The sequence below is a fragment of the Sinohyriopsis cumingii genome, chromosome 2 (genome assembly GCF_028554795.1).
Source record: "Sinohyriopsis cumingii isolate HCF-2022 chromosome 2, ASM2855479v2, whole genome shotgun sequence".
Classification (NCBI taxonomy): domain Eukaryota; kingdom Metazoa; phylum Mollusca; class Bivalvia; order Unionida; family Unionidae; genus Sinohyriopsis; species Sinohyriopsis cumingii.
Window position 1 is genome coordinate 2,342,406 of NC_142962.1, and position 127,832 is coordinate 2,470,237.

Consider the following 127,832-nt stretch of genomic DNA (forward strand, 5'->3'; position numbering starts at 1 on the left):
TTATTGGTTATCATTGGTAAATATTAACTTCAGTTCTTCATGAGATTTGCATCAATATCGTTAGTTGCCTACAAATTATATCATGCATCAATATTGCTAGTTGCCTACAAATTATATCATGCATCAGTATCGCTAGTTGCCTACAAATTATATCATGCATCAGTATCGCTAGTTGCCTACAAATTATATCATGCATCAATATCGCTAGTTGCCTACAAACTATATCATTAATACTATTCAATTTCACAGGGTTACATTCTTTTCATGTTTAAAAACTCCATTTTACATATTTTCCACGAATGTTTTAGCAATGAAACATGGTAACAGTATACCAAACCAACTTAAAGCTACATAAAAAATAAACCAGGTAGCTATTTATGCAAGTTTTAAACTAGTACACGCTCATAAAACCAGAAGCTGTTGCCATGGTAACCCCTCCTCAGATAAAGAAAGACAATAAGCTTTTATATAGTTTCGTCTAATGCCTCTTTAATGATCTCTCTCATTAATGAATTCAGTTTCAATGACATAGATTGTTTAAAGTCTGAAATTGTTATGATTATAGGATATCATGGGAACTTGTTTGCTTTATCCTTTTTTCACCGTAATTGCTGTTATAACCACCTATGCTTCTCTGTTTTTATCAGCATATCTCTTTCACTTAAAAGTATTCCACCACCGTCAACAGCGTAGTTTAGTCTAATGTTTGAAGCTTCAATTTACAGTAGCATTTTCATCCGAATCATATCGCATGTGGCTTAAAATTAACTTTACATGCACAGTGTTTGCAGTATCTTGTCCAGCTGATACAAACTGCGTGCTAAACGTTCTATTTCTACTTGGTCACCTAAAATACAAATAACATTAGACCTATTATTTTGGTTCTACGAAAATAATCGTCTATCTGTTAGACCATTGCAATCTTGGGCGTACAATGGTAAAACATTATCGTTTTGCCTGAGCCTAGAACAATACATTAATTCTTCAGCACTGATTTTTATCCGAGTTTCAATTATTCCAGCTTCGTAATGATAATGTGGTTTATATGTACTTACAAAAAGAACTGGTGTTTGTTCTCCAAAGTCTGGATGGTCAATATGATCTTCTGATAATCTATCAATCAGTGATTTATGTTTTGTACTAGTTTATCTCCTGTCATGATAAGGAGCGTTATTAATCTTATTACAAATTATAAAAAATTGACTTAAACAAATATTATCTGAAAGTAAATGTGAAACCTATAAATCCATTCCCTACTTCAGGTATATCCTGATAAAATGAAGGCCATTTAGATCTTCCACACCTGCCATCCATACTTACCAGTTTAAATGATTTGGCCAAAATGGTATGTCTCCGTATTTGGTAAATAAATCGTCATAATCAAATTTTGAAGTGCAGATACGTTTAATATTTTGTACATAACATTGCCACTTTGTGTATACTATATCTTTATATCTTTTGATACATTGTGTACTTCTTGTACATAATATTGCCATTTTGTGTATACTATATCTTTATATCTTTTGATACAATGTGTACTTCTTGTACATAACATTGCCACTTTGTGTATACTATATCTTTATATCTTTTGATACATTGTATACTTCTTGTACATAATATTGCCACTTTGTGTATACTATATCTTTATATCTTTTGATACATTGTGTACTTCTTGTACATAATATTGCCATTTTGTGTATACTATATCTTTATATCTTTTGATACAATGTGTAATTCTTGTACATAACATTGCCACTTTGTGTATACTATATCTTTATATCTTTTGATACAATGTGTACTTCTTGTACATAACATTGCCACTTTGTGTATACTATATCATTATATCTTTTGATACATTGTGTACTTCTTGTACATAATATTGCCATTTTGTGTATACTATATCTTTATATCTTTTGATACAATGTGTACTTCTTGTACATAACATTGCCACTTTGTGTATACTATATCATTATATCTTTTGATACATTGTGTACTTCTTGTACATAATATTGCCATTTTGTGTATACTATATCTTTATATCTTTTGATACAATGTGTACTTCTTGTACATAACATTACCACTTTGTGTATACTATATCTTTATATCTTTTGATACATTGTGTACTTCTTGTACATAATATTGCCACTTTGTGTATACTATATCTTTATATCTTTTAATACAATGTGTACTTCTTGTACATAACATTGCCACTTTGTGTATACTAAAGCTTTATATCTTTGATACATTGTATACTTGTTTATCAACTGCAACATTAATCTGATCCCAGTTTTTAAAAATATGATGCCCATTTATTTGATAAATACAAAAATTGTAAATGTATATAAAAAGAAATATATGAAGGATGACAGTAAAAAGGTTATAATGACAAAACTATTTAATAGTCGAATTGGGTCTGAAAGCTCAAAACTTTAATGTAACCCAGTAATTTGTATTTTCGTTGGCGGTAAGGTTATTTTCTAAACAAATGGGGGACAAAAATGTGGTTTCTATTATTTCAGCTGATAGAGTGAATGGGCATTATATCAGAGACATTGCGTTTAAATTCCGCTGAAGATTTTTGTTCATATGCTTGCTTTTCTTGTTGTTGTTAATGACTTTGTTTAATCATTTTTTTAACCTGCCCCAATGAACTTTTCTCTTTATAAGAATAAGTAATCACTGTTATTTAAGCCTCTACTGTTTGTTATCTGAAAGAAATGGTACAGTGACCAGTTTGCCTTATTGTCTGAATATGCAGTATGGTTGTAGCTTACGAGTGATTCATGACTCGTGTCAAAAGTGTTATAAGATAACAGTACACACAATGTAATGGACTGGCTTTTGTGACCAGACATGGGGAATCCTCATTAAATCAGCCGTATTCTTTGATTCTTAATAATAATAATAATAATAATAATAATAAGATGATGATGAAGAAAGGACTTTATTTCATGGGGATGACATAATCAGTAAAATACCTATTTTCTCTTGCAACCTTAAGTAATTTACATATGAAAAAACACGATGCAGCTGGAAAACAAGCATTATGCAAGAATTAAAAATCAGTGTATACAAGAGCAACAAAATTGAAATCGACACACAAAGGATCGTGCACACAAACATTCATGTTTGCAAACATTTTCTTTTAAACACACACACACACACACACACACACACACACACATAACATTCAGAGACACTGTTTTGTAAATTGTACACATGCAAATAGACAACAAGGATTTTAAAAAACTGTTTTTAAATAGTATCTGGACTGTAACATCCTTATGAAATGACGGCACTCATGACAGCTTTTAACGTCCGTAGATAGTTTTAAATGATTCGACTAGAAACAGCCAAAATATTTCGATGCAATTCGCTTTTAGGCAGAAAAAGTTAGTAGATGACACATAACAGTGTATTGGTAAACTACTGTCTGTAATATAACTTATCAGTGTACGAAACATACAGTATATAATAAGACATAGCAGTGTATTGGTAAACTAGTGTCTGTAATAGAACTTATCAGTGTACGAAACATACAGCATATAATAAGACATAGCAGTGTATTGGTAAACTAGTGTCTGTAATAGAACTTATCAGTGTACGAAACATACAGCATATAATAAGACATAGCAGTGTATGGTGAACTAGTGTCTGTAATAGAACTTATCATGTACGAAACATACAGTATATAATAAGACATAGCAGTGTATTGGTAAACTAGTGTCTGTAATAGAACTTATCAGTGTACGAAACATACAGTATATAATAAGACATAGCAGTGTATTGGTAAACTAGTGTCTGTAATAGAACTTATCAGTGTACGAAACATACAGTATATAATAAGACATAGCAGTGTATTGGTAAACTAGTGTATGTAACAGAACTTATCAGTGTACGAAACATACAGTATATAATAAGACATAGCAGTGTATTGGTAAACTAGTGTCTGTAATAGAACTTATCAGTGTACGAAACATACAGTATATAATAAGACATAGCAGTGTATTGGTAAACTAGTGTCTGTAATAGAACTTATCAGTGTACGAATCATACAGTATATAATAAGACATAGCAGTGTATTGGTAAACTAGTGTCTGTAATAGAACTTATCAGTGTACGAATCATACAGTATATAATAAGACATAGCAGTGTATTGGTAAACTAGTGTCTGTAATAGAACTTATCAGTGTACGAAACATATAGTATATAATAAGACATAACCTTTAAATACTAAAAAACTAAGTTTAGCTTTCTTTAAACATTTCCTTCACAAAAAGGATTGATCATAAAAATGAAATTAAGACTATCGGTAAAAGATTATAGTGATTGGGGTCTAATTATCAAACAGTGCAAGACATCGACCTGACATTTCCGATGGGGGAGTAGTGGGATCTATCTCCCACGGTCGACCAATTCCAGTATCATAACTATCAGAGTCGGTGTCTTACAAAGTAGGACTGTGAGTCGAATTGTTATAACGTTAACCTTTCAACCAACCTCCTCCAACTCCCTATATATATTTACCTACAGTTTAAAATTAATTTTTAACGAGCCGCAGTGAAATAGCTGTAGCCCCCGATGTTCGTGTTGACAGTTTTTAGTTTCCCAGCCTTGTTTTCCAATCTAGCCAAGGAAAGAATTATTTATCTTCAGAAAAACAACACAGATTTGTACCGCTTCGGCGGCCTAAGTGGTTAGAGCGCCCGCCTCGGATGCGGGAGGTCGCGGTTTCGAACCACGGCCGAGTCATAACAAAGTCGGCGCTCGGTTAGTGGTAGGACTGGTCGTCCTGATGTCAGGATAATGTGATTGGGTGGGACATGATCCTACATGTATGCGGCATGATGCCCAGGTCTATAGTTTGAATATACCTCCCCGTTTGCTTGTAACCCTCCACCACCACCGTTTTTGAAAAACGAAAAGCATAAATCAGAAATAAAATGCACAGAAGTTATAATTTCAAACCTTATTATGACGGGGGGGGGGGGGGAGGGAACTAACACCGTTATCGTCTGCACGTTTCATAGGAAAGTTTGAAAGTCTACTCTGCTCTCCGGTCCTTCCAGTTCCTGAACAAGTCCATGTTCAGTAAACGGGTGGATGCACGAATACACGTGTATGCATATAGAAGGTAAATACTACGTCCTCTGCGTCCGATATTTACAATGTCGAACCAAGCAAAGGAAAAGAATGACAGCTATAAATTAGCCTTTCACGTCGATTTAAGAAGCGGTGTAATTTAATTGTGCATGTGTGCAAAGGGATATAACTCACCACTCTCAACCTTGTTGTAATTTACAGGATTATCCGGCAGTTACCGAATAGGATAAATTATGCCACTCTCTTGTCTGAGGAAAATGGAAAATTGACTCGCCCATAGTGTAATTTGGAAACTCTCTTAAGCATGAAACGCGCAGACGACATGTGCTTCATTTTTTTTTATTATTATCGCTGAATGCGTTTTACAGGCGTTGAGATGAAGTTAATATTGTTAACATACATTTAGGATGTACGCATTGCAGCTTTGTGTGTTCTTTATTGCTGTAATAGAGTAGAATGTATTAGTCAGTTCTTAATGCAGGATTTACTTTTTTCCTCCTCTGATAACAAAAGGAAAACTAATCCTCAAGAAATTCCTTAAAACATATTAATTTCGGCTTCTTTCCTGTTTTGAGCCATTTCCACAATCGTGTGATTGAATAAATTGGATAACTTTACAGACTGTCTGTCTTACAGACTCTGTCTCGGACTCTAAAAATGTCCGCGTTTGTGGCGCTAAGACCGGTTTCAATGTCTGTCTGTCTGTCTGTCTGTCTATCTATCTATGATTTATTTACATTATGACTGTGGAACATCATCTTATATTGTATAGGGAAGATAATAACTATTTATGGCATACATACATACATACATACATACATACATACATACATACATACATATTTGTATGTGAATTATGTTACAGAAATATTCAGAAACTATAATCTGTTGACCCATGGTGATCAGTGCAGCATTTTAAGTTTGTTCCTTGCTGGATTGTTTGTGCTGTTGATTTTATTGGTGTAGGAGGTTACGGGTAGGATTTGAAGGTGTCTATTTTGTTTTAGCTATTAGTAGAGATTTGAGTCATCCATCTATACAATTATGCTACACGACTTAGAGTATTTAAAATATATTAGTATCGTGAAGAGCTAGTCGTTAACCAAATTCCATGTGTATGCTGAAATAATTACACTTAAAGGAGGAAGTTGGTATAATCTATAATTAAAAACGTTTTCAAAATCATGGTAAACTGAAAGCGTTGGCCACACGTTTAGCTTTAATGTTTCGGAACTCAAGTGGCCAATAGCCATGTTTCTTACAGTGGCTGTCAAAACGCTTTCGGAATTTTCTTGTGTCCTGCAATTGAGACCATTCAACGGAAATAACATAGGAAAATTTTCAACTGGGCACAATCGATTGCTTTTATTTTCCTTGTCTTCAAACTCAACCTTCAAGATGTCTGCTTAAGGTGTATCAGTTATATACGATAAGACTAGCCACCAGGTCGCTTAAACAATAGAATATGTTAATAAAGGATACACAAGGAACACAAAAACATATGTCCTTTAAATAGAGGGCGACTGAACATCAGAATTCATATAAATTTTGGTATTTGTGTGTGAGCCAGATAACTTATATGGAGGTTTCTGTTAAGATTGATTTAAAAATGTCCGAGTTTGTGGCGCTAAGACCGGTTTCAATGCCCCGGAGTTTAATTTGATAAGAGTGATTTCGATCTGTGGGAGTTTAGTGTGCTTAGACTGGTTTCAGTGTATCGGAATTTAATACTCATCCAAACAGCTAATGTGGCATTATGACTCAAAAGGTGTTTCTCGACATCGTTATCTGGCAATTAACTTAATGACCTTGGTGAACGCGGATTAAATTTACTTGTACGTGCAATTTGTTTTGTCTAAGCTGGGAAAGTCGTATGGGGCAGGGGACTCTTTCGTGAAAGTGAACTGAGATTCGATATCATTTTTATCAAAAGATATGATTGACTACTCTAACCCTTGTAATGTTGAAAGAGTTGCTTTTTCTTTTAAATTTTAAAAAAGAAAGAAGAAAAATCGTCATTTTCCGATAGGATAAACTTCATTATAAATCGGTTTAGTAGTGCTTGTAAGCAATAACAAAAAAGGTCTACAAACTCAATTAATAACACAATTCCATCTGGAAAATCAAACGAATTCAAAAATAATAAAGATTTATTAATAACTACGTACATTTTAAATGTTCTACGAACGGTTTGATGAGTTTTTTTTTCTCTCAAGAAAACACGAAATATGTTCCCAAAGTCACAGTGAATGAAAAACTTTCTTGGTCTTGGATCAGAACAAACTGATGACAAGCTGAACTGCTAAAGAAAACAAAAAAAATGAAATATTAGCATTGCATTTTTTCAAAGACTATCTATTTGCCAAAACTTTAGTAATCTGAAAGGAAATTGAACTTTGAAGGTACGTGTGCATATTACCTGTGAAGCATGCACTGTGACTTTGACACCTATATGAATATTTTCGATGTTTGCGAAGACAGACACAAAATTCTATAACTTGAGCAACTGATTATTCAGAAGGAGCAGGATAGCAGCTATCATCGGAAGCACGTTGGCAGAGAAATTATTTTGAAGGCTCCAAGTTGATGATGAGCTGTCTTTGTAGAGTGCGTCGCGGTATGTGTATCCCCCACAGCGTGGGAAGTAAGATGGAGGGGTTGGGAACTGGGTCACGTTTCCAACCTTTATTACCATAGCCATTCCCTGTTGCATATGTCCGTCCGTGTGGCAGTGGAAAAACCATATTCCTGTTCACCAAAGAATAAAATCGTTTAGAATAATCAGACTTCAGTATTAGAACGTCCTTTCTTCTACTTATAGTTTAAACTCGGTTCATATAATGTATATGTTTCTGCTGCCTTCATATTTCATCAAAGTCCTTCCAATCTATAAAGTCGTTTACTTCAGTGTTGTTGCCAAGATCCTGTTTTTATACAATAGGATTCTTTATTTTAAAGGGTTTCTTTCAGAGAGGTCAAGCTTCTGCTGCCTCGTATTATCCAATATAGTATGATGTTTATTAACAACATTCTTTTGGCTTCAATCAAGTTAAAGAAAACAGTTATTTTGAGTCAGGGCAAGAACATATTCGTTTTCATTTTTACGAGGATCATTTTTCAAAGCTGCTCTAAATTAAATAAAATAAGAAAACGAAGCAGGAAATGAAAATGGGCTACTTCCAATATTTAGCCATGATGCGTGTTTCAGGGCTGTATGAAAACCATTCATCTAGGGATTGGTTAGATACACTTTTATATGTTTTAAATGTATTTATTTAATTTCATCTTCATGTTATTTTATGAGCAACAATAAATGTTTCCAAAATTTAAGAAAGGGTAGTCAAAACAAATTTTTTTATGATAGCAGATGATTGTTTGCTTGTTTAATTTTTGGTTCGTTTTTGGTTTGTTTTTCATTTTAAATTGGGGAATGTTTAACGGCGCCACAACACATGTAAGGCAAAATCGTGCCTAGGCATTAAAGTGTCTTCCCCGCTGATGCTGACAAGAATCGAACCTGTAACCTTTAGGTTGCGCGTTTGGCACGCTAACGACTTAACCACCGTGGTTTACTAATAGCAAACAAGCACGGCGTAAATTTTGAATGATGGCTACAAGTACAAAATGTACAACCCCTAAGAAGCATGTTTAGGATCAACGGAAGCCCTTCTTTGTGTTTGTTGTGAGTAGTAAATGGGGGCACCCTAGCGACAATGGGAATTAGCATTACAAGACCCCTTGGGCAACTCTAGCGACAATGGAAAATTAACATGGAGAAAAATCGTGGGACAATCTGGCGACAAGGGAAATTAACATGGAGAAAAATCGTGGGTCACTCTAGCGACAAGGGGAATTTAACATGGAACTATAGTGTGGGTCTGTCTAGCGACAAGGGGAAATTAACATGGGAATAGAGTTTGGGTTTGTCTAGGGACAAGGGGAATTGAATATGGGATTTTTTTTTAAATTTAAATTTAAATTTAAAAAAAGGGGTAGGCAATGGAAAGGCTATCTCTTTTCGAGAAATATGGCTGGCCCTGAAAAGGGCCTTTGGGTTTTCTTCTTCTTCTGCTTCTAATTTCTTCTTTTTCTCCACCAAGTTCTTATTTTATCTCCAACACTCTTTCTCTTCTTCTCTTTCTTTTTCTCCTGCTCTTCTTTCTTTTTCTTCTCTTCCTCCTATTCTTTCTTCCTCTTCTCATTTTCTTCTTCTTTTTCAATCGTTTCGTTCCATTTGCTTATTCTTATTCTTTCGTCTTCATCCTCCTTCTCCTCCTTTATCTCTTTCATGACACCACTAATCTTGTCCTTTACCTTTTTTAAGTTATTAATTTCCATCTTTACACGATGGGGACTATAGGAATAATGGTCTTCAACCAGTCTTATTAACATCTGCTCCATCATTCCTAAGTTGTCTAAAACGTCTTGTAATGTTTGTATTTTGTCCATTTGGTTAGAAGCCATCTTCTTTTTTTATTCTTTGCAGAATGGTTTGAACGACGAATACTATGGGTTCTTATACTTAAAGCGCGTACGTGAAGGAAAACATCCCCCTAAAACGTAAAATTGATCTTACCTAGATCATGACCAAACAACGCGCGAACGTGAAGGAAAACATCCCCCTACTTTTTCATTTCATATAATAAAACCCAAACTATACTTTCTCATTTCGTATAATAAAAACCCAAACTATACTCTCCACATACGCTAAGAAACAATAAACAAAATCCATAATCTACTATCCACACAATCTTACGTGAGCGCTTACAAAACCCAAACTATACTCTTCACATACGCTAAGAACAATAAACAAATCCATAATCTACTATTCACACAATCGTACGTGAGCGGGTACAAACACAAACACAAACACACAAACACAAACACACAAACACATACGCTAAGAACAATAAACTAATCCATAATCTACTATCCACACAATCGTACGTGAGCGCTTACAGAACCCTAACTATACTCTTCACCTACGCTAAGAAACAATAAAGAAACCCATAATCTACTATTCCCACAAACATACCCGAGCTCTTACAAGCACCAACACACAAACACATACCCTCACACTATCTTAAAAAAGAGTTAGTGTTTATAATCACACTACTCTACCTACACACATTGGCAAATCGATCGTTATTTCTTTTCTAGAGTATTGGGTAGCCCTGAAAAGGGCTGTTTTTTTTTTTTTTTGAACTTCATGGACACCTGGTTAATGGTGGCACCTTCCAGGCCTAGCGCCACATACACATCTTGTCCCCCAGTTACTTTTTACCTTTCTGGGGGAGAGAACCCTATGTCGCTTCAGAATCCCAATTTTCGCTCTCTGGGATTCTGAAATTTCTTCTTCTTCTCTCCTTTTCCTCCTCCTCTTCTTTGTATCTTCTCTCCTCCTCTTTGTATCTTCTTTCCTCTTCTTCTTTATATCTTCTCTCCTCCTCTTCTTTGTTTCTTCTTTCCTCCTCCTCTCTTATCCTTCCCTCCTCCACAATGGCTTCCGCGGCCAGTTCATTTAATATGCGCCTGGCATATTCCAGATGCACATGAAGTTCCAACAGTTTAGACAGTCTCGTGTTCATTTTTGGTGTTGATCAATCAACAAGGGTAGCTGGACTGCCGAACGAGTTTCAATGTATAGTGAAAGCGCGGACGTGAAGGAAAACATCCCCTAAAAACATAAAATTGATCTTACCTACATCATGACCAAACAACAACAACGCGCGGACCTAAAAGAAACATTCACTCACTTTTTATGCTACCCATCACTATTTTAAAATTTTTTATAAATCACTTCAATAGACTATCCACATACGCAAAGCAATCCAATCTAACCCCAAATTTACACCTCAAACACCAAAAAAAAAAAAGACATCATTTTAATCTACTATCCATACCAACTTACTTAACCACTTACAAACACAAACACACAAACACATACCCTCACATTTTTTTTAAAAAAGAGTTAGTGTTTATTTTCACACTACTCTACCTACACACATTGGCAAATCGATTGTTATTTCTTTTCTAGAGTATTGGGCAGCCCTGAAAAGGGCTGTTTTTTTTGTTTGCTATGGCATTCTTTTTAGTTTCTAAGAATGCGATGTCCTCTGAGGATAGACTTTCTGGCGATAGGTCTGCTTCTTCGGAAAGAAAAGAAGAACTCTTTGGTGTCGATACGACAATCGACAAAGCCTCTGTCAGCTTCAGGTTGCTGCTGCTGCTCTTGTTGTTGTTGTTGCTGCTGTCTCTGAAGTCTGTACTTCTCTGTCCATTCTTCTTTTTCCCTGTTCATTTCTTCTCTGAAGAGCTCTTCTATCAGGTCTTCAGTGATTTTTAACATTCCCACATTCTCTATTTCTTCTGGCTTCGGTATCAGACTGTGTCTGACCCTATGCAAATTCACGTAGGCTTCTTTGAGTTTAGCTAGTTTGGAGCACATCTTCTTAGGAGGATGAGTCGACAATGGATGGTTAGACTGGAAACAACCCGGTTCTTAAAGTCAAAGCGCGGACGTGAAGGAAAACATCCCCCACACGGTTTTTGAGTCGCAACTTTCAGTGAGTATCATGAGAGGGATAGTAAGAAATGAAAGAGCATCAATCCAACATTCTTATAGCTAAACAAAAGACAAAGGCATTTTTTTCAAAACACAACATTTTTTATTCAAAAATCACTTAACACTAAACAACAACTCTAACATTTTTAACAATAATCCAACAATATAACATCAAACAATTTTTTCAAAACACAACATTTTTTATTCAAAAATCACTTAACACTAAACAACAACAACTCTAACATTTTTTAACAACAATGCAACACTAAAAGTTTCTCCACTAGGTAAAGAGGGATAACAGTCTTCCATGGTTTCTAGTAATCTAGGATGACTTCTCTCAAACTGTTGATTTCTATGGTATTATCGAATTCTGCATACAGGATGACGTTCACCGTTTCATCAGGGTCTCGGTCTTTAAACTGAATTTCCACACGAATCTGGCCGGATTTTATAGGGTGGAAATGTCCCTCGTCGCTGCCTTGGTCTGGAGTGAAATCGAAAGCCCACAAAGCGTAGCCTCCTGCATAATCCTCGTACGTAATACCGTGACTGGTATTGGTTCCTAACTGTCCGGTGGCTTCGTACAAGGACAAGTACGATCTCAAGTAATTCTTCTTTTTAAAGTCAGGTTCGAAAGGTCGGGTACACAAGGTCTTGCCATCGCGACTGACTTCGATTTTGGACACGCCAAAGTGTTGAAAGTAGAAAGGATTTTTTTCGGCAGCTCCGTTGAAGGCTGTATTCTCGACGATACCAACGATCAAACTTTTGGGTAACTGTCCTTGGAACAGATGATCTTCGATCATGGATCGCTGTCCCTTGGGAATGGTGAAGGTTTTCACTTCCACGCGTCGTATGGGATACTTGGCGGTCGTTCTGCTCAACGTCTGACTGATATCGTTTCCCACTTTAGGTAACACTTCCACACGGCGTACGTAGAGTCTGGCTTCTAGGATTTTGGTTTTGTAACCGTCACTATCAGCCATCAAATGGAAAGCGGCACTGCTACGATTCAGCCTCAGGCGGACATCCACCCCGTTCAGCAAATACTTTTCTTGCAACCACATGTCCAAATGCAAACGATCCATCAGTTCTAAACTTGTGTCGGCTCCCGTGATTCTCTTTCTTCGTTCTAGAAATCCATCATTGTTGTCTTTCTTTTCATCAGTTTCCAATATTTCAAACTTGGTAGGTTCGTCAGCTTCCCATACCACACAGGCATTGAGATGAGTGTTCTTGGCATCTATTCCGTACGTCAAGAGATTTTCCAGGTAGGCACGATAAGGGTAAGTATCCATGCTGCTACTGACCAGTTTGTTATTCAAATACAAGTCCACTCCACTGAACAAGGAATGCATGAAATTGTTGACGGGAGCTACTGCTTCATCGTCTATAGCACTTCCAGTCTTATCTAGAATTTTGACTTTCAGGTACAAGTAACTGCTATTCAGATCGATGTAATCTTCGGGCTGTCCTTTGATTTCAAACTCGATGGGAGCGGAATCGGTCAGTGAGGAGACGGGGTGAAATTCCACCCACTGGGATTCTTGCATCGTCATCATCGTGGGGGGCATGGCAAACAGATCCAGTTCCGTCTTGGAACAAGCGCAAGATTCTCGGTGCATCATTTTTTTGTCTCTTTTCTCAATAATCGAAAACGTCTAAGTCTCGAACGGTTCTTCTTTTCTTGGCCTTTCTCGCTTGAAGTCTGGTGAAAGGGTGTTTTCTTCGTCGTCTCTTTCTGCCTTGTCCTTGCTGAATGTCTGACTCGGTAGCGTGCAGGGCATTTATAGGTGTTTCTCGTTGGCCTAAAATGTCTTTGCCCGTTTGCAGCAAGACATTTTTGCCTGCCCTCATGAAGGCTTCTTTAGGGTTTTGTTTGTCGATGATGACATTTTGGAGAAATTCTTTGCCTTGCGTCAGTGCCGCATCTTTCAAGGCCTGCAATCCGCGTGTCACCATCAGTTTCAACACCGGGGCCACCGAACGAAAGGCCGATTTTAACATATCTCCTAAGCCGTGTCCTCGCTGTTGAGCAACCCCTCGGTACACTGGATACATGACTTAAGAGTCGTGAGAGAACCGTTTTCGAAAATGGAGTTTCACCGTGACTTTTCCTTTGGTGAATGGAATATTTTGTCCCAGATCTCCTTTTATAGCAATGTTGACCGTGTCCAAATACGACTTACTGACAGGCAAATAGTGAGGATGGACAAATTCGCGGTGGACGTGGTAAGTGTTTCCACCTTCCTCGTCAGTGTTCGTGGCAGAATCCACTTTGAAAGGAATGACACGCAGTAACGGTACGGAGGTGTGTCCCACCACGTTGTACTCCACCACATCGGAATACACGAACATCAAATTCAGTCCTTGGTTCAGTTCTACCGGGGCACGAAATAACTTGCTAAAAGACTCGTTGTCGTAAACGATGGGTAATTCGTTTTTCTTGAGCATGGTCTTTCTCATGTCCATGTCTCCGCCCAACATGTCATACAATTCAGGACAAAATAAAATGGACAGGATTTTACTCCGTTCAAATTTCATCAAGAAGCGACGAGCTGCTTTGTGGTACTCCATGGTGACATTTTTGTTGACATGCTCCAAAGCTTTCAGAAACACGACATTAAACCTGGAGGTTATGGTGGTGACCAAATGTTGACCACTAAAATAGCCTGGGGGAATGAACAAGTGATAGGTGGTGTACTTTTGTGTACGGGTTTTCTTGTCATATTTGACATTGCTATCCATCCACTGTTGCATTTGCTCGTCATGAACTTCCACATCAAAAAAATTTTGATTGGGAAGGACATTGAGGACTTGGGTCGGGTGAATCATTTCTACTAAAGCCACTTCCCAATGGGCTTCGTGATCTAACTGGATGGCCTGAGGTAATTTGGCCGTGTAACAGCACAACGTGTTCTTGGGAAACACCTCCATGGAACTGTCACTGGGTAAAGTTAAGTAAAATTGGTTTTGGTGACTCATAATTCCAGAGTTCTGTGGCTCTCCGAGGGGTTACTGGACGTCAGAGGCGTGTCTCCGTCTAAAATGGGGTTCTGGTTGTGATTGAAGTGGTGACTGGCACTGGCACTGGACACAAGGTTCCCGGGGTTCCCGTTCGAGGTGAATTTCAGGGAGGGATTAGGAAGCAGGTAACCGATGCAACTGCTCAATAAAATGGTCCACAATTGTTTGTCTCCTTGTTGCAAACTCAAATTCGCGATGGCTGCCCCGATGACACAATACACCACGAAGATTTGGCAGAAAAAGACGATTTGCGTTTTAGGCACACGTTCTCCACACCACACCCACAAGGGTTGTTTTTGTAAATCTTGCACAGAAGAACTAGGTGAAGGAGGAGTGGTCGACGTAGCTGCGTCTGCTGTGTGAAAGGGCATGATGGTCACTTCTTTTTATAGTCGATGACTTGCGAAGCGTCGATCCAAGAATCAAAACTGGGTGGATATCCTTTCCAACGTACTTTGACTTCTTTGACACATCGTTTGCCCACTTTACGGGTTCTGCGTTCGAGAATGCTTTCGATGTCGTACACGTCGTCTTCTTTTTTGGTGACACATTGTAACTCGGGCAAATAAAACGTTCCTTTGAGCACTTCTCCGTTCATGTCTTCCAATGTATAGACGGCAGGATGACAGCCATGCACTCGCCCAGTGACGCGAAACAATTCGGTCGTCCAGTTAGGTAAGTAACCTTTGTCGAAAGTGCGTTTGGTTTTGCCAATGCGCACCCAATCTCCTACGGCCAACTCTGCACTTTTCTTGGGGACAGCCCTCGTCGGGGACGTACCAAACAGGCGCTCAAACACCAACACTTCGTTGTCGGGAGTCACGTCTTGCGGGGCACGTCCGATGCTTCGATGGTAAGATTGGTTGTACGCTTGCACCAGGTGCGGTAAGATGTCGATGTACTTCAGAGTGTGGTGATGCGTAAAATATTTCCACATGCGTTCTTTCAGAGTGCGTTGAAAACGTTCCACGATGCTAGCTTTGGTTTCGGGATTCTCGGTGGTAAAGAAATGAATGTCACGTTTCTTTAATTCTTTTTGGAAAGCTTGGTTCAGAAATTCGGTGCCTTTGTCCGTTTGCCATCGAAGAGGGTGACGGTCACTTTGTTTCAACACTCGTTGCAGGGCTCGCACTAACTCGCTGCTCGATTTGGAAGTCAACGGCACGACCCAGGCAAATTTGGAAAAGACGTCGATGACACAAAACAAATATTTGTAGCCACGATTGTAGCTGGCCAAATGAGAGACATCGGCTTGCCATTGATGATCGATGCCTTCCACTCGGGTGCGACTTCTGGCAAACTTGCGTCGAATGGGTTTGTGTAAAGTGTAGGTAGCTTGTTCTTGTAACCATCGTTGCACTTGAGGTAAACGGAGACTTTTCAGTCGCGTTTTGGCAGCACGATACAATTTTTGAACTCCTGCGTAACCTGCAGGATGGGAGGGATCGTAGTAAATGCTGGCTAAGACTTTTTCCATTTTTTTGTGTTGGTTGGTGTTTTAATAAGACACCCACTCTTGGAGGATGCTACTCTTTATCTCTTGGGGTATTTTCTTGGATTGCTATGCTTTGCGTGTGCGGCCAGGAGAAGGATGTCTGAGCGGGGGATATCGGTTTTTGTTTCACTTCTGTCTTCACTTCTGTCTTCACTTTCTTTTTCTCTTGTGAGGAAGAAGGGGTGGCCATCATCTTTTTAATCCATCCAATTCTGGAGGTAGGTGGTGTTGTTAACTTGCGTACTTTTTCTGGTGGAGTTTGAAACCCTTCCTCTTCTTCTCCTTTTTCTGTCTTGGTCACGGGTACTGGTGGTACTGGTACTGGTACTGGTGATGGTGCTGAACTTTTCATCAAGGTCTTAAAATCTTTCAGAGTGGGTAGAGCTGTTTCGTCTAAGGCTTTCTGGTGAAAGAGTTGCAGTCGTTGCAAGAGTTGACCGTACTTTTGCGATTTTTCTGTTTCGGACAAATCTTGGCGATCCATCAAGGACTGCAATTCGTGTTGTAACTGGGACATCTCGCTCAAATGGGGATTGGGAGGTAAATGCGGGGTGTGTTGTTCTTGCCACCGATGGTATTCCATCCATCGTTTGTAAGGCACTAAAGCTAGTTTTCGTCCTTCCATGGGGTTGTCAGGGGTCGATTCTGAGATCTTGGAACTTCCGAGGCCTTTTTATCTTGCTCCCACCAGTCCTCCCAACATGGTTCCCAAGACTCCTTTCAGTATGGGGCCTAACAAGAGAGGTAAAATACCTCCACGTTGCACTAACATCTTCTTTTTTTGACGAATGGGAATTTTCTTTTGAACCATTTGGCGAAGAACGTGACGATGTTTGCCTAAGCATTGTTTCTGGTGTTTGGACAAAGGGATCGTGCCTTTCAAAACGTTCAAACAACATTCGCACACGGTATCGATGACCTCTTTGGAGGCTGTTTGAATGAGTTTTTTTCGTAGGGGTGGAGAAGCTTTGGACAGGACAGATAACATGTCCCCATGTTTGGCTAAACGTGGTGGCAGTCCTTTCCTTTTCTTTCCTTGGGGTTTTCTGGAGGGTGACATCTTTGAGTCTTCAGGAGCACCAAAAAACACTGATACCCGACTTGGTCACAGGCCTTTTTTATACTGGAACGCGTCGCCACTGATTGTCTTTACGTCGTATTAGTTTGAGGACAGGCATGACACGTCGTGCAGGGGTACGCAACGGACTAAATCGAGCCAGTTCTTGCTTGGACAAATCCAGTAAACTTTGTAACATGCCCGATCTTTCTTGAACTTTGATTTTGGGAGAAGGTACTTTGTGAGCAGCAGCCACTGCCACTAAATTGGAAGGTCCTGCCACTGGGGAAGTTCTTCTTGGGGTCATCAACGGAGAAGTTCTTGGTGTGATCAACGTCTCCAAGTACTCTTCAGTTCTTGGTGTCATTAACGGAGAAGTGGACAAACGTGAAGCTGCCGGAGACGCAGTCACCGCCGTGGCAGGTCGTGGTTTGCGAGTGTAAGGTTGCGTCCTGGCCGAAGTGCCTCTCTTGCGACTAGTTTTCTGTGGACTTTTCTTTTTCTGGGGGCTTCTTTTCTTTTTCCGGGGTGGTGGTGGTGTCTGGTCAGAGGAGGGTCCTGCCACTGGAGAAGTTCTCCTTGGGGACCTGGTCTTTTTCTTCTTGGGGCTTCGTTGGACTTTTGTCTTGGGTATAACTTTGGGGGCATTAGGATCCCATCTTAAGAGTGAGCGAATGATGACCCCTCCTAGAGTACCGCTCCCTCCAGGTTTCAAAATGATTTGTTTTTTGGTTTGAGTGTCGATGCGGGGATCGGCCAGTTGGGTCAAAGCGACTTTGTTTCGATCAAAAAAGCGTTTGGTTTGATGAGGAATCTGAATGATTCCTTGGAGTAATTGACGTGCCGTCACCGTGAACCATCGTAAGACTTCTTTGAGACTAGCTTCTAAGACACGAGCTCGTGTTTGTGGATTTTTTTCTCGACTGATGCCATACAAGGCACGAATCAATTTGACGGGAAGATGCGACTGAAGGGACGTCATGTTCGCACTGTGTGAGACAGACGAAAAAGGGTCTGAGGTTTTTATAGATTTTTTTATGTGGAGTGAAATGAAGTCGAGGACGGAGACGTGTACAGGACAGGCCCTCCGTCTTGGCACCAGTGGTGAAACAAGTGGGTACGAAATCGCAAATCCTCGGGAGTCGTAGGTTTCAAATCGACGAGTAAATAGGCGTGTGGCGTTTGAGTGGCATCGTCGTACGCCTGAGTCAGCCAAGGCGTTCCTAACTGTTTGGCTAAGACTTGCACTTGCGATTTATCTCGAGGGCTTTTAAATAAGACCACGTAATGCGCATTGAGACTGATGGTGCGATGGGCTTTACTTTGTTGAAACAAATTTTGGGTGATGTAAACGACACTGGCATTACGGTGATGCCCTTTGCGCGTGAACCACAGTTTAATTTCTTCTTCGTCTTCTCCTAACATGTCGTCGAAAATGACCAAATGGGTTTGACGGGAGTCAGAGACGATGCCGTCGTCTTCTTTAGGAATGCCTTCCACAAACACGATGGAATCGCCTTGACTTTCTCGCAAGAGGCTGTACGCCGATTGACACTCTTTGTAACACCACACGATCCGTTGAGGGGGCCGATCGATCAAATGATGTTTATGTTCGATCAAACGTTTGACGAATTCAGTTTTGCCAGAACCGCTAGGTCCAGCAATGAGCATGTTAAAGGGATGGCGAAGATACAAAGCCTCCCAACTGGCACGATCTAAGTGTTCGTCGATGACTTTGACAGTAGAGGAAGAGGGAGCAGAGACAGTAGAGGTAGCCGTGGTGTGAGGAATGTCACTTGTGACACGAAAAAACAAACAAGACAAGAGTTTATATACTTTTTCAGAACACGTTTATTGAATGTTTTTTTCAAACATGAATACGAAAGACAAAAATACATAAAAGCCAAAGGCTTAAGTACAAGAATAAAAGGCACATGAACGTGGAATAAAAAACAAGTGTCTGTACAACAACCACATGTTTTGGGTAAAGTTCTAACCAGTTCTATAGTAGGGGGTAAGGTCACACAAGTGTCCTCCCGAAAGGGTCTTTCAGGCCTGTCCACGACAGTCCTGTCCTGGGTGACGGGTTCTTCTGGCACCGTCACTAACACAGGTTGAAAAGTAACTTTTTTCCTTGAATAACTCTCGTGCATACTGGGCCACCTCTTGTGTCCAAGCCTCAAAACCCTGGTCTCGGTGATGTCCAACATTTGACTCCTAACCAATCTGGTTTCTTCTTCGTCAACGACATGGTAAGTTACTTCAATGAACAATGAACTATTGGTCTTGGACGTTGTCCCTTTTTATATGCTGACCAATATCGATGTGACCGTACGGCAACGTAAAGTGATTGGGAAGTCTCACTCGCTTCTGGTACACGATTTGATAGATTTTTTCCAGGGGTCGACTGACGATGTGGTGAGTGGGTAAACGTACAATCTTGTTCGGTTGATAAGTGGTCACTTTAAAGTTTCCATCCTCTCCCGATTGCAAGGCTTCTTTCAATACCCCAAAGTTGACCACTCGACTGGTACGATGATTCAGAGTCAGTCCTTTCACTTTGCACGTCGTGTGCACTTCTCCTTGTTTGTCCCGGTATTCGTAGCCGTAATTTTTGGGACCACCACTGACGAAACTTAGAATCTTGTCGTCGGGATGCTCGTCTGTCCAGGCTCCTAAACGGTCTCCTTCGATGTCAGGGTGCTGTTGAATCGGGTGATGGATGTAAATGCAACTGTCCGTGTCAAAGTACAGGACGCGTTCTTCTAACAGTTCTAAAGCTTCGTACAATTTTAAGCGAGCATGAGCTGTCACGTAAGCCGCAATGATGACATTTCCAAAAGGGTCGTCTTGTACAAAGTCCAGATCTTCTTCGTAATTGACCAAGATCAAATCCTCTCGAACGACGTCCACGTGTTTCATGTATTTGGTTTTGTCGTGAATCATCTGGAAGTAGCGGGAAGGTTCTGTCAAATATTCGTCTTGGGTAAACACGGTCGTTGTGCCATTTTACCCCACAAGCAATTTAACATCACTTTGGCAAACGATCGCCTGCCTACGTTTTTTTCGATGTGGTCTAAAGAGATGCCTTCTTTTACGTAGTACTTCTCTTTGAATTGTATTTGGTCTTCGGGAGTGTGACACCAGGAAGGATAGCCGCTGGCTTCTTGTTTCAGTTTCACAAAGGCATCCACGTAGTCGGCGAAAATGCCTTTCTGAGTAGGGTCACCCTTGTGGTACTGTTGTGTCTTGGGAAAGTGGCAAATTTCGTACACTTCTAACAGTTGGTATCCCATGTCCAGAGCTTTGAACAATTCCACGCTGACCCAGGTTCCCGTCAAGGCACGTTCTTCCTGGCTGTGATGGCAAGGTTGGTCCTGGTTGCACGTTTCGGCACAAGTTCGGCACAAAGGAAACATCAGTTTGCCTTGACAATGGTGAGGTAAGACGGGATGGTATAGGTTCGTGGGAGGCAAAACTTTACACTTGATCAAGCCTTCGTATTGTCGAATGTTTTTCAGGTCGATGTGTTCCGTCAACAATTGCGGGTGCCCTACAGGAAAGCGACAATATTTGCACACGTAGGGATACAGCGAACACACGTCCAAGTATTTGATTTCTTCTCCTTTCTCTTCGTCGGCTTGGTACAGCAAACAGGTGGCATTGGTCCTTCCTCCGTACAAACTATCCCTCGGGTTCAGCGGGTCCATGAACTGGTAACTTTCCACGAGACGTTTAAACTCGGGATCGGTTTTCAAACGGTGATCGTACTCGTGTTCCCACATTTCCACCACTTGGTATCCTTGCTGTTCTAACTTTAGGCGTCGCTGACAAGTGTCCTGGTACAAGTCTTCCATGGTTCGTTACAAAAACTGATTTTTAGTGTCACGGTCAGGGTAACAGATGGGACATCCGTGAAATAAGCAACCGTTAAACTCGTACACGATCTTGGGGTTTTCTAAGTCCCAGCCATCTACCGAATACGTTCCGATGGTCTTTTCGCCTCCTCCGTTGCGGGCATGCTGAATCCATTTGTCTTCCTTGTCGCACAAGTAATGTAACCAACGTAGGGCTTTGACCGAGTATTGACGCTTGACATAGTGGGTCGTTTGAGGACTGATGACAGCCACGGTGTTTTCAGGCATGAATCGTTGGCGGTACACTAAGGAACACGCTTTGGCAATGGTGCAAGCTTCTTTCAAAGGATCGACCCCTCCGTGTTCCATGAACAGTTCTCGAAATTTTCCACAGCAACGTCGTAAAATGTCCACGTCGGAACGACAATACTTTAACATTTCTTCCTGAAAGTCGAAGGGGTCAGAGGCATGAGCCTGGTACCAAGCGTAGAAAGCTTCTCGTTGTTCGGTACGCATGTTGTCGGGGTCGTAATAGTGAGCCTCAGGTAAATGGGGTAGAACGGCATGTTGATTGGCTTCCGTATTGAAAAAGTGTGGAAAGTACCCTTTAGCCATTTCTGTCATTCCAAACGTTTTAGGCATTCGACTCAAAGGCATGGCCAAGTAACTCATCGAATCTTTAAACTGCACTTGTCCCACTTGCATGAAACTGATTTTGGCTCCGTTCAAAGTGACTTTAGGACGTTCGGTGCCTTGTTCCGTATAGTATCTGAGAAGAAACTGTCCATCGTATCCGGAGAAATTGTGAGCCATCACCGTGGCATGACGATGACAATCTCCGTAACGTTCGATGTCCTCTTTGCTCCATGTCTTGTCGATGGGGTCTAAGACCCATTGGGCAAAATCGGCTAACGTGTTTGGTCCTCGAAAGATTTTTTCACGTCCTCCAGGAATCTTGCTGCAGTGAGGGCAATGACTGAAGATAGGTTCTTGAATGCACTTCTCGCACGCTCGATGAGCCATGCAGAAATTAGGAATGTGAATGCCGGTCTCTTGCATGCATTCGAAATCGAAAAAGATGAAATTGCCTTTCTTCTTGTGACCGCCCTCTTCCTCTGGTGGGGGTTGGTATTTTTGCACGTAACATTCGTGTTCCAAGTCCACGATGTGGCGACAAATGTGACATTTTTTCTTTCCTCGACATACGTGTGCCTTGGTACTATTGGTACGTATGCCTTGTCCACACGTAGGGCACAATCTCAGGAGTTGACAAGCACATTTCTTCTGTGAACCTTGTGTTTTCAAATGTTGCTGGTAACAGGTAGGGCTGACAAACGTGCTCAGACAAGTTGAACAAGGCACTGGTTCTTCGCTCAGACAGGGTGGAGAGGCCAAACATCCTGGGCATTTCCATCCACAAGACTTGTGTTGCTCTCGATTGTTATAACCATAATCACATTTCTCACAATAATAACTGTATCCCAGGAATCCAGTGATACTGGTAATGGTATCGAAATGTTCATCGTGATAATAGACATGAATGTATTTTCCGTCCTTAAAATCTTGGCCTCGAAACAACAGAGGTCCACGCATTTCTTGAGGGTGCACTTTCAAGGTGTAGCGTGGAGCTAGGGCATCTTGCAATTTTTGCATCTCAGGAATGCCACAGGGTGTGTCTTTGGACAGTCCGGCTTGTTGTAACAGGAGTTCTGCTTCATTTCGTTGTTTGGCTCGATCGGATCGTTGAATAGTTTTCCAGGTTCTTTTCCATTATACCGTGTCGTTCTTGTTGGCATAGGTTCGTCCCACCACGATGGCACGGGCTAAACACATCTGGTCTTGAGGGTTGTGAATTCGGACGAGACTTGTTTTGGTGTTGCGAAGGTTGTCCACCAATAACATCTTTTTGCGTCCTGTCCCTTGAGGAAGAGAGACGTGGGCCATTTTCAGTGTGGCTTTACCATCGGTGATGTCAAACTGGTCATTAGATTGTTGTACGTGTTGAATCTTGTCCATGATTTTGGAAGGGGTTAGTTCTGCGGGTCTGCTAAACTCGATCCAAACAGGGGATTTCAAACCGTCGTGATCTATGGATAGTGTCAAGCGATCGTCTTCTTTGGGTTGACATTGTCGCTTGAGTGCGGTGAGCAAAGAATCCCACATCTCGGTGATAAACCCTTCTGCTTTCTCCAAGGGTACGTCGGCCTTGAAATCTTTAAACTTCACCGTGTAGGTGTAAGCCGTGGTTCTAAATTTTCTAGAGGAGCGCTTTTCCGTCTCTCGAATGTGATAGTACTTTTCAGGGTTGACTAAGGGTGGTGAATTTGGTTTAGAGGGTTCGGATTCTGGTTCACTCATGTCCTCTTCAAAATCACTGGCATGAATTTGTGCCAAGATTTCAGCCCTGGTACGAGGCGATAGATCACGTTTCTGCCTCTTACTTTCTTCTTCTTTCTTCTCGAATGAATAGGATCGTTTCATCTTGAGTGCAAAACGTCAAATGACTCAAGTTTAAACACCATAGACTAATTTATAGTCATGGCAGACCAGCGTATATAAAAGAGTGTGTGTCTTGTCCTTTCACTATTCATTTCACTCTCAAGCCGAGCACAACGATGGAAGAGACTAACCAAATCGAACGTTTCGTCAGAGCTTTGCGAGGGGTCATTAGAAAATTCTCTTCAGACCAGCCGACGGACTACTCTCCTTCCTTTCGAGATAAAAGTCAGGATACTTGCTATATCTGTCAGAAGAAAGGGCATTGGTCTTCAGAGAGTCCAGACAGTCAAAAGAGAAAAAAAAACAGGGGCTAAAAAAGACAAAAGTCAAGATACCTGTTATTATTGTAAAGAAAAAGGACATTGGTCTCCAGATTGCCCAAAAAAGAAACAAGAGGAGTCAGAAGAAAAGAAGGATTCTTCAGAAGAAGAGAGGGATTCTTCGGAAGAAGAGAGGGATTCTTCAGAGGAAGAAGAGGAAGAAAGAAGACAATTCTATTTACAAGAGGCAAAGAAACAGGAGAAGAAAAGAAGAAGGGAAGAAAATGAGGAAAAAACGGTGAAGAAATTCAAAAAACAGAGAGACTAAACAAGGAGAAAGAAGAAGTCAATGAACTTTTAATTAAAGTGTTCTGTGGTGAATTGTGAATTGGATTGTAACTATGGAGAAAAGAATACATGAATGATATAAGGTAAGTGTCTTTGAGTTTTGATTTTAAAATAAGAAGCTACACTCACGCACTCATACACAGACACGTACTATAAGGGTAAAATGGTTTGTATTTTTTTGTTGATTTTTGAGTTATTGGCAAATTGAAAGGCTATCTCTTTTCGAGAGAAGTGGGTGGCCCTGAAAAGGGCCTTTTTATTTTGGTGTAGGGGTGAGTTTAACCAATCAACTTTAACTGCCTTAAGCCTTTGCCACGGCCGAGGCCTACTTCTGATGATTGGGTTGAAATCACTAAGGGTGGTACGATAGGCTTAGTCACAGGGTTGGCGTGTTTAGCTCGGGAAGGTCGTATTCTCTTCGGTCGTGATAAAGAAGTCTGATACATTTGTTTCAGACTTCTTAACTCCGCTAAAATGTCCAACAGTACCGTAGCCGTTTGATTTTCACCCTCTTGTATCTTTGCTGCTACTTCTTCTTGTTGTTCTTTTTTTCTTACCTCTTCTTGTTGCTGTTGCTGTTGCTGTAGGAGAAAAGCTTGTTCCGCTTCCTTTTGTCGTTGCATAAATTTCTCCAATTCTTCTTTCTGTCTCTGTCTAAAATTCTCCATTTGCGGTAATGAAGAAGGTAACGAAGGTTCCGGAACAAATTCTTGCGAGGTAAGAAAATCCACAAAATCCCAATGTACCTCTTCTGAAAGTAAGTCCGGGTTCCCTTGGGCAGTCTCCCCTGCTGGTGCACCCCAATGGATCGTTTTCTGAGTTTCCGTCATGTTGAATCACTGTCGCATAGATTGACTGCACACAAGCGCTAACGAATCTATATAGACCACGTGACGTCACAGACTGCTCTCTTCGGATTGGATGCGAGCTGACTGAATTTTGTAACGCGTGTTCGGATTGGTGAATGAATTCAATCCGTTTCAATCCTTCCTGTACCTATAAATAAGCGCAGTTCACTGCATTGATTCACCTATTCTCGTCGCTTCAAGATGTGGACCACAGTTGAGTCATCCACCCTTGTGTCTTCCATGATGTTTAGGACGGACATGCTCATGTATGTCAGGTCCAAGTGGACTGTTGTTGATAGGACAGATACTAGTCAATGGATGAGGAGAGTTTACATAGAAAGACAAGGATGTCTCAAGAGGGTACTTGTGTATGGACCGGCAGTTAGAAGGAGTTTAAGAAGAAGAAGAAGATGTGACAGATGCCATCTATGTTAATATTAATATTAACATAAACCCAAAGGCCCTTTTCAGGGCCAGCCATATTTCTCGAAAAGAGATAGCCTTTCCATTGCCTACCCCTTTTTTTTAAATTTAAATTTAAATTTAAATTTAAAAAAAAAATCCCATATTCAATTCCCGTTGTTTCTAGACAAACCCAAACTCTATTCCCATGTTAATTTCCCCTTGTCGCTAGACAGACCCACACTATAGTTCCATGTTAAATTCCCCTTGTCGCTAGAGTGACCCACGATTTTTCTCCATGTTAATTTCCCTTGTCGCCAGATTGTCCCACGATTTTTCTCCATGTTAATTTTCCATTGTCGCTAGAGTTGCCCAAGGGGTCTTGTAATGCTAATTCCCATTGTCGCTAGGGTGCCCCCATTTACTACTGTTGTGTTTGTGTCTGATGTTTTTCCATTATTCATATTAAAAGGTACCGAAGACACAAAACCGCAATTCTTTAAACAGTAATAATGCATTTTAGTATGCAGGAATAAAAGCATGTTAATTTGCCATTCACAATGTGATTTTGACAGGATGGAAACTCATAATAATGAAAAAGCTTCAGAATATCTCATCCATCTTAAACTTAATTCAAGATTTTATTTCGTGTGATAATTAGCAACAGAAAGAGGCAGGGATAATACCTTTGATTTTTTTTTCTTCTCATTTATATGCAGGGATACATATTCCTCAGTAAAATGTAAGGACTCTTATACCTCATTATAATGCAAAGATACACGTACCTGCGTAAAATACATGGATATATGTACCGCCGGAATATGCAAGTACGCATGCACCTCCGTAAAATTCAATGTTGCATGTACCTCTATAAAATAAATGCAAGGATCCACGTATCGTAATGTAATGCAGTGTTGCATCTATATTTAATACAGACATGCAGCATAATATCTACTTTAGTAAGGACAACGTCGTATATTTTTGGTGTTTTACGGCAGAGCTATACCTGTAGGTAATTTATTTTAAAGGTAATTGAAGTCAAGTAACCAACTCTGACAGATTAGGTTGTATTATTCGAGCCTGTACATGTTTGGTCACGAGTTCTTTACACCGACCACTGAGCCACAATGCCTTGGGATAGCCACAAAATTATTTTACACGATTGTCTCAATTTTCTTAAAGCGAGCAAATAATAGCCCTTACCTGGGTTATCGGCCTTAAATCTAATGATGGTGTAGGTGTTGCCTCCGTGTACCATAACGGTGTCTTTATGCATAGGGTTCTGGAGGATACGGGGAATCTGTCCTGCAGAGTCCATCTCAATCACCTCCTTTACTGTCTTCTTCCTGTCAAACTAGAAAATAACATTTTGTGTGTCTCTTTTTATTGGCTATTTAGATTATCAAGAATATAGAGAGAAAGATGAACACACATTAAATAACTGACTTAAGTGTCTTAAGTTGTAACAATCTTAAGTGTTTTATTAAATATAACAACCATGATTATTGGTAGTCGCTCTTCTGACAAACTTTGCATCAGCAGAGTTTGGATGCTTGGAATGTTTGCCCCTGTGAGGACCTATGTGTTTGGGACCCTGTTCTGCAATCGTATCATCATCGGTTTCCCCATGTAGCTCATGGCATGACATCTATACACCGTCCAGGTTTCGCAACCATATAGCACGGACGGCAACACAAAGACTTTGTAGACATTATTTGTTTGTAGAATGGTCCATCTGCGCTTCTAGACATTTGCACGTAGTTTGCTTATAATATTTCTGCTAGTGTAGCATCTGCTTGAGGTGCTTCGACGTTTGACAGCAGGTGGGTCGATTGCAGTTTCCATCAGCACTGAAAGATCAGCAAATCATATATTGATTTTCAATTTCAGTCGACCAGTTGCCTCCTAGCACAGAGAAGTTTGTTGATTGCTATCGATTTTCACTTGAGGCAGTCGACCAGTTGCCTCCTCGCACAGAGATTGTTGTTGATTGCTATTGATTTTCACTTGAGGCAGTCGACCAGTTGCCTCCTCCCATAGAGATTGTTGTTGATTGCTATTGATTTTCACTTGAGGCAGTAGTACCTCCTCGCACAGGGATGCTTGTTGATTGCGATGTTGCTGAAGTGTTCTGTTCATCAATTAAGTATGTTTCTTTGTTAGTGAGCATTGATGGTGTATAAGGCTGCCTTCGTAGATGATCAAGTGATGCCTTCTATATAGGCCTTTTGTAACCGATACTTCTCATTCATAAGTCTCGTTCTCATCAAACTTGACGTTCACATATGGTCTCACGAAGGGTCTTGAATGCCGTGAGTACACAGCGTCTCTGAAGGATGCCCAGTTTTCAGCGACATTCTGTGAGTTTGTATCGATTGTATCCAGCTGGTTACACAGTCCTTCAACAATTGCCTATTTCACATTCTCGTCATTCGATTCGATGACATTCAGCTTTTGGGGTATATTTTTGCCTTGTGGTCGTCTGCTAGGATGAATCCAGATACTGCATCGGGAGACTATGAACCAGTGGTCAGTCCAGCGTTCTGCACTTCACATGGTCTTCGTCACGCGATCATCCTGCCTGACTTTTCTTCTGACGATGACGTAGTCAATAGATGCCAGTGTGGGTGCGTCCAAGACGTCTTGTTGCTGTTTTGGCAAACGGAACATTGTGTTGGAGATTATGGGATAATTTCAGGGCATTTTCTAGGCAGGGGGAGTCCGTTGTTGTTGCATTTGCCAAATCCAATATTGTCAATGCACCTGGCAATGTCTAGTGATCTGTGCCACCTCAAGCACTGATGTCACCTATGATGGTGAATTTGTCTTCCATTGGCACTTCTGCAGTTAGAGACTGCAGGTCTTAATAAAATGTGTCCTTAATTTAATCTGGATTGGTCATGATTGGTTCAAAGGCGTTTATTATTTTGGTTTGGTTTGGTTTGGTGCATTAAGGCACTGCAAAACAGGTAGGTTATTTATTGCCAAGGCAACTGGAGTGAAGTGACTCGACCAAAGATACACTACAGTAGCTGACCCAGTCTGGTTAGATGGCAGGTTAAAAACCAGTACCCTTCCGTTCGCAAATCCGGCACGCACGTGGATCCACACTTATGACACTTATACATCTTTTTCGAGACAGTGGATGTCTCATTTGCAGTAGTCTGTTATTCACATCCTTGGTAGATTTGTGACCTTGCTACATAGTGGTGGTTTGATGGCAAATCCAAGACCAGCTTCACGTCGCTCTTCGTTACTACGGCCACTCCACCAATTGTAGTCCTACCTGCCTCGGTGGGCTGTCCTTTCCCAACGAGGCGAGTTTAACTCAGGGCTATTATCAGCATGACGAATCTAGCCAGTTACCTATCAAACGGAGCTGTTCCTTTTTTTTTGATCTATCTACCGATGTAATTACCATTAGTGTGCATACGTTGCAGGCACCGATGGTGAGTTGCGTCACATTTGTTCTCGTGTTAGTTAGGAGTTCGAATGTTATGGTGAGCTTCCCGTGAGCAGCGGCTTGCTGAACAGGGTTCAGGTGAAGAAAGAAATGTTCCTGGAACCTTTCCTAGCCCCTTCCTCGTGCTGCGGAGGTCAGCAGTGTGGTCCTAAAAAAGGCTGCTCAGTCACACGGGGGGGTGGGGGGTGACGAATTCCACTGTTGCTTCGGTTCAGTGAAAAGCGACATTATGCCATGAGCCACCGATGTACAAGAATGCAGATGTAGCTTCCAGCGTATCAACACGTGCTACACCGTCGCTCTCCCATCGCCACTGGACTCGTCTAGTGGGGAGATGGGAGGGTAATAAAGGGAAATAGTGTCACGAATTGCGCGTGAATTGGATGTAAGGCATGTCTGAATCGAATGACACAAAAAAGCGTGACTTCTAGAGACACGTCCGGATGCAGAGTCGAATATCAGTTCCTTCTATACTCGACCTGATGCCCTGAGTTGTCCACACATCTCTTGCCATCTGCCGGCAGAGGAGAATATCTGCTCTGTCGCCTGATCCACCAGGAAGGACACTCCAGAGGGATTCCGGTGTAGCTGTCCACTCTGCAACAACAATCACAGCTAGTACCATCTACTACAGCAGGCGATGCCTGACTGGACCACAAAATATCAGAATAGGTAAACGGACATTACCTATGGAAGATTAGTGTCACAACACAATACATAAAAATCGGATTACATAACATTTTGCCTTGAAACAGTATCATTTCTTTTCTTTTAAAGTATCTCTAACCTAGAAATCTTGAACTGAGAAAAGTCTAAGCACAATAATTACCTTTTTTTATGCTTCACATAAAAAATTAACTCTTCGACAATTTGTGTTATCTGCGAACAATGTAACAGACAAAAACAAATGAAAACATTTTGTCAAGCAAATTTTATCTTATTAAGCGGTGTGTACCGTATTATTTTGTATGATCTTAGTTGTGAGATTCGTGTCCTTCACATTTTTCCTGCATTTTGTTTTTTAAAGGTAAAATACACAACTTTTGTGGTTAAAGAAACTGTGCATGGTACGAGCCGTTTGAAATTTGCTGTTTATGTTAGTTATCATATGGTCATCTTCGCTAGCCAACGCTCTGATAATGTTAACCCCTATCTACACTTTGGCGGTTCATTCAGATATTCCTGTGCTTCGGGTTTGCGAACATCACCAAATCAAAATCAAGTTGTTCGAGAAAAGAGGAGTACACAACTGGAATGGACTCAATAATAAGCAGTTTTCCCCTGCCGGCACGTGTTTGTAAAAATACATCCTTTCACTCAACTATACATGTAATAGCTTCTCTCTGGCATACTTTTAATGTTAAACTTGCAACATATCCTTTTGAAATCAATTGCCTCCACCATTTTTGGTTGGTATACAATGCACCGCTGTTAAACGCTACTGGTTAATTACATGCTCAGAGAGGCAACTCATGAAAGCCACTAGACAAAGCACTGAAATATATGATCGATCCGCCAAAGTGTCGATTGGGTTAGCATATCGGAACCTTGGCTAGTAAAGACATTATATGGCCTGCATGACAAATAATCGTTATGACTGATAATCGTGTAATTTCGACAAATATCGATTCTCTTAAGACGCTACGGACATGTAATTTTCGAAAACGATCTTATCTCTTTTCTTATGTGTGTGTGTGTGTGTGTGTAAGTGTGTGTGTGTGTTTGTGTGTGTGCAAATAAATAGATCAGCATGTTGTCATCGTTATACTTAACATTACATTTCAAAGGCAGGGAAAGGGTAAGAAATGTCATCTATTATCTCCCTTACCATTCCGTTGCCAACCACACGAAACCGGTATCCATGGAGATGCATAGGATGCATAAAATCACTAAGACTTATCATAAACAACTCTACAACCTGTAAATAATAATAATAATAATAATAATAATAATAGCAGCAACAACAACACCAATAATAATAATAATAATAATAATAATAATAATAATAATAATAATGATAAAACTAATACTGGTCAATGATTGTCACATTGATGTTGATAGTCGTAATGACGATGCTAACGTTATCATAGGACACGGTTATTGGATGTGATATATCTTCGATACCTTCTATATAAAAAATGAACATAGCAAATTATTTCAGATATATTCACTAACTTCAGAATTCGCCATTTTCATTACCATATTGCTCAATCACAGAGCATCTGAAATGATGCTAACGCACCTGTGCCGATTTTCTAAAGAACAGCCAATGAAAACAATGGCGAATTAGAAAACCACGGTAAGGTAATCTCTTCCATTTAGCTAAAGATAAGAACCAGGGACGTCATTGCGGGTGGTGGCGGGGGGGGGGGGGGGTGGCATTTGCCCCCTCTCCTGAATTTGCATGTGCTGTAGCCTATATACGAAAATTAACAACCCCGTCAAGTTTTGCCCCCCCCCATCAAGTTTTGCCCCCGCCCCCTAAATCAAATTTGCCCCCCCCCCCCCGAAAAAAGTTGAAATGACATCCCTTATAAGAACCCTGCTACTAGTCGCATGGAATGTTTAACAGATGCATCTTTTCACCTTTCATTTCCCTAATAATATGTACGACAGGATTCTTCTGTGTGGGTAATCCCAATATACTTGATTTAAATTAGCCGAATTCAGAAAGATTTTCATTGTTCGGGAATAATTTCGAAACCGTGGCCCATTTCCATGTTCACATTGACAAAGTACATAATTCTGCATAATCCTACCAGTTCTTAAAAAGAGACTACTTGTATTTTATTGTCATATATAGCTGTGATTTCATATCAATGGAGTGTGCTATCATTTTCTTATAACGCAAATAAAACGATGCTCGCATTATAAACAGTCTTTCTCAGACAAAAAATGTCAATTCTTTCAGTCATGGGGAAGAATAAGAAAGTATTTGTCATTATATTTGTCCCCGCTTAAGATATCCCCGAGAAAGACAGCCTGTTGCCACTTGCAAGACTTTTGTAAAGACTCCACTGATCCCATCTTAAATAGAAAAGAAAATAAACAAGAAACGTAATGTAACTAAACGAACAGAAATAAAAGAAACAGTGATAAATGAGAACGAATATTTGACGAGTGGGAAGAGGAAATTGCACCGTTAGTCAACAGGTACATAGATAGAGAAAAAGATACCAAAAACCAATACCGAATAAAGTAAAGCGTTTATCTTTACTCTAGCGTTATTGTTATGATTGTAAATTTTAACTTGTTTTGTTTTCAAGACAGCAAACAAGAGGAGTCCTAAAGAACCAAGAAATAAAGCTGACAGAGCAATATTGGTATTTTAGAAGTAGAGATGCAGAGACATTCCCTTATATCAATGCATAACATTCATATTTAAAACAACGTTTAAACAAAAAGTTAAACATTTGAAAGACCCCTAAAATGAATAATATATACACAATATACCTAATTATTACATAGATAATCACATACAAGAACGAACACTAAGAGCATGCATATATATCACCGGAAATTAATGTGGAATAGAAACTAAACGAAATGATGCAGCAGCAAGAATTAAAATATTTTAATATATTTACAGCTGATCGAAGTCGTTATTCTGCTTTAGAAACAGTACCACCGACTATAAATTCTCTCTCTCTCTCTCTCTCTCTCTCTCTCTCTGGTCAGCTTGGCTTTAAAACTCTCTCTCTCTCTCTCTCTCTCTCTCTCTCTCTCTCTCTCTCTCTCTCGCAAACACACACACACAAACATTCTTTGGTTGGTTTGAATTAAATTTTACCATCATTCATAAGTCCAGACACATCGTGGGATGACACAAACGAAAATCTTCTACGCTCGTCATTTCACGATTTTAGCACGTATCTTGCTACGATGGTTCAGAGACGGGGGGGGGGGGCTTTGGACATTTTCATATTTAATTAATAATAATCGATTTTTAGAACATTATAGTATGTTTAAGAAACAAACAACAACAACTAAACATTAAATACATCGCAGTTTGATTACCAAGTAACCGAGAAATGTACCGTTTAATGTAAACATGGTATGCAGCTTTGTATCATTGATAAACAATGTAGGTAGATCCCAAGGAAAGTGCACACATATCTTTACGATGAACCATATTCTTGTAGGTTACTTGGTGTAATTTTTATTTCAAGGTTTTAATGCAGCCCAAATTCCTTTTCTCTCTCACTCCACATATCTGCGTAGTTTGTCCGTTATGCATGAGAGGGAAAGGGAAACAGAAAGCAAAGAGGATTGTGATGAAAATGTGTCCCATATTAAATTCATATGGAAAACCGGGATTTTTAATACTTTTATCGTTATGTTCATACGTCATTAATGATTAATGTGTGTAAATTGATCGATGATATAGAATCAACTACAGACGCTCGTGATAATGTTTATATATTGTTATGTATATTTGATTTAATTTATATTTGATTAATTTAATTGTTTGGAAGTTTTCAAATCTTTTTAATTACATGTTAAGTAATGTAATTTTGTTTACTGGAATTTGATACTTTCCAGAAATTAGTTTGACCTGACTGTTTAGTCGAAAACACCTAAAAATAGAACTTTGTATCTTTTTGATGACCTAGTTCCTGACCTTGATTGTGAATCAAGCAAATAGCTTTTTCCTATTTATTTTTAGTGTTAGATAAATAGAGTAAGATCGAGGCTGTACTGGAATACGTGACCTTAGTCATTTAAATAGCTTCTAAACTGTTCTGGAAGAGGATCATGTGACCCTCATCCGGGCATCTGTTTTGCGCAGTATTCAGATGTTATACTGATGTCAATAGAGAATTTAGTTAGTTGGGCCTTTACACTGGAAAGTGTTTGTTTGTGACCATTTTAGAGTTACATGTTAATTTTTATTCAAATTTTTTGGATTCTAAAGGAGTAATTCTTTTCCTGGAAATACTTGAATGCTCTTACAGAATTCTTGGACAAAGACATTTCTTGAATTTTATTCGGAAATTCGAACACCGGAATATTATTATCTGTGGAACAATAAAGAACTAAAGACACAACAGCACAATGCTAGCTATATTATACGTCATTGCCTTCCGTTTGATATTTTTCATGGGGACTCGAACTCAGATACATTAGAACATTTTATTACTAAGACTTCTAAAATTTAATTCGTGGATTATTCTTGGATTATTTTAGGATTTCATTTCTTAAAACCTTAATTCTTATTTATTTATTATTTCTTATTTATTTCTCACTTTTACATTGTTTTTAGAGCCGAAACACGTAACATAAGAATATGCGTATTATTGCGCCATGGGCGGATCACAATTAGATATGTGTGTGTGTGTGCGTGCGTGTGTGATTTGGAATCTTTACGTAGTTTTAAAAACAATTCAGTCATATCGCTACGATGTCTGCAGTGTTGCAGTTTATACTGATGCACTGGGGCATCTTTCCACAGACGTGTGGCTTTATGTCCCAGCCAGCCTCATTATCCTGACAACTGGCCGACCAGTCGTCACACTAAGCTCTTAATGAGAAGCGCCATGCGAGGCAGCTACTAGTACCATCCGAGACAGACTCTCTAACCTTTAGGATACCCGAGCAGTTTGGGTTTGAAATTAACTTACACAAATATCCGACATGAAACTGGTTCGTCGTAACGGGTATGTGTACACTTCCCATGAGACTGATCTACTGTGTTCACAGTACCAAAAATACAAAGTTGTGAAAGCTTATCTTGGATAGGAGGCACACAATACTGTAATCAATTTAATGCCCGTTTTTGGTTTTATTTTTCTTCTTCTTGTTTTTCTTAAACATATAAAAGGGTTCTAAATCGCAGAATGTCAGAAGGCTGCTCCACCTCTCTGACTTTCTCGCATATTGTTGGCTGGCCAGACAGCAGACTATCTACCAATAGACAAAGCAATAGACAATTTAAAAAAATCCTCTGATGATAATTCTCTCAAAACCCTCAAGTACTGTCTGTCTATCTCTCTCTCCCTCTCTCTCTCTCTCTCTCTCTCTCTCTCTCTCTCTCTCTCTCTCTCCAGCATAGGGGATTTTCCTGTGTCATGAGACGATGTCTCTAGACCGATAAATGTTGTTAAAAGAAAAATACAGTCAAACCGACTAACAGAAATTGGAAAGACAGCTAGGTACGATAAAACTATATCATGGTCGGTAGCAATGTTAAGTAAGGCAAAATAATGACTTAAATGAAATGTAAAAATATTTAATTGTTTGAATTATCTAATGTTGTTTCGTCTTTTAGCTTAGCTTATATCCAGCAGGTGGTTCAATAAACACGCTGGTAAGTGAATGGCTGCGCATTGATTGTTCAAGAAGCCAACCAAGCTGTGTTTGTAGTGCCATATTTTCTTCATTTCAACCATCTTTCGTGTTTAAGTCATAGGTGTGTCTAATAGTTTTCAATAATATGATTGAAAATAGAAGCTCAGAAAAGAGATAAGAAGCAAATTATCAATTTGCAAAAATGACTTTGCTTAGCCGCAAGAGGCACAGAATTACATTTTGTAGTGGACACACTGGGCAGGGATGTGAACAGTTCATTCACTCCGCCAATGCACAGCTAGCTAATCTTAACTCACTTCAAAGACAATTATGTAAATTATATGTTTAGTATATGCACTGTATCTTTGATACCACTCGTTGAATAAATCTGAAATGAAACTCAACAAGCATTGTTTCCAATTAATGAAAATTGTATGCATCTGGTGTAAAAACCGTCATATTGGAGTATGAAAATTAAGAAATATGCAAAGCATTTTCAGAGTTATAGAGTCGACCCCTAACTAACAGATTAATTACACCAAGTCTACATAAAAATATTTATTTCTAAAAATAGACTATGAGCTAAGTTAGGAGCAGACAAAAACTAATAAAGTTAAAACTGAAGTTAGAAACTTGGGTGCAAGTAATAAAGTACAGAAGGGACACACACACACACACACACACACACACACACACACACACACCTGTTGAGCAGGCTAATGATTTTCCATAGGGATATATATTTTTCAATTTTTCTTGAACACGAAGCTTTTGAACTCTTATTATTTTGGACAATGACGAAACAGGACAATAACCCATGAATGTCAAGAATTTAATTTTTCTGTCCATGCCATCAATTGGAAACAATATTATTAACAATATTGATTCTTTACAATGTCCCAGAGTGATCAACCAAACGATAAGTTTCATGAGTAACGTGAGTAACATAAACGTGTGTTGTCCGTAACATAAACGTGTGTTGTCCGTACCTTAAAAGTGCATTAACATGACTTATTATTATTTTTGTAATTAACTGTCTGGTAATCTTGCGTTTAATGGTGGTGGTGGTGGTGGTGATGAGAAATAACTCCAAATTTGTAAGCGTGCCGGACGCACAATAAAAGGGTTGCGGGGTCCTATCCTGTACAGACTGGCCTAGTCGGCTGCCGGTGTTTGTTTTTTGTGTGCAATATATCAATCATTTCATGTCTATAGTGTTGTTATAAAATACGGATTTAATAAAAATAGATCCCTGATGATATTAACAACTGTCGAGTACTAATTTGTTTCATCGTGTGATTGTTCGAATTGCACTGATCGATATCGCACATTAACGACATCGTGTAATTATGACGTACTGAGCTTCATGCTCGATTACTAAATATTAAATACACGCAAGTAATCATAGTATTGCATATTTTTTTTAAAATCGAACGCCAGTCATATTGTCTTTGCAATTAAATTTGAAGAACGTAAGTGAAAACTGGTAACAATGCAACAACTATTACTATAATAAACGTAAAATAAGCTACTATGACATTAGTTCGACGTGCAAGACACTAATAAACTCAGACATAGGTATGTCTTTTGTCTCTGAATAAAAAAGGTTAATAAAGGCGTGTGATTTTCCGGGAATGTACACTTCTAAATGCAATATTTTTAAAATACTTTATTTCAACTGACACAAGTATGAATCAGTCATAAAATATTTATATGCATAGAGGTCTCAGGCAGAGATGAAGATCCCAAATTTAAAATTTAGTAACTGAGTTACTCTATCAAATTTAATTGTTCGTGTTCTTTTTCCTTGATAGCATTAATGCGACACTTGACGGCATTTTTAACAGTATAAGAAATTTTAAACGAAAGTTCAATAAAAGGTAGTCGTTTTCATTTGTTAGATGCAATATTGATAGGAATTTTAATAATCTAAATCACACAAATGAAAACAATAAATAGCAAATGTTCAGAATCATCTTTATATTCTAAATAATATCTACTCACTACGCTTTTTACTAAAATCAAAATTACGGACAGACCACATGCACGAAAAGAGGGGGAGACAAACAGGCAGACAAACGTAGAAATCACTGATTAGTCATAGATGATGATAAAGCAAGCGTTTGTTTCTCATGACATCATTACTATATGACAGGGCATAATGGGAGCAGTCATTACTATATGACGGCATAATGGGAGCAGTCATTACTATATGACCGCATAATGGGAACAGTCATTAATATGTGACGGCATAATGGGAGCAGTCATTACTATATGACGGCATAATGGGAGCAGTCATTACTATGTGACGGCATAATGGGAGCAGTCATTAATATATGACGGCATAATGGGAGCAGTCATTACTTTATGACGGCATAATAGGAGCTGTCATTACTATATGACGGCATAATGGGAGCAGTCATTACTATATGACGGCATAATGGGAGCAGTCATTACTATGTGACGGCATAATAGGAGCAGTCATTACTATGTGACGGCATAATAGGAGCAGTCATTAATATATGACGGCATAATGGGAGCAGTCATTACTTTATGACGGCATAATAGGAGCTGTCATTACTATATGACGGGCATAATGGGAGCAGTCATTACTATATGACGGCATAAAAGGAGCAGTCATTACTATGTGACGGCATAATGGGAGCAGTCATTACTATATGACGGCATAAAAGGAGCAGTCATTAATATATGAGACCCATAATTGGAGCAGGCATTACACTATGACGGTGAATAAGGAATCAGGACACAATTAGTACTTCCTCCTCACACGAATGTAGTTCAAGTCTATTTTTAGAGCATTTATTCCTCTCTCATGTTGTTGGTGACAGAAGAGTTATATTTATGCATTTTTGGTATGGATTTAAAGGTAATTGTTTATTCTTGATTGTATGAGCTCAGGGTGTGGTTTTCCGTGTGTATTTCGGCGGCAGTGCACAGTGAGTAATAAGGGTGTGTTCTATTTACGTGCTGCTCTGTTGACAGTCAAGCCTCTCAAAAAATTCAGGTCAACCTTTGACAATAACTTCACCGTGAAGTCATCTTTGAAGGTATTTTAGATTAACATACGATTTGTATTGATTTTCACACAGTGGAAAGGTCGGTATTGAGAAACAAATTCAGAAAATATATAGTAAAATTAATTGTTTCTATGTCTGTACATAATGGGTACAGTCATTACTATACAACGGGGCATAATGGGAGCAGTCATTTTCACATCGGCATACCGGTCATTTGTCAGGTACGTTCTAAAATCGTATCAAATTAAACTAATGTCATACATTCCGAAATTTGGACCCCGTTGATCCATGCTCCTTCCCGACAGTTTTCGACCGTGACAAGAATAATGTTGAGTGCATAACAGTAAAGTAAGTTCTTCATTAAATATATTACTTGATTATAAAATGACAAATAATCGACAATTCATATAATGTGAGCATCGCTTGATCGGAATGAAAATCTTCGTTAATCCGGTTAATTTAAAAGTCGGGATATCATAGTGTGATAAATTTAACAGAAATCTTCATGATGTATGTATTATAACGAAATTTAAAAGCACCAAAACTCGGTCCTTTAGACATCCAATGTGATTAGTAACAGCAGCTGGATTGAATAAAATAGAGAATTCTATCATATATCCTTTCGCAATTTTTCCGTGCCTAGCATGTTCTACTAACGCAGCATGCAGTACTCGTTTGTCATGATTTAAAATCTCCTTTACATAAAACATCTTGCACCTTCTATAGTAAATGACAATTTCTAGAAAAGGCGGCAAAATATATAGTAAGAAAAATAAAAAAATAGCTACAATATCACTCAAACAAAATGCACAATGGAATGCCGTCAATCTAGGATACATTATATTCACGCATTCTCCTATCTAACTCGTTGATGTGAGTTCTGTACCTGTCCGAGCTTGACTTCCAGCAGGTGCGTGCAGTAACATAGGTCCTTTTTGCAGTCAGTCATATTAACTGTAGAGCTGTTACAGGTGTGCAGGTCTGGTGCCAAGTCATTCCACTGTGTCAGGAGCGGAGCCGGGTGAAAATAATATGTAATCTGTTCCGGTTAAGGATTTGCCTCATAGTACTGGATTTAGTATAGCATTATCTGCACGAGTCCGACTTATAAATTTACAACTCAAACGACGTGTGTGGCACACGTATTCAATACAGAACATTTCAAACAGAGCAGATTCTCAAAGCCCTGGACTGCTTACAAAAAGTGACACGTAACTGTGTATGTGCTAATAGCCGTTACTATTGAACTGACATCATACAGAAACACACTTTATGTTTCACAAAGCGACTTTTATCACAATGCGCAGAAATATGTGAAAAATAAAAATGTTTGGCCAAAAAGGATACTGTTTTGAATTTTTTTCTTCATGTAAAATGAAAGCAGGCTGCTCATATCATTAAATTCGTAACAAGATTACTCTGGAAACTCCGTACATTCCTTACTGACCAGACTACCGATATACCGGTACAGTGAAAAAGTATTTGATATGTACCACCAGAAAAAAAGTATCGTGATATGTTGCACCAAAATAAAAAGTATCGTGATATGTTGCACCAGAAAATAAGTATTGTGATATGTTGCACAAGAAAAAATGTATCGTGATATGTTGCACCAGAAAAAAGTATCGTGATATGTACCACCAGAAAAAAGTATAGTGATATGCACCACCATAAAAAGTATAGTGATATGCACCACCATAAAAAGTATCGTGATATGTACCACCAGAAAAAAGTATCTTGATATGTACCACCAGAAAAAAATATCTTGATATGTACCACCAGAAAAAAGTATCTTGATATGTACCACCAGAAAAAAGTGTCGTGATATGCACCACCAGAAAAAAGTGTCGTGATATGTACCACCAGAAAAAGTATCGTGATATGTACCACCAGAAAAAAGTATCGTGATATGTACCACCAGAAAAAAGTATCGTGATATGTACCACCAGAAAAAATGTATCGCGATATGTACCACCACCGCGGTAAACCGGTATGCTGATACTACATATGTATATTCCAAAACTGACACAATGACAAACAGGCCCGGCCCTAGCGCAAGGCAAACGAGGCAACCGCCTTGGGCACCGCGCTTTCCATAAATCAACTCCGCAATGCAATTTTTTGCTTGGGACTCCGCTCATCGCTTTTGCAGAGTTGGGCCCCACATGCTGCCCAGGGCCGCACATCCTAGGGCCGGGCCTAATGACAAAGGATATAAAGCAGAACTTGAAATGGAAAAATGGAGACTTCAGTTTTGGGCTAAATAGTTCTATCAGATTTACAACAAGCTATTCATATTTACCCTTGTTTCTTCACATAATGACTGTTCTAAAGTGGTAATATGATCCTGCCGGGAAAATGTCTACAAGAGGTTAACTAGAGTACGATGTGAATACCGTCCAGTTTCTCAAAAATTATCTCTAGGCATAAGCTGATTACAAACATTTAATCCTAGAACACCTGAGATAATTAAAAGGTAAGCTCTTGATACTTTATATATCAGCAATAGCAACAACAACTACCACAACTACTGCTACTACCCCAACAACCACAACAAAAAAGAAACAACAAGGATAACAAAAACTATTACTAATATTACTATTGCTGATACTCAGAGGTAACCCAAAGGATGCGTTGTTCATTGTTGGAGTCAAATGAGTTTTGCTTGGGTGTAAATCGGCCACTGGATAATAAACGGGGTGGTTGTACCTTGTGTTGTCGTTCACCAACCACTGTAAAGCTGTAAGGAATATAGTTCGGTTCGTTAATCTATTGTCGGAGCAGTGATAACCAGTCCTACTCATTAGCATATCACGTGGTATTAATCAAAATATTTTAGTTTGAAGATGATGAAAATTTTTATATTTAGCATTTACTAAAAATCTAATTTAAAAAAAATTAATTGTGAAAATCATGACACTTTGAATCTGTGGCTCGTAGAACAAAGTTCCTTTATGAATTTCCATGATTGGAGTGTTTGGCTGTTATCTTAAAATACATTCACGAAATATTTGTATGTATTTGGAGCATGCAATGTTTTGACATTAGTTAAGGGACTTATAAATATAATGTTCCATGGCAACTACATGGTCATATGGGCTGCACTGATCAATAATTTCAAAAGCTTACTTATGTAGTACTTGACGTCCACCCGTTCGGAGGTGTAATTTTCGTCCGTCCCGCCATAACGGAGACTGTCCTGGTAGATGTCATGGCTCTCACTCCGATTCACCTTAGGATCTGGGAATGGGTTGAAGGTCTGAAATGAACACAAAATATATTGGTGGACGTCGAGGCTGGGTACAAGTGCCGGCTGCTACTCAGAATTCCTTTACCTTAATAACCTTTCCTCTTTTGAATGATTGAACAAAGGCAATGAATTGCTGCTGTGCCTGACAGATCATATTACGAGGTCACTAAATTAGCATGCGATCATCTTTGAAAGGTTACGTCCAAAAACCCTGACAAAGCGGACTTGAACACATAAATCTTTTTCGCAGTATCACATATAAGTAGTCATTTCGCGGTAACTTTGAATTGTTATGCTCCACAATGAAACGTTGACGTACATATAGTATTACCCCTGTCCTCGCTATATCGTGCGTACAAACATAACAATACCCACTGAGACTATTATTATTATTATTATTATTGCAGTAGTAGTAGTACTTGTGCAGTTGATGACATACAGTATACGAATCAATGTAACTGGGTGATTAGATTTTACCGTGTTGAATACATTCGATCCGTAAGGAAGTGATTAAGTCAGGGTTTTGCACTTAAAGGTTTTAAAATAGGTCTGCATATTCAAGAAAAGGAAATGCAAGAAACAGAGTAAGAAAGGGGGGGGGGAGAGTACAATTTATCGCTGATTGAAAAGGTTATCATCTGAGAAATTAATTCGTATAAGAGCACTTTTAAAATTGTCGAAGTCTTTAACCCTTTGATTTACGTAATTGTCGAAAACTTTAATCCTTTGATTTACGTAATTGTCGAAGTCTTTAATCCTTTGATTTACGTAATTATCGAAGTCTTTAATACTTTCATTTAGGTAATTGTCGAAGTCTTTAATCCTTTGATTTACGTAATTGTCGAATTCTTTAATCCTTTGATTTACGTAATTGTCGAAGTCTTTAATCCTTTGATTAACGTTCCGTCAAGGAAATAGGTGTAATGCTTGAAGTTTAGAGTCTGTGCACTAAGAGTCTATTAAAATGCTGGCAATTTTTCAGTGTCTGACATGTAAAATAATTTCGTGGTAATCAGCTTCTTCTTACTCAGATACCAATGATAAAAAGTACGTGCGTGTGTGTGCGATTTGGATTTTTAACGTAGCTTTAACAACTTTCCAGTCATATCGCTACGATGTCTGCAGTGTGGTAATTTATAGTGATGTCTATCACTGGGACATCATGCCGCAGACATGTAGCATGATGTCCCACCAAGTGACATTATCCTGACACAAGGCCGACTAGTTCTAACACTAACCTCTTAATGCTGAGCGCCAAGCGAGGCAGCTGTTGGTATCATTTTTTGCAAGTATTTGGTATGACTCGGCCGGGGATCGAACCAACGACCTCCCGCATCCGAGGCGGACGCTCTAACCACTAGGCCACCGGAGCGGTCTGAAAGTATGTGCCGTTAGGACATTAACTGGTATTTGTGCTTCCCTTGAATCCAGGTAAAATATTTGTAAATGTGTCCTCTCAGCTCGAAAGATCAAATTTGATAGCACAATTCAAAAGTATCAATGAAAATACTTATTTGGTGTATGTGCAACGCTTTTAACTGATTGATTTCTCGTGAACATAATGTTCTGTTGCATTTTTTGTTTCTCTTGTACAAATTACTAATTTGTCTATTCATATAATTTTGACAAATCTGACAACGTGAGGGGCAGGTAAAAGAAATCCAAGAAAAAAAACACACACACACACACATTACGCGGTCCTAAATTCAAAGGATTTTCGTCATGAGCAAATTAATTATTCTAAAAGCACTTTGTAATTGTTTAAGTCTTTAATCCCTTGAAACTGATGGACTGCTTGGTGTAGGATTCGTGTCAGTTAGCATGCTCGCAAGTGTTCGGGGCCTGACCTTTTCAAAAACACCACCACACTCAATATTCTTAAAATTCAGACACCAATGGTTAAAACTACATGCAGAGAATATCATTGGTCTCCGTGTTTCATCTGAATTCCAGAAAAATATTCATATTTGTGTTCTCTCAGCTCGAAAGGTAAACTTTTAATGCACCCTCCTAAAGTATTTATGAAAATATCACTTTGGTGACTACGCTACATTCTTCAACCATCAGTCTTTATATGGCAGTGATATACTAGTTAGTATCATATTCGTGCCCTTTTGAGTATAATTGGTCTTTTTGTGCTTCAATTATACACTTTTAGGTCAACCAATTGAAAGTAGTGACAGCGGAGACCAGTTCCGTGCCCTTGGTAGACTAAATCTTTCTTTTCCCAAACCGTAGAGTCTCTTGCCACGACTAAACCAGCGCACATTTGTTTCCCCCAAGTACACAAATGTTGCTCTAGCCAAAGCTTGTGAGTGGGTCCCTAAATATATTCATGATGGTTCATAAAACGATAAGTTTCAGTTTAGCTTGTGGTGTAAGATCTCGGCGACAGCAAAGATGGATAGACATGTAACTCCATGAATGGTACTGAAATCACGAGTTTATAACACATTGGAGAGCGCATGACTCTGTGTCGTTTTTGTCGTAGGGCTCAATTTCCGATGTTTCCGATGTACAAGACATCTTTAGTTATTGGTATCTATTGTAGTAAGATCCTCATACTTCCAACGCAATCTTTTTTAAATCGATGGTAGCCATATGGTACCATATTGTCATCAGAAAGTCACGTGCGGTTCTCATAGATGATTTAATATGTTCCAAGGATTTACTGCCCATTGTCTTACCTGACAAACATGTAATCGTGTGCAGATCGGTTTTACTGTGAGGGTATTTGTCTTTTCCTGACATCAATGCTTATTTGCACATCTAAACCCACTGCTTGACTATTGCATGTCAAAAAAACCATTGCTTGACTGTTGCACGTCAAAACCCATTGCTTGACTGTTACGATAGTTGAATGAACCACATTCGCGCTACGTTTAGTGTTTATTTGGCCTGTCTTATCTAGCTGTTGTTGTTTTGGGTTTAACGCCATTTCCAAGCTCTTGATAGGCTATAAAAGGCGGCCAGTATCATCGGTTGAGGAATAAGCCGGGAAAAACCCTGGTAAGAACCATCGACAACGGGAATCTACTAGCAGCTTTCTCACATACCCACGTTGGTCTAGACTGAGACTCGAACCGACGCGGACGGAGGTGCTGCGGCAGTGATCAGTAAAGGCGAGCGCTTTAGACCACTAGGTCACCCGGGGTTCCTCTTACCTCGCTACTAGAATCCGTAATTCTTCGGTCCGCGACTTTTCAAAACTGAGAATGGTGTCGACCTCGGTCCTCGCTCCTAAGTATTCGTCTTCGATGTGTAGGTGATAGCATACAGATCGACCGATTTGTATTCTACTATCTGTCTCAGAATAAGTACATTGCTAACTAGATATTATATAACCGAGTACAACTTGAAATTGGCAGTAGCTGTTAAATAAGCAGCAATAACCACCTTGGCAAACTAGCTGGGAACTTGATCGTATTTTCGTAACTGACCATGATCGGGTATTCTCCTACGATTTCCGTGTGTTAGACGAGCCTTCCTTTGTTGTATAACAACTAAAAGTATTGGCTTGGATCTGAGAGGTAGTATATACTGGGCAATACTGGGCGCTGATGTAGTTTCAACACAAACAATTTCATTTAATAATGACTTCGGAAAAGTCTGTTTTCGACATTTGACTCCCTCGAATGATCAGTGCCATTGCTTGATTTTGTTTTCTTTTGTGCGACACCATGTTGGCATTTTAGGAACTTTTCAACATTTCCCCAAATAAATGCCGTGACTGTTGCTTGATGGGGCAGCAAAAACTGGTATCCACGACTGACAGCGCGGAACAGTTCCACATCTCCTGCGCTCCTGTCAAAACGCTGTCTTTGTAGTCGTGATGGAAGGTTTCGTATTGATTGCAGAGGTCAGCATACGTGCGACACAACGGCAACATCGGTTTAACACTGCAGTGATGCGGTAACATGGATGCAACTAGTGTGTTGATGGAAGAACTTTGTATATGATCATCCCTTCGTTCTGTCAAACGTGCTTTATAAAAAATATGTTTTGCGAGATTTTTGGGGTGACCTTTCGGAGATCAAGAATATCTGCATACCCAACGAAAGCACATCTGTCTATTTTACTCGCTCTCCTTAGATTTGTCTGCCTCTTACAAGTGGCGCTGGTATGTCTTCCAAACGAACTGTCACGATGATTCAAAGTCTTCTAATGTATAAGGTGTCGTGATCTTAGTCGGATGCATCAGTCTGGATCAGTTTATAGAAGACGATTGTATTTGTGCTCCAACATTCTCGTAAAAAGGTATCCTCGGACTTCTAAGCTCTGACCTCTCATTGGTACGTTCTTTTATACAAGTCTTCAATGGCAAATTCAGTATATGGGTTTTATTTCTTCAGTTCTCTGTTAGGACATGTTTAACATCGATGCCATAGACACCCGAGAAATTCTTACACGATTCGTGGGGTTTCCAAACCAAAACCATCGACTGAGTTTAAGGACCGGTCTTCCATTATCCGTTTTAGGCATATTGTAGCCTGCATAATTAATATATTCAACGCAAAACCTTTGCTAAATTAATGACATATTGATAAGTTTTTGCGTGGTACAATAGCTAGCGTTTTCTCGGGCATAAAATTCTTTCTGTACCCCAATATACAAGCGTTGCAACTCAAGATGATTTCTTCAAAGGATGGATACAAATATTTGACATACACAGCTGACGAGATTTTGCACAACAGAATCGTAGAATGTCAACACATAACCTACTATAAATGAGCATTTCTTGTTGAAAGTCAGAATAGGGGTTGTGGTACGAGATGTGCTAGTCAATCAAGTCAGAATAGAGTTTGTGGTACGAGACGTACTAGTCAATCATGTCAGAATAGGGGTTGTGGTACGAGATGTACTAAAAATCCTTTCGCTGTTCTGTTCCAAATCATCTGAGTTGTAGTATAGTGATTCGGACAAATGAGGAAAAATGATGTGCTGATTTACTGCGCCGTTGCAAAAATGACACAAATATCTTTCGTTTACACATTTCAATCATTTCGATCGTGGGGGGGGGGGGGCATTTTAATCAAGGGTATAGCTACGTAAATCATGGAATCTTTTAACTGTACTGCATCCGCTTCATGCAATTATTATAGTTTCGTTCGTGATCACTTGTGGCAATTCAGTTCCTTTTCTGCAAATGTTTAAAGAGAAAATGACCGTAATATGCAAAGATTATTCGAAATCACTGCAGCGTAATGGTGACAATTGTCATCCTTAGTGGAGTCGAAGATCCACATTGCAAAAACCAGGAAAAATATTTCATGAAGAAGTTAAAAAAACACCCAGGCAAAAGGTTCAGTGAAGTATACTTCACTGAATGCAAAACCATTCGTAAGTGTTTATATGAGATTGTTTGTTTAGAACCTTCAGTTTCCTAGTGTTCGTGGTTCAAACGCTTCACAACTTTTTCAGGGAGGGAATCGTGGTATTTGTGAAAGAGAATGAACATATAATGCGTCGAGCCAAAACCAATGACAATCTCTTTACAATATTCTTACATGCAGGATGATGGTACCTGGGATACTTATCTGGAAATAGTTACATTCGCTACACTAACAAATTCGTCTACATGGATTGTTGCTATGGACAGGAGCGTGGAGCCTATGCCTACAAGTGGGTAGCCAATAAACGGATATGGAGAATTTCACCCATCGATAAAGGGGCGTTCATCAAGAAAATAAATTATCACTTCGACTCTGTCCTAGATGCTGAACGTGAAGTATACACAATGACCGTCATGCAGAAATGCTGCGACAGAGAGAGGAGGAGGATATCGACATGGTCTACGTACAACAGTACCTCACTGTAAGATATAACGTTAAAGACTAAGAACATCTTGCTAGAGTTGTTGACCCAAACATCTTCAATTTGGTTTGTGACAGGGAGGATACTGAGAACAAACTTAATTAGTAGTCTATCTCAGTGTGCAACTGTTAGCATAGTTTTCGACAACGCTTTAAATGAAAACTTTTTGTTACTGTTCTTTAGATAAGCGCAAATACATTCAGTCATGTTTGTTAGAACACTGCCTTTCAATGTAACCAAACTTGCAAAATAGTGATAATAGGTTATTTGTTACATCAACAACAAAAAAGCAAAACAAACACATCCCAGAAACAATGCATACACATACTTCTATAATTTCGATATACTGACAATATTTAAAATTCACTTTCATGAATTGATAAGGTTTTAGATGTGATAATTATTCTGTCAAACTCTTGACGCTGTCCAGAAGCTTAATTATTGCTGTTTTAACAACAAGTATATCAAACTGAACGTAAGAAACAGTCTAATTAAATACGAGCCATTCACACATGCTATCTGCACAAAGTCGTCGTTTTAAACTGGACGTTATTTTACAGTTTTATGACTTCATTTAGTAAAATGACGCCAGTCAAGGAGGTCTAGTTTTGTTTATATTAGCAGTTATATAAACATATTTGTTAATATGTAATATCACTACTTTTTAAATGTCCCATGAAAATGCAGGGTAACAAAAATGGAAGATAAGTTATATTGCGTTATACTTCCTATGTATCATAAAAGGTATTTGTTCTTCTTACAAATGATACAATAAACAATGTTGCAGTGGTGACAATTATTTTCTATTTCGTCTTAAAACGACAATGTATAGTCATTACAATAAAAACAAGAGGGGCCTGATTCGCTCACCGAAATCTGCTACTACTACCCACTATTGGCAAATTTTGAATAATACGTTTGTCCGTTACTCCTCTTATTTTTAGCTTTACTGGCCTTGGCAGTAGGGCTTAAATTATGGTGTGCTGTCCATCGTCCGTCCGTCTGTTACTTTTTTATGTCACCACTCTACTACGTTCCGATATTTACCAAGCTTGGTCAGAATCTCTATAATGATGAAAGATTGGACGAGTTAAAAACAAATAAAACCACCAATATCGGACTATAAACTTCAGATTTCTGGCAACTGATTAAATGAAAAATTTAAAGTTTGCCTTCTCAACACTCTAACGGCTTCGTGCTGCATCTGATCATTACTAAACGTGGACAGAGTCTTAATATTGATGAATGCAATAACGAGTCTTAATATTGATGAATGCAATAACAAGTCTAATATTGATGAATGCAATAACGAGTCTAATATTGATGAATGCAATAACGAGTCTAATATTGATGAATGCAATAACGAGTCTTAATATTGATGAATACAATAACGAGTCCTAATATTGATGAATGCAATAACGAGTCTTAATATTGATGAATACAATAACGAGTCTTAATATTGATGAATGCAATAACGAGTCTTAATATTGATGAATGCAATAACGAGTCTTAATATTGATGAATGCAATAACGAGTCTTAATATTGATGAATGCAATAACGAGTCTTAATATTGATGAATGCAATAACGAGTCTAATATTGATGAATGCAATAACGAGTCTAATATTGATGAAAGCAATAACGAGTCTTAATATTGACGAATGCAATAACGAGTCTTAATATTGATGAATGCAATAACGAGTCTTAATATTAATGAATGCAATAACGAGTCTAATATTGATGAATGCAATAACGAGTCTTAATATTGATGAATGCAATAACGAGTTCGAAAACAGCTAGTATTGGACAGTAAATATCAGGGGCCCGTTTTATGAAACAACTTACAACAATTTTGATCATAAATCAGTTCTTAAATGCTACACTGTGAATTAGGCTTTCGAAATAAGCGTGATTTAATTTTGTTAACTTACACATAAACAATAGTAGTATAAGGGGTGAGATTAGCGACAATGGGAATTAGCATTAAAAACACCCCCTGGGTAAGATTAGCGACAATGGAAATTTAACATTAACCACCCTGGGTAAGATTAGCGACAATGGAAATTTAACATGGGCAAAAAACCCTGGGTAAGATTAGCGACAATGGGAATTAACATGGGGAATATATTTTTGGCCTGTCTAGCGACAAGGGGGAATTAACATGGGGAATACAATTTGGGCTTGTCTAGGGACAAGGGGAATTGAACATGGGGAATAGAGTTTGGGCTTGTTTAGGGACAAGGGGAATTGAACATGGGAATAGAGTTTGGGCTTGTCTAGGGACAAGGGAATTGAACATGGGGAATAGAGTTTGGGTCTGTCTAGGGACAAGGGGAATTGAACAGGGGAATAGATCGTGGGACTGTCTAGGGACAAGGGGAAATTGAACATGGGAATAAATCGTGGGACTGTCTAGCGTCAAGGGGAATTTAACATATAGAAATTGAACATGGTGGGTCTGTATAGTGTCAAGGGGAATTGAACATGGTGGGATTGTCTAGGGACAATGATGGTAGAGGGTCAAACACAACAGAGACAGAGACATACATACACTAGCACAAGCGTGAGGTTTATATATAAAGCATTACCAAGACCTGAAATCTTGCTGGGGTGTTCAAAAATTTGCATAATTGTAATGATGCTATAAATAGCTATAATCAAGGTAATGCTCAACGACAAAATGGATGTGACTAAAAGTAACGCTAAAATGACGAAATTGTCCCAGAATTTAAAGGAAAATAAACATATCCCCGAAAATTAAGTTACAATGGTTTAGACTAAAATGGATAAAATTAGTAACTACTTACAATATCAACTTGTGTGACGATCGTGGATAAACACCCATGTATCTATTTATAGCTATAATCAGCTAAAATTCATATGAAATCCCACTATCTATTTATACTACAACTTGTGGGATATTCCTTTGGAAAATCCCACTATCTTTTTATAGCCTCAGCTTGAGTGACGTTCCTGTTTACGAAATCTAGGACATATGTATAGCTACAACCTATGGAAATCCCCAAGTCCATATTTATAGTCTCGAAATTTCCAGCGTCAGTGACGTCACTGTACTGAACACTAGGGGATAAATGTCAACAGTGTTGCAAGTGGCTGACCTGAATGCACACTACTGCAGGTAGGTAGGTAGAGTGTATCTGATAGGGATAAAGTGAGTTTTATAGGGACAAACAGAGACCAATACACACACACCCACACACACACACAACGAACGCGCGCAGACATACGCACACACACACACACACACACACACAGAGGGAAGAGGAAAAAACAAACCCCAAATATACTATCATCACAGAAATGAGATAATACAAACCCCAAATAAACTATCCACACAAACGTACGCGAACGCATACAAACCCCAAATATACTATCCACACAACGTCGATAACGCATACAAACCCCAAATATGCTATCCACACTCGGAGGAAGAAAAAAAAAACAACCAAATATACGATCTACACAACGTACCCGAACACACACACACACACACACACACACACACAGAGGGAAGAGGAAAAAACAAACCCCAAGTATACTGTCAACACAGAAGGGAGATAATACAAACCCCAAATAAACTATTCACACATACGTACTCGAACGCATACAAACCCCAAATATACTATCAACACAGAAGGGAGATAATACAAACCCCAAATAAACTATCCACACAAACGTACGCGAACGCATACAAACCCCAAATATACTATCAACGCAGAAGGAGATAATACAAACCCCAAATAAACTATCCAAACAAACGTACGCGAACGCATACAAACCCCAAATATACTATCCACACAACGTCGCTAACGCATACAAACTCCAAATATGCTATCCACACTCGGGAGGAAGAAGAAAAAAACAACCAAATATACGATCTACACAACGTACGCGAACACACACACACACACACACACACACACACACACACACACACACGCACAGAGGGAAGAGGAAAAAACAAACCCCAAATATACTATCAACACAGAAGGGAGATAATACAAACCCCAAATAAACTATCCACACAAACGTACGCGAACGCATACATACCCCAAATATACTATCAACACAGAAGGAAGATAATACAAACCCCAAATAAACTATCCACACAAGCGTACGCGAACGCATACAAACCGCAAATATACTATCCACACTCGGGAGGAAGAAGAAAAAACAACCAAATATGCGATCTACACAACGTACGCGAACACACACACACACACACACGCGCACACCACAGAGGGAAGAAGAAGAAAACCATTATACACTATCCACACGCAGTGAAGAAATAACCCTTTATATATATACTATCAACAGAGAGTGAAGAAAATAACCCATTATATTCCATCAACACAGAGTGAAGAAGAAAAAGTTTTTTGAAAGCACCTAAGCCCTCACCTGCAATGACCAACTCTGCCAAACACCTACACCCCACCCACCCCCACTCCCAACACTACAAAACCCATTTAACCCGTTATTTTATGGCATCAGTGTGTGATTTAGGAAACATCAAGACACAAAATGATGGACGAATAGACTGACTATTGTTTACGGACTTGCATGCCTAAAGAGCGTGCGTGAAGGAAAACATCCTTCCATTTCAATTCTAACTAAACCATGATCCAGAGGGATAGAGAGAGGTGAAAGAGCACAATTTCATAAAGTGTGAGTAAAAACAAAACACGCCATCCTTATTATACAATGTCAAGACCAAGAGACACTTACGTTTTCTTTCTGGTCTATTCTCTTTTAGAAGGTAGTATGAAATTTCACATCAGGGCCAACGCATCGGCTCACATTGTCAATTTTTCCATTTCCATGTTTTTACTGGCACAAGTTCTTCATCATCTTCAATTTCTTCTTCTTCTGAATCCCTCTTCTCTGTTTCGTCTTGTTTTTGTTTCTTCTCTTTTCTCGTAGGGCACTCTGAATTCCAGTGTCCTTTCTCCTGACAACGATATTAGGTATCTTGACTTTTGTCTCTCTTTCTTAGACGAAGCAGGTATTCTGGAGACAAATACCCATTTACCTTTGCAGATATAGCAAACTTCATTAGCACTTACACACTTTCGTATGACTCTCATCAAATCAACGACCAAAAGAGTAAGTTTTGTTGCCACTTTCGCATGTGAATTATGCTTTCGTATGACTTTTAGCAAATATTTGACCAGCAGGTCGATCTGTGCTGACTCTTCCATCTTCTTGATCGTTTGAGAGCGGAATGAATACTCTGACGCTAAGACACTCTCCTTATATACAGGGACCTGCTGCGTATGAAACCTAGTCAAATGTAATTTTGCAATAAGATGAAACGATTTCATTGAGGAAGTAAAAAGCAATGATGTACCGTATCGCCTCACACAAAACCTGAAGTGTTAGTTCAAATCCGTGTTAGCGATTTCGAAGACGACATAACTGAGCTTTAATCAATGCTCTCCAATTATGCCACAAAACCACGAGTCCTGATTCACGCCAAAAGAAATTTCGTTCGGTCCATAAAAAATAGTATCACATCCGAGAAACGCAAAAACGAACTTCCAGAAAACTGAGAACGACGGCTTACACCTACAACGTAAATGTGTGAGTTCAAGTAGTGCGTAAAACTTAGTCAAATTAAATTTTTATAGTCAAGACGAAACGATCTCTTTTCGAACAAGAAAGCAGACACCAAGCGACAATGGCGATCCGTGTCACACAACACTTTTCAAAATGTATATTATCAGAGGTTTGTTCTAACGATCTGCACGGTTAAATTAAATGTTGATGTATTTTGCAATAAGACGGACACAATTTCCATGGGATCGCCCATGGTACGATTGTTCGTGCATTAGTTTAATTTTAAAAAATATTTTTTTATATAAATCGCCTATAGGATAGACCCAGTAAAGCATGGCCATTCTCGTCACTGTCTGAATAGCTACTCAAGTCAATTCGAAGCGAACGCGGTAAGAAAATAAGTATAGCCAATGAAATGGCTTACAACGGGTGATGCATTGTTTTGTTCTAGGACTGTGTGGCATAATAATCCCTATGTTCTTGCGTTGTTACCATTACAGTGCAGACAGACTGAAATGTGAACTTACAAGCCCTCTTTGTGTGTGTTGTACCATTTCCTCTTACCACATCAAAATACTGAGCGTCACAGTATTTTTGGTTCGCGTTTTCAAGCTGACCATTTTTTTATATCTCACTTAAACATTTCGACATAAACACTCACATCGGTAGAGTCAGAACAGACGTGTTACAGTATTGAGGGGCATGTTATCTTTTCTTTTTCAAACTAATAAATTTGGGGTTTGTATGAAGTAAACAACCGAAAGTACAGTGAAACTCAAGGATGATGACCCAATCTGTCTGTCTATTGATGCGTGTATTTACTTAAGAAGAAATATGACCTCTAAAACACAAAGAGATACGGCAAGCATGATTAGATTAAACACAACGATGTTTTCCTTCACGCCCGTGTAATTTAGAGTTTCAATCGTCTTTGAAGACAAACTTGGTCTCCTTTTGTAGGGCTTGAAATAATAAAAAAAAAAAAAACTGAAAAATCTTAAGCACTTTGCTATAGATAATTTCATCAACAGACTAAACAACATAAATACCGTTACATCAATAGAAAGCCTTAAATCTTCTATCAAAAAGAAATGCATGAAAAAAATTAAAGATTAACGACAACTAACCAATGAAACCGAATTTAACAAAGGCAATGACATGTGAAGAAATGCCTCTCACTTTGGAAAGGTAGGCGAATGTACTCTGTTATGCACCATCAACTTGAAAAAAATTATAAACAGAGAGAAACCTGAATTCAAAATTCAGTTGTTTCTTTTTCTTCAAAATTATTTCGTTTCTTTTTTCTTTTTTTTTTTGTGGAACAAATCTAAGCACTAATATAGAGTGGAAAAGGGAAAATGCACATACAAACTTTGATATTTCTGAGAAAAGGAGGGGATATTCCTAACGTTCATAACCACCTATATATGCTTGGACTTGTCTGTGACTTATCCACAAAACAAGATGCACATATTTCTGGTCAAGCTGCAAGTGAGTGCGTGTTTTTGAAAATGGTAAAAATTGGATATACAATTTTCTCGTGACACTTATAAAGTGAAGAGTCTGTGCAAGTGTCAAAAGCCAAAGTCATATAAGTTTTGTATTTTGTACGGCTTGTAAAGATTTCTACTTTAGAAAATGTGAAGTATCACAAGTTATTATCACAAACAGAAGTGGAACATAGGGGCTTGCAAGAAAGAAAATAACCCAGACAGTTGGTGTCATCAAGAGTGCTAGAGACGGTACCCGAACTTGCTTGCCTGTTTACTTGAAATAAAGTGATTTTCGCTCTAATGGAGCATGTATCACTGGTTTAATAACGCACCGCGTGATTTTTAATTACTCCTGGGGAAGGAAAGAGAGCCTCATCCCCCAGGCTTTTATGTACTCACAGACTATTTTTAAATTTAGCCACTCAGGTGTAGGACTAACTAGTCCTTAACAACCTGACTGAAAGGCTTTAAACATGAGCGGGAATTGTCTCACCACACACTCATTTTTCTGTCCGAGCGTGGTAAAGGAGGAAAGAGGTGCTCAGCAAGACAGCCATGGATGTTAAGTACTCACCAAAACGCTAGCCCGTACTTATTTCAAATCAAGTCCCGTTTTTGCAAATGGACAATAAAGAGTACCAATAATGTGTTAACCACCTGTGCAATTAGTTCAAATCTAACGAGTCTGTTAAATTTCCTACTTCCTAACATATCTGTTTAATATTAGTACTTAGTGTACATAAAAATAGCCATAACACTTCAGGTTTTGTGTGAGGCGATACGGTACATCATTGCTTTTTACTTCCTCAATGAAATCGTTTCATCTTATTGCAAAATTACATTTGACTAGGTTTCATACGCAGCAGGTCCCTGTATATAAGGAGAGTGTCTTAGCGTCAGAGTATTCATTCCGCTCTCAAACGATCAAGAAGATGGAAGAGTCAGCACAGATCGACCTGCTGGTCAAATATTTGCTAAAAGTCATACGAAAGCATAATTCACATGCGAAAGTGGCAACAAAACTTACTCTTTTGGTCGTTGATTTGATGAGAGTCATACGAAAGTGTGTAAGTGCTAATGAAGTTTGCTATATCTGCAAAGGTAAATGGGTATTTGTCTCCAGAATACCTGCTTCGTCTAAGAAAGAGAGACAAAAGTCAAGATACCTAATATCGTTGTCAGGAGAAAGGACACTGGAATTCAGAGTGCCCTACGAGAAAAGAGAAGAAACAAAAACAAGACGAAACAGAGAAGAGGGATTCAGAAGAAGAAGAAATTGAAGATGATGAAGAACTTGTGCCAGTAAAAACATGGAAATGGAAAAATTGACAATGTGAGCCGATGCGTTGGCCCTGATGTGAAATTTCATACTACCTTCTAAAAGAGAATAGACCAGAAAGAAAACGTAAGTGTCTCTTGGTCTTGACATTGTATAATAAGGATGGCGTGTTTTGTTTTTACTCACACTTTATGAAATTGTGCTCTTTCACCTCTCTCTATCCCTCTGGATCATGGTTTAGTTAGAATTGAAATGGAAGGATGTTTTCCTTCACGCACGCTCTTTAGGCATGCAAGTCCGTAAACAATAGTCAGTCTATTCGTCCATCATTTTGTGTCTTGATGTTTCCTAAATCACACACTGATGCCATAAAATAACGGGTTAAATGGGTTTTGTAGTGTTGGGAGTGGGGGTGGGTGGGGTGTAGGTGTTTGGCAGAGTTGGTCATTGCAGGTGAGGGCTTAGGTGCTTTCAAAAAACTTTTTCTTCTTCACTCTGTGTTGATGGAATATAATGGGTTATTTTCTTCACTCTCTGTTGATAGTATATATATAAAGGGTTATTTCTTCACTGCGTGTGGATAGTGTATAATGGTTTTCTTCTTCTTCCCTCTGTGGTGTGCGCGTGTGTGTGTGTGTGTGTGTTCGCGTACGTTGTGTAGATCGCATATTTGGTTGTTTTTTCTTCTTCCTCCCGAGTGTGGATAGTATATTTGCGGTTTGTATGCGTTCGCGTACGCTTGTGTGGATAGTTTATTTGGGGTTTGTATTATCTTCCTTCTGTGTTGATAGTATATTTGGGGTATGTATGCGTTCGCGTACGTTTGTGTGGATAGTTTATTTGGGGTTTGTATTATCTCCCTTCTGTGTTGATAGTATATTTGGGGTTTGTTTTTTCCTCTTCCCTCTGTGCGTGTGTGTGTGTGTGTGTGTTCGCGTACGTTGTGTAGATCGTATATTTGGTTGTTTTTTTCTTCTTCCTCCCGAGTGTGGATAGCATATTTGGAGTTTGTATGCGTTAGCGACGTTGTGTGGATAGTATATTTGGGGTTTGTATGCGTTCGCGTACGTTTGTGCGGATAGTTTATTTGGGGTTTGTATTATCTCCTTCTGCGTTGATAGTATATTTGGGGTTTGTATGCGTTCGCGTACGTTTGTGTGGATAGTTTATTTGGGGTTTGTATTATCTCCCTTCTGTGTTGATAGTATATTTGGGGTTTGTATGCGTTCGAGTACGTTTGTGTGAATAGTTTATTTGGGGTTTGTATTATCTCCCTTCTGTGTTGACAGTATACTTGGGGTTTGTTTTTTCCTCTTCCCTCTGTGTGTGTGTGTGTGTGTGTGTGTGTGTGTGTGTTCGGGTACGTTGTGTAGATCGTATATTTGGTTGTTTTTTTTTTTCTTCCTCCGAGTGTGGATAGCATATTTGGGGTTTGTATGCGTTAGCGACGTTGTGTGGATAGTATATTTGGGGTTTGTATGCGTTCGCGTACGTTTGTGTGGATAGTTTATTTGGGGTTTGTATTATCTCATTTCTGTGATGATAGTATATTTGGGGTTTGTTTTTTCCTCTTCCCTCTGTGTGTGTGTGTGTGTGTGTGTGTGCGTATGTCTGCGCGCGTTCGTTGTGTGTGTGTGTGGGTGTGTGTGTATTGGTCTCTGTTTGTCCCTATAAAACTCACTTTATCCCTATCAGATACACTCTACCTATCTACCTGCAGTAGTGTGCATTCAGGTCAGCCACTTGCAACACTGTTGACATTTATCCCCTAGTGTTCAGTACAGTGACGTCACTGACGCTGGAAATTTCGAGACTATAAATATGGACTTGGGGATTTCCATAGGTTGTAGCTATACATATGTCCTAGAGTTCGTAAACAGGAACGTCACTCAAGCTGAGGCTATAAAAAGATAGTGGGATTTTCCAAAGGAATATCCCACAAGTTGTAGTATAAATAGATAGTGGGATTTCATATGAATTTTAGCTGATTATAGCTATAAATAGATACATGGGTGTTTATCCACGATCGTCGCACAAGTTGATATTGTAAGTAGTTACTAATTTTATCCATCTTAGTCTAAACCATTGTAACTTAATTTTCGGGGATATGCTTATTTTCCTTTAAGTTCTGGGACAATTTCGTCATTTTAGCGTTACTTTTAGTCACATCCATTTTGTCGTTGAGCATTACCTTGATTATAGCTATTTATAGCATCATTACAATTATGCAGATTTTTGAACACCTCAGCAAGATTTCAGGTCTTGGTAATGCTTTATATATAAATCTCACGCTTGTGCTAGTGTATGTATGTCTCTGTCTCTGTTGTGTTTGACCCTCTACCATCATTGTCCCTAGACAATCCCACCATGTTCAATTCCCCTTGACGCTATACAGACCCACCATGTTCAATTTCTATATGTTAAATTCCCCTTGACGCTAGACAGTCCCACGATTTATTCCAATGTTCAATTTCCCCTTGTCCCTAGACAGTCCCACGATCTATTCCCCTGTTCAATTCCCCTTGTCCCTAGACAGACCCAAACTCTATTCCCCATGTTCAATTCCCTTGTCCCTAGACAAGCCCAAACTCTATTCCCATGTTCAATTCCCCTTGTCCCTAAACAAGCCCAAACTCTCTTCCCCATGTTCAATTCCCCTTGTCCCTAGACAAGCCCAAACTCTATTCCCCATGTTAATTCCCCCTTATCGCTAGACAGGCCGAAAATATATTCCCCGTGTTAATTCCCATTGTCGCTAATCTTACCCAGTGTTTTTTGCCCATGTTAAATTTCCATTGTCGCTAATCTTACCCAGGGTGGTTAATGTTAAATTTCCATTGTCGCTAATCTTACCCAGGGGGTGTTTTTAATGCTAATTCCCATTGTCGCTAATCTCACCCCTTATACTACTAACAATTTCGACACTACCTGTATGAATAATTTCCTTCATGGAATGCTCAATTGCTCGCACTGGGTCACGATTATATAATTTTAATAACGATCAAAAGGGTTTAGTAAAAACGGGGAGCCATGAGTCAAGGAGCAACTCTCCTTTCCACTTATTCTCTTGTTTTTAATTTGGCTGGGTCACCTTTTATTTTATCGAAATTGATTATCATCAAGAAGAATAAAGCTCACATCAAAAATACTACTTCAAACAAAATTAGACGAATAAAACGAATTTGCTACTGTCTTGAATATGAACAGTGATTTCCTTTCAATTCCCGTCCTGACCTCCTTTATAAGTGAAAATGGATTACTATTTTATATGAAGAAAAACACTGCCATCACAGTAATGTTACTCCTGGCCAGGCTTGAACAGAATCTGACCCAAATGATAATTAAAAAAAAGAAGGGGATATAATTCTGGTAAAGAAAAACAGATATGGCCGTTTCAAGAAATCAGCCTATTAGTATGGTAATGGGTTACAAACATAGTTTTCTTCGTTCATTATATATTGTAAGTTGCTGATACAGATTGAACGAGAATGAAATGTATATGGTTCATAGAGGATAAAAAACGACAATCTTAGACAAATGAAATATGCATATTCAAGTTTAATTCAGATTTGTTTAAACATCAAAACCAATGGTGCACAAAATGATAATTATTGCACATAACTATTATAAGCATGAGTAATATTGCTAACTCAAGAAAGGAGCCGAACTGTTCTGGAAATAACTTATTTGCGTCAAAGTTTGGTTAAACTGGATGGCAAGTTAGATACAAGGCAAACTATTACGATTTTAATCAAAATTTAAGAACTATTTTTATTATAAACTGATAGTGCTGGTACAAGACAGGAACAGAGTTATTGTTGAAGTACAAGTTGTTCTCAAGTTTGTTGAATTAGGATTGTATTTATAATGAAACGTTTAAGTTGCTCACAAGCTGAATGGATTGACCGATGGACAACATACCATCCTGAGCAACTCACCTGATCACGATGTCAGTAACATGTGTACTAATTATTATTCGAATACACCAATCGGTTACAGAATTAAGATCACTTCTTTTCAGACTTTACAAATATAAACCGAGGTGCCAGTCACGTAAACGACATCAAAACATATAACGCCGACGCCGACGCCACCTCCGTTTACATAATTTCGACATTACAGCATGAATAACATTGGGTCAATATTTTACAGGGGGGCCTTTTATCAGTGAAGGGTCATGGTAATAAAGGTTTTTATGAAAGGGGTCAATTTTTTATTGAAGGAATTATGAACGGAGGGTCACTATTGTATGAAGTGGAATGAACAGAGAGTTATTATTCCATGGGAGTCGATTTACTTCATTACACCGGCACGCCAGCCACCGTGACTGTTTGGAAGTCTTTGTATCTCAGAATATACATACATGTCCGCCAAGCTGGTCAGCGTAGGAATAATATTAAAACTGTACAGTAATCGCCAGATGGCGGTGGTGCAATGTGCAAGCTTTGTCTGAATCAACTGAAACTCTTTATGAAGCACGACTATTACAATTCAGCTGATTATACTGTGCACGGTACAACGGCAGGGCTGAGCAAATCCCATAGCCCGACGTCCCGGACTAGTCATTTTTAAAGTCGGGAAAGTAAAATTTTCCAAGTCACTAGTCCGGGACAAGTGATTTTTAAAAAAGTCGGCTAGTCCTTATTTTCTTTTTTTTTTTGGGGGGGGGGGGCACCAGACAGATGACCCCCCCCCCAAATTCTAATAAATTATTTTATGTGTATTTGTTTTCCCCCAGGTGTGTTGTATTGTATTAATTTATCGTTCTTTTTGTAACGAAAAATAGGATTTGGGTATTTGTATCATCCCTAGTGTATCTATAGGGGTGTATCTCCGAGAGTGATTTCTATTATCCTCTCGGGTTACTTCCCCTAGTGTTTTGGTGACCTTGCTAGGGTCTCCTAAGTCCCATGTTTATTATGTGTTTGTGATATGTGTTATGTTTGCTATAATTGTGTAATCGTTGGGACAGCATTTTTCGTCAAATTCTTGTCGTGTACCAGTTTTCTTATCAGATTCCGTGTTTATATTTATCACTGAATGTATATTTAGCAAGTTTTGAATTTTGAAGATCGGTGATATTCCCTTTAATTGTTTGGAACCTAATTGGTTCTTATGTTGTGTACTTAAATCACCTGTCTATTTAGAAGATGAGACTGAGCTCCAGGAGGGGTTCACACTTTTTTTATTTATTTTTTTTTTTTGTATGTCTCCCTCATGGAGCAGGTCTATCTATTATTTATAAAGGATCCAGGAAAAAGTAATAGTAATAATAATGATAATAATTTGTTTGAGAAAAAAAAAAGTTTCTTTTCTTGTTAGTAACCAAGAGGATAGATAATCAAAAATTATATATTTATTTATTTCAGCCTGTCTCAAGAGGGTTCTTTTTCCAGACTCTTTCATGGGCCTGTTCACTTCGCGTAGCGCCATGTGACATAGCCCCATGACGTCGTTATCCGTACTTTTTCTCTTGAGGGCTATTATTTATCAAAAATAATTTGTCCACATATTTTAATTGTATTAACTATATAACTAGATATTTTATATAGGGTTTGTTTTCCGCAATTACCATCAAGGTATAAGAGATATTGTGGTTTAAAAGTATCTGTTTTGTTTATTTCATCTATTAATAATTTCCTACTTTCATATGTTTCCCTACAGTTTAAAATAACGTGTTTCTTTGTGTATGGGGCTATTTTACACAGCGGACATTTTGGCGGTGCTCTGACCATATGCCGTCTCGCTGCCGCCTCTCCTGTCAACCACGCATCATGCATGTATTTGAAGGAGAGGCTTTGTATTTTAAGTGAGCCTAATTGGGACCAGTGCCCCCATGCCCTCTTCCAATTAACATATAAATTTTCCCTCTCTATCTTGCATGGTATATTTTTGGTAATATCGTTCCTAATCCATTGATATGTGAGTTTCTCGTCTATATCCCATAATTCTTTTTTATCCCTATATTTAAACAGTAAATCCTTAATATTTTTAAATCTCCTAGGGGCTTCCAATAGTTTTGTCAGTTTATTATTTTTATAAATTAATTTCTATCCTATTTCTTAAAACGAACCCAAACCAATATATATAAATCCCCTCCCACGGTAATCTAGGGTCAACATTTAATCTTTTATACCTATTTAAAATATCAGTAACTTTTAAAATTATGGGGCTCGGTATCCCAATCCCCCCCCCCCATTTCCTTCGATTTATATAGAGTTTCTTTAATAACACAGTGTAATTTAAAATCCCATATATATTTAATTATTAATTTATCTATATTATTAATAATTGTATTACTTATATTTGTAGATTTCATTATATAATTGAGGTTTACATACATGTATGTTTTAGCCACTTGGGCTCGTTCCATTAGACATAATGGCGTAAGTGCCCAGATGTCGACATTTCGTTTTATTTCATTTTCCATTTTTTTTACAGTTTTCCTTCTCTTCGTTTTTCCCAAAGCATACTCCTAGTGCTTTAACTGTATCTTTAAATAAATGGGCTGGTATGGTCGAATGTCTACCACGCCAGTTGCCTATCTCTAGAATCTCTGTTTTCTCCTGATTTATTTTCGATCCTGATGCTTGTCCAAATTGTTCATATTCCTTTATTAAGTATTCAAAGGATTTCGGATCATCTAGAAAGTTGGTGCAATCATCTGCATGTTGTAGCATTTTCACTTCGTCTTTAATATTTGGAACTTTTATACCTTTAATTTCCTTGTTAAGTTTTATGCTAATGCTTAGCATTTCGATTGCTATTACGTATAATAGCATAGATAGGGGACACCCTTGCCTCACTGATCTTTTTATATCAAATTTTTCTGTCATTGCTCCGTTATTTTCTACTCTAGATGTTATATTATTATATAGTATTTTGGTCCACTTCCGGAAAGTTTCTCCGAATCCAAGTTTTTCTAGGACTTTCTGTATATAGTTATGTTCAATTTTATCAAAAGCTTTTTCCTGATCAAAAAGTACCATGGCAGCTTTTTGCCCTTTATCGTGTAAAAAATATATTATTGTGCTAACATTAAGTACGTTACTTTGGATATCCCTATTTTTGGGGCCACAAGTTTGATTTATATTAATAATTTCTTCTATTCCCTTTTTTAGCCTATTACCTAGTATTCTACTTAATATTTTATAGTCTATATTAAGGAGGGAGATGGGCCTCCAGTTTTTTAAATCCTCTCTGTCCCATTTTCCTTTATATATAAGTATTATTAACCTTTCATTGTTTCTGACATTTCATTATTTTTTAAAAGAATATTATTGTACAACCATCCAAGAATGGGCAACAACTCTTCACAGAAATTCATAAAGAATTCTGCAGAGAGTCCATCTCCACCTGGTGATTTTCCCTTATTCATGCTCTGTATACTTTCTGCAATTTCATCCTGTGTTATATATTCATCACAAAGTTTTTTAAAGTCATTTGTAATTTTATCACAAGGAATTCTTTCTAGGTAATCATCTATTTTAGTATCTAATATATTTTGAGATTTATATAATTGCGCATAATACTCCTTTATGTGCTCCATTATTTTACCCTTTTCTGTTACTATTGTATCCTCTATTTTTAATTTGTCTAGAGTTTTATCTCCCCCCATCCTTCTTTCTTCTCTTTTATTCAATCCCTCTGCCTTTTTATATATTCCCGTGAATTTACCCGCCCTAATTTCTCTTCCCCTAGTTTCAACTTTAAGTATTTCTTCCAATCTGTTTTTTAATTTGGTTTCTAAATCCTTAATATTTGGTTTTTGAAGTTGGTATCTAATTGCTTCCCTTTCCATTTTGAGTTTCTTACTTTTCATGTTACAGTGATTTATGGCAATTTCTTTAAATTTGACTTTTAGTTTTTCCCATTCTATCATTACATCTATATTTTCATTATTTTTAAAACTCTCTATTTCGTGTTTTATTTCTTGTATAAAATTTATATATTTTAAAATCGAATTATTTAACATCCATCTCCCTTGTCCCCATTTAATCCTACTTTTTATTTTTATAGTCATATTTATTAATTTATGATCAGATATTTTAAAATCAGTTATGTTTGTTTCCTTATATATATATTTTCATCATAATTAGTACATAAGAACTTATCCAAACGACTTCCTTTATTTACTTTATAATCATATGTATACTGTTTCCTTAGCAAATTTTGTTTTCTATATATATCCGTTAATTTATGCTTTTTAATAAAATGTTCCATTTCCGGTTTTATCCTAATATCATTTGGTGCTAAATTTCCCTCCCTATCTATATTTTCACCCACCCCGTTAAAATCACCCCCTATAATTAGATTTCCTGTAGCATATTTTTCCATATATTTAGTTAGATGTTCCAAAAATGTTTTCTTTTGTTCTCTATTGGCTGGCATATATATATTAATTAAATGTATTTCCTCGATTATTATATGTAGCATCCTACCTTTAAAAAACTTATCTTCTTCCACCCTTTCCCACATTAATCCCCGTTTGTTTTTAATTAACGTTGCAAACCCCACCCCCACCCCCTTTACATCTGTACCTTCATAGTTACTAGTTAGTAGGATCCCATCTAGATAGCTTTCAAAAGTGGTTTTAATATCATTTTTAAAACCGTTATGCGTTTCTTGAATAAAGATAACATCATATACTAAGTCTTTTGGAAATTAAAAAATTTTTTCTCTATTTATACCATTTACATTAATAGACAGGAGCTGCAAGTTTTTTCCCTCCATTCCTGTCTCTTACCAGGGTGTTGCATTTTTTTTTCTCAGTATTTGTTTGGTTTTTAGTTAATTTATAATATTTATACTTATATACTTATTAATGAATTATTTGAGGAGGGCACTGGTTTCCCCCACCCCCCTCTGACGAGATAAGTGTGTTTTCACTCTCCGTAGTTGTTATGGTTGATTGTATTGTGTTGCTTATTGATTCTGTGGTGTTTGTTGGAATTGATTCGGTTGCCTCTTCTTTATTTGTCTTTTCCGTGCCATCTTCCATTTCCGTTCAAGTTTCATCTTCTGTCTCTTCATCCTGGCCGCTTTCTGAGTCCGTTTGTCCATTTTCATCTTCATCCATTTCGTTTTGACTTCCCTGTTCTGTTCCCTCTTCCCTTAGTTCCATTTGTGCTGCTTTCTGTCTTTCGTTGCTCTTTTTTTTCCTGGTTGTTATTCTTTCCTGGGGAGATATGGAGTCTGTTTTCTTCTTTTTCCTGTTCCTTTTTGGCAATGGTGTAGATGTTAATTGTGGGGTGCTCCCCCCTTGCTGACTAGATTCCAATTCCAGGCTTTCATATCTGTTTCTCGTAGGTATCCCTCCCTCGTTAGTTTGTGTCTCGGCCCTGCTGGTTTCATTAGGGCTTAGATACCCTTCCCCTTCTAATGTCCTTTGTCCTTCGATTTTTTGTCATGTCCAATTCGGGGAGAGTTTGGATTCCCCCTTCGTTCTCTTTTTCTTCTCTGACCTGCTTTATTAAGTTCAGTATCTCATTGACTTCTTGTTGTTGTTCTTGTTGTTGTTGTTGTTGCTGTACTTGCTGTGTTGTAGTATGGCCAGCTGCCTTGCTAGCATAAGTGGAAGTTTGGGGTCCTGGTGGTACGTTGCCCCTGGTCAGTCCCTGGGTCCGTGTCCAGTCTGGTGGCATATGGGACAGATTCTATCTTGTTCACTTCCCCATACCATGTCTTCAGTTTGAAACCGAGGACGTAGAAAAATATAAGTATTTTTCTAGTGTCTTCCCGGCTAACATAAACCAGCCTATTGCCTGATTTTATAGGGGCAAAACCCCATATGGTTGCCATTTTGTGGGTTATAACTTTGACCCCCATTTTCTTTTCAAGTTTGGTTATCAGTTCTTGGCTGCTCACTTCTAGCGGTAGCCCCATGACGTGTATTTCTGTAGCTCTAGGCTCGAAGTTTCTGATAAATGGCGCAGTTTTTGTGATCTTCACTGTCGACCCTTTGATCAGCATCTCATCTGCTTCGATAAGCGGTAAATTTCCTTTGGGGTACAAGACATATTTGTTCAAACCTCCGTTCTGCAATGCCTCTATTTTCCCTATGTCTATGCCTACCGTGTGTAGGGCCATAAGGACTTCACTCTGTCTCTGTGTGCTGGTCGCTTCCTCGAAATCCAATGTTTGGCATCCCGCCGGATGGTTAACTATCATTCTTGTATCTTCGATGATGGTTCTAAAGTACTGTTTTATTTTTGACCCTCCTGGTCCTGTTTGTGCCTCCTCCGGGTCCATTGCTTTTCTTCTTGTTTGCATACAAACGTGAAACACAAAATGCGGGTCTCACACCACTGTTACTAGTTAGATATCTACTTCTTTTATAGTTTTAAAGCCGGACAGTACACCCCAACTATTTACGAATTTTAAAGAATGTGTACTATCAAATTTAGTGATATTTTGTTTTAATACAATTTAAGGTCGTATAACAAAGAAAAACAAGGTTTTTCTTATGACAAGTGTATATGACGAATAGAGCTCACTCTGTTCTACTGCGCGCTAATCACAGCCGGGATTAATCGCATGCAGTAAAAAAGAATAAGTTAGAGTGTTATGTATAATAAATGAAAAAAATTTTACAAAGGTATTAGTACATAAACTCTCACCCTTTCTGTTATACACAATCCATTTGCTTTGTCCTTGCCATTTTCAGACGATAAAACAACAGACTGTACTTCTCGAGAAAAGTCGGGCTAGTCCTTATTTTCGTGCTTTAATCACCATATCTACTTTTATTTGGCCAATCATGCCCTCCGGGCGTACTGAATAATTGATTCTACGCCTCTTTGTGTATACATTTACATCCTGTTACCGCTTGACTGCGTATTGGGCTAAGCGACCAAATTATCGGCAAATCAAAACACGTCAAACAAAAGAAAGTCAGTATGATCAATTAGCAGTGTTGTAAGCGGTTTTGTTGCAATGAGTTTACTCAGTCTAGATCGTAACCAGCGGTTCACTATGATTTTGATCCAGCGAGTCAGTGTAATTAAATTAATGAAAAGTACTTTACCGACATCAGTGTTGGTTTCCTGATTAAATGACAGTAAAGATTCTTTAATTTATAATTGATTATACAGATACGTGGAAGTTAATCAATTGATTATACACATGATTAACTTCCACGTGCGATATTGTGTTTGAAGCGAAACAATTACGCTAATTAATGAGCTGTTTCAGCTCGTATTTCAAAAAGAAAATTGATCTTATCATCACTTTAGAAGTAGCTGTCAAGCAAGCTGATAGTTACTTTGCGGATAAAATGAGTTTGCTAAATTATTTTCGCAAGAAAGGTAATAACGTCGATTCGGAGAAGGTAAATTTGTTTGAAAATGGAGGGATAAAACGTAAGACGGATACTGAGTGTGCTTGTTATCCCTGTCTTGAATATATGACTCGGAAGGTGGCAGACATATACATGGCCACATTTTCAAATCCATGAGCTAAAACATATATACATGAACCTGAAGAAGCCAAATGTATAACAACCACTGTTTTTTAAAATTAAATTCTTTTAAGAAAAGATTATGTTGTATATTATTTCGTTTGTTTTTTCTATGGATTAAGTACATACGTCTCATCAAATCTCGGCAAGTGATTACCATTTTGGGACCAGTGAAAAGTAAGGTGGGACTAGTGAAGAGTAAGGTGGGACTAGTGAAGAAAAAGGTGGGACTAGTGAATTTTCTGAAACCACTTGTCCTGGACTAGTGATTTAAAAAAAAATTTGCTCAGCCCGTTACGGGCTATCTTGTTTATATCATCCCCTCAACAACAAAAGTGCTTTAAATGCACGTAATATAAAGGTTTGTGGTGGTCTATCCTGCATTAAGTCCAATCATCATGAATCTTATAACTGGAATTAATATAAATGAAAAGAAAAGCAAATAAAGGAAAGAAGAAACGCAACCTACCGTCCCCTGCCGCCATTCTGTAGGACTCCCTGGTGGGTCCACTTCGGGTGCTCCCTCGTATCGAAGTATAGCGGAAGCATGCCCGTCACTTGGGGCACAGTCGACTAGACCTTGACATTTTATCCAGAAATTTCCAGAATTGTGATTGGTTGTGATCACAATATCATAACGTTCACCTGTTGAACATGAAAACAGTCGACATACTTTACACCGGTAACTTAATTGTGGTTTCTGGCCGGAAAAAGTACTAGTTTTATTTCCTCATAGGTTTTGCATATATATGCTCCATGGAGGGAACTGTAATTTCATAAGTTATAGACATTTTAGTTTGCAATTTCTTTTTAAATTTTCATTGTCTTGCTAGCGAAGCATTTGCAAAATTAAACCACTGAAAAAATGTTTGGACATTATCCAGAATATTTTTTCCTTGTTGAGTTATTTGTTTAATGATTCATTCTTTTGTAGAATCTGAGATCGAGCAAATTTTCAATGAACAAGCGGGGAAAATGTTTTAACATACTACTACACTCTTTCATTAATTTCCCTAATTTTTAAAGTAACGATCGCAGGGATCGTGTGTGGTAAGGATTCAGTGCACTGAAATAAATTAAAAGCGACGTTATTACAAAGCTCTTTGAAATGCTTAACCAAATAAAATAAATGTCATCACTAGGTTACCCGATCCAATAACAAGAGAATCCACCGTCACTGATTTTAATGGCGCTCCATCCGTCGCTATGACAGTCATACTGTGGCCGTCAACAGACAGAACAAAAGGACACCTTGGAGTGGCGGAAATTATTCTGAATCGGTACGAGGTGTTTGCCTTCACCATGAAAACTTCTCGTGGTGTCATGGACTGGTTCAGTGTTGTATTAATGATGTGATACTCATCAAGAACAACGTGTTTTTGACCCCGGCCATTTATAAGACCTGGAAAGTGAGAGTACCAAATTCTTCATTAATGTTACCTTGAGTGTTCAATTTTATCTGTCATATGGAACTGTATTAAAAAAGTGAAAGAATAATATTTGAAGAAATTACATGTTTAGACTCTCTGTCTCTGTCTCTCTGTCTCTCTGTCTCTCTCTCTCTCTGTGACTGAGTGGTTAATGAGTTGCCTGTAGGGTGACGGTTATGAATGTGTGGCAGCGATGTGAAATACCAACCAAAATCATACCAAATTACAAATTCTTCTTGATGCATTTTTTTCACGCAACCTTTTGACAAAGTTGGTTGACATTCTACGAAAGACGCAGTTTGAGGTCTAAGGACTTGTATTTATCCATATATCTCACACTGTTGCAAGGAATGATATATTGGCTAAGCCTGGACTACTGGAAGATGTTGTGTACCCAATTATTATTATTATTGCTTCCTGACTTTGAGACTTGCACAAGAAACTTAATCTGATTCGTCGTGCAATGCGCAAAACAATTGTTTTTATCTCAAAAGGTTTCAGCGCTTGGTGACGGTAAGTACTAAATATAGAAAAAATCGGCATAAACGAACTTAGGGAAACCATCAAATCAGGCTAAGGCATACTCGATCTTTTCCGTCGAAGTCGGAAAATATAAGTGCAAACACGTACATTATGAATGGGTTAAGTGATTCTCTGACGAACTACAAACAAAGCATGTGCAAAACAAGGCAGACGTTGCTCCTTTTGCAATTTTGTTTCTTTCCTCCGTCTTGTAAGTGAAAGTTAATTTCAGTAAAGTTCTATATCGTATCCAGCTGCGTAACGGGCTTTTCTTTTCCAAAAGACATTGGATGTGCCACATGGTTTAAACTAAGGGATCACAAGAATTTAGACCATTTAATACATAATATTTATCACATCGTACAATAACACTGGACGAACCCAGGTGGAATAAATGTCACCCATGACTATAGTGGAAGTTTCCGCTTTTACAAAGAGGCAAATGACCTTTCGCCTCATTTGGTAAAAATGTTTTATAAACAATATTTTGGCTGATCCAAGCTGCATGAAGATGATCGTTTCTGTTTGTAACGTTGTCACATGTCTAAAAACTCCGTCTATTTATTCTTCTTAATAAACTTTCTTATTTCAAAGCTAGTTATTTCAGCATTAGTAATATTTAACTTGCTGTCGGTGAGCGATTCGATCAGGAAGATAATTTAAGACAAAACATATTTATATCATATAAGCCGTGAAAAGTTAGAACCCCTTGAATATTGCCCAGTGATTAGAGAACTTACTTTTCAACAGCTATGATTTAAGTTAAACAGTTTGTGTCTTCTCATGTTAGCAAGTTAGGAGGAAAAGGTATTGCGTTTCAGGCTGCAAAATAATTTGGGAAGTCATAATCATATATGTCAAAAAGCTTCTTATAGGTCGCTGTCTTCTTTCCCATCCAATGTCATCAAGCGTCGAAACTACATCGTCTAAGTTATAAGATCTTCAGCAATAGACATTAAATTATTAGGTTTAAAAGCCACACCTGCTATCGGCATGGTGACCTCCCACATATTGTGCATCTCGTTCATGTATCGCGTGATGGTCAAATAGTCCAGGAAGTCCTGCAGAACAAGGATGTGGTCTGAGCTGTCTACTTCATACAGTGATGCAACAGGGTCCCGCCTGGCGGGTTCCCGCACTATAAAGGCCCCGAGCAGTCCATCTCCGATCTGCATACCCGTATGAGAATGATACCAATGGGTCCCGGCGGGGTATGCAGTGAACTCGTATCTGAATAATGACGTTGAAAAGATTAGGAAATACGCAGCAGGTTATTCGTCAATCTACTCAACGGGATGAAAATCGATGGATACAAGAGAATAGTGAAAATATGCCTAGCGAAAAGAGCAGTATTTTGCACAATACATTCTTTCAAGACACCCAACCGCCAGCGACATATCTGCTGTTCATACTTTATTTAAAAAGTACTTTATGAATTTCAGTTAACTTAGGTATGAGGTATGATGTTACATTAGGACGCATAAAAAGCAGACTGCAAAAATGTTTCCCATACAACTACTGAGTGAAGTACAGTAAGAAGAATAAAATCCGCCACTCTTTAAAGAGAAGGCGAAGCAAAAGCAGGAGAAAGCAGAGGAAGGAGGGGGTAAATACAGTTGTATCAGTGGGTCTAACCTGGGCGCAGAAGGGAACATAATAATGAAGAAATATAACGTTATGTTGAATTTGTTGTACCGCCTGGATCACTCCTTCGCTAGAATAATCTGTGTTTCTATTACTAAACAAAATATGTTTCAAACCTTCAAGCACTGTCTTGATAGGGTAACAATTACAACCATCACAGCAACGTGTTAGGAACATACCTGAATGTTTCTTTGTACGGTATATTACATTGTGTAAGAAGTCCCACCCCATCCATGTGGCACGTGTTAAACTGGTTCTGTCCATGCCAGTGTATAGATGTCGCGCTCCCGTCTTCCAGCTCGTTCCGGACATACACCACAACTTTGTCACCCTTACAAACCTATGTAATGAGATAATGAAAAACAGATTATATGTTTTCAGCAATCGTGAAGAGTTTTATAATAGATTTTGAAACTTAGGACAGCGTTTATAAAGAATGATAAATTACATAGAAAATGAGCACACAAATATCTTTCACCTTTGACAAGGCAAGGCGCGCATATGTTTGGATCAAAATAAAGATGTAAAAACAGAATCAACGGTAGAGTAGTCTCGACCTTTACGGACTTTTTCTGCAAAGTGAATTTTCGACACAAACAAGCAATGTCGCAGTTGTTCTTGGAACATACATATACTGTCTCAGCAGCAGAGGGGGCGAATCGGACATTTTGTCCAATCGTTATTTTGCTTAATTATTACTTTCTGCACTCAACGATCTAGTGTCGTCAGCGCCTGGTAAAAAAAAAACGACGTCGGTCCATCTTACACGATGGTGACGTCATTTGGTTTAATTAACACCTTCTGCGCGCCGATCCCCAGCGTCGTCAGCGTCCGGTAAGCACATCGACGACCGCGTCGATGTCATCGCCCCCTCTGCTGCTAAGTGGTTATTTACAATGATCTTACAAACAGAGTGATCACTAACTCCTCCTCCTGTAGATCAATTAGGTTATTTGACTGATCGGTAATTCTAAAATTAATTCTCGTTAAAAACCGATTATGGCATCTCATATAGACTGGATTAATCGGACTCTCAACGATTAAAAATCCGGGAGGGGTTGTTGGTGAAAACGAATAAAGGATATACCCCTGTTGAGCTTGATTTGATTGCTTGGTATTTACCTGGTAACTCCCTTCGATAACATCACACACTAGATTAATCGCTATCACCGATGCGATATTTACGTTGTACGGGGCGATATGCCTACCACCATCTCCGTTATCGTGTTTGAGGATATTAGTTGATGGACCGAGAAAATCATTAAGAGATTTTCTTAGTTCTGGTGCGTTGTATCCTGAAAACTTTAAATCGGGTAAATCGGCTTCTGTGATATTATACTCGGTTAGGAGTTTTTGTTTATTACCATCGCTGTTATCGGATATTGTTTTAACGATTCGTTCATTGATATATTCCATGTCTGATATGAGTTGATTTAACACCTCAACGTGTTTTCGTGCTTTTGTTTGCCGTAGCTGTTCTAGTTGTGAATGGTAAATATAATTAATCTCGGCAAACGCATTAGTGATATCATCTAAATTAACTGTTAATACGACGATCGATTCAGGGGTTTTGTCATACTGAAAATACCACTGCATGGTGTCCATGTCTTGAAATATAAACCTGCTGGGTAATGACGTGTTTTTCATAATAGACAAATTATCTCGATACCCGGGATTAATCTCATGATACGATTTCTCATTCGTGTGCAAGTCCGCGGGTGGATTCTCAGGCCAACCTAGTATGGTTCTTATTGAACTGTTATAAATATCAACCATATACCCCGGTGTGTTTATTTCAATCGTTGACGATAACGTCGGTTCATGAACCGTAATAGCGATTTTTGATTCTTTTCCTGTGATCGATTTTATCCTGCGTTGAAATTCTTTATTGATTTGTTCTATTTGGTATGACCCAGTTGGTATTGTAACCTCATTCCAGTCTGGGGTCCCATCGGGCTTATTTGTCCATGCAAAAACCAGCGAGTTATTAGGTTGTTGTCCGTTAAATGCGTCCGCTCGGATATTAGGCCAACTGTGATATACTCGCAATTTTGCCAGCGCTATTTCCTTCACTGGAACCGGCGATGGGAAGTTCACACTGAATTCGGGTTTCGTTGACGTTATCGATATCATATTTGTTTGTACCGGAGTGGTATTCTCCGCGATCCGTTGAAGTAATTGAGACCCTTCGGGGTTCAGCGACATTATTATTATTCGTTGTCTTTAGTGTCTAATTTCAACAACCAGGTGGTTCCGGCTTCCAGTTGAAAATCCTCGATTTTTGACATCGCGGAGCTATACAACTGGACCATCGTGGAGAATTCAACATCGGATACGAACAAATTATCAATCGATAACGAGATCAACCCGGATAATTTCGAGTACGCGTCGGATACTATTTGATGTTTTACTGTATACTCGTTGAGTTTTTTCTGAAAACACGATGATATCTTCCTAGTGATTGCGTTGGCGACTCCAGCAATTGTTGTCATCGCGGAGATAGCGATTGGAACAGCGATCGGGGTTATCGTGGTCACCGTGGATAAAATAACACCGGCGCCAGCTACTATACCCGATACCGAGTACACGACCGCGTCGATGGCGGTTATTTTTCTGCGGTATTTTTTTATTTTTGCACGGTATTGTTCGGAAAGCGTTTTCAAATTCGCGGAAAATTCTTTTGCGGTATCGAATCGATATTGATGTGACGTCGGTGATACCTCTGATTCAATTTCCTTGGTGGTCATTTTTATTTTAAAAGAGCTAGTGTTTTTAATTACTTAGATTCGCTACAAATTCCACATACCATGTAATGTCTGCCCTAAATATATTGCTATCAACGGTCTTAATCACAAACCGTTCAGTTGCGTCCTTGTCTATAATTGTTGATATTGTATTGTTAAACCCGGATGAACTCGACGATGATATACTAAACTTCGTATTTGAAATCAATGTCAATCGATAAATACCCTTAACAGTTGCGGTGATATATACTGTATTCTGTGTAGAAGTCCAATCGAATGATCCATGCTGAATTGTGTATACTGTGTTGATGATATTCTCATGAGAGATTTTTATTCTTTCGGATTGATCTGTTTTCAATAGTGATTGTCTAAACGCTTCAGCAATAATTTTGATTTTTTCTATTTCCTGTCCATACGCAGTGATATCATTTATAGTTATTGTGATTTCATCCGGTTTGATATTTTTTTTACCAAAGAATTTATCAACGGCGCTATCAATCTTGTTAACATTTTTTCGTAACGAGGATAAATTGGCCGACAGTATCGTAAACTCCAAAATAGTATTCTTTATTGTTGTAATATTTGGTTCGGTTACCGGCGGGGTCCCGAAAAAACTAGCGGTAGTGAGCTGTATATCGGTGATAGATTTTTTCACCTGCGCGTCAAGTTCGGTCACCGATTTATCCAACCTTGTAAAACCGTCTCGGATTAATGTTATCGTCGATAGATGTTCACCCGGTTTGAGTCGTCCGTCGCTGGTATACAGCGCGATAGTGTCCTCGGCGGCATCACGCTGTCGTATTAAAACATCATTCAGCGACACATTACTGGATTTCAATTTACCCTGGCGGTCTTGAAATACAACTATTTCGCCCGGGTCAACACTGGTTAAATTCAACGTATCAGCGATTTCATCCTCAATTAGTTTTTTTATGTCATCGGTGGCGGGCGTTTCCGTGGGTTTTTTCAGCGCCGAAACCGGTCGTCCCCAAATATCAATCATTATTATTGTAAATGTTATTCTCTAAAATCCGTTGAGCTTCTACGACCCCACTAGTGTATTCGTTTACAACCACATGAGGTGGTTTTCGCGATGATGAAATCGCCGCGAGTACGTTCAATACCTCACGGCCACATATCGGTGGGTCACTCAATTGCTGTGTTGGCAGCGTGGAATAAAAAACCCGGGTTGAACACGCCGGGGCTGAACACTCCCGGATATACCGCATGAACTCTTTCGGCGGGGCTAACCCGTATGAATCAAAATAGACGATCGCACGCGGATCAATCGCGTATGCAACCCAATGAGTTCCCGCTCCGGAGGACCCATCGAGGTTAATTATGCCGGTTTCAATATTCCTTGGTGCCGCCGGTAATTGATCCCTCATAAAAACACCTCTGAAGTTTTTTATCGCTAGCGCGTTTGCGGCGTCTATTAAATCAAAATTAGACATGGGAGTCATTAAACGGTTCCCGGTAGTCTTAGACCCTTTCCCGAGTACCATGAATACGGGGTTCCCGGTAGTCTTAGACCCTTTCCGGCCACGGGTCGTTTTTTTTTGTAGCCTTTCCCGGTTGCCTTCTTCAATGCCATCCCCGCCGCGGTACCAACGGCCCCCAACGCCGCCGCCTTAGCCACTGCTGGTGCGGCCGCGGCAATCAACGCTGGAATCGCAGCTAACAGCGGAAATATCCCACCGGTCTTTTCCATGTTTTTAATTGCTGCGGCTGAAAAATCTATTTGAACACCCTTTTTATTCTTCATCGCATCATTGAAATGTTTTATTTGACGCGCCGTCAACGATATCTTATGATTACCACCTGCCATCTGTGACGGCTTCAGCGTTATTGTGGTCCCGCATTGTTTAGCCGACTTTGATCGTAATTTCTTGACTTGACCATCAGTCAACTCTACACTGACGACACTATACGACATTTTATTGTAAACGCGTTTTGTGCTTTCAATTACATGTTTTCCACTGGCGCATCAACGATTCTCATTCGTCCGCCAGCACCTTCTAGCAGCATTGATTTATCGCTGAGGATGACAGCAATAGCTCTATAATTAGCAATAACGCCGCGAGTTACATTAGCTCGGAAGTGTATATCAACGACGGACTGTCTTGTTAAATCAAGATGTTCCAGCGAAAAGTAATAGATCGGATATAGTTCTTTGAAATCATATTGTGATATTTGCAAACCAGTGTCGACGTTTTGATCACGACTCATATATGACAGCAACCGATGGTACACACGTGCGACATGGTTTTGACCGTAATTAAGTTGTATATCCTCGGATGGTTCCTGCTGGCCGTTTATTCTCAGCGAGACGTCAGTAACGCCTAATCGATCAAATATCATATGGCTGAATAATTGATTATCAACTCTCGTCATATCCTGCAACGCAACAAATATATGACGCGGAGCCGAAATGCCTTGTTGTGATGCCAGGTTCCATGTGAATATACCATTGATATTTGATTGCTTAGTATCTGTTGTTGTTGTTAGCCAACTTAGTAATGATTTTCCTCCCTGCTCCATGAAGGATAGCAATCGTGCCTCTGTGGTAATGGATGGAGTCATTACTGGCATCCACAATAATATTTTAGTTAAAACGACTTTACCAGGGTCATTATTTGGATTTGCAGGATCCGCTGGAATTCTCCAAATTGCATTTCTATCATCACCTTTTCGCACAAGCACCACGGTATGCTTTGCTCCGTAGATAACTTTTCGCACGTTCCTACAAAATCCAAATATATGATGCAGTGGAATCGCGCATGAGAAAGATCTACGCGCCCCTGTTAACATTGATATGCGTGTTGCAGCTCCGATGTTAAAATTAGGATCGCTGTTTATAATCATATTCTCAACATCAGCATCATTGTTATTAGCATTATTTCTTGGTCGTCTTACCACAAATTGCGAGTTTCCAGCAGTGTTTCTAGTATCCTTTGCAAACATCATAGATGGACCCGCTGATCTTGTATAATCGTCTGAATATCTTGCTAGCCCGATTATTGTTGTAGCAACATCAACATCGCGTTCTATAGACTCGATCTCTCGCCCGTCAATGAGATATTTTGCGCTCTCAAACAGCGCCATTACGCCGTTATTGACTAAGCCAACTTTGGTACCATCTGGATACGGTGCTGGTACAGCAGGAGTATCGGCCTCTGTTACAAGTTCTCCTTCGATTTCAATAAACGCTTCACACGGTAAAAAATATTTACTGGTATCATGGACTTGAAGTTCAATTCGCGATCGTATGTCGGGTTGTACTGCATGATAGGAATAAAATTGATAATTACGGACAGAATCATCCTTGTGCACTGGTGCGTCCATATCAAACGCCGGGTCAGCTGTTCGTTTAAACATTTTATTTAATAATACGCTGATGCATCTAAATCATCGTCGTGGTTTTAAACCACTTCCCGCTATTATGTTTGCGATGTCATCTTGATTATTGTTTACCAACGACGCTAGTTTTTCTTCCACGGCGTTATTTATCACTTTACTGACATTCGCAGGCATCACTGTCGTTGATGGCATCACCGGTGGTTTTTGCTTTTTTCTCCTCACCAACGACATTAGTTTGTCCCGCGCGGCTGAAAGCGCCTTTCCGGCAACGTCTCCAATAGCGCTGATTCCCTTATCACGAATAACATCAATAGCCTTCATTCCTAATTGTTTGGCTAACGGCGCTACTTTTGGAGCCATTCTTGTAAATAACCCCGCAATGGTGCTACCGAGACCATCTCCATAGTACGCGCGGTAAACAGGCAATCGCGAGTTTACCACGTAGACGAGTACTGGTTTATCGTGGTTGTAGTGTATGATCATCTTTATTATAAAAACACCGGTTTTCCAATTAATCATCCACGAGTTCGTCTATGAGCGTTCGATATGCATTAATGTCCATAATACCGCCTGCAAATAAACGCTTGCAAATATCAGCGGCCTCATTGATTATTTCCGGAGAGTTATTTCCGGCTCGTTTTCCTCCAATTAGTACCTCTAGCCGTGATATATCACTGAGAACACTACCAGGACAGGTAACGCCGTAGGATTCTTTACCAACAGAGTATCCTTTTCCTTTTTTTGGTGTTATACTCTTAACTTCCTTGTGGAATGCGTCGTAATCGGATTTACTACGATGTGGTAATGCATCTTTATGTTTACTCGCTAAATACACTATTCTTGCCCAGTCTTTTAACGACTTTATATTTTTCTCGTAACCGCTATTGATATGCTTCTTATCTCGTATGCTCTTAGCAAAATTGTTGGCAGCAAAATTAATTAATTCTTCCCTGTTGCTGAAGCCTCTAATTTCATCTATTGTGCTCTTCTTGAGTACAATACGGGGTATATTCCCCTCTTTTTCTTCCGGTATTTCTTCTTCTGGTATTTCTTCTTCTGGTATTTCTTCTTCTGGTTCTCTTGCGGTGGCGCCTGGTTCTTCTTCGTCGGCCATTGTAACATAGGGTTCTTGTGGTTCGGTTATAGCGAGTGGTGGTGGCCTCCGTGTTGTAGCAGCCGCTATTTTTGCAGGGAGTGTTTCTAAAGACCTTTTTGTTTGTTCGGTCTGAGCTGCTATCTTTTCAAGCGCACCAAGAACGGGTACAGTTGCCGCTGTAACATCCTTAGTCGCTTTAGTTACCGGGGCAAAGAGTTGTTCGCTTCCAACAGTAAAATCGGTTTGCATTTGTTGTCGCGTTTGAAGTTTCTCTCTCACCCTGTCTCGTAACGGTATAAACTTTCTAAGCGCTGCTAGCCGCTCTCTGGCTAGCCGAGTAGTAAGTGATTCACCTACCATTATTGTAAATTGATCCGCAATTTTCTAATTTTCCGCCGAGTGTACCATCGGGAGCTCCACGGAGTTTTCGTCTATAATCCTTCTAATGTTTTTGATCTTACTAGAAATCTCCCGGCGTCGTTCATAAACACGTCCGAGTTTTTTTCGTATTATTTCAACGGCAGTGAATAGTCCAATGAATGCATTTGCGTCATTGTGGTACAAGTTTTCATTGATCGTATGTTGTAATCGTTTTATAAAAAAATACTCGCGGGCCAGGGTAAAACGCCCCCGTTTCGATTGTTCGTTAATAATCTCATAATCGGATAATATTTTTTCACTGTCGAGACCATCAGATAATTCAATTCCTTGATTTTTTAATTTTGAAATCTCGGCTAATATATTATTGATGTCTTCGATATTCATTATTCTTATAAAACATCTTGTTTTTAAATAAAAAAAAATGAAACCCCGCGTATCAATCCCGAGGTGTTCATACTTTGTTTTCTTCCGGAACAGACGATTTGTTGTAGCGTTCGCACTGTCATGGTGGCCTTGTCACGGTGACTTCGTCACTCGCTAATTTCTGTTATATATGAAAATCGAATTCTATGCCCGGTCTTTTTTGAGATCGCTGTTTGATATACTCGTTCTGCTACTCTTCGTATTGAGGCTCTACAAATGTCAAAGTATTTTCCCGCCTCATTCATCGACTGAAATATTTTTTCTTCGTGGGTTGTTGCATCAAACGATTTAACACCCCTTGCTTGCTTTGAAAATTTACCAGTTTGGCCTTTTTTATTGTTTTCACTCTGAGAGATAGCTTGCAAGTTTATAAGAGAATTATTTAGACAATCAGAATCAATGTGATCAATAACGAAACCATCCTCGATTGGCCCCTTAAACGCTTCATATACCACCCTGTGAACAAGATACTTCTTCTTTCCGGCACCAAACATCAAATACCCCTGATTATTTTTCCATCCAACCGGCTTCTTCAGTCTACGATTTCTAACAATGCCGTCGCGAGATGCCTCGTAATTGACGAGCAGGGGATGCGGCTGAAATTCTTGGTCCATTTGTATAATAATACTACTTGTCTAATTTATTATTTGGTTTAATTATGAATCTTTCAACGTAGTCTTGAGGGATTTTGATGATGGAGTCAGCGGTGGGGTCAATGACGGCGTTTTTAATTCGCTTGTCATAATAGCGTTTTAGTTCCCTGTATCGCTTTCCGCCACAATTATTACATAACTGTGATTTTCCTCTTACACCGACGTGGCAAACCAAGCACGGGAGGGGGCCAAGAGAACCATTACGAACGCTTTGTAAATGATACCCGCAGAATTCACCTCTGCATGATTTATTGCACGGGGTTGTCGACCCAATCATCAACCATTTGCAGTGATTCATTATACTATATTCTTTCATTTAAATACTTGTTTTAATTATATGGATGAGTTCGAGAGATTAGCAGCAATTAAGCCCCGGAAAAATATTAAGTTCAATCTCGATAGAGTCCTCAAGGACACACCAAAAGCGTTAATAAACGATAGAACCCTGTTGAATAAAATACGCGATTGTATCAATGAATTCAAACGTGATGGTGCATCTCATAGTTGGTCAACATTTCGAATTGATGGCGTTGTTGATGCTACCATGAACGACAACCGCGCAGCAATGATAATATCACAACTTGACGGTAAAAGATATTTCTTCAGAGTAAAATTCATTGTCCGGGTGAAATCAGGCGATTGGATCATACGTGATAAATTTGAACCGGTTCTCAGCGACAAGAAAACAGTCATTGTCAGCCGCGACTCCAAGCCGGGGTTGTTAACCGGAATTGACAGACCATACTATGAACGAGCGTATCCTGAAACAGCAGTTGTTTATGGAATATACCCGTTAAATAAGAAACCTGATATCGGAAAACTGAAACCGATGAAACAGTCAACCGGGATAAATTGTGTAGCAGAACGAATAATAGAGCATTTTACAAATGCGTGTCGAGGAAACAAATTGACTGATTTACGACGTAGCAAAATCAACCAGTGGGAACTAACCGTAAAAGAGCGTGGAGCGACCATCAGCGACATAGCGAGATTAGAAACATCGCTGAGATTTCCAATAACCGTTACAACGATAACCGGTGAAGTATTATACGAATCAAAGTATAAATCGAAGGGAGCCCCAATCAAAATTATTGATCATAACGAACACGCATGGACGCCCGCGATCACAATATTTCCACGGGATAGAACAGTAAAGTATATACCCGAAGAATTCCTGGGAGAACAATTCTCCAAGGACGGTTTTCTCGCGGAGAGGAAACTATTTGATGCTATTGCTTGTTTGTGTAAAAACGACCCTGTATCAGTGTGGTTACTTCGCAGCGCTGAAAACGATGCGGATACCTTTGATCAGTTTGTAAGACCAAACGGTGAATTATACCGCACTGAAGCGTTTCACAACAAGATGAAAAAAACTGCCATAGAATTTGAGGAGCATGATGAACAACTGCTAACAAATTGTTTTACGATTCCATCGGTTGTAGCTCATGTTGCAGCAAGGAAAAATGCGTGGAGACCAACGCGCAAGGAATTTTTACCAGATGTACAATCCAGTTGTTTGGAATACTATCACGGTGGACTATGGAACACTGAATACAACCGCGACGCTATGATTTCCGTTGATATGGTTGCCTGTTATCCAGCGAGTTTTCTCGGGTATGGATCCGCCGCTGAATATTTCAAACGATTTGGACACCCCAGTCATGAAATGACTCGTGTTGCTATTAATGGACCACTGCCTGATTTTGATTTAACCGGATTCGCTCGCATAGTATCATTTGAATTCGCGGCAGGACTCCATCGCTGTTGCTATATTTGGATCGGTAGACACATGGCTGAAAAGAAGTGGCTGCCAATAGCGCTGCTACGGTATATGATTGATTGTAGCATGTTAGTTTCGTTGATTGTCAGTGACGCGATTATATCATACCGGGCGCAGACTGAAGTCTGGTTACCAGAACCGGAGCGTCTAGACAGTATAATTGACGAGTCCAGAAAAAACATTGATGCCGACGAGGAATATATCATCGAATGGTCCAGGAGGATATTCAACCAACGAAACCACGAGGCAAAAGATCTCGGTAGAAGAATAATTGGTAAGTTTACACAAGGTGGAAAAAACTGCGATTACAAACGATATTGCTCACGGCTGATTATAGATGACGCAGAATATGATTTCGTAATCAAGGACGCAGTGGCGAAAAATAGATACGTGAACTGCAAAACAGCTTTCTTGTCCAATGGAACAAGGTTGGGTACAGTTGTTACCTACAGCGATGGAGACAGCCCGGCGTATCCACATTTGAGGGCGTCTATGCTGGGTTATGCCGCTATTAATTTATTCTCGATGATAAATAGATTTCCTGACACCGCGGTTAGAGTAGCCGTTGATTCATTTTATATAGACGTAAAGTACAAGAAAAACGTAGCCGAGTTTACTAGTCCGGACGAGAGTTGGGGTACATGGAGAATTAAAAATGAAATACGACGCGATTATTCCCCGTCAGCAAATGTCATCGTTGAGAACAATTACCTACGCGGTGATAAATTGTCAGAATGGTCTAATGCACCATCGTGTTCTGATCCAATTTGTAGACATAAAACAGTTTATTTAAGCGGCTGTGGCGGGTCAGGAAAGACGACTCGGGCAATTGAATTATTTCAAACGCGGGCAAGTATAATCGTGCTTACACCGACCCATAGACTAGCGCGAGAGATAAAACAACGAAATGTTGACGCCGTTACTTATCACAGCTTTTTTCGATACAGCGGCGGTGAGTGGACTCCTGATCGAATGGGGGAAAAATTTATTCCCGACATTATCATCTGGGATGAGATATGTACTGTTTCGTTAGATACTTTACAAATGTTTCTTGAGTGGTTGCTGCGCGCGAATACAGCAGTAATCATGTGTGGGGACCATGGCCAACCACCACCATTTGTCGGCGAGGGTCCACATGATTGGTTAAAGGGTTTTGTGGACTATTATGAAGAAACCGATACTGATTACCGAGCACTTGATGAACAACTGCGCGAGGTTAAAAAATTAATCAGATTACAGCCGGATAGAATTCAATGTGAAATAATCCGCGAGGTGATTCCGGAAACGCCGTTAAATGAATTCTGGGAAACATGGAGACCAAACGATTTAATTGTAGCGAGCAGAAAGATAGTCAGAGACACACTTCAGCGGAGGTTGTTTGCGTTGCATAAGGAAAAGTTTCCAACGCGTCCAGTGCCGTTATGTTATAGACCCGCGGACACACGGCGGCAGAACATTGAAGTTGAAATTCCAGCCCCGACAGCGTCGGGGACAAAAAAACAAATTCTCGTGCTGAATGATATCGTGCTCGTTGATATCGGTGTCGTCGAGGACGCGCTACGTGCTGATAAATCCCCGTGGATGCTAGGATACGCAACAACAATACATTCCTCGCAGGGACTAACCATCACGGACACAATTGTTTGGATAGTTGATAATCGCATCGAATGGTCGAATCTAGTCTATCTTGCAGTGTCCAGAGTACGAAGGATAAATCAGCTTCGAAGAATTGTTATTGACGGAGCCGGTGACGGAGTCACTGACGAAGCCGGCGACAAAGTCACCATCGATGCAAGCGTCATTGATAGAAAACTCTCGGGTTACCGCCAACAGGATAAAAAAAAACAGCGGCGTTTTGATATTGATGCCGAATTAATAATCTCGCTACGACAACAACAGAATAATCACTGCGCGAGTTGCAATTGTATAATGAGTTGGCGTTATTCGGATAAAGACACTCGCCAATTTACCGTGGATAGGATCGATAACAGTCTCGGTCATGTCAAAAACAATGTGAGGTTGACCTGTCTTGAGTGCAATAGACGCAACGGCGCTAGTTAAGACCACGTGGGGGTAATTGAGTATCGTTAGGTATCACTTGTAGTTGCTCGCGTGTAAATCCGCGCTGAGGAGCAGTTGAATCCAGCCTATAGATCGGTGGTCTACCAGTTGATCGTGTTATCGTTGATATGTTATGTGTGGTAACACTCCAAATAGGATCAGTAGCTCTTTTTTTACCGCCTTCAAGCTCTCCTGGTTCATATAGATATCTAACAGTGACATCGCCAAGAATCGGCTTGGAAACGCTATTTATTTTTGATTTTCCGGGTATATACTCGTATTTAATCGCGTCGCTGGGCTTCATGTTGATTGCTCGGGTAATCTCGTTATTTAACGCTGCAATTACACCTGGCAACCTTTTAACCCATTCACGAGATCGTTTTTCTTGGATGAATTCCTTCGCGTATTGATATCCAAATAACCGTTCAGCGAGAGTCCGATTGAATCGTTCAACAATTGCCTGATCACGATGTAGCGCAGTATGACCTCGTCGTATCGCGACGCTATGATGTTTCAGCGTTGATAAAACAGCGCCGCGAAATTCACTACCAGGATCAACTTGTAATAGATTTGGCCAGCGCAGAGGACCTCTTCGATAAATCCGCTCAAACGCATCGGCTACTTCAGTTGCTGACTTTGTTTTCAATGGTTCCGCTTGTTTGTATCGACTCGCAACATCAACTACGGTTAGCGCGTATTTGTAACCGTTGTCATGCGGCAGAAATAGTATATCAGCCTGATGAACTTCATTAGGTACGCTGACATCAAAGCGCGAGAAGTTGATTTGTTTAGGCGGTGGTAGATAGATTTGCCATATAGCCTGTTTGGATAACCAATTAGCCGCAGTGGTCTTTGTTACCTTTGCAGCGCTTGCAAGCTTACCAATTGCGGCCTTCCCCTTCCAGTATCCTCTCGGAGAATAATAGATGGAATCCATCGTTTTTCTTGGATGATTGTTATTAATTACCAGCGCCAATCATTAATTTACCTTTCATAGCCGATTTTACCAACCATGAGGCCAATTTTTCTTTGACGGATTTATCAGGAATAGCATTTAGCGCGTGAATTAATTTTACATCCGCGATATGACGCTGTTGCAGATCGCTACTTTTGTAAGCAACATCATGAGCATGACACGCCTTATCGATAGCGTTTATTGGATACTCACCGGGTTTGGGCTGATTTTGATCATCGAGTCTAATATCTAATCGTGTTCCGGGGCCACAGTAGTTATATCCTGGGAGGTGTTTTTCTCCTGGATACTTTGCCCACGGTGTTCCGGGGAGTTTTGCCAATTTGGCTGCGATGTCACCTCCTCGCTTTTTTTTAAAACATCTCCGGGTCTAATAGAAATAAATCTAAATTTCTTTGTACCGCATTGTACACACTTACCAGTAAGCGCCGATCTGTTATTTCTTGTCGTAACGGTTGTCATATCATTTGTGCCAGTACGCACTCTACACTTCACACAATATAGATCCATAATTTATGTATAGAGATATGAATATAATTGATTTTTCGGCGACTAAAACAAGAGAACCAGTTAAGCATGTTGCAGCGTTACCAAACTCGATCCGGATGATTATCATCGGACCATCTGGATCCGGCAAGACGCAATTGTTACTCAATTTAATAATGAGATGGATGAAGTGGGATAAGTTGTATTTGGTTGCTCCTAGCGTAGATGATCAACGATGCTACGAGGTGTTGAAAGATTTCAACGAGAATGCATCAGCGATCGCTAAAAAAAATGTCATCGAGTTTATTACAGATATCAATGATGCACCGGGTATTGATGATATTGATGGCGACGTTAACAATCTAGTCGTGTACGATGATGTTATGTTAGACAATCAAAAAAACCCAGCTAGGATATTTTCCAGAGGCAGGCATAAAAACACTGACGTGATATATGTCACTCAACGATACACTCAGATTCCAAAAGTAATTAGAGACAACTGTAATATTCTTGCTGTATTCAACGGCGTTGATACACACACGCTACGAAATATTTGGCAGACATGGTGCGGCGGTGACATGGACTTTAATGGTTTTCGAAACTTTTTTAGTCATGCTCAGTCGACCCCACATGGATTCGTAACGATAAATTTACATGATCCTCGGACACGATATCGTATCGGACTTGACCAAATATTCGGTTAGTTGTAAATAATTTTCATTGTAAATAACTTCTTAGCAGCAGAGGAGGCGATGACATCGACGCGGTCGTCGATGTGCTTACCGGACGCTGACGACGCTGGGGATCGACGCGCAGAAGGTGTTAATTAAACCAAATGACGACGCGACGATCCCCCAACGACGTCGTCGTTTTTTTTTTACCAGGCGCTGACGACACTAGATCGTTGAGTGCAGAAAGTAATAATTAAGCAAAATAACGATTGGACAAAATGTCCGATTCGCCCCCTCTGCTGCTGTCTCCAGTATTTGCAGGAGTCTCCGGAATTTTAACTCCACCAAGCTCACCAATACTTCCATACACATAAAACAATATGATCAGCATTTGATCTGAAACAGCAAAAAATGTACATAGCAAATACTGCATATGTTTATTGTCACGGAATTGTATCTCCGAAAATGTCTATACTATATATATACGAACAAAATGTAGATTGTTTTAGTTGCCACGTTAAATGTTAACCTGGCTGTTTATTTCAATCTTAGCGATTCAGAAATAGAGATCACATATATGCAGAATCCTGTTTACCTAGATTTCATTGACTGTAGAGGGGGCCACAACTAGAATACTAAAAAGCCCAAAATTCTTTCTTTTTCGTCTCAATTTAGATGAATCTTGGCACGAAACTGTCCACATTACGGAATAAATCTTCAGCTGTATGTGTAGGTGAAATTATAAGTGTATTCTTTCTTGCGATCCATTTCATGTAATTTAATTTCTTTATATATTACACGTTTTGAAATGTCTTCTCATTTGTATAGAAAGCACGACCTATGTCACAATATATGATAGAATATGATCTGTTTCATGTTAGACATTTCTAAAGCTGAACCGACAAGTTGAATTTACTTATATGCATTATTAAATGACGAAGGAAGTTCCGGTTCTTATAATCTGATGCGATTATTCTGGTACGAGACAGATTCATACACGATCGTAATTTTTTATAATGATAATAATAATCTAGTTATTGCTCTTATGGAAGAATTTAATGCTTAAAGAATGCAATTCATGTTTGCGCATGCGTAATGTATATTATTGCATTCGTGCTTCTAAACGTCTAGTGTAGAACACAGCTCTGGCATTATATCTTTAGCTGGCACGGGAAATCGTCGAACTCTCATTCCTTCTGTAACCCTGTTTCTGCGGTCATTGGTGACATTAGTTCAAAGGACGTTATCAGTTTGCTCAATCTGATGGTCAAAACTTCTGGACCAATACTTTATATGAATGCTCTTGGTGGATCTTCTGGCAGGCGGGGAGGAGCAGACCACACGAGGTCGTTCATTCACCATTTGCCGGAAGAGTTGTGAAATCGGAAATATCTCGTGCTTGTCAATTGGATCCCACAAGATAATATCCTTGTATATTCCAATTTTGTACCTAAAGTTCAATGTCACTATATGTGTGAAAATCAATCAAACATTGTTATCATTTGTTCATAAATTTTATACATTTGTTATTACCTGGTATAGACCTGTAAATAAATCATATCCTTTGATAATTATAAATATAAATCATGCTTGCTGAAAATCCCATGTATCAATCATATTTTAATAATCCAACACACTGATCATTCATATATATATATATATATATATATATATATATATATATATATATATATATATATATATATATATATATATATATATATTGCTCTCAATAATGCTTATTCATACTTCTATACATTTATCGTATATGTTAATATGTCTATGCATAATTCATATTTGTTAAAATTCCATCTTTAACGGTATCCAGTTAGAAATTATATCAAGTTGTTATATTCATTGTTGAATTTTGCTTGACTGAGGAGAGTGTCAGATTCGTTCAATATTCATTTTTGCATTATAATAAGCATCCCTTTCACATAATTGCGTTAAGCGTTTACGCTAGATCTAAACACATCCGGTTTCGTCCTGTCATCTCTTCCGTGTATTTAAAGTTAGTGGTCTTTTGTGACGTGATGTGATACGATGGCTAGACTTAGTGTGAAAAATAGCTGATCTCGATTTTTCTGGCCTTGAAAAAAGATGAGGTTATTAAAATATAAGTGTTACGATGTACTCTTTTAAAGAATTTTTAGAAAGTACAATTTTTGGAATTGTAATTTAAATTTATATAATTTTCATAAAGATGATCATTGCTAGAATTTTCGTATTGTGTGATTCTAGATTGTATGCCTTGAGTGAAGTCTATCATTGTTAGAGCTGTATTATTATCAGCAGAAATAGCAGTAGTAAATGGGGCCACCCTAGGGACAATGGGACTTAGCATTAAAAACACCCCTGGGCCACTCTAGGGACAATGGAAATTTAACATGGAGAAAAACGCTGGGCCACTCTAGGGACAATGGGAATTTAACATAGAGTTTGGGCTTGTCTAGGGACAAGGGGAATTGAACATGGGAATAGAGTTTGGGTTTGTCTAGGGACAAGGGGAATTGAATATGGGATTTTTTTTTTTTTAAAGTTTTTTTTTAAATTTAAATTTAAATTTAAATTTAAAAAAGGGTAGGCAATGGAAAGGCTATCTCTTTTCGAGAAATATGGCTGGCCCTGAAAAGGGCCTTTGGGTTTATGTTAATGTATCCATTAACATAAAGGGTACCGCATTGGTCTTCTTCTTGTCCTTAGGCTACGTTTCACTGTAGGACCGTAAATCAGGACTCTTTTCGGGCATCCTTGTCTTTCTACGTAGATCCTACGTATCCACAGACTGGTGTTTGTCCTGTGGACAACGGTCCACTTGGATCGGACATACATGGGTATGTCCGTCCGGAACATCATGGAAGACACAAGCGTAGAAGATTGCACATCGGTCCACATCTTGAAGCGACGAGAACAGGTGAATCAATGCACTGAACTGCGCTTATTTATAGGTAGAGGTAGGATTGAAACGGATTGAGTTCATTCTCCAATCCAAACACGCGTTACAAAATTCAGTCAGCCCGCATCCAATCCGAAGAGATTAGTCTGTGACGTCAGTTGGTCTATATAGATTCGCTAGCGCTTGTGTGCAGTCAATCTATGCGACAGTGATTCAACATGACGGAAATTCAGAAAACGATCCATTGGGGTGCACCAGCAGGGGAGACCGCCCAAGGGAACCCGGACTTACTTTCAGAAGAGGTACATTGGGATTTTGTGGATTTTCTTACCTCGCAAGAATTTGTTCCGGAACCTTCGTCATTACCCAAGTGGAGAATTTTAGACAGAGACAGAAAGAAGAATTGGAGAAATTTATGCAACGACAAAAGGAAGCGGAACAAGCTTTTCTCCTACAGCAACAGCAACAGCAACAAGAAGAGGTAAGAAAAAAACAACAGCAACAACAGCAAGAAGAAGTAGCAGCAAAGAAACAAGAGGGTGAAAATCAAACGGCTACGGTACTGTTGGACATTTTAGCGGAGTTAAGAAGTCTGAAACAAATGTATCAGGCTTCTTTATCACGACCGAAGAGAATACGACCTTCCCGAGCTAAACACGCCAACCCTGTGACTAAGCCTGTCGTACCACCCTTAGTGATTTCAACCCAATCATCAGAAGTAGGCCTTGGCCGTGGCAAAGGCTTAAGGCAGTTGAAGTTGATTGGTTAAACTCACTCCTACACCATAAAGAAAAAATGCCCTTTTCAGGGCCACCCACATTTCTCGAAAAGAAATACAATTTCAATTTCCCAATAACTCAAAAAAAAAAAAAAAAAAAAAAAAAAAAAACCACCCATTTTACCCTTATAGTACGTGTCTGCGTATGAGTGCGTGAGTGTAGCTTCTTATTTTAAAATCAAAACTCAAAGACACTTACCTTATATCATTCATGTATTCTTTTATCCATTTTTTACAATCCAATTCACAATTCACCACAGAACACTTTAAAAAGTTCGTACACTTCTTCTTTCTCATTATTTAGTCTCTCTGTTTTTTGAAAATCTTCACCGTTTTTTCCTCATTTTCTTCCCTTCTTCTTTTCTTCTCCTGTTTCTTTGCCTCTTTTAAATAGAATTGTCTTCTTTCTTCCTCTTCTTCCTCTGAAGAATCCCTCTCTTCTTTCGAAGAATCCCTCTCTTCTTCCGAAGAATCCCTCTCTTCTTCTGAAGAATCCTTCTTTTCTTCTGACTCCTCTTGTTTCTTTTTTGGGCAATCTGGAGACCAATGTCCTTTTTCTTTACAATAATAACAGGTATCTTGACTTTTGTCTTTTTTAGCCCCTGTTTTTTTTTCTTTTTTGACGGTCTGCACACTCTGAAGACCAATGCCCTTTCTTCTGACAGATATAGCAAGTATCCTGACTTTTATCTCGAAAGGAAGGAGAGTAGTCCGTAGGCTGGTCTGAAGAGAATTTTCTAATGACCCCTCGCAAAGCTCTGACGAAACGTTCCATCTGGGTAGTCTCTTCCATCGTTGTGCTCGGTTTGAGAGTGAAATGAATAGTGAAAGGACAAGACACACACCCTTTTATATACGCTGGTTTGTCATGACTATAAATTAGTCTATGGTGTTTAAACTTGAGTCATTTGACGTTTTGCACTCAAGATGAAACGATCCTATTCATTCGAGAAGAAAGAAGAAGAAGAAGAAAGTAAGAGGCAGAAACGTGATCTATCGCCTCGTACCAGGGCTGAAATCTTGGCACAAATTCATGCCAGTGATTTTGAAGAGGACATGAGTGAACCAGAATCCGAACCCTCTAAACCAAGTTCACCACCCTTAGTCAACCCTGAAAAGTACTATTCCATTCGAGAGACGGAAAAGCGCTCCTCTAGAAAATTTAGAACCACGGCTTACACCTACACGGTGAAGTTTAAAGATTTCAAGGCCGACGTACCCTTGGAGAAAGCAGAAGGGTTTATCACCGAGATGTGGGATTCTTTGCTCACCTCACTCAAGCGACAATGTCAACCCAAAGAAGACGATCGCTTGACACTATCCATAGATCACGACGGTTTGAAATCCCCTGTTTGGATCGAGTTTAGTAGACCCGCAGAACTAACCCCTTCCAAAGTCATGGACAAGATTCAACACGTACAACAATCTAATGACCAGTTTGACATCACCGATGGTAAAGCCACACTGAAAATGGCTCACTTGTCTCTTCCTCAAGGGACAGGACGCAAAAAGATGTTATTGGTGGACGACCTTCGCAACACCAAAACAAGTCTCGTCCGAATTAACAACCCTCAAGACCAGATGTGCTTAGCCCGTGCCATCGTGGTGGGACGAATCTATGCGAACAAGAACGACACGGTAGAATGGAAAAGAACCTGGGAGAACATTCGAAAATCGAACCGAACCAAACAACGAAACGAAGCAGAACTCCTGTTGCAACAAGCTGGTGGTCCAAAGACACACCCTGTGGCATTCCTGAGATGCAAAAATTGCAAGATGCCCTAGCTCCACACTACACCTTGAAAGTGCACCCTCAAGAAATGCGCGGACCTCTGTTGTTTCGAGGCCAAGACTTTAAGGACGGAAAATACATTCATGTTTATCATCACGATGACCATTTCGATACCATTACCAGTATCACCGGATTCCTGGGATACAGATATTACTGTGAGAAATGTGACTATGGTTATAATAATCGAGAGCAACACAAGCATTGTGGATGGAAATGCCCAGGATGTTTGGCCTCTCCACCCTGTCTGAGCGAAGAACCAGTGCCTTGTTCGAATTGTCTGCGCACGTTTGTCAGCCCTACCTGTTACCAACAACATTTGAAATCACAAGGTTCACAGAAGAAATGTGCTTGTCAACTCCTGAGATTGTGCCCTACGTGTAGACCAGGCATACGTACCAACAGTACCAAGGCACACGTATGTCGAGGAAAGAAAAAATGTCACATTTGTCACCACATCGTGGACTTGGAACACGAATGCTACGTGCAAAAATACCAACCCCCACCAGAGAAAGAGGACGGTCACAAGAAGAAAGGCAATTTCATCTTTTTCGATTTCGAATGCATGCAAGAGACCGGCATTCACATTCCTAATTTCTGCGTGGCTCATCGAGCGTGCGAGAAGTGCATTCAAGAACCTATCTTCAGTCATTGCCCTCACTGCAGCAAGATTCCTGGAGGACGTGAAAAAATCTTTCGGGGACCGAACACGTTAGCCGATTTTGCCCAATGGGTCTTAGACCCCATCGACAAGACGTGGAGCCAAGAGGACATCGAACGTTACGGAGATTGTCATCGTCATGCCACAGTGATGGCTCACAATTTCTCCGGATACGATGGACAGTTTCTTTTGAGATACTATACGGAACAAGGCACCGAGCGTCCTAAAGTGACTTTGAACGGAGCCAAAATCATTTTCATGCAAGTGGGACAAGTACAGTTTAAAGATTCGATGAGCTACTTGGCTATGCCTTTGAGCCGAATGCCTAAAACGTCTGGAATGACAGAAATGGCTAAAGGGTACTTTCCACACTTTTTCAATACGGAAGCCAATCAACACGCCGTTCTACCCCATTTGCCTGAGGCTCACTATTACGACCCCGACAACATGCGTACCGAACAACGAGAAGCTTTCTACGCTTGGTACCAGGCTCACGCCTCGGACCCTTTCGACTTTCAGGAAGAAATGCTAAAGTATTGTCGTTCCGACGTGGACATTTTACGACGTTGATGTGGAAAATTTCGAGAACTGTTCATGGAACACGGAGGGGTCGATCCTTTGAAAGAAGCTTGCACCATTGCCAAAGCGTGTTCCTTAGTGTATCGACAACGATTCATGCCTGAAAACACCGTAGCTGTCATCAGCCCTCAAACGACCCACTATGTCAAGCGTCAATACTCGTTCAAAGCCCTACGCTGGTTACATTACTTGTGCGACAAGGAAGACAAATGGATTCAGCATGCCCGCAACGGAGGGGGTGAAAAGACCATCGGAACGTATTCGGTCGATGGCTGGGACTTAGAAAACCCCAAGATCGTGTACGAGTTTAACGGCTGCTTATTTCACGGATGTCCCGTCTGCTACCATCACCGTAGCACTAAAAATCAGTTTTTACAACGAACCATGGAAGACTTGTACCAGGACACTTGTCAGCGGCGCCTAAAGTTAGAACAGCAAGGATACCAAGTGGTGGAAATGTGGGAACACGAGTACGATCACCGTTTGAAAACCGATCCCGAGTTTAAACGCCTCGTGGAAAGTTACCAGTTCATGGACCCGTTGAACCCGAGGGATAGTTTGTACGGAGGAAGGACCAATGCCACCTGTTTGCTGTACCAAGCCGACGAAGAGAAAGGAGAAGAAATCAAATACTTGGATGTGTGTTCGCTGTATCCCTACGTGTGCAAATATTGTCGCTTTCCTGTAGGGCACCCGCAATTGCTGACGGAACACATCGACCTGAAAAACATTCGACAATACGAAGGCTTGATCAAGTGTAAAGTTTTGCCTCCCACGAACCTATACCATCCCGTCTTACCTCACCATTGTCAAGGCAAACTGATGTTTCCCTTGTGCCGTAGTTGTGCCGAAACGTGCAACCAGGACCAACCTTGCCATCACAGCCAGGAAGAACGTGCCTTGACGGGAACCTGAGTCAGCGTGGAATTGTTCAAAGCTCTGGACATGGGATACCAACTGTTAGAAGTGTACGAAATTTGCCACTTTCCCAAGACACAACAGTACCACAAGGGTGACCCTACTCAGAAAGGCATTTTCGCCGACTACGTGGATGCCTTTTTGAAACTGAAACAAGAAGCCAGCGGCTATCCTTCCTGGTGTCACACTCCCGAAGACCAAATACAATTCAAAGAGAAATACTACGAACAAAAAGGCATCTCTTTAGACCACATCGAAAAAAGCGAAGGCAGGCGATCGTTTGCCAAAGTGATGTTAAATTGCTTGTGGGGTAAAATGGCACAACGACCGTGTTTACCCAACACGGAATATTTGACAGAACCTTCCCGCTACTTCCAGATGATTCACGACAAAACCAAATACATGAAACACGTGGACGTCGTTCGAGAGGATTTGATCTTGGTCAATTACGAAGAAAATCTGGACTTTGTACAAGACGACCCTTTTGGAAATGTCATCATTGCGGCTTACGTGACAGCCCATCCTCGCTTAAAATTGTACGAAGCTTTAGAACTGTTAGGGGAACGCGTCCTGTACTTTGACACGGACAGTTGCATTTACATCCATCACCCGATTCAACATCACCCTGACAGCGAAGGAGACCGTTTAGGAGCCTGGACAGACGAGCATCCCGACGACAAGATTCTAAATTTCGTCAGTGGCGGCCCCAAAATTTACGGCTACGAATACCGGGACAAACAAGGAGAAGTGCACACGACGTGCAAAGTGAAAGGACTGACTCTGAATCATCGTACCAGTCGAGTGGTCAACTTTGGGGTATTGCAATCGGGAGAGGATGGAAACTTTATAGTGACCACCTATCAACCGAACAAGATTGTACGTTTACCCACTCACCACATCGTCAGTCGACCCTTGGAAAAAGTGTATCAAATTGTATACCAGAAGCGAGTGCGACTTCCCAATCACTTTACGTTGCCGTATGGTCACGTCGGTATTGGTCTGTATATAAAAAGGAACCCTAGGCAAGATCGATAGTTCATTGTTCATTGAAGTAACTTACCATGTCATTGACGAAGAAGAAACCAGATTGGTTAGGAGTCAAATGTTGGACATCACCGAGACCAGGGTTTTGAGGCTTGGACACAAGAGGTGGCCCAGTATGCACGAGAGTTATTCAAGGAAAAAAGTTACTTTTCAACCTGTGTTAGTGACGGTGCCAGAAGAACCCGTCACCCAGGACAGGACTGTCGTGGACAGGCCTGAAAGACCCTTTCGGGAGGACACTTGTGTGACCTTACCCCCTACTATAGAACTGGTTAGAACTTTACCCAAAACATGTGGTTGTTGTACAGACACTTGTTTTTATTCCACGTTCATGGTTATCATGTGCCTTTTATTCTTGTACTTAAGCCTTTGGCTTATATGTATTTTTATCTTTCGTATTCATGTTTGAAACATTCAATAAACGTGTTGTGAAAAAGTATATAAACTCTTGTCTTGTTTGTTTTCGTGTCACAAGTGACATTTCTCACACCATGGCTACCTCTGCTGTCTCTCCTCCCTCTTCCTATACTGTCAAAGTCATCGACGAACACTTAGATCGTGCCAGTTGGGAGGCTTTGTATCTTCGCCATCCCTTTAACATGCTCATTGCTGGACCTAGCGGTTCAGGCAAAACCGAATTCGTCAAACGTTTGATCGAACATAAACATCATTTGATCGATCGGCCACCTCAACGGATCGTGTGGTGTTACAAAGAGTGGCAATCGGCGTACAGCCTCTTGCGAGAAAGTCAAGGCGATTCCATCGTGTTTGTGGAAGGCATTCCTAAAGAAGACGACGGTATCGTCTCTGACTCCCGTCAAACCCATTTGGTCATTTTCGACGACATGTTAGGAGAAGACGAAGAAGAAATTAAACTGTGGTTTACGCGCAAAGGGCATCACCGTAATGCCAGTGTCGTTTACATCACCCAAAATTTGTTTCAACAAAGTAAAGCCCATCGCACCATTAGTCTCAATGCGCATTACGTGGTCTTGTTTAAAAGCTCTCGAGATAAATCGCAAGTGCAAGTCTTAGCCAAACAGTTAGGAACGCCTTGGCTGACTCAGGCGTACGACGATGCCACTCAAACACCACACGCCTATTTACTCGTCGATTTGAAACCTACGACTCCCGAGGATTTGCGATTTCGTACCCACTTGTTTCACCACTGGTGCCAAGACGGAGGGCCTGTCCTGTACACGTCTCCGTCCTCGACTTCATTTCACTCCCCATAAAAAAATCTATAAAAACCTCAGACCATTTTTCGTCTGTCTCACTCTCAGTGCGAACATGACGTCCCTTCAGTCGCATCTTCCCGTCAAATTGATTCGTGCCTTATATGGCATCAGTCGAGAAAAAGATCCACAAACACGAGCTCGTGTCTTAGAAGCTAGTCTCAAAGAAGTCTTACGATGGTTCACGGTGACGGCACGTCAATTACTCCAAGGAATCATTCAGATTCCTCATCAAACCAAACGCTTTTTTGATCGAAACAAAGTCGCTTTAGTCCAACTGGCCGATCCCCGCATCGACACTCAAACCAAAAAACAAATCATTTTGAAACCTGGAGGGAGCGGTACTCTAGGAGGGGTCATCATTCGCTCACTCTTAAGATGGGATCCTAATGCCCCCAAAGTTATATCCAAGACAAAAGTCCAACGAAGCCCCAAGTAGAAAAAGACCAGGTCCCCAAGGAGAACTTCTCCAGTGGCAGGACCCTCCTCTGACCAGACACCACCACCCCGGAAAAAGAAAAGAAGCCCCCAGAAAAAGAAACAGAGAAAAAGTCCCCAGAAAAAGAAAAGTCCACAGAAGAAAACTAGTCGCAAGAGAGGCACTTCGGCCAGGACGCAACCTTACACTCGCAAACCACGATCTGCCACGGCAGTGACTGCGTCTCCGGCATCCTCACGTTTATCCACTTCTCCGTTGATGACACCAGGAACTGAAGAGTACTTGGAGACGTTGATCACACCAAGAACTTCTCCGTTAATGACCCACAAAAGAACTTCCCCAGTGGCAGGACCCTCCAATTTAGTGGCAGTGGCTGCTGCTCACAAAGTACCTTCTCCCAAAATCAAAGTCCATGAAAGATCGGGCATGTTACAAAGTTTACTGGATTTGTCCAAGCAAGAACTGGCTCGATTTAGTCCGTTGCGTACCCCTGCACGAAGTGTCATGCCTGTCCTCAAACTGATACGACGTAAAGACAATCAGTGGCGACGCGTTCCAGTATAAAAAAGGCCTGTGACCAAGTAGGGTATCAGTGTTTTTTTGGTGCTCCTGAAGACTCAAAGATGTCACCCTCCAGAAAACCCCAAGGAAAGAAAAGGAAAGGACTGCCACCACGTTTAGCCAAACATGGGGACATGTTATCTGTCCTGTCCAAAGCTTCTCCACCCCTACGAAAAAACTCATTCAAACAGCCCCCAAAGAGATCATCGATACCGTGTGCGAATGTTGTTTGAACGTTTTGAAAGGCACGATCCCTTTGTCCAAACACCAGAAACAATGCTTAAGCAAGCATCGTCACGTTCTTCGCCAAATGGTTCAAAAGAAAATTTCCATTCGTCAAAAAAAGAAGATGTTGGTCCAACGTGGAGGCATTTTGCCTCTCTTGTTAGGTCCCATACTGAAAGGAGTCTTGGGAACCATGTTGGGAGGACTGGTGGGAGCAAGATAAAAAGGCCTCGGAAGTCCCAAGATCTCAGAATCGACCCCTGACAACCCCATGGAAGGACGAAAACTAGCTTTAGTGCCTTACAAACGATGGATGGAATACCATCGGTGGCAAGAACAACGCACCCCGCATTTACCTCCCAATCCCAATTTGAGCGAGATGTCCCAGTTACAACACGAATTGCAGTCCTTGGTGGATCGCCAAGATTTGTCCGAAACAGAAAAATCGCAAAAGTACGGTGAACTCTTGCAACGACTGCAACTCTTTCACCAGAAAGCTTTAGACGAAACAGCTCTACCCACTCTGAAAGATTTTAAGACCTTGATGAAAAGTCCAGCACCATCACCAGTACCAGTACCAGTACCAGTACCACCAGTACCAGTGACCAAGACAGAAAAAGGAGAAGAAGAAGAGGAAGGGTTTCAAACTCCACCAGAAAAAGTACGCAAGTTAACAACACCACCTACCTCCAGAATTGGATGGATTAAAAAGATGATGGCCACCCCTTCTTCATCACAAGAGAAAAAGAAAGTGAAGACAGAAGTGAAGACAGAAGTGAAACAAGAACCGATATCCCCCGCTCAGACATCCTTCTCGTCGACACCTATTGCCGGCCGCACACGCAAAGCATTGCAATCCAAGAAAGTACCCCAAGAGAAAAAGAGTAGCATCCTCCAAGAGTGGGTGTCTTATGAACACAAAAAATAAAAAAGGAAAAAGTCTTAGCCAGCATTTACTACGACCCCTCCCATCCTGCAGGTTACGCAGGAGTTCAAAAATTGTATCGTGCTGCCAAAACGCGACTGAAAAGTCTCCGTTTACCTCAAGTGCAACGATGGTTACAAGAACAAGCTACCTACACTTTACACAAACCCATTCGACGCAAGTTTGCCAGAAGTCGCACCCGAGTGGAAGGCATCGATCATCAATGGCAAGCCGATTTAGCCGATGTCTCTCATTTGGCCAGCTACAATCGTGGCTACAAATATTTGTTTTGTGTCATCGACGTCTTTTCCAAATTTGCCTGGGTCGTGCCCTTGACTTCCAAATCGAGCAGCGAGTTAGTGCGAGCCCTGCAACGGGTGTTGAAACAAAGCGGTCGTCACCCTCTTCGATGGCAAACGGAGAAAGGCACCGAATTTCTGAACCAAGCTTTCCAGAAAGAATTAAAGAAACGTGACATTCATTTTTTTTACCACCGAGAATCCCGAAACCAAAGCCAGCATCGTGGAACGTTTTCAACACACTTTGAAAGAACGCATGTGGAAATATTTTACGCATTACCACACTCTGAAGTACATCGACATCTTACCACACCTGGTACAAGCGTACAACCAATCTTACCATCGAAGCATCGGACGTGCCCCGCAAGACGTTACTCCCGACAACGAAGTGCTGGTGTTTGAGCGTCTGTTTGGTACGTCCCCGACGAGGGCTGTCCCCAAGAAAAGTGCAGAGTTGGCCGTAGGAGATTGGGTGCGCATTGGCAAAACCAAACGCACTTTCGACAAAGGTTACTTACCTAACTGGACGACCGAATTGTTTCGCGTCACTGGACGAGTGCATGACCGTCATCCTGCCGTCTATAAATTGGAAGACATGAACGGAGAAGTGCTCAAAGGAACGTTTTATTTGCCCGAGTTACAACGTGTCACCAAAAAAGAAGACGACGTGTACGAAATCGAAAGCATTCTCGAACGCAGAACCCGTAAAGTGGGCAAACGACGTGTCAAAGAAGTCAAAGTACGTTGGAAAGGATATACACCCAGTTTTGATTCTTGGATCGACGCTTCGCAAGTCATCGACTATAAAAAGAAGTGACCATCATGCCTTTTCACACAGACGCAGCTACGTCGACCACTCCTCCTTCACCCAGTTCTTCTGTGCAAGATTTACAAAAACAACCCTTGTGGGTGTGGTGTGGAGAACGTGTGCCTAAAACGCAAATCGTATTTTTCTGCCAAATCTTCGTGGTGTATTGTGTCATCGGGGCAGCCATCGCCAATTTGAGTTTGCAACAAGGAGGCAAACAATTGTGGACCATTTTATTGAGCAGTTGCATCGGTTACCTGCTTCCTAATCCCTCCCTGAAATTCACCTCGAACGGGAACCACGGGAACCTTGTGTCCAGTGCCAGTGCCAGTCACCACTCCAACCAAAACCAGAACCCCATTTTGGGCAGAGACACGCCTCTTACGTCCACTAACCCCTCGGAGAGCCACAGAACTCTGGAATTATGAGTCACCAAAACCAATTTTACTTAACCTTACCCAGTGACAGTTCCATGGAGGTGTTTCCCAAGAACACGTTGTGCTGTTACACGGCCAAATTACCTCAAGCCATCCCCTTAGATCACGAAGCCCATTGGGAAGTGGCTTTAGTAGAAATGATTCACCCGACCCAAGTCCTCAATGTCCTTCCCAATCAAAATTTTTTTGATGTGGAAGTTCATGACGAACAATTGCAACAGTGGATGGATAGCAATGTCAAATATGACAAGAAAACCCGTACACAAAAGTACACCACCTATCACTTGTTCATTTCCCCAGGCTATTATTTTAGTGGTCAACATTTGGTCAGCACCATAGCCTCCAGGTTTAATGCTGTGTTTCTGAAAGCTTTGGAGCATGTTAACAAAAGTGTCACCATGGAGTACCACAAAACAGCTCGTCGCTTCTTGATGAAATTTGAACGGAGTAAAATCCTGTCCATTTTATTTTGTCCTGAATTGTATGACATGTTGGGCGGAGACATGAACCTGAGAATGAGCATGATGAAGAAAAGCGAATTACCCATCGTTTACGACAACGAGTCTTTTAGCAAGTTATTTCGTGCCCCGGTAGAACTGAACCAAGGACTGAATTTGATGTTTGTGTACTCCGATGTGGTGGAGTATAACGTGGTGGGACACACCTCCGTACCGTTACTGCGTGTCATTCCTTTCAAAGTGGATTCTGCCACGAACACTGACGAGGAAGGTGGAAACACTTACCACGTCCACCGCGAATTTGTACATCCTCACTATTTGCCTGTCAGTAAGTCGTATTTGGACACGGTCAACATTACTATAAAAGGAGATTTGGGACAAAATATTCCATTCACCAAAGGAAAAGTCACGGTGAAACTCCATTTTCGAAAACGGTTTTCTCACGATTCGTAAGTCATGTATCCAGTGTACCGAGGGGTTGCTCGACAGCGAGGACACGGTTTAGGAGATATGTTAAAATCGGCCTTTCGTTCGGTGGCCCCGGTGTTGAAACCGATGGTGACACGCGGATTGCACGCCTTGAAAGATGCGGCACTGACGCAAGGCAAAGAATTTCTCCAAAATGTCATCATGGACAAACAAAACCCTAAAGAAGCCTTCATGAGGGCAGGCAAAAATGTCTTGCTGCAAACGGGCAAAGACATTTTGGGTCACCGAGAAACACCTATAAATGCCCTGCACGCTACCGAGTCAGGCATTCAGCAAGGACAAGGCAGAAAGAGACGACGAAGAAAACACCCTTTCACCAGACTTCAAGCTATAAAGGCCAAGAAAAGAAGAACCGTTCGAGACTTAGACGTTTTCGATTATTGAGAAAAGAGACAAAAAAAATGATGCACCGAGAATCTTGCGCTTGTTCCAAGACGGAACTGGATCTGTTTGCCATGACCCCCACGATGATGACGATGCAAGAATCCCAGTGGGTGGAATTTCACCCCGTCTCCTCACTGACCGATTCCGCTCCCATCGAGTTTGAAATCAAAGGACAGCCCGAAGATTACATCGATCTGAATAGCAGTTACTTGTACCTGAAAGTCAAAATTCTAGATAAGACTGGAGGTGCTATAGACGATGAAGCAATAGCTCCCGTCAACAATTTCATGCATTCCTTGTTCAGTGGAGTGGACTTGTACTTGAATAACAAACTGGTCAGTAGCAGCATGGATACTTACCCTTATCGTGCCTACCTGGAAAATCTCTTGACGTACGGAATAGATGCCAAGAACACTCATCTCAATGCCTGTGTGGTATGGGAAGCTGACGAACCTACCAAGTTTGAAATATTGGAAACTGATGAAAAGAAAGACAACAATGATGGATTTCTAGAACGAAGAAAGAGAATCACGGGAGCCGACACAAGTTTAGAACTGATGGATCGTTTGCATTTGGACATGTGGTTGCAAGAAAAGTATTTGCTGAACGGGGTGGATGTCCGCCTGAGACTGAATCGTAGCAGTGCCGCTTTCCATTTGATGGCTGATAGTGACGGTTACAAAACCAAAATCCTAGAAGCCAGACTCTACGTACGCCGTGTGGAAGTGTTACCTAAAGTGGGAAACGACATTAGTCAGACGTTGAGCAGAACGACTGCCAAGTATCCCATACTACGCGTGGAAGTGAAAACCTTCACCATTCCCAAGGGACAGCGATCCATGATCGAAGATCATCTGTTCCAAGGACAGTTACCCAAGCGTTTGATCGTTGGTATCGTCGAGAATACAGCCTTCAACGGAGCTGCCGAAAAAAATCCTTTCTACTTTCAACACTTTGGCGTGTCCAAAATCGAAGTCAGTCGCGATGGCAAGACCTTGTGTACCCGACCTTTCGAACCTGACTTTTCCAAGAAGAATTACTTGAGATCGTACTTGTCCCTGTACGAAGCCACCGGACAGTTAGGAACCAATACCAGTCACGGTATTACGTACGAGGATTATGCAGGAGGCTACGCTTTGTGGGCTTTCGATTTCACTCCAGACCAAGGCAGCGACGAGGGACATTTCCACACTATAAAATCCGGCCAGATTCGTGTGGAAATTCAGTTTAAAGACCGAGACCCTGATGAAACGGTGAACGTCATCCTGTATGCAGAATTCGATAATACCATAGAAATCAACAGTTTGAGAGAAGTCATCCTAGATTACTAGAAACCATGGAAGACTGTTATCCCTCTTTACCTAGTGGAGAAACTTTTAGTGTTGGATTATTGTTAAAAAATGTTAGAGTTGTTGTTGTTTAGTGTTAAGTGATTTTTGAATAAAAAATGTTGTGTTTTGAAAAAATTGTTTGATGTTATATTGTTGGATTATTGTTAAAAATGTTAGAGTTGTTGTTTAGTGTTAAGTGATTTTTGAATAAAAAATGTTGTGTTTTGAAAAAAAATGCCTTTGTGGTTTGTTTAGCTATAAGAATGTTGGATTGATGCTCTTTCATTTCTTACTATCCCTCTCATGACACTCACTAAACGTTGCGACTCAAAAACCGTGTGGGGGATGTTTTCCTTCACGTCCGCGCTTTGACTTTAAGAACCGGGGTTGTTTCCAGTCTAACCATCCATTGTCGACTCATCCTCCTACGAAGATGTGCTCCAAACTAGCTAAGCTCAACGAAGCCTACGTGAATTTGCATAGGGTCAGACACAGTCTGATACCGAAGCCAGAAGAAATAGAGAATGTGAGAATGTTAAAAATCACTGAAGACCTGATAGAAGAGCTCTTCAGAGAAGAAATGAACAGGGAAAAAGAAGAATGGACAGAGAAGTACAGACTTCAGAGACAGCAGCAACAGCAGCAACAACTTCAACAGCAGCAGCAACCTGAAGCTGACAGAGACTTTGTCGATTGTCGTATCGACACCAAAGAGTTCTTCTTCTCTTTTCGAAGAAGCAGACCTATCGCCAGAAAGTCTATCCTCAGATGACATCGCATTCTTAGAAACTAAAAAAGAATGCCATAGCAAACAAAAAAACAGCCCTTTTCAGGGCTACCCAATACTCTAGAAAAGAAATAACAATCCATTTGCCAATGTGTGTAGGTAGAGTAGTGTGAAAATAAACACTAACTCTTTTTTAAAAAAAATGTGAGGGTATGTGTTTGTGTTTGTAAGTGGTTAAGTAAGTTGGTATGGATAGTAGATTAAAATGATGTCTTTTTTTTGTTGGTGTTTGAGGTGTAAATTTGGGGTTAGATTGGATTGCATTGCGTATGTGGATAGTCTATTGAAGTGATTTATAAAAAAATTTTAAAATAGTGATGGGTAGCATAAAAAGGTGAGTGAGTGTTTCTTTTAGGTCCGCGCGTTGTTTTTTGGTTATGATCTAGGTAAGATCAATTTTATGTTTTAGGGGGATGTTTTCCATCACGTCCGCGCTTTCACTATAAATTGAAACTCGCTGGGCAGTCTAGCTACCCTTGTTGATTGATCAACACAAGAATGAATAGCAGAATAAGCAAACTTCTTGAACTCCATATACATCTGGAATATGTCAGGCGCCTGTTAAATGAACTGGCCCGCGGAGGCTATAGTAGAAGAGGAAAGAATGAAGAACGAAGAGGAGGAGAGAAGACAGAAGGAAGAGGAGGAAAAGAAACTAGAAGAGAGGATGTCGTACAATATTCCCGAGACAGAGGATTAGGGTGTTGAAGCGAATCATCCTCCCTCTGCGCTCCCCAGAAGAAAGGTGAAAGGAGACTGGGGAAGAAGATGCGTGTGTGGCGCCAGGCCAGGAAGGTGCAACCATTAGATAGGTGCATCTGGAGTTAAAAAAAAAACAGCCCTTTTAAGGGCTACCCAATGCTCTAGAAAAGAAATAACTATCGATTTGCCAATGTGTGTGTGTGTGTGTGTGTGTAGGTAGAGTAGTGTGATTATAAACACTAACTCTTTTTTCATAGTGCGAGGGTATGTGTTTGTGTGTTTGTGTTTGTAACTGCTCACGTACAATTGTGTGGATAGTAGATTATGGATTTTGTTTATTGTTTCTTAGCGTATGTGGAGAGCATAGTTTGGGTTTTGTAACCGCTCACGTACGATTGTGTGGATAGTAGATTATGGATTTTGTTTATTGTTTCTTAGCGTATGTGGAGAGTATAGTTTGGGTTTTGTAACCGATCACGTACGATTGTGTGGATAGTAGATTATGGATTTTGTTTATTGTTTCTTAGCGTATGTGGAGAGTATAGTTTGGGTTTTATTATATGAAATGAGAAAAGTAGGGGGATGTTTTCCTTCACGTCCGCGCTTTCACTATAAGAACCCACAGTATTCGTCGTTCAAACCATTCTACAAAGAAGATGGCTTCTAACCAAATGGACAAAATACAAACATTGCAAGACGTTTTAGACAACTTAGGAATGATGGAACAGATGTTAATAAGACTCACTGAAGACCATTATTCCTATAGTCCCCATCGTGTAAAGATGGAAATTAATAACTTGAGAAAGGTAAAGGACAAGATAAGTGGTGTAATGAAAGAGATAAAGGAGGAGAAGGAGGATGAAGAGGAAAGGATAAGGATGAGAGCATGGAATGAAAAAATTGAAAAAGAAGAAGAAAATGAAAAGAGGAAGAAAGAAGAGGAGGAAGAGAAGAAGAAAGAAGAGGAGGAGAAAAAAAAGAAAGAAAAGAAGAGAAAGAGTGTTGGAGATAAAATAAGAAGTTGGTGGAGAAAAAGAAGAAATTAGAAGCAGAAGAAGAAGAAAACCCAAAGGCCCTTTTCAGGGCCAGCCATATTTCTCGAAAAGAGATAGCCTTTCCATTGCCTACCCTTTTTTAAATTTAAATTTAAATTTAAATTTAAAAAAACTTTAAAAAAAAAAATCCCATATTCAATTCCCCTTGTCCCTAGACAAACCCAAACTCTATTCCCATGTTCAATTCCCCTTGTCCCTAGACAAGCCCAAACTCTATGTTAAATTCCCATTGTCCCTAGAGTGGCCCAGCGTTTTTCTCCATGTTAAATTTCCATTGTCCCTAGAGTGGCCCAGGGGTGTTTTTAATGCTAAGTCCCATTGTCCCAAGGGTGGCCCCATTTACTACTAATAGCTCTTAGGTGTCACAAGTCGATAGCAAATACATTACATACATGAACATGCAATTTACACCAACATTCCCAGCCACTGACGTAAGAAGGTATGATGACTGAAACTAGTTCAGAATCTGAGTTATGCACTAAGCGGGCAAATTATTCTTGAAAGCGGAATGCAAAATGGAGGGCTCTTCGTGGGTTTTTTGAAGCACGATCAGCCATATGCGCTCCAAGAAAACATAAGTTGAAGCTTAGTGTTATAAGCCATGACCCATTAAGGACAAAGCAAACGCCTGTCAGAATAGGAACCATTATATATGTATTGTGTGTGTGTGTGTGTGTGTGTGTGTGTGTGTGTGTGCACTCCGCTCTCGACAGCCTGGTCAGAATTGCTATGTTGCAGACTTCAGATTCTGAGTTTTTTCTCCAGGCAAGAGGAATGTACTTAGTCGTAGTTTCGAGATTATTTTCCTAGGTACCTAATACATTGAGAAGAAACATATTTTAAAATTGTTCCACTTACCTCTAAAGAGCCTGTAATATGCTATTATTATACAATATAGATTTTTAAATATAGTAAGTATTGGATTGTTTCAATTTATTTAGAATTGTGTTAATTTATAGCATTAAGACTGGCTTTTGTAAAAATGGTTGATACCAACTTGATACTTACTAATAATTAACTTAGAAACGAAATACCTTTTATATTACAGAAAATATTATTTTACGTTTTAGAACAACCATTCGATCGAATGCTTTGATTGAAAATAACTTTGGTATATGTTTGTAATATTTTATTCTTAAGCATTTTTGCAATATAGGTAATGTATTTGGCTTTCAATTCAAAAATGCATAAATTACGGAATTTATCAAGTTGGTAAGCTTTAAATAAATACAACAATATCTTAAATGCCTAACTTGATTTATGTGTAATGTTACTTTATCGGCTGATGTTTATTTTTAATAAAGGATTGCAGACTGTGTTGCAGATTTAAGATTCTGGCTTCTTTTTTCCAGTTCGAACTTAGCACCTCTTCGCTACTACTAGCGATGTAAGTGTGACTCAGCCTGCAAAATGAGGCAAGAATGATGTCTTTCTCTCTTTCTTTCTATCCGAGAGTAGACCCATCCATAAATTGGGAATGACGAAAAGAACTCTATTCAGTGAACAGACCATAACAAGGGACAAAAGGAACCATTACTATCTGCAGTCATAAAATAAGAATAAATATCTACCTTACAAGTGCATCGTGCTTCGGTAAAATTATCTTTGCTTTTTAGTCTATCACCAGCTTGAATTTAAAACTAATCTCCATGTTGCGCTCGAGCGTATACCAGCAATGTGAGGGAAAATACTAATTAATGGCAAATGACTTATTTATACATGATTTCAGTCGCTGGAGCTTATACCAGCAAAGTGGGGGAATCTATTATGTTTGTGAGAAAAATGCCGCTTAAGTGCTTACTTACTAGTGTATGATTAAAATCACATCAGGCTAGTCTTCTTACTTGTGTATGAGTAAATCTCATTAGACTGGTCTTCTTACTTACTTGTGTATGATTAAATCTCATTAGACTGGTCTTCTTACTTACTTGTGTATGATTAAATCTCATTAGACTGGTCTTGTTACTTACTTGTGTATGATTTAAATCTCATTAGAGTGATCTTGTTTCTTCCTTGAGTATAATTAAATCTCATTAGAGTGGTCTTCTTACTTACTTGTTTATGATTAAATCTCATTAGACTGGTCTTGTTTCTTACTTGAGTATGATTAAATCTCATTAGACTGGTCTTGTTTCTTACTTGAGCATGATTAAATCTCATTAGACTGGTCTTGTTACTTACTTCTGTATGATTTAAATCTCATTAGAGTGGTCTTGTTTCTTACTTGAGTATAATTAAATCTCATTAGAGTGGTCTTCTTACTTGCTTGTGTATGATTAAATCTCATTAGACTGGTCTTGTTTCTTACTTGAGTATGATTTAAATCTCATTAGAGTGGTCTTGTTTCTTACTTGAGTATAATTAAATCTCATTAGAGTGGTCTTGTTTCTTACTTGAGTATGATTAAATCTTATTAGAGTGGTCTTGTTACTTACTTGTGTATGATTTAAATCTCATTAGAGTGGTCTTCTTACTTACTTGTGTATGATTAAATCTCATTAGAGTGGCCTTGTTACTTGCTTGTGTATGATTTAAATCTCATTGGACTGGTCTTCGATGACTATTAATTTGGTGATACGTAACTGGCAACATTAAGACTGTACTCACCTCTATGCTGGGCCCAGGCATCATTCGATTTACAGTTATGATTGGTCGAGGATAGCCATTTGCCGTGACGCAATGAGGGCGGAAGCAGTCCGTCTGGTTAAAAGGACACTCGTGACATGCCTGAAAAAAAATCAGATTTTTGTTTGGACAATTCGAATGCTCCCATTTCGGAAAAAAGGTATACTTTTGTGGCGTCCGGAGGCCTGATAAAGGTCCCAAACATTACATTAAAGAGCACACAAATCTAATCAATTAACATTTATCAATATAAACAACCCAAATCTCAAGTGCCTACATCAAAATGTTATACGTAATGGTTCGATCAATTGTTCACTAAAAAAAACGTCGTTGTCTCAAATTTAGTTTGGCTCATTTTTTTGTTGTTTTTTTGTTTTTTGAATCAATTAAACAGTAAAAATCTTATCAAGTCATCTACAAAATAATATCAAAATGTATACAGAATAAAAAGTGTCTAGGACATGTAGTTTTGTATAATCATGATGACAGGGTTTGCACTGAACAAGTCCAATAACTAAAAGAAAACTTATGCAAATACCAAAAGGAATAGAAAAGAAACGAAAATAGCGTCAACATCTAAACAAGACATCGACGTATGGATAACAAAAGGCTTAATTTATTTCGTTTAACTTAATATGGCTTGCACTGAAAGTTCATAAACATCAACAACAAAAAAAGATAAATAATTCTTTTACAAATAATTCAGTTACGTAAAATGGTATCGTCATCATATGGATAGAAATATGTTTATTAAATTAATAACGTTAATGTTGATTGCTTTTTCGTAACCTAATAACAAGCTATGCAGAAAGGACTGAAGAACGGAAAGAAAATTGTATATCATCAGTGTCTTAACGTTAAAGTTTACCGGATATCTTCCTCATAATGTATACGTCATCAGTGTCTTAACGTTAAAGTTTACCGTATATCTTTCTCATAATGTATACGTCATCAGTGCCTTAACGTTAAAGTTTACCGTATATCTTTCTCATAATGTATACGTCATCAGTGTCTTAACGTTAAAGTTTACCGTATATCTTCCTCATAATGTATGCGTCATCAGTGTCTTAACGTTAAAGTTTACCGTATATCTTCCTCATAATGTATGCGTCATCAGTGTCTTAATGTTAAAGTTTACCGTATATCTTTCTCATAATGTATACGTCATCAGTGTCTTAACGTTAAAGTTTACCGTATATCTTTCTCATAATGTATACGTCATCAGTGTCTTAACGTTAAAGTTTACCGGATATCTTCCTCAGATGTATGCGTCATCAGTGTCTTAATGTTAAAGTTTACCGTATAGCTTCTTCATAACGTATGCGTCATCAGTGTCTTAACGTTAGAGTGTACAGTATATCTTCTTCATAACGTATGCGTCATCAGTGTCTTAACGTTAGATTGTACCGTATATATTCCTCACAATGTATGCGTCATCAGTGTCTTAACGTTAGTGTACCGTAAATCTTCCTCATAATGTATGCGTCATCAGTTTCTTAACGTTAGAATGTACCGTATATATTCCTCATAATCTATCGTCATCAGTGTCTTAACGTTACAGTGTACCGTATATCTTCCTCATAATATATGCGTCATCAGTGTCTTAACGTTAGGGTTTACCGTATGTCTTCTTCATAACGTGTGCGTCATCAGTGTCTTAACTTTAAAGTCTACCGTATCTCTACCACATAATGCATACATCATCTTTGTCTTAACGTTAAAGTGTACCGTATATCTTCTCCATAATGCATACATCATCAGTGCCTAAAGGGTGCCGTATCCCGCCCCATAATGGATACTTGAGAGGATTCTACAAAACTGTTCTTGATACAGAGTTATTCTTACTTTGGAAATATTTCGTACAAAACATTCATCTTTACAAAATCAGGTTTGGTGCGGGGCCATTGCATTTTTTCCATAAAAATGTATAATAAGCTATCTGTATAGAAATATCTCACAAACAATAAGGAATATAAGATTTATCGCAGTATAATGTTTAGCAACAGCCAAAATTTTTTGGGATACGCCAACACTAAAATAAAATTTACTTAGTCAGTAAAGCAGTACCATTTGGTTTCTTTTTCATCAACCAAGTGACGTTCGAAGAAAACTGCACATACATTTTAATACAATTGTAGTTAGCTCGTTACCAATACATTCACGTGTTGTTTTAGCACTCGGTGAGAAAAGACTGTTGATGTTTGCTGACAGTCATATTATTTATCTAAATTATTTTCAGTGTGGTTATAGCTGATTACCTTTGTTAAATTATATATATATATACAGGGGTATTTACTTGACCGAGCGGTTGACAAACCCTGGCGCGATTCTAGCTAGAAGTCATAAGTTTACCCCTGCTTTCCAAAGACTTCCATACAACTTCAGTTGTAAATTAGAAAGCCCGACGTGTCCATTCTATACCTAAATTTTACTCCAATTAATGCAAGACCACAGATAAAACAACCTGGCAAATATTTATCAACCACACATCTACATATTTTATCTTCATCATGTTTCCGTACCGCTAACCGTTCACGCCTTAGAAATTATATGAGTATCCCATAACACTGGGAACTATTTTAACTCCGCCACCTTAGGCCAGTCAAAGTATGCTTTCCAGGCACATTTCGACAATATAACTGCACCACATTTACCCCCATGGCGACATAAACGGTATCTACTAAGTCCCTTCTTATTTAATCCCTTGTGTAATTTACCGGTTTCCTACCGTAAATACTGCCACTGCAGTCACACCACCAATGTACACCACCAGATGTTAACATGGTCTATCTTACTCAGGGACATTCATTTGGTTTTGGCCTGAATTCACTAGCATCATGGAAACTCACTAACACTTCACTCCGTGACGTTTGCTCCTGATAATTGGCTAATTATTTCGGGCTAGGAATATTTCCATTGCGCCGAATTCCAATAATCACACAAGTAATCACACAAATCTAAGAATTCCTTAAAACGGGACGCTATAACCAAATGCGCATACGCCTTATTTATTACATTATATATTTGCTTGAAACAAGTGAATAACCGATACATTTCATTGATTGGGTGAAAATACTTGATTTTTTTTACCTATGAGATGAAATATATCCATTATTTACTCGTCCCAAACATTTTTTATTATTTTATGTTCAAACGTATTTGTTAACAAGATGTGCTCTATAACAGACTGAAGTAGCAGTGTTTTTACAGAATCCTGGGCGATGTCAGCGGTTTACCGTTTATGTTCTGCTGTGTTTTGTGATTATTCACAGAAAATATGAGCAGTAACATAATTTTCTTTCCAAATTCAAAGTAAAATAGTATCTTAAGAAAAAGTAATTTTCCCCTTCTCGGATTTAAACACGAGCCATCTTTAACGGAAGACAGATATATTAGCCATATGATGTGGTTCAGACAAATTGGAATTGATTAGGTGTGCAAATTTCTTCTGTACATGTAATTATGCTTTACTAGGTCGATTGTAAACCTCACGGTGAAATCAACAGTAACAGCAGGTTTAATGCTCTAAGGTAAATTGTTAATGCTGTTTTGTTTCATTCGATATCTGGCCTGTAAGAAAAAAAGTATGCGATTGATCAGTCAAAATGTTAAATCAGTTAGCAATGTCTGCTTAATTTTAAGTTGCTACCCTAGTGTTAGCAACTTCCACAATTAAAAGCCAATGGTATGTCAGGTATTTTATTGCAAACTAAATGAATACGCAATAATTCGTTTTATTAATTTCTCATGAATACGCAATAATTCGTTTTATTAATTTCTCCGATATCCATATTTGATGTTGACCTATCGGCATGTTAAACAGATTCTTCAAAACTAAGCTGGGGGGCTAGAGTAAAATCAGAGTTTAGCGATAACTAAGCTGGGGGCTGGAGTAAAAGCAGATTTTAGCGATAACTAAGCTGGGGGCTAGAGTAAAAGCATAGTTTAGCGATAACTAAGCTGGGGGCTGGAGTAAAAGCAGAGTTTAGCGATAACTAAGCTGGGGGTTGGAGTAAAAGCAGAGTTTAGCGATAACTAAGCTGGGGGCTGGAGTAAAAGCAGAGTTTAGCGATAACTAAGCTGGGGGCTGGAGTAAAAGCATAGTTTAGCGATAACTAAGCTGGGGGCTGGAGTAAAAGCGTAGTTTAGCGATAACTAAGCTGGGGGCTAGGGTAAAAGCAGAGTTTAGCGATAATCAAGCTGAGGGCTAGCGTAAAAGCAGAGTTTAGCGATAACTAAGCTGGGGCTAGAATAAAATCAGAGTTAAGCGATAACTAAGCTGGAGACTAGAGTAAAAGCAGAGTTTAGCGATAACTAAGTTGGTGGGGGGGGGGCTAGAGTAAAAGCAGAGTTTAGCGATATATAGTTAAGAAAACTTTTGTTTCATTCAACATTTCTCTACAATTCAGAGCTATGCCATTTGTTTAATAAACACAAGCTGTACTATGTGCCGACCTCATAGCTTTACACTCCATGTTTGGCGAGATGTCCCTACGGAATATCAGTGAGGTATGCTCTTGACAGTCCACGTGATATTTATGTACTCGAAAACGTTAAATCACTGTCTAGATGTAATTGGCTGACACAATTATCTTAATGTATTTATATTTTAATTTTGGACATGGCATTTTTTAAATATAATTTTGACAGAAATGCACGAAAACGATTTCACTATAATTCCAAACTAATCTAAATGGGAGTGTACTCCATGCACTCCAGAGCCTCCCCCGCCCCGAATAAAAACAATACAATTAAGACGAGACTTGACTTATGACGAGATTTGGTTTATTTATGAATATTTTCAAATTATTCTAAAACTTTGTGCGGAACGGAAAGAAAGCTGAAACTATTATAATTTAATTCTGCAAATATGTTCTTGTTCGGTGTATTTTCTTAGCCTCATCTTATTTTGGTTATTTTATAATAAAAATCGGTTTTTCAAATATATTTTTTTTTCGTTATGGATTATCTACTCAAAATTCGTCATGGAATTCCTGAAATTCATCATGGAGTTCCTGAAATTCGTCATGGAATTTCTGAAATTTGTCATGGAGTTCCTGGAGTTTCTGAAATTTGTCATGGAGTTCCTGAAATTTGTCAGAAGCAGATTATGCATAAAGATATCCATGCTTTCCAATGAAGGATTATTGATAAGCTCAATGCATTTTAATTTCTAGTGAAGAATTCGTTACACGATGTTAATTTGTAGATTGTTCCATGAAATTAATTACATGTATTATGACAACAAACCTTGGATAAAACCCAGTAATATTCCACAGTAAAGTAGTACTCGCATGTGCGGGATGCAGCACCGTCTATACAGGGTCTGTTACAGGAATGGTCCGATCGAACTTGAGAAAATAAAGGGGAAAATGGCCATTGATATCTGGCATACACATTTGTATGTGGAAGCAAATGAAAACTTCAGGTCATAAAAGTGGTAAATGCATTGCATTTACATGACAGTGCATGACATGAAAACGTAACAAGAATATCATAAGAATACTATGCTGTCGAGTTAACAAGTTCATGTCGTATGTCTTCAAACTGTACACGTAGATTTAACATCTCATAAAGTTACATATAGCATCATGAAGCCTGTCGACTTAACAAATCCGTGTCGCATGTTTTCAAATTGTACACATAGATTAAACATTTCACAATGTCACAGATAGCATCCAGGGACGTCATTTGGGAAGGGTGCGCGGGGTGGGTGGGTGCGTTTACCCACCCCCTCTGAATTTGCATGTGCTTTAAAATTGCTGTAGCCTATATACGAAAATTAACAAGCCCGTCAAGTTTTGCCCCCCCCCCCCAATACAAGTTGAAATAATGTCCCTGATAGCATCATGAAGCCTGTCGAGTTAACAAATCCATGCATGTCTTCAAACTGTACACGTAGATTTAACATCTCATAATGTCACAGACAGCATCAAGAAGCCTGTCGGTTTAACAAATCCGTGTCGTATGTTTTCAAATGTACACGTAGATTTAACATCTCACAGTGTCACAGATGGCATCATGAAGCCTGTCGAGTTAACAAATCCATGCACATTTTCAAATTGTACATGTAGATTTAAAAATAACGTCACAGATAGCACCATGAAGCATGTCGAGTTAACAAATCCATGTTGTATGTCTTTGATTTGAACACGCAGATTTTACATCTCATAATGTCACAGATAACATCAAGAAGCCTGCCAAAATTAACCTATCCATGCATGTTTTCAAATCGTAAACGTAGATTTGAAATCTTATAACGTCGCAGATGACATCATGAAGCATGTCGAGTTAACAAATACATGTGGCATATTTTCAAAATGCACACGTAGATTTAACACCACATTATGTCTCAGATAGCATCATGAAGCCTGTCGACTTAACAAATCCATACATATTTTAAAATTGTACACGTATATTTAATATCTCATAACGTCACTAAGCCGTAATATAAGAAGACTTATCTGTCCAAGACATCTATAAGTACTCAAAAGTTATTTCATCCCCTTTTTTAATGCTTTATTTATTGAAATCTAAAAATGACCCTGATGGTGAAAGTGAATTTATAGACTAATGACCGGATGCGACTTAGTGACGTCAAAAACTATATCCATTGTAGCACACACTATCGACGTGAATGTTTAAAATACATCAGTCACATATTTTTCCCAGCGTAATTCAGCATGTGATGGAGTTGTTTACCATTTTCTGCAATTTTCCCATTTTTTCTGTATCATTCAACTCGAATACATCCTTCGCATATGTATCTGGCCCAGTCCGGAGATCCGAAATTAAAGTTCACGACCACGTGAAGTGTAGCGCAATTTGCAGCGATTTCTGCGGTAGATTTCAAACATTTATTTTCAAAATTTAAAAATATCTACTTGAGATGTCGGTTCATACTGTGAACATATTTGGTTTTGGTGAGGTGCGATTCTGTGAATTGTTCCAAGTTTATTCCAATTTTAAACAGTTACCTGCAATTTTCTATCAGACTAGAGTAAAAATTTTTTTACAAAACTCAAACAATCTGTCCCTATCTAAACATATCTAAACCGAATTGGGACTCGAAGAATATTTCAGATTCTTGTGTAACCATAATATTGATCAGCTTGGGAAATATTTTGCGTGTCTTCCCATAATTTGAGAATTGAAAATGGGAGTTCATTCAAGCAATATCATTTACGGAAGTAAAATATATCGTATGCTCTTGATAGCCATGATGTTGAAGGTGAGTATCATTTTATTTTATTTTATTTTAGTATTTCCTGCGTGTAAACTTGATTCATAAGTACTTCTGGAATAAATCATCCATGCACAAGTACAAGTAATCGCTAACTTTAAGTAATAAGAAAAGAATAAGTTCACTAGCTAAATTTGTTAACAAAGCGTTTAAAATAACATATTATTACTTTTAAAGTAATATTTATATATTTGTTCATCATCACTTTTCCAGCTCTTGACGACTTCTATTTTGAATTTATGCTTTGACGTTGTACATGTAGCATTTGATAACCACGCAGTGTTGAAATATGTACTTTATAATTATACAAATGCCTATGATAATAAACTATTGACTAGTGACTAAAGTCATTTAACTTCACATTTAATATATAATACCATCTTCTTGACCACTCAACATTTTAGTGAGCATATGTCGTCTCCTGACACTATGTCTCATCTTAACAGTCGCTCATAGTATTGAAAACTATGACACATTACCCTTGGTACCTTTACTTCAGTACAAGGGTCACACTAATCCATAAGTTATAAATTACAAGTCGCGATTTATGGCTTGCCATTTGCTCTTTGCCATTTGCCCCAAGCACAGAACGCACTTAGATGAGCATTATTTCGAAATACTAAGCACGACCGGCAAATGACATGTATATATTTATAAAACTGGTGGTCGAAACAAAATTTATCTCCTCTTCCCCCCCCCCCACTCTGACTTGCACAGTCACGGATACTGATGTCACTATGTGACTTTTTTAATGACCTCTTTACCTGAACGAGCAGCATAACTAAACAATCATAACGCACGGCAGTATAAACACTCGTACAGAAATTCAAAGTGTCTCAATAAAGCCTGATGGAAATCATACTGAAGTTGACAATGAACATTAGGCCTACTCGTACGTAAGACAGTAAAAAAAAAACATAGGCAAATGAAACAAAACATTCTGTAAACATATGACAATGCGTTAACATTTGAATGTATTCATACCAAGATATTCGCGACAATGCGTAACATTTGAATGTATTCATACCAAGATATTCGCGACAATGCGTAACATTTGAATGTATTCATACCAAGATATTCGCGACAATGCGTAACATTTGAATGTATTCACACCAAGATATTCGCGTTGGTAATAGATACATTAGGGGTCTGGCCTTATGTTGAATGTAAAAACTGCCTTATGACTTGAGAACGCTCTGACCTATTTAGATGAATTACATGCGTGCACACGGTGTATTGTAAACCCAATACAGACTGTGCCAATCAATATAAAATTAAAACTTGTATCCATAAATGACAAAATATCCAAAAACACATAAATGTATGAGACGAATCATCATCAGTGCAATCCGGGGAAAATCAAACTGCAAAACAAAAATCATGATCCAATTGCTAGAACCAAATACAACGTATCAAAGGCTGGAACACTAAACAGCGACAATCCCGACCGGCAGAGAGATAAAAGACTGAGAAACCAATACGTCCCAAAGAACGATATGAACAGCCTCACACGGATCAAATGAGTTCCGTCATGCTCCTCTCCAGCATCGGTAGCTTTGTTTAGTTCTTTCCTTCTAAGTATTCCGTTTTATTTTGATTTGAATGATTGCACATAATAGTTTTAGGAAAAATTTACGATAGGGAGAGATAGTGTTTCTCAATGTGCACTTGTATGCGCCTTAGTAATCTTGAATAAAATGGTATCTGTTTATCACAGAATATAATACCCAAATAGTAGGTTAACAAAGTCCGTTCACTCCTGATTGATTATCGGTCTGTATGTTGATTATCATCACAAACTTCCAGATGAAAATTGTCAAACGTTACGGACATGCGATGATTGTATTGTGCAACATTCAATCTAGCTTATATTTAATTAATATTCTTCGTTGGTATCGTTTAAAATATAACTATTTGTTATATGAGAGACAAATTTATTCATTAGGCAAGAGCATACGACAGATAAAGTTATAGTTCAATCCTGTACATATAGCAGCGTTGTTCGTAAATTCTATATTAACGGCAGATAGATTCGTTCATACGTATATATATATATATATATATATATATATATATATATATATATATATATATATATATATATATATATATATATATATGTATATATATATCAGAGTTTTTCATACATCCTCCTGTTTATGATTCCTGCATTGATGGCAGACATATTTTTGTTAATAAATTCTGTATATATGGCAAATAGCGCTATTCATACATACATCCTGTATATGTTTAGCAGATCGAGTTGTTCCTATAGCCTGTATATATGGCCAAAGGTTGTTCGTAAACCCTGTATATGTGTCATGAAAGGTTGTTCATAAATCCTCTATACATGGCAGATTTAGCTTTTTTATATCCTGTATATATGGCACACAGCGGTTCTTCATAAAACTTGTATGTTTGGCACACAGATTTAGTCATAAATCCTGTATATATGGCACATAGAGTTGTTCTTAAATCCTGTAAATATGTTAGCAATGTTGTTTATAAATCCAGTATATATGGCAAGAAAAGGTTGCTCATAAATCCTGTGCATAAATAGATAGGCAGATATATATATATATATATATATATATATATATATATATATATATATATATATATATATATATATATATATATATAGATAGATAGATAGATAGATAGACAGATAGAGAGATAGGTGGCAGCGTTATTTATAAATCTTGATTAATAACTTTAAGGCTAGTAAAATGAATATATACGACGTTAATGTAAATATCATTTGAAAAGAGAGAAATGGAAGGAAAACGGAATAAAGGATGCAGAGCGAATAGACCAATAATAAATGAGGGAAGGTTGGATGGAAGAAATAACAGAAAGAAGAAAGAATGGGAAAATGAGGGATTGACATGGCAGACAAGAACGAAAGAAAACAAGATTGGAAACAAAAAAATATGATGCTACTCACCAGTTGAATCAACTCCAATCAGAAAAAGAGAAAAGACAACTATTGCAACCATGTTTTGGATTTTCACATAAAATACCTAAGTTGTTGCTAGCTTCACTCGCGAGGACTGTTTTGCAATGGTAATGAATGAATATAATTACAAGATCGGGAGTGTGACGAATGATAGTTCTTGCACCTGATCTACTGTCCCAACTCTCTGTACACTTAAACTGTCTTGGGCACTCAATCATTTCTTCTCCACCATGTAGACTAGATGTACACACATAGATTTGATGCTCACCGAACAGTCAGCACACTTGAACTGTCGTAGGGAGTCAACCATTTTCAGGGCCAGCAACCGATATCACGGGAAGTGATGCATTGCGGGAAAATTTAGCTGATTTGGCTGAGCAGTCAATTCGATATAAGTTTATTTATTATATGCTTTTTTTGAAGAGCTATTATACAAAATTATCCAGAGCATCAAAGTCAGCTTGTCCTCAGAGTATTATCGCTGTTAAATATGTGTGCCAAGAGCTGTTGATAGCTACACAACAAAAAAAACTCTACCGATGATAGATCATGGAAAGTTCCAGCTGCAAAGAGCTCTTCGAGATTACTAATAAGTTAATGTCAAGGAACAAATCTACACCACATCCAACTACCTTCTCTCCAGTCGACCTTCCGGACATGTTTGCAAATTTCTTCCGTGACAACAAACCATTAGAGATAAGCTTGACACCACAATTTCAACTGACTCGTCGTCACCATACAGTTGGGATATAGAATTTGAGCGGCAACCATTAACCGCATTTGAACCTCTCTCTATGGATTTCGTACGTACAATCCTGATGACGAGTGCACCAAAGTCATGTGAACTTGGTCCAATTCCAACATCACTGCTGTTTGAGTGCTTAGGTCCAGTATTGCCTTCACTAACTGATGTTATTAATATCTCTCTCTGATCAGGTGAATTCCCATCATTTTTCAAAACTGCCACAAAGCCTCTGCTGGAGAAACCAACACTAGACCATACCGATTTAAAGAACTACCGCCCAGTTTCTAATTTCCCATTCATATAAAAAATCTTAGAAAAGGTTGTTCTATCCCAGTTTGTATCTCATCTGAATTCAACCAGTCTTTTAGCAATGTACAATCTGCATATCGCCCTTGCCACAGTACTGAAACTACTCTTCTAAAAGTAGTTAATGACATTCTCTCTGCTTTGGATAGCGGAAAGATTACAGCCCCCACTCTCCTTGATTTGTCTGCAGCAATTTACACAATAGACCATGACATATTACTTCACCGTCTCCAGCATGTATTTGGCATTCATGATACAGCCTTACTGTGGTTCAAGTCCTACTTGGTCAACAGGACACAGATTGTGTCTGCAAATGGAATACACTCCAGCCCAGTTTATATATGTTGTGGTGTTCTACAGGGGTCTGTTCTTGGACCTGTTCTCTTCATTCTGTACACTCATTCGTTCTCAAGTGTCATAGATCATCATCCAGTGTTTCACCAATTGTACGCTGATGACACCAAACTATACAAATCTGGCCACCCAACTGAAGTTGATGCTACCATCCAAGGTGTAGAGAGGTGCATTTCTGATGTGAAATCATGGATGACGTGTAACAAGCTGCAGATGAATGAAGATAAACTGAGGCCATTCTGATCACAACAGAAAGACTTTCTCATTCACATGCTTTACCTCAAACAATAAATATCAGCAACGCCAACATTAAATTCACGCAATCAGTAAGAAACATAGGTGTTACTCTGGACAGTACTTTCACATTGCACTAACATGTCATGAAGATATGCAAGGCTGCATATCTTGAGCTGAGACGCATCAGCTCAATTCGCAAATATCTTTCAGTTGATGCCACTAAAACACTTGTGTGTTCATTAGTACTTTCAAGACTGGACTATTGTAAATCAATTCTGTCTGGTTCATCTCAATATATACTCCAGAAACTTTTAAACACAGCTGCTCGGATCATACTTAGAGTACCACGATCAGAGCACACATCCCCGCTGCTCTGTACCCTACACTGGCTATCCATTCGATCCAGAATCAAACACAAAATTTGTTCTCTGTGCTACGTTTCACTGTCGGACTCTATTCACCTATCCGACCTCACCCATGTGCACACACCAGCAAGATACTTACGCTCCTCTTCTGACAATCGTATACTCATTATTCCCACTATGAAAACAAAGTCATATGGACAGCGTTCTTTTGCATACCAGGGCCCAGCAACGTGGAATGAATAGCTCGCTGAACTTAGACACAAAGACACAGTGATCACATTCAAGAGGGCTCTCAAAACTCACTTATTTCGACTGCTAGAACAAACTTAAAGACCTAGTAATGTTTCCTACCTGAAATATTCTCAGCATGTTTTTTATTTTTTAATGTTTTTCTAATTTCATGGTGTTTGTTTTTTGTAATAATATTATTATATGTTTTTTATCTTATAGGTGTTGTCTAATGTTGTAAAGCGCTTAGAGCTTCTAAAGATTAGGCGCTATACAAAGTCCTCATTATTATTATTAATTTTATTATTATTATTATTATTATTATTATTATATACAGTCTTAATTCTAGTATAATTCTAGAGACGGCACAACATATATCAAGCTATTTACAGCATAGTGTTAAGCTATTTACAGCACTATATACAGTCTTAATTCTAGTATAATTCTAGGGACGGCACAACATATATCAAGCTGTTTACAGCATTTATTTACAGCACCATATTCAATCTGAGTTCTAAGGACTGTGCAATACATATACGGGGCCGTCTCTACGTTCAACAGATTTCTGCACACACACACACACACACACACACACACACAGTAATCATCCTCCGCAGAGTGCGAAAGAGCAGCCACCACGGGGTGACATGGAGTGGAGGGTATGTCTTTTTTTCTGTTGAAGTTCGAATTTGAGGTGGACCCCACTTTTTTGCAATGAAAATATCGCCACCGTCAACAGTTGTCAGTCACAAGAATTGAAAACCGGACATCGAGTACGAGAATCCAACACGATAGCATTGCGCTACGAACTTATCTTAGATATATATTTCAGAAATTATTATGAAGCTACCTGTGCTGGATTTTCTACAAATACCTACATCGCAGATTTATTTTCCATTTTCCAGAACACATCGTATTAAAATAATCATATATTGTATATATTTCTGCCTTTGACTACGTCACATTTAAAATACACGTATTTCTATATAACAGAGAGATCTAAAAATAACTGAACTGTATCGATTATAAGTGGACGTTTGACCACTGTTTTCTGCCTTGATTTATTTTGTCAATAAGTTAAAAAGTACAAATATTCTTCTACTAATTTGAACTATTATAAAATTATGTTGCTCCACTGATATTAATTATCACAGATGGTTTATAATTAGTTACGATGATAAAAAATTAAGCTGTACCGGAGAATGATATGCTACAGAGTTTTCTACCTTTATGAGGTCAATTGCGTAGTAACAAGCAAGGTAACTACTGAATTACTGTCGGATAGATTTTTAGCTTGACAGAGTAATCTCCCTTCAACAATAATGAAAACTTATATTTCGTTATATTTTTTAGGGAAAGCAGATCTGGTAATACTATTTGCGACGCGCTGAACCGAAGGCAGACATATATCAAAATATCTACCAGCTGCATTCATTGATTGAAATATTATTTATTCATCAGTTTCTACATTTGTAGATACAACTGCTCTGGCGATCTTGCTACTACGGCCAGTATTTCCAAATTTACAATTTTGACTCCGTGTAATGGCTGGCAAATTATTTATAGAGTTACCGAGTTTATGTTATTAATATGATCGATCACAAGACTTCTTCGATTACCCCCTGTAAAAATTCGTCAATAAATTTATGAGAGTAATATTTTTTATTCCCATCAATACCAAACATTAGATAACCAGTATTAGTAACAAAACCGACTGGTTATTTTAGTCGACAATTGCTGATTACACAATCACGAGATGCTTTATAATTCTTGCTGATAGGATGTTTCACAAATTCTTTTTGCTCCATTTATATAATAATAACATTTGTCTAAATGATTATTTGAACATCTGTCAAGATAATCTTTAGCGATTTTTATGACTTTGTCATTATTATCCATGTTGTTTTTTTATTATATCATAATATCTTTTCAGTTCCCTGTATTTTTTACCATATATATATATATATATATATATATATATATATATATATATATATATATATAGATTAAACCATCTGAATATAGACTCGATCTTGAACCGCTGACCCACGAAGACGGGCTTTGGTTGATCCGACGGAAACTATGATTATTTAAAGTATTCGTGATGCTAAGAAAGAATTTCACATAGATGGCTCAACTCATGTGTGGTCAGCATTTAAAATCATACGCAACACAAATGGTGTCGATGCTGCAATGAACGACCAACGAGCGGCTACAATTATTAATTATCTCGACAATCAAATATATTTTTTCAGAGTAAAGTTTATTAAGAAAGTAAACAATACTTGGATTATCAGTGACAAACGTGACCCTGTCCTTCCATAATGAAAAAAAAATTCCAAACCAGGAATGTTGACTGGTATTGACAAACCGTATTATGAAAGAGTGTATCCTGTGACCGCAGTAATTTATGCAATATATCCGCTGAATGATAAACCCAGCATTCATGATCTAAAACCGATAAAATTTTCGAAAATAAGTTGTGTAGCCGAGCGAGTAACGGAACATTTTACAAACGCGATATGTGGGAATCAACTAAGAGATCAGAGACGTGAAAAAATAAAATAAAAAAATGGGCTGAATCAGTCAAGGATAAAGGAGCTACAATAAATGACGTTGCTGAATTTGAAAAGAAATTAAAATTCCCAATAACGCTAAGAACGATAACCGGAGAGATTTTATACGACTCAAAGTATAAATAGAAAGGTGTGTTTGTGCCATTTGGATTTTTAACGTAGCTTTAACAATATTGCAGTCATATCGCTACGATGTCTGCAGTGTGAAAGTTTATAGTGATGTCTAGCACTGGGGCATCATGCCGCAGACATGTAGCATGATGTTCCACCCAGCCACATTATCCTGACACCAGGACGACCAGTCCTAATACTAACCTTTTAATGCATCAAGCGCCAAGCGAGGAAGCTGTTAGTACCAATTTTGTAAGTCTTTGGTATGACTCGGACGGGGATCGAAACAACGACCTACCGCATCCAAGGCGGACGCTCTAACCACTAAGCCACCAGAAAGGAGCTTCGATTCAAATTATTGATCATAATGCACATGCATGGACTAATGCAATAAAAAAAAATATTTCCACGAAATCGAGTTGTTAAAGTTTACCAAGGAGATATATTTGATTTTATTAACGAAATGAGTAAGAATGATCCTGTATCCGTGTGGCTGTTTCAGAGTTCCGATGATCCGTTTGTACGTCCTAATGGAGATATTTATCGCACATAATCTCTCCATGAAGAAATGAAGACTCTTACGTTGAAATATACCCATGAAGATGCTGAAACTATTACTGAGTAATTGTTTTACCGTTCCGTCAGTTGCTGCTCATTTTGCAAGAGAGAAAAATTCATGGCAACCAACAACATTGAATTTTCTTGAAGATATACAACTCAGTTGTGTCGAATTCGGACACGGTGGATTATTTAATACCAGATACGACTATAATGATGTTATTTCGGTTGATATGAATGCATGTTATCCCGGAAATTTTCTTGGTATGGGAGAGCGTTCTAAGTATTTTCAGCGATTTTGGACATCCAACACATCAGATGACCATAGTAGCGATAAATGGACCATTACCATATTTTGACCCGACTGAAATTCGCATGTATCGAGTCGTTTAAGTTTGCTGAAAATCTTCATACGATTTGTTATGTGTACACATGTTTCTAATGGCAGCATACATACGATATTATAATTATAACATATATATTTAAGTTTAGGCTTGAGATTGTAACACTGCTGAATATAAGACACACTCGACTACACATGAGAGAGAGAGAGAGAATAATTGTTGAGCATTTTGTCAGTGTTCAGTTGCTGCAATATGAAGCTCTTACCAGTTAATTTTATTGTTTGTTTTTATTTTTCAAGTTGCCTTAGTATGTGCGCACGTAAATTGAAAGCTTGTCATTACTAGTCAATATCATCAATCATATTTGCTCCATTATGCGATACAAATAAGAAATTAATTAATTTTGTGTTGAATTTCTGCCCCATCCCCCAACCCCCCAACCCCGGCACGGTACAATAAAATTGATAAACAAACACTTGTTTGAAAATAAAATGAAAGAAACTAACTTTGCATTGTTATCATTTATTCCTTCTTTTTTGATCATGCGAAATTTACTGAACAAAATATATCCACGAACTCAGTATATGTAGCGGATGCCGGCTTGCGTACGCATCCTTACTGTAGTGTATATCGCTTATGTCAAAATCGCAAAAGAGACGACAATATCACCCGATTGCATGAAGGCACCTGCCATTCACGCATGATAAGTTAGAAGGTGCAAACTGACCAACATTATTATGTGTCCAGGTTAACTATACAACGGTATCTCGCACATAAAAATCATTGTTTTAAAATACATTCAATGTGAGTGCAAATGATAAGCTTTTCGCTAGCATGGGTTATGAAAGTATTATTAAAGCAAGTTCTTGCTGTGTATACTATTTGCCCAGCAAACATCAGTTATGATTACATATGACAAATAAATAGAAACCAGGTTGATGAATAAACAGAACGGAAACTGACTTTGGTATCTTTTAAGTGTACCAGTTCTTTCTTTTAAGTGTGCCGATTTCGTTTTTTATATAAAGTCGGCCGACATAGGGAAGCCATCAATGATTCCTTTTGACCTGTATTAACGGGATTTTTCAAAATAAATTGACACAATGGAACATTTTTGAAAGTGACACAATCTGTTGCATTGTGCATGCATAGCAATATAAGGCTGAACAGTAAATTAGTTTTCAGTAGTTTCATCTAAATGTTCCCTATCCTTAGTTCATAGTGTTTTATTTTTCGACAACAAGAAGCATGTACTTCGTCTTGTGGGGATAAATGTACGTCATTTCCTGCTGGCGTCCTCTGTAGTTTAAATGCCAAATTTTAATGTTTATAAACATACCTGTTCAAATGTACTGGACACAGAACAATATCGTCGAAATATTAACTAATATCATGTTGGATTTATATAGAATGTTTTAATAATCAAAAAACTAAAGGTGTCATTGATTATAACTAATAATACTTTTTTATACAATAACCAGATAACATGGTACCGTATTTAAATGGAACCGTATTTAAAGAAGTGTTAAGATAAATGCTACCGTTCTTAAAGAATGGCCTGACCGACTGAGATCTCAACATTGTACATCATAGCTAAAAACAGTGCCAGCCAGTATACATATTTGCATTATGCTCACACACGAAATATTGTAACAACCAAAGGGGTTTCTTGACCGAATGATGTCAAATCCTGGCGCAAATCCCGCTACGAGTCATAAGTTTCCCCAAGGAATCTTATACAACTACTTCCGACGTGTCCATTCTATCAATAATTTTAATCTAATTAATACATGACCACTAATTTCACAACTTCCCAATTGCCTGTCAACATCACAACTGCATAGTTTCTCCTCATTAACTTGCCGTAACGTACCACCAGTATTTCATGTCGTGAAACTATGCAACTCAACAACCTAATACAGGGAACTGTTTTTACTAAGCCACTTTAGGCCAGTTAAATCATGATTTTAAGCCACATTTCGCCTGTAATTTTGTACCATATTTATCACCATAGCAACAATAAATGGCGCCTGCCGACGGCGGAAGTCTTATCCCGTTTATTCCATTGTATAATTTACCAGTCTCCAGTCATAAATACTGCACCTGGAGTCACACGATCAATTCACACAATTAGATTTTAATATGGACTACTGAGTGACAGGGACACTCATGCGGTTATGACCTGAGTTCACCAAAAGTAAACCATGGCAGCTTGAAACTCACTAACACTTCACTCCGTAACATTTGCCCTTAGTAATTGGCCCCTAGTAATTGGCTAATTATTTCGGTCTGCGGGTTATATTCTCAGCAACGACTTCTCATAATCAAGCAAGTATTCACAAAAATAAAAGAAATCCTTAACATGGAGAGCTATAAATAAATGCGCATGCTCCAAATTTATTACAATATTATACATGCCTGTGAATTTTATTCTCTATAATAAATATTTTCAATGTACTCGTGGATGGGCAATGTCGTTTTGCGTTCTGCCTTGCTTATAAAATGTATTTTCTTTGGTCAACAAAACATGATTTAGAGAGGATAAAAAAGAAGTTTTGTTCAGCAATCATGGAATAAAATAAACACTGGGGACAATAGCGTACGTTGCATCAAACCTAACAATGTTGTTGGCATCCGTTAGCCTCGAGAGACGATGGAACTGCGTCCATGAGAGATGTCACGGTTGGTGGTTGTGCAGCGTCTGCTGTGGCTAAGTAGTCCAATGCGGGAGTGGCAGTCACTGCTGCACTTGTTGCACTTGACGGTTGCGTCAGCTGTTGGTTGGAGCTGCTTCTTCTTCCTCTGCGGTCGTCTTTCATCAGCTAGCAGGCGTTGCTTGTCCTCTCCGGCTTTCAGACCAGTGATCAGAGCATGTCGCCAGCTTGATCTGTCTAGGGCCAGCTCTTCTCAGTTGTTGACATCGATATCAAGGGCTTTCATGTCGTGCTTACAGACATCCTTGCAGCGGAGATGTGGCCGTCCGATCGACCTTTTGCCAGAGGCGATTTCCGAATAAAGAATGTCTTTGGGGATCCGTCCGTCATCCATCCGACGTACATGGCCCAGCCATCTGATGCGGCGTTGGCGGAGGAGTGTGATCATGCTGGGAATCTTGGCACTCTGGAGCACCTCGTTGTTTGTTACTCGATCGCTCCAGGTGATCCCGAGTATGCGTCGGAGGTATCGCATGTGAAAGGCACTCAGTCTTTCCTCTTGCGAGGCGTACAGAGTCCAGGTTTTGCTGGCGTACATGAGAGTGCTTAGAACGCATGCACGGTACACGGAGATCTTAGTGTTCATGAGATCTTAGTGTTCATGGTCAGCATGCTGTTGTTCCACACTCTCTGCGACAACCTGGAGAGAGTTGTTGATGCCTTTCCGATCCGCTTGTTGAGCTCAGCATCGAGCGAGAGGTTGTTGGAGATGGTAGAGCCGAGGTACAGGAACTGACTCACCACCTCAAGTTCGTAGTTGTTGATGATGATGCTTGGGGGGTCGCGCCCTGAACCATCACGTTTGTTTTCTTTAGGCTTATGGTTAACCCAAACTCATCGCATGCTTTAGCAAAGCGGGCCATCAGGCGCTGAAGCTCAGCTCTGTGTGGGTGGCTAGCGCAGCATCGTCTGCGAAGAGCATGTCCCTGATGGTTACATCACGCACTTTGCTCTTTGCCTTCAGTCGTGCCAGGTTGAACAGTCTGCCGTCTGATCGTGTGTGCAGGTAAATCCCTTCTGTGGATGTCCCAAAGGCGTGATTGAGCAGGACTGCGAAGAAGATGCCGAAGAGCTTGGGGGCAAGGACACAGCCCTGTTTAACTCCACTGTGGATGTAAAAGGGGTCGGATGTTGAGCCATCGTACTGCACTGTGCCTTTCATGTCATCGTGGAAGGACTGGATCATGCTTAGCAGCTTTGGAGGGCAACCAATTTTCGCCAGGATTGTGAAGAGTCCGTCTCTGCTGACCAGATCGAATGCCTCGGTGAGGTCTATAAAGGCCAGGAAGAGGGGTCTGTGTTGTTCTCTGCATTTTTCCTGCAGTTGCCTGACAGAGAAGATCATGTCGATTGTGGACCTCTCTGCGCGGAACCCGCACTGCGACTCTGGGTAAACTCTGTCAGTAAGCGTCTGCAGTCTGTTCAGGATGACGCGTGCGAAAACTTTACCCACGATGCTGAGAAGTGATATGCCCCTGTAATTGTTGCAGTCGCTTCTGTCGCACTTGTTCTTGTACAGGGTTATGATGTTAGCGTCTCTCATGTCCTAAGGCACTGCACCTTCGTCCCAGCACTGGCAGAGGAGGTCGTGCAGGTATGTGAGCAGCACGCTACATCCGCACTTGATGAGTTCTGCTGTGATGCCATCCTTCCCTGGGGCTTTACCTAGAGACAGTTTCTCCAAAGCTTTCTTTAGGTCGTCTACAGTAGGTTTCTCGTCCAATTCGACCATGAGAGGGAGGTTTTCAATGGCGTTGAGGGCATCATTGGTCACATGGTTCTCTTTGGAGTACAGTTCTGCTGCTGACTGGATACTCTGACAGAGCTGAAGCCAGTATTCATTGGCACACTGCCGTGCTAATCTCTGCACTTTGCTTCTGGTAGACCTGTATGCCTGTAGTGTCTTCTGGCAGGGGGATCGCTTGTATTGCAGGTGAGCACTGCGACGCTCTTCTATGGCTGGCATGAGTGTGGCAGAGTTAGCCTCAAACCAGCCATTGTTCTTTGATTGCTTCTTACCAAAGATCCGTGTGGCTGTGCTGTATACAGTCTCTCTGATGTGATCCCATCTTTCTTTGGCACTGCCGTTGGGGGGTTCTGAGTCAAACGTCTTGGAAAGAGCATAGGTGAATTCCTCAGCCTTGTCTGGATATGATGTCTTGCTCACATCAATGAGTGGTTAACCCTCTTGCCTAGAGCGGTGGATCTTCTTTGGCTGAAGCTTCATTTATCAGCACACCAGCGAGTGGTCGGTGTCGCAGTCAGCACTGTGGAAGGTACGCGTAAGAAGCACACCCTTCATGGCTGACCATCTTGCAATGAT

The 127,832-nt window shown here is 39.3% G+C and overlaps 1 protein-coding gene across 1 annotated transcript; it reads right to left on the reverse strand.

The window, feature by feature from the left end:
• Positions 1-2,928: 2,928 nt before the first annotated feature.
• On the reverse strand, positions 2,929-117,128 carry LOC149804208 (multicopper oxidase 3-like). The gene is made up of 13 exons (XM_089951260.1): positions 116,960-117,128; positions 112,020-112,120; positions 106,752-106,871; positions 70,896-71,056; positions 70,055-70,302; positions 68,268-68,522; positions 67,590-67,765; positions 41,380-41,509; positions 40,884-40,990; positions 39,137-39,289; positions 30,753-30,842; positions 26,665-26,815; positions 2,929-7,851 (listed from the first exon to the last, which is right to left on the reverse strand). Exons 1-13 carry the CDS (start codon positions 117,009-117,011, stop codon positions 7,595-7,597), a joined length of 2,001 nt encoding a protein of 666 aa, XP_089807386.1. The 5' UTR covers positions 117,012-117,128; the 3' UTR covers positions 2,929-7,594.
• Between the last annotated feature and the right edge of the window lie 10,704 nt (positions 117,129-127,832).

What these genes read in the sequence shown, in the direction of transcription:
- LOC149804208 (XM_089951260.1), bottom strand. Translation starts at nt 117,011, where the DNA reads ATGGTTGCAATAGTTGTCTTTTCTCTTTTTCTGATTGGAGTTGATTCA. An exon ending in GTGTGGTTGGCAACGGAATG is followed by an intron (nt 26,816 to 30,752) that starts GTAAGGGAGATA and finishes GTTATTTTCTAG; the next exon opens with TTTGACAGGAAGAAGACAGT. An exon ending in ATTTAAGGCCGATAACCCAG is followed by an intron (nt 7,852 to 26,664) that starts GTAAGGGCTATT and finishes TTTGGTGAACAG; the next exon opens with GAATATGGTTTTTCCACTGC.